This window comes from Pecten maximus, chromosome 17 (assembly GCF_902652985.1).
Source record: "Pecten maximus chromosome 17, xPecMax1.1, whole genome shotgun sequence".
Lineage (NCBI taxonomy): Eukaryota > Metazoa > Mollusca > Bivalvia > Pectinida > Pectinidae > Pecten > Pecten maximus.
The window spans coordinates 7,674,902-7,779,011 of NC_047031.1; the positions used below are offsets into that span (position 1 = coordinate 7,674,902).

The 104,110-nt window shown below is 36.1% G+C and overlaps 4 protein-coding genes across 6 annotated transcripts; 3 read left to right on the forward strand and 1 right to left on the reverse strand.

Annotated features, from left to right (window-relative positions):
• The first annotated feature begins 27,268 nt into the window (after positions 1–27,268).
• LOC117315085 (guanine nucleotide-binding protein G(q) subunit alpha) lies at positions 27,269–52,062 on the forward strand. The gene is made up of 8 exons (XM_033869230.1): positions 27,269–27,817; positions 33,911–34,095; positions 35,142–35,296; positions 38,169–38,297; positions 38,762–38,891; positions 40,753–40,906; positions 42,878–42,985; positions 43,399–52,062. Exons 1-8 carry the CDS (start codon positions 27,700–27,702, stop codon positions 43,479–43,481), a joined length of 1,062 nt encoding a protein of 353 aa, XP_033725121.1. The 5' UTR covers positions 27,269–27,699; the 3' UTR covers positions 43,482–52,062.
• A 4,154-nt stretch (positions 52,063–56,216) lies between these two features.
• LOC117315874 (putative mediator of RNA polymerase II transcription subunit 26) lies at positions 56,217–57,521 on the forward strand. Its single transcript, XM_033870280.1, has one exon. The coding sequence runs from the start codon at positions 56,217–56,219 to the stop codon at positions 57,519–57,521; it is 1,305 nt and encodes a 434-aa protein (XP_033726171.1).
• A 292-nt stretch (positions 57,522–57,813) lies between these two features.
• Positions 57,814–58,998, forward strand: LOC117315875 (putative mediator of RNA polymerase II transcription subunit 26). The gene has a single exon (XM_033870282.1). The coding sequence runs from the start codon at positions 57,814–57,816 to the stop codon at positions 58,996–58,998; it is 1,185 nt and encodes a 394-aa protein (XP_033726173.1).
• A 1,982-nt stretch (positions 58,999–60,980) lies between these two features.
• On the reverse strand, positions 60,981–103,645 carry LOC117315086. 3 transcript variants are annotated; one of them, XM_033869233.1, is made up of 22 exons: positions 103,101–103,645; positions 97,567–98,467; positions 90,084–91,076; positions 85,271–85,417; positions 82,090–82,258; positions 80,448–80,581; positions 77,153–77,249; positions 76,428–76,624; positions 75,316–75,483; positions 74,280–74,535; positions 73,838–73,953; positions 73,057–73,219; positions 72,445–72,642; positions 71,491–71,578; positions 70,631–70,785; positions 69,626–69,741; positions 68,453–68,620; positions 67,221–67,371; positions 65,818–65,871; positions 65,251–65,409; positions 64,130–64,255; positions 60,981–63,495 (listed from the first exon to the last, which is right to left on the reverse strand). In XM_033869233.1, the coding sequence occupies exons 2-22, from the start codon at positions 98,452–98,454 to the stop codon at positions 63,167–63,169; spliced, it is 4,872 nt and encodes a 1,623-aa protein (XP_033725124.1). In that variant the 5' UTR covers positions 98,455–98,467; positions 103,101–103,645; the 3' UTR covers positions 60,981–63,166. The 3 variants fall into 3 exon arrangements, with proteins under 3 accessions (XP_033725124.1, XP_033725123.1, XP_033725122.1); XM_033869232.1 differs by lacking the exon at positions 103,101–103,645 and having other exon boundaries at positions 69,626–69,738; positions 97,567–99,353; XM_033869231.1 differs by lacking the exon at positions 103,101–103,645 and having other exon boundaries at positions 97,567–99,353.
• Between the last annotated feature and the right edge of the window lie 465 nt (positions 103,646–104,110).

Genomic DNA, 104,110 nt, shown 5'->3' on the forward strand with positions numbered 1-104,110 from the left:
TTCTAGCGTGGTTTGGTTTGGAAATCCCCGCATTTTAATTTTTTAACAAAAACATGAATGGAACTTTCTTTATTTAGTTTCATTTCACGGAAAAAATAATAATTTGATTTTATATCGGATTCCCAACCTCTGAAAAGACAGTTCGTGCCGCGTTGATTCGTGTAAGGTCGGCAGATTCCGTCGATACTGACTTCACTATTAGGTTGGCTATTGATTCGTTTTCTGCTAAAGTTGTCGACGTGGATAGTTTTCTTGAGTTAATTTCAATATTTTGACAAAAAAAGAGAATTAAACATCATTCTTAACGAAATATATGGATTTCCTGTAGAGACTTAATTCTCGGACGAAAATTAAAATAAGTTAATTCAACCGTCATTAAACTGTCAACTATGCATTAGTGATCAATGCCGACTTGACTGATATTGTACTTTCTTGTAATACCTTTCTTACTTAAGCATTTAATACTTTTGATGTTATATTAAGTTAAGCTGGTATTCTATTTGCATTTTGATTTTACTTGAAAATATGTTAAATAATTTTTTTAAAAAGATTGATACAACTAAATTATCCAACAAGAATACTGCAATGTCCGCCTCCCATATCATAGTTTTGGTAGGGGAAAATGTTATCAGACAAAAATATCAAGTGTTATTGAAATTAAGTCGATGGAATGGGCATCAGTATGATAGAGAGATCTACAAAGGAACGAGCGAGAAAAAAAGAACGAAAGAGATAAAGAGAAAAGACAAAGTTAACAGACGATGGGGAGTTTTTATACAAAGTTACCAAACACAACATTGTGGAGTTTTTATACAAAGTTACCAAACACAACATTGGAGAGTTTTTATACAAAGTTACCAAACACAACATTAGGGAGTTTTTATACAAAGTTACCAAACACAACATTGGAGAGTTTTTATACAAAGTTACCAAACACAACATTGGAGAGTTTTTATACAAAGTTACCAAACACAACATTGGGGAGTTTTTATACAAAGTTACCAAACACAACATTGGAGAGTTTTTATACAAAGTTACCAAACACAACATTGGAGAGTTTTTATACAAAGTTACCAAACACAACATTGTGGAGTTTTTATACAAAGTTACCAAACACAACATTGGGGAGTTTTTATACAAAGTTACCAAACACAACATTAGGGAGTTTTTATACAAAGTTACCAAACACAACATTGGAGAGTTTTTATACAAAGTTACCAAACACAACATTGGAGAGTTTTTATACAAAGTTACCAAACACAACATTGGAGAGTTTTTATACAAAGTTACCAAACACAACATTGGAGAGTTTTTATACAAAGTTACCAAACACAACATTAGGGAGTTTTTATACAAAGTTACCAAACACAACATTGGAGAGTTTTTATACAAAGTTACCAAACACAACATTGGAGAGTTTTTATACAAAGTTACCAAACACAACATTGGAGAGTTTTTATACAAAGTTACCAAACACAACATTGGAGAGTTTTTATACAAAGTTACCAAACACAACATTGGAGAGTTTTTATACAAAGTTACCAAACACAACATTGGAGAGTTTTTATACAAAGTTACCAAACACAACATTGGAGAGTTTTTATACAAAGTTACCAAACACAACATTGGAGAGTTTTTATACAAAGTTACCAAACACAACATTGGAGAGTTTTTATACAAAGTTACCAAACACAACATTGGAGAGTTTTATACAAAGTTACCAAACACAACATTGGGGAGTTTTTATACAAAGTTACCAAACACAACATTGGAGAGTTTTTATACAAAGTTACCAAACACAACATTGGAGAGTTTTATACAAAGTTACCAAACACAACATTGGAGAGTTTTTATACAAAGTTACCAAACACAACATTGGGGAGTTTTATACAAAGTTACCAAACACAACATTGGAGAGTTTTTATACAAAGTTACCAAACACAACATTGGAGAGTTTTTATACAAAGTTACCAAACACAACATTGGGGAGTTTTTATACAAAGTTACCAAACACAACATTGTGGAGTTTTTATACAAAGTTACCAAACACAACATTGGAGAGTTTTTATACAAAGTTACCAAACACAACATTGGGGAGTTTTTATACAAAGTTACCAAACACAACATTGGGGAGTTTTTATACAAAGTTACCAAACACAACATTGGAGAGTTTTTATACAAAGTTACCAAACACAACATTGGGGAGTTTTTATACAAAGTTACCAAACACAACATTGGGGAGTTTTTATACAAAGTTACCAAACACAACATTCGGGAGTTTTTATACAAAGTTACCAAACACAACATTGGAGAGTTTTTATACAAAGTTACCAAACACAACATTGGGGAGTTTTTATACAAAGTTACCAAACACAACATTGGAGAGTTTTATACAAAGTTACCAAACACAACATTGGAGAGTTTTTATACAAAGTTACCAAACACAACATTGGGGAGTTTTTATACAAAGTTACCAAACACAACATTGGAGAGTTTTTATACAAAGTTACCAAACACAACATTGGAGAGTTTTTATACAAAGTTACCAAACACAACATTGGGGAGTTTTTATACAAAGTTACCAAACACAACATTGGGAGTTTTTATACAAAGTTACCAAACACAACATTGGGGAGTTTTTATACAAAGTTACCAAACACAACATTGGGGAGTTTTTATACAAAGTTACCAAACACAACATTGGGAGTTTTTATACAAAGTTACCAAACACAACATTGGGAGTTTTTATACAAAGTTACCAAACACAACATTGGAGAGTTTTTATACAAAGTTACCAAACACAACATTGGGGAGTTTTTATACAAAGTTACCAAACACAACATTGGAGAGTTTTTATACAAAGTTACCAAACACAACATTGGGGAGTTTTTATACAAAGTTACCAAACACAACATTGGAGAGTTTTTATACAAAGTTACCAAACACAACATTGGAGAGTTTTTATACAAAGTTACCAAACACAACATTAGGGAGTTTTTATACAAAGTTACCAAACACAACATTGGGGAGTTTTTATACAAAGTTACCAAACACAACATTGGAGAGTTTTTATACAAAGTTACCAAACACAACATTGGGAGTTTTTATACAAAGTTACCAAACACAACATTGGAGAGTTTTTATACAAAGTTACCAAACACAACATTGGGGAGTTTTTATACAAAGTTACCAAACACAACATTGGGGAGTTTTTATACAAAGTTACCAAACACAACATTGGGGAGTTTTTATACAAAGTTACCAAACACAACATTGGGAGTTTTTATACAAAGTTACCAAACACAACATTGGGGAGTTTTTATACAAAGTTACCAAACACAACATTGGGGAGTTTTTATACAAAGTTACCAAACACAACATTGGGGAGTTTTTATACAAAGTTACCAAACACAACATTCGGGAGTTTTATACAAAGTTACCAAACACAACATTAGGGAGTTTTTATACAAAGTTACCAAACACAACATTGGGGAGTTTTTATACAAAGTTACCAAACACAACATTGGGGAGTTTTTATACAAAGTTACCAAACACAACATTGGGAGAGTTTTATACAAAGTTACCAAACACAACATTAGGGAGTTTTTATACAAAGTTACCAAACACAACATTAGGGAGTTTTTATACAAAGTTACCAAACACAACATTGGGGAGTTTTTATACAAAGTTACCAAACACAACATTGGAGAGTTTTTATACAAAGTTACCAAACACAACATTAGGGAGTTTTTATACAAAGTTACCAAACACAACATTCGGGAGTTTTTATACAAAGTTACCAAACACAACATTGGGGAGTTTTTATACAAAGTTACCAAACACAACATTGGGGAGTTTTTATACAAAGTTACCAAACACAACATTGGGGAGTTTTTATACAAAGTTACCAAACACAACATTGGGGAGTTTTTATACAAAGTTACCAAACACAACATTCGGGAGTTTTTATACAAAGTTACCAAACACAACAGTCGGGGAGTTTTTATACAAAGTTACCAAACACAACATTGGGGAGTTTTTATACAAAGTTACCAAACACAACATTGGGGAGTTTTTATACAAAGTTACCAAACACAACATTGGGGAGTTTTTATACAAAGTTACCAAACACAACATTGGGAGTTTTTATACAAAGTTACCAAACACAACATTGGAGAGTTTTTATACAAAGTTACCAAACACAACATTAGGGAGTTTTTATACAAAGTTACCAAACACAACATTGGAGAGTTTTTATACAAAGTTACCAAACACAACATTGGAGAGTTTTTATACAAAGTTACCAAACACAACATTGGGGAGTTTTTATACAAAGTTACCAAACACAACATTAGGGAGTTTTTATACAAAGTTACCAAACACAACATTGGGGAGTTTTTATACAAAGTTACCAAACACAACATTGGGGAGTTTTTATACAAAGTTACCAAACACAACATTCGGGAGTTTTTATACAAAGTTACCAAACACAACATTGGGAGTTTTTATACAAAGTTACCAAACACAACATTGGGGAGTTTTTATACAAAGTTACCAAACACAACATTGGGGAGTTTTATACAAAGTTACCAAACACAACATTGGGGAGTTTTTATACAAAGTTACCAAACACAACATTGGGGAGTTTTTATACAAAGTTACCAAACACAACATTGGGGAGTTTTTATACAAAGTTACCAAACACAACATTGGAGAGTTTTTATACAAAGTTACCAAACACAACATTGGAGAGTTTTTATACAAAGTTACCAAACACAACATTGGGAGTTTTTATACAAAGTTACCAAACACAACATTGGGAGTTTTTATACAAAGTTACCAAACACAACATTGGGGAGTTTTTATACAAAGTTACCAAACACAACATTGGAGAGTTTTTATACAAAGTTACCAAACACAACATTGGGGAGTTTTTATACAAAGTTACCAAACACAACATTCGGGAGTTTTTATACAAAGTTACCAAACACAACATTGGAGAGTTTTTATACAAAGTTACCAAACACAACATTGGGAGTTTTTATACAAAGTTACCAAACACAACATTGGGGAGTTTTTATACAAAGTTACCAAACACAACATTGGAGAGTTTTTATACAAAGTTACCAAACACAACATTGGGGAGTTTTTATACAAAGTTACCAAACACAACAGTCGGGGAGTTTTTATACAAAGTTACCAAACACAACATTGGAGAGTTTTTATACAAAGTTACCAAACACAACATTGGGGAGTTTTTATACAAAGTTACCAAACACAACAGTCGGGAGTTTTTATACAAAGTTACCAAACACAACATTGGAGAGTTTTTATACAAAGTTACCAAACACAACATTGGGTAGTTTTTATACAAAGTTACCAAACACAACAGTCGGGAGTTTTTATACAAAGTTACCAAACACAACATTGGGGAGTTTTTATACAAAGTTACCAAACACAACAGTCGGGAGTTTTTATACAAAGTTACCAAACACAACATTGGGGAGTTTTTATACAAAGTTACCAAACACAACATTGGGGAGTTTTTATACAAAGTTACCAAACACAACATTGGGGAGTTTTTATACAAAGTTACCAAACACAACATTGGAGAGTTTTTATACAAAGTTACCAAACACAACATTGGGGAGTTTTTATACAAAGTTACCAAACACAACATTGGAGAGTTTTTATACAAAGTTACCAAACACAACATTGGAGAGTTTTTATACAAAGTTACCAAACACAACATTGGGGAGTTTTTATACAAAGTTACCAAACACAACATTGGGGAGTTTTTATACAAAGTTACCAAACACAACAGTCGGGAGTTTTTATACAAAGTTACCAAACACAACATTAGGGAGTTTTTATACAAAGTTACCAAACACAACATTGGAGAGTTTTTATACAAAGTTACCAAACACAACAGTCGGGAGTTTTTATACAAAGTTACCAAACACAACATTGGGGAGTTTCTATACAAAGTTACCAAACACAACATTGGGGAGTTTTTATACAAAGTTACCAAACACAACATTGGGGAGTTTTTATACAAAGTTACCAAACACAACATTGGAGAGTTTTTATACAAAGTTACCAAACACAACATTGGAGAGTTTTTATACAAAGTTACCAAACACAACATTGTGGAGTTTTTATACAAGGTTACCAAACACAACATTAGGGAGTTTTTATACAAAGTTACCAAACACAACATTGGAGAGTTTTTATACAAAGTTACCAAACACAACATTGGAGAGTTTTTATACAAAGTTACCAAACACAACAGTCGGGAGTTTTGATACAAAGTTACCAAACACAACATTGGGGAGTTTTTATACAAAGTTACCAAACACAACATTGGAGAGTTTTTATACAAAGTTACCAAACACAACATTGTGGAGTTTTTATACAAAGTTACCAAACACAACATTAGGGAGTTTTTATACAAAGTTACCAAACACAACAGTCGGGAGTTTTGATACAAAGTTACCAAACACAACATTAGGGAGTTTTTATACAAAGTTACCAAACACAACATTGGAGAGTTTTTATACAAAGTTACCAAACACAACATTGGGGAGTTTTCATACAAAGTTACCAAACACAACATTGGGGAGTTTTTATATTAAGTTACCAAACACAACATTAGGGAGTTTTTATACAAAGTTACCAAACACAACAGTCGGGAGTTTTTATACAAAGTTACCAAACACAACATTGTGGAGTTTTTATACAAAGTTACCAAACACAACATTGGGGAGTTTTTATACAAAGTTACGAAACACAACATTAGGGAGTTTTTATACAAAGTTACCAAACACAACATTGGGAGTTTTTATACAAAGTTACCAAACACAACATTGGGGAGTTTTTATACAAAGTTACCAAACACAACATTAGGGAGTTTTTATACAAAGTTACCAAACACAACATTGGGGAGTTTTTATACAAAGTTACCAAACACAACATTAGGGAGTTTTTATACAAAGTTACCAAACACAACATTGGAGAGTTTTTATACAAAGTTACCAAACACAACATTGGAGAGTTTTTATACAAAGTTACCAAACACAACATTGGGGAGTTTTTATACAAAGTTACCAAACACAACATTGGAGAGTTTTTATACAAAGTTACCAAACACAACATTGGAGAGTTTTTATACAAAGTTACCAAACACAACAGTCGGGAGTTTTTATACAAAGTTACCAAACACAACATTGGAGAGTTTTTATACAAAGTTACCAAACACAACATTGGGGAGTTTTTATACAAAGTTACCAAACACAACATTGGAGAGTTTTTATACAAAGTTACCAAACACAACATTGGAGAGTTTTTATACAAAGTTACCAAACACAACATTGGGGAGTTTTTATACAAAGTTACCAAACACAACATTGGAGAGTTGTTATACAATGTTACCAAACACAACATTCGGGAGTTTTTATACAAAGTTACCAAACACAACATTGGAGAGTTTCTATACAAAGTTACCAAACACAACATTGGAGAGTTTTTATACAAAGTTACCAAACACAACATTGGAGAGTTTTTATACAAAGTTACCAAACACAACATTGGGGAGTTGTTATACAAAGTTACCAAACACAACATTGGAGAGTTTTGATACAAAGTTACCAAACACAACAGTCGGGAGTTTTTATACAAAGTTACCAAACACAACATTGGGGAGTTTTTATACAAAGTTACCAAACACAACAGTCGGGAGTTTTTATACAAAGTTACCAAACACAACATTGGGGAGTTTTTATACAAAGTTACCAAACACAACATTGGGGAGTTTTTATACAAAGTTACCAAACACAACATTGGGGAGTTTCTATACAAAGTTACCAAACACAACATTGGGGAGTTTTTATACAAAGTTACCAAACACAACATTGGAGAGTTTTTATATTAAGTTACCAAACACAACATTGGAGAGTTTTTATACAAAGTTACCAAACACAACATTGGGGAGTTTCTATACAAAGTTACCAAACACAACATTGGAGAGTTTTTATACAAAGTTACCAAACACAACATTGGAGAGTTTTTATATTAAGTTACCAAACACAACATTGGGGAGTTTCTATACAAAGTTACCAAACACAACATTGGGGAGTTTTTATACAAAGTTACCAAACACAACATTGGAGAGTTTTTATACAAAGTCACCAAACACAACAGTCGGGAGTTTTTATACAAAGTTACCAAACACAACAGTCGGGAGTTTTTATACAAAGTTACCAAACACAACATTGGAGAGTTTTTATACAAAGTTACCAAACACAACATTGGAGAGTTTTTATACAAAGTTACCAAACACAACATTGGGGAGTTTTTATACAAAGTTACCAAACACAACATTGGAGAGTTTTTATACAAAGTTACCAAACACAACATTGGGGAGTTTTTATACAAAGTTACCAAACACAACATTGGAGAGTTTTTATACAAAGTTACCAAACACAACATTGGAGAGTTTTTATACAAAGTTACCAAACACAACAGTCGGGAGTTTTTATACAAAGTTACCAAACACAACATTCGGGAGTTTTTATACAAAGTTACCAAACACAACATTGGAGAGTTTCTATACAAAGTTACCAAACACAACATTGGGGAGTTTTTATACAAAGTTACCAAACACAACATTGGGGAGTTTTTATAAAAGTTACCAAACACAACATTGGAGAGTTTTTATACAAAGTTGCCAAACACAACATTGGAGAGTTTTTATACAAAGTTACCAAACACAACATTGTGGAGTTTTTATACAAAGTTACCAAACACAACATTAGGGAGTTTTTATACAAAGTTACCAAACACAACATTGGAGAGTTTTTATACAAAGTTACCAAACACAACATTGGAGAGTTTTTATACAAAGTTACCAAACACAACAGTCGGGAGTTTTGATACAAAGTTACCAAACACAACATTGGGGAGTTTTTATACAAAGTTACCAAACACAACATTGGAGAGTTTTTATACAAAGTTACCAAACACAACATTGTGGAGTTTTTATACAAAGTTACCAAACACAACATTAGGGAGTTTTTATACAAAGTTACCAAACACAACAGTCGGGAGTTTTGATACAAAGTTACCAAACACAACATTAGGGAGTTTTTATACAAAGTTACCAAACACAACATTGGAGAGTTTTTATACAAAGTTACCAAACACAACATTGGGGAGTTTTCATACAAAGTTACCAAACACAACATTGGGGAGTTTTTATATTAAGTTACCAAACACAACATTAGGGAGTTTTTATACAAAGTTACCAAACACAACAGTCGGGAGTTTTTATACAAAGTTACCAAACACAACATTGTGGAGTTTTTATACAAAGTTACCAAACACAACATTGGGGAGTTTTTATACAAAGTTACCAAACACAACATTAGGGAGTTTTTATACAAAGTTACCAAACACAACATTGGAGAGTTTTTATACAAAGTTACCAAACACAACATTGGAGAGTTTTTATACAAAGTTACCAAACACAACATTGGGGAGTTTTTATACAAAGTTACCAAACACAACATTGGAGAGTTTTTATACAAAGTTACCAAACACAACATTGGAGAGTTTTTATACAAAGTTACCAAACACAACAGTCGGGAGTTTTTATACAAAGTTACCAAACACAACATTGGAGAGTTTTTATACAAAGTTACCAAACACAACATTGGGGAGTTTTTATACAAAGTTACCAAACATAACATTGGAGAGTTTTTATACAAAGTTACCAAACACAACATTGGAGAGTTTTTATACAAAGTTACCAAACACAACATTGGGGAGTTTTTATACAAAGTTACCAAACACAACATTGGAGAGTTGTTATACAAAGTTACCAAACACAACATTCGGGAGTTTTTATACAAAGTTACCAAACACAACATTGGAGAGTTTCTATACAAAGTTACCAAACACAACATTGGGGAGTTGTTATACAAAGTTACCAAACACAACATTGGAGAGTTTTTATACAAAGTTACCAAACACAACAGTCGGGAGTTTTTATACAAAGTTACCAAACACAACATTGGGGAGTTTTTATACAAAGTTACCAAACACAACAGTCGGGAGTTTTTATACAAAGTTACCAAACACAACATTGGGGAGTTTTTATACAAAGTTACCAAACACAACATTGGGGAGTTTTTATACAAAGTTACCAAACACAACATTGGGGAGTTTCTATACAAAGTTACCAAACACAACATTGGGGAGTTTTTATACAAAGTTACCAAACACAACATTGGAGAGTTTTTATATTAAGTTACCAAACACAACATTGGAGAGTTTTTATACAAAGTTACCAAACACAACATTGGGGAGTTTCTATACAAAGTTACCAAACACAACATTGGAGAGTTTTTATACAAAGTTACCAAACACAACATTGGAGAGTTTTTATATTAAGTTACCAAACACAACATTGGGGAGTTTCTATACAAAGTTACCAAACACAACATTGGAGAGTTTTTATACAAAGTCACCAAACACAACATTGGAGAGTTTTTATACAAAGTCACCAAACACAACAGTCGGGAGTTTTTATACAAAGTTACCAAACACAACAGTCGGGAGTTTTTATACAAAGTTACCAAACACAACATTGGAGAGTTTTTATACAAAGTTACCAAACACAACATTGGAGAGTTTTTATACAAAGTTACCAAACACAACATTGGGGAGTTTTTATACAAAGTTACCAAACACAACATTGGAGAGTTTTTATACAAAGTTACCAAACACAACATTGGGGAGTTTTTATACAAAGTTACCAAACACAACATTGGAGAGTTTTTATACAAAGTTACCAAACACAACATTGGAGAGTTTTTATACAAAGTTACCAAACACAACAGTCGGGAGTTTTTATACAAAGTTACCAAACACAACATTCGGGAGTTTTTATACAAAGTTACCAAACACAACATTGGAGAGTTTCTATACAAAGTTACCAAACACAACATTGGGGAGTTTTTATACAAAGTTACCAAACACAACATTAGGGAGTTTTTATACAAAGTTACCAAACACAACATTGGAGAGTTTTTATACAAAGTTACCAAACACAACATTGGGGAGTTTTTATACAAAGTTACCAAACACAACATTGGAGAGTTGTTATACAAAGTTACCAAACACAACATTGGGGAGTTTTTATACAAAGTTACCAAACACAACATTGGGGAGTTTTTATACAAAGTTACCAAACACAACATTGGAGAGTTTTTATACAAAGTTACCAAACACAACATTGGAGAGTTTTTATACAAAGTTACCAAACACAACAGTCGGGAGTTTTTATACAAAGTTACCAAACACAACATTGGGGAGTTTTTATACAAAGTTACCAAACACAACATTGGAGAGTTTTTATACAAAGTTACCAAACACAACATTGGAGAGTTTTTATACAAAGTTACCAAACACAACAGTCGGGAGTTTTTATACAAAGTTACCAAACACAACATTGGAGAGTTTTTATACAAAGTTACCAAACACAACAGTCGGGAGTTTTTATACAAAGTTACCAAACACAACAGTCGGGAGTTTTTATACAAAGTTACCAAACACAACATTGGAGAGTTTTTATACAAAGTTACCAAACACAACAGTCGGGAGTTTTTATACAAAGTTACCAAACACAACAGTCGGGAGTTTTTATACAAAGTTACCAAACACAACATTGGAGAGTTTTTATACAAAGTTACCAAACACAACATTGGAGAGTTTTTATACAAAGTTACCAAACACAACATTGGAGAGTTTTTATACAAAGTTACCAAACACAACAGTCGGGAGTTTTTATACAAAGTTACCAAACACAACAGTCGGGAGTTTTTATACAAAGTTACCAAACACAACAGTCGGGAGTTTTTATACAAAGTTACCAAACACAACATTGGAGAGTTTTTATACAAAGTTACCAAACACAACAGTCGGGAGTTTTTATACAAAGTTACCAAACACAACAGTCGGGAGTTTTTATACAAAGTTACCAAACACAACATTGGGGAGTTTTTATACAAAGTTACCAAACACAACATTAGGGAGTTTTTATACAAAGTTACCAAACACAACATTAGGGAGTTTTTATACAAAGTTACCAAACACAACATTGGGGAGTTTTTATACAAAGTTACGAAACACAACATTAGGGAGTTTTTATACAAAGTTACCAAACACAACATTAGGGAGTTTTTATACAAAGTTACCAAACACAACATTGGGGAGTTTTTATACAAAGTTACCAAACACAACAGTCGGGAGTTTTTATACAAAGTTACCAAACACAACATTGGGGAGTTTTTATACAAAGTTACCAAACACAACATTGGAGAGTTTTTATACAAAGTTACCAAACACAACATTGGGGAGTTTTTATACAAAGTTACCAAACACAACATTGGAGAGTTTTTATACAAAGTTACCAAACACAACATTGGAGAGTTTTTATACAAAGTTACCAAACACAACATTGGAGAGTTTTTATACAAAGTTACCAAACACAACAGTCGGGAGTTTTTATACAAAGTTACCAAACACAACATTGGAGAGTTTTTATACAAAGTTACCAAACACAACAGTCGGGAGTTTTTATACAAAGTTACCAAACACAACAGTCGGGAGTTTTTATACAAAGTTACCAAACACAACATTGGAGAGTTTTTATACAAAGTTACCAAACACAACAGTCGGGAGTTTTTATACAAAGTTACCAAACACAACAGTCGGGAGTTTTTATACAAAGTTACCAAACACAACATTGGGGAGTTTTTATACAAAGTTACCAAACACAACATTGGGGAGTTTTTATACAAAGTTACCAAACACAACATTGGAGAGTTTTTATACAAAGTTACCAAACACAACATTGGAGAGTTTTTATACAAAGTTACCAAACACAACAGTCGGGAGTTTTTATACAAAGTTACCAAACACAACATTGGAGAGTTTTTATACAAAGTTACCAAACACAACAGTCGGGAGTTTTTATACAAAGTTACCAAACACAACAGTCGGGAGTTTTTATACAAAGTTACCAAACACAACATTGGAGAGTTTTTATACAAAGTTACCAAACACAACAGTCGGGAGTTTTTATACAAAGTTACCAAACACAACATTGGAGAGTTTTTATACAAAGTTACCAAACACAACATTGGGGAGTTTTTATACAAAGTTACCAAACACAACATTAGGGAGTTTTTATACAAAGTTACCAAACACAACAGTCGGGAGTTTTTATACAAAGTTACCAAACACAACATTGGAGAGTTTTTATACAAAGTTACCAAACACAACATTGGAGAGTTTTTATACAAAGTTACCAAACACAACATTAGGGAGTTTTTATACAAAGTTACCAAACACAACATTGGAGAGTTTTTATACAAAGTTACCAAACACAACATTGGGGAGTTTTTATACAAAGTTACCAAACACAACATTAGGGAGTTTTTATACAAAGTTACCAAACACAACAGTCGGGAGTTTTTATACAAAGTTACCAAACACAACATTGGAGAGTTTTTATACCAAGTTACCAAACACAACATTGGGGAGTTTTTATACAAAGTTACCAAACACAACATTAGGGAGTTTTTATACAAAGTTACCAAACACAACATTGTGGAGTTTTTATACAAAGTTACCAAACACAACATTAGGGAGTTTTTATACAAAGTTACCAAACACAACATTGGGGAGTTTTTATACAAAGTTACCAAACACAACATTAGGGAGTTTTTATATTAAGTTACCAAACACAACATTGGGGAGTTTTTATACAAAGTTACCAAACACAACATTGGGGAGTTTTTATACAAAGATACCAAACACAACAGTCGGGAGTTTTTATACAAAGTTACCAAACACAACATTGCGGAGTTTTTATACAAAGTTACCAAACACAACATTAGGGGTTTGTTTTACCAATAACCACTGACCTGATGAACCAGCAGATATTGATCTGCATAATTAAGTAGTAAACTTAACATCTCTCTATACGCTTGGATATTAAATATAACGTCAATCTGAACAGTGAGTAGTAAATGTGACGTCACTGTATGATAACGCAGTAAAAGTGACGTCACTCTGTGAGGTTAAGGAGTTAACGTGACGTCACTCTACGGTTACTTTGTAAATGTTACGTCATTCTGTGCGGTTATGTAGTAACTGTGACGGCCTTTTATTACGCTGAATCGTGAATGTGACTTCACTTTGTACGGTTAAGCAGTTACCGTGACGTCACCATGTAGTGTTAAGTTGTAAATGTGACGTCGATCTAAGACAACGTAGTAAAAGTGACGTCACTCTGTGAGGTTAAGGGATTAACGTGACGTCACTCTACGGTTACTCAGTAAATGTGACGTCACTGTATATGATACTGTAGTAAAAAGTGGCATCACTGTGTGCGGTTTAGTATTAAATGTGACGTCACTATGTACAGTTGAATATTCAGTGACGTCACTGTGTGCGGCTGAATGGTAAATATGACACAACAGTACGGTTAAGTAGTCATCATGACGTCAGCCTTTTCTTCTTATTTTTATCGGAGTTAACGTGACGTCACTCTGTAGCGTATTAGTACTGAATGTGACGTCACTGTGTACGGTTGAAATGTATATGTGCCGTCATTCTGCAATGCTGAAACGTTAAGACTTCTTGATTCTGCATGGCTGAATCGCAAATGTTACGTCATTGTGTACGTTTGATTCGGACAGGGGCTTATTTTTATTTTGACAGTCTACTGTATACTTGCATTCGCTTTTGGGGCCTTCAGTCATCTGAAACGTGACTCTGTGGTTTACATAGAGATATTCTTATTTTCAGTTTTTTGTTTTTATTTTACACTGAAATGCTCCATGGAATCTTATAAGTGTTGCATTTGCTATTTTCTTTACATGGAAATCGTGTTTTGAATGCCTGTTACAAATTAATCGAATCTACCTACCATTTTCGTGTATTGGGAATTGATTGATAAAAATCTCGAGCTAAAGCTCGTGAACTAATTCCTGGCAGCCGTTATGCACGGACTATGTCATATCCCTTACATTTTGGTTTTGCGTCTAAATTGCATGTACGTTATTTGGAGCAGGGAGGATTGGTAAATGGAATTCTATCGCATCTCGTTCTATGCACTGACTATTTCCACGACAGGTTCGTGAACGATGTTGTGTTTATACCTTCTGGTCCAGCGGCTGACCAGGGCGTATCGTAAGGCGATAGCACACCTGTCGGTAATAGGCTTACCTGGATACTAATTAACTCAGGCGAATACATTGTGTTAATCACCTTATCGCCATAGTACTCATTTAGTACCTATTTCACACAGAGAATACCATACATCCGGGTCTCCATGTCGTTCTGTAGACAAATGTCTCCTCCAAACTCTGATATATATATATTTCGCCGTCGTGTTCTGTCCAATGTATATAATTTATGCAATACAATAGATATAGTTATTTATTAATTGATGTAGATTACAAGATCATTTGGATATGTATTTAAGTTCAACTGACGACATAAGGTTCTACAAAAACTCAATACATGGACTTATTTTTGTTACCTCCAGTTTCAGACAGGGAAATCTTGCTCCCGCCCTACCCCCTGCCATACACCCTCAGCCCTGCCCCATCCCCGACTCCAATCACAGAAATCATGCTCCAATCCCACCCCGTCCACACACCCAGCTTCAGTCAGGGAAATCGTGTTCCCGTCCTACTCCCTGTCCCATGCCTGGCTCCACTCACATAATTCATGCTCCCATCCCATCCCTGCCACAGCTCCGGCTCCAATTAGGGAATCCGTGTTCCCATCTCAGACCTGCCACACCCCCGGCTCCTTCCACGGAAACCATGCGCCCGCGCCACTCCAGCTCTATTAAGGCAAAACATGCTCCCGTCTCATCCTCTGTCTCACCCTGTTTCATCCCTGTCCCATTCCTGTCCCACCCCATCCCTGTCCCACCCTCCCCTGTCCCTCCCCTGTCCCACCCCACCCCTGTCCCACCCCTCCCCTGTCCCACCCCACCCCTGTCCCACCCCACCCCTGTCCCACCCCTCCCCTGCTCAAACCCCTGCCCACTCACGAAAATCATGCTCTCGCCCCCGTCTAACCCCATCTCACATCTGTCACAGCCCTGTTTCACACCACTGTCTCCACCCCAGTCTCCAACCCTGTCTCCGCCCTTGTCTCAACCCCTGTCTCAACCCCTGTCTCCACCCCTGTCTCAACCCCTGTCTCAACCCCTGTCTCCACCCCAGTCCCAACCCCTGTCTCAACCCCTGTCTCAACCCCTGTCTCCACCCCAGTCCCAACCCCTGTCTCAACCTATGTCTCAATCCGTCTCAACCCCAGTCCCAACCCCTGTCTCAACCCCTGTCTCAACCCCTGTCTCCACCCCTGTCTCAACCCCTGTCTCAACCCCTGTCCCAACCCCTGTCCCAACCCCTGTCTCCACCCCTGTCTCAACCCCTGTCTCCACCCCTGTCTCCACCCCTGTCTCCACCCCTGTCTCAACCCCTGTCTCAACCCCTGTCACAACCCCTGTCTCCACCCCTGTCCCAACCCCTGTCCCAACCCCTGTCTCCACCCCTGTCTCAACCCCTGTCTCCACCCCTGTCTCCACCCCTGTCTCAACCCCTGTCTCAACCCCTGTCTCCACCCCTGTCTCAACCCCTGTCTCAACCCCTGTCTCAACCTATGTCTCAACCCCTGTCTCAACCCCTGTCTCCACCCCTGTCTCAACCCCTGTCTCAACCCCTGTCTCAACCCCTGTCTCAACCCCTGTCTCAACCCCTGTCCCAACCCCTGTCCCAACCCCTGTCTCAACCCCTGTCTCCACCCCTGTCTCAACCCCTGTCTCAACCCCTGTCTCAACCCCTGTCTCAACCCCTGTCTCAACCCCTGTCTCAACCCCTGTCTCAACCCCTGTCTCCACCCGTCTCAACCCTTGTCTCAACCCCTGTCTCAACCCCTGTCTCAACCCCTGTCCCAACCCCAGTCTCAACCCCAGTCCCAACCCAAGTTTCAACCCATGTCTTCACCCTGTCCTAACCCCTTTCTCATCACTATCTCACACCTGTTTCACACCTTTCTCATACCTGTCTCATCCCACTTTCCACCTATCCCACCACTGTCTCAACCCCCCTCTCATTCCTGTCCTTACCCTTTCTCATCACTATCTCATCCCTGTCTCACATCTGTCTCATCCCTGTCCTTTCCCCTATAATCCATTCCACTCAGTGAAATTATGCTCACATCCCATGTCACACCCCCTTCCCGGCTCTACTGAGGTAAATCATGCTCCGATTCAATCCTCTGTCCAAACCCCTTGCTCCACTCACATAAATTATGCTCCCGTCCGATCCAATGTCTTACCCCCTGACCCAACCCCCGACTCCACTCAGAGAAGTCATGTCTACATCAAACCTCCTGACCCAACCCCGGGTCCATTCAGAGGAACCATGTTCCTAACCAACCTCCTGTCCCACCCCCGGGTCAACTGAGGGAAACCCTGTTTCCGCCATGTCCCGTCCCCTGCCCCCCTTCCGACTTTACTCACGGAAATGACCTCGCCTCTCTGACTCTGAGTTAAATCAAACGTGTTGTGGATACCTGATTCCTTTATTAAGGAAACCACATATCAATAAAATGAAAATGGCATTATTTCGGCGCTAGAACTGATTGATAATATACTCGGAGATCACGAGATATTTTTGGGAAAAAAAAATAAAAAAATAAAACGAAATATTCCATAATAAATCAAAAGACCTGTGATGCTTACATCCCTCAAGGGGCTTCCACATATTTGTTTCTTAAATCGCAGTTGAATTCCAAAGCTGCTACTTGATGTACTGACGTTTAGTAGGGTCCAAGATGGGTATTACTGAAAACAGTATTCAAATGTGTTAGTCACATGTATGTCCTTTACAATAATAAACTTACATAATATAAGACATGTAATTTATTTTAAAAATGTACCAATATATGATGTATTAAAGATGTATCAATTTATAATGTATTAAAAATGTATAAATATACAATGTGTTAAAATGTATCAATATATCATGTGTTAAAAATGTATAAATGTATGATGTATTAAAAATGTATCAATATATAACGTATTTAAAATGCATCAATATACAATGTATTTAAAATGCATCAATAAATAATGTATTTAAAATGCATCAATAAATGATGTATTAAAAATGTATCAATATATGATGTATTAAAGATGTATCAATATATGATGTATTAAAAATGTATCAATATATCAAAAATGTATCAATATATGATGTATTAAAGATGTATCAATATATGATGTATTAAAAATGTATAAATATATCAAAAATGTATCAATATATGATGTATTAAAGATGTATCAATATATGATGTATTAAAAATGTATAAATATATCAAAAATGTATCAATATATGATGTAATTATATGTTTATGTTTCTTCTAACTTTTTACTTTTAAAATATCACAAAAGCAGTGTAAAGTGCCAGGTCAGCTGTATATCACGATAAACTTACATATAAAACACTTGTGTTAACGCCAGTACTACAAAGCTACTGTATATCTCAACATCAAAGGATTTCACGTCATAGCTAAAAGGCGGTGACGTATGAGTCCGCCCAACTCTTCTGTCAGGCGATCAGAATAGTAGTAATCATGTTTTATACAAACTAGACATGAATGTCAGTGAATTATCAGAGATATACGATATACATATAGGATGAAGATAAGTAGGTCACTGGATAATGGAACCTATGTCGTTTCGGTACGGTTAAATGTAAATTTGACGTCGTTCTGTACGATGGAAATTAAGTATGACGTCACTCTATATGACGTTTAAGAGTAAATATTACGTCATTTTGTATGGCTGAATTCTAATTAGATGTATCTTCACTTTTCACGGCAGAATCGTAAATGCGACGTCACTTTTCACGACAGCATTGTAAAAGCGACGTCACTTTTCACGGCAGAATTGTAAAAGCGACGTCACTTTTCACGACAGCGTTGTAAAAGCGACGTCACTTTTCACGACAGAATTGTAAAAGCGACGTCACTTTTCACGACAGCATTGTAAAAGCGACGTCACTTTTCACGGCAGAATTGTAAAAGCGATGTCACTTTTCACAACAGCATTGTAAAAGCGACGCCATCTTTAACGTGAGAATCGTAAATGCGACGTCACTATTCACGACAGAATTGTAAAAGCGACGTCGCTTTTCACGACAGATTCGTAAATGCGACATCACTTTTCACGACAGCATTGTAAAAGCGACGTCACTTTTCACGGCAGAATTGTAAAAGCGACGTCACTTTTCACGGCAGAATTGTAAAAGTGACGTCATCTTTCACGTGAGAATTGTAAATGCGACGTCACTATTCACGACAGAATTGTTAAAGTGATGTCACTTTTCACGACAGAATCGTAAATGCGACGTCACTTTTCACGACAGAATTGTAAAAGTGACGTCATCTTTCACGTGAGAATCGTAAATGCGACGTCACTATTCACGACAGAATTGTTAAAGTGACGTCACTTTTCACGACAGAATTGTAAAAGCGACGTCGCTTTTCACGACAGATTCGTAAATGCGACGTCACTTTTGACGACAGAATTGTAAAAGTGACGTCACTTTTCACGGCAGAATCGTAAATGCGACGTCACTTTTCACGACAGATTCGTAAATGAGACGTCATTTTTCACGACAGAATTGTAAAAGCGACGCCACTTTTCACGGCAGAATCGTAAATGTGACGTCACTTTTCACGAAAGATTCGTAAAGTTATTTTGATTTAAACATATTTTATATGAATAAACAAATGGATTGAGTACAAGTTATAACAACTTATGAAAGCCCTCTCCTCAACTTTTGCATTATAATTGTAGTGATACCGACATGTACCTAACTAATCATAATACAATTTATTGTATAAAGAAAACAAGGGACCCTGCAAAAGTAAGAAAGGAGACTTTTATTTCAAAATATTTTATTAACAATACACATATAAAATACAGTATTGTCAAAAGAATAAGACAACAGGCTAGGCCTATATAAGTCTTCTTCTGAAGATATTCCGGTTGGACCTGGCAGAAAGATGTTATGTTCCATATTTAGATACTAAAATTAATGATATATTGCTAGAAAAAGCACTATTGGTTACTGAATAGACGGTAGTTATATCAAAATAGAAATAATTACAATTAATGGAATAATTCTCCAAAATAGAATTGGTCAATAGTTAAGTGGAACCATAACATATCAATGCCAGACCCAAAAATGAAAACTAGTATGTAATACATAGATACATATTTGTACACACTAAGAACTCACTCACACATTCATTCACACATTTGTACTAGAATGGTATAATGTTACAGTATTAAAATATAAGGATAAGAAACTTGCTGCAAATTTTATATGCATAATGACAGAATTTTTACTACATATAGTTTATTATGTATACATAGAAAACCGCTTTGAAGATTTAATATATAGATTAACATGATAAAGAATAGAATTATTCAAATGATCAGGTGCATTGATGATACCAGATACTAAACAGTGAAGATTTACATAACCTAACAAATTATAAATGGATGTAATATGATGTCTTGAATTGGAATATAAAGAACATTGAAAGAAAAAATGCACTGTATCCTCTTTAGGAGCACCACATGGACAGGAAGCATTATCAATCAGGTGATCTTGGAACCTATCATAATTAAGATCACTTTTAAAATTTCTAAGCTGGCATAAGATTATATTAAGTTTTCTCGGAACAGAATTAATAAAAAAAATCAGATACAGTAATATCAATAGTTGTTTTTAGTTTACGTTTAAAGGAAGAAATTGAGACAGAGGTCCCTTAGGGAACTATCAAGTGCATTCCACATAGTCATAGTTGCTGGAAAGAAGCTTTTCATATAGCTATTAGTTCGTGCTTGAGGTACATTAAAGACTCTGTTATTTCTGAAGGTTATATATTGTTTACATTTAGAAATGGTTGTATTATATTGAAAAGATATGATGGAGTGTAATTATTAATAATTTTAAACATAAGCATTAGTTTATGGTTTCGTCTTCTTGTACTTAAAGACTCGAGTTGTGTTTCATTGTATAGAATGTGATGAGAAGTACCTCTTCTGAGACCCGTTATAATGCGCATAGCTTCAAGTTGGACAGATTCAAGAAGGTCAGATTCAGTTTGAGAACAATTGTCCCACACAACATCAGAGTATTCTAAAACTGGTCGTATATATGAAGTATATAAAGTTTTTAAAGTTTTCCTATCAACTAAATTTTTTAGAACACGAAGTATACTTAGCCTAGAGTTAGCTTTATGATAAATATTAGAAATATGATCCGCCCACGTACCTTTACTATTAAAGGTTAGACCTAAGTGGTTGTGGTTATCATTTTGTACAATTGGGTTATTGTTAAAAAAAAGATGAGGGTGGTCAATGTTCAACCTACGACTGAAATTCATAGATATTGTTTTATTAGGATTGAAGAGAATTTGCCATTTATCAGCCCATTCAGATATTGAAACTAAATCATCATTAAGCATTTTAGTAGGTGTATCTAGGTCATTATTATTGTGTACTATAACATAGAGGGAGGTGTCGTCAGCAAAGAGTTTTATATTAGAGGTTATATTATTGGTGATGTCATTAATGAAAAGAAGAAATAGAAAGGGACCAAGGACAGATCCCTGAGGGACTCCTGCTGATATAGGTTTAGTGCTAGATTTATATCCTTCAATGACAACCCTTTTGAAAGACGAAAGAGAAGATATGTAATAGATTGATGAAGTGTACTTTGAATTATATAAAAGGTTCATTCGAGATATGTTTAACTTAGTTTGACTTCAACTACTGCATGGTACGTACTAGGGACATATTCAATTGACATTATCTGTTCGATTGTCCATTGAATGCACATTCCGTTAACCCTCGTGGTCACTTAAAATCCCTACAGGTATCTTATCTGTGCCATCCAAAGAAATTCATTCAAATTGGATATATACTGCTGAACCAGCAAAACTATGAACGAACTACAGGCTGCAAAGCAAGATGAAGGGTTAGAGAGAAAAGAGATTTTGTTACAATGAGTAAATGTGACATCACTCAGTACGTCACTGAGTTAGTAATAGCTAAATGTGACGTCATTCTGTATGGTTGAGTAGTAATAGTTAAACGTGACGTCATTCTTTATGGTTGAGTAGTAATAGCTAAATGTGACGTCATTCTGTATGGTTGAGTAGTAATAGTTAAACGTGACGTCATTCTGTATGGTTGAGTAGTAATAGTTAATTGAGACGTCTTTCTGTATGGTTGAGTAGTAATAGCTAAATGTGACGTCATTCTGTGTGGTTGAGTAGTAATAGTTAACTGTGACGTCATTCTGTAAATGTGACGTCCTTCTGTATGGTTGAGTAGTAATAGTTAAATGTGACGTCATTCTGTATGGTTGAGTAGTAATAGCTTAATGTAACGTCATTCTGTATGGTTGGGTAGTAATAGTTAAACGTGACGTCATTCTTTATGGTTGAGTAGTAATAGCTAAATGTGACGTCATTCTGTATGGTTAGGTAGTAATAGTTATACGTGACGTCCTTATGTATGGTTGAGTAGTAATAGTTAAATGTGACGTCATTCTGTATGGTTGAGTAGTAATAGTTAAACGTGACGTCATTCTGTATGGTTGAGTAGTAATAGTTAAATGAGACGTCCTTCTGTATGGTTGAGTAGTAATAGCTAAATGTGACGTCCTTGTGTATGGTTGAGTAGTAATAGTTAAACGTGACGTCATTCTGTATGGTTGAGTAGTAATAGTTAAATGTGACGTCATTCTTTATGGTTGAGTAGTAATAGTTAAATGTGACGTCATTCTTTATGGTTGAGTAGTAATAGTTAAATGTGACGTCATTCTTTATGGTTGAGTAGTAATAGTTTAATGAGACGTCTCTCTGTATGGTTGAGTAGTAATAGCTAAATGTGACGTCATTATGTATGGTTGAGTAGTAATAGTTAAATGTGACGTCATTCTGTATGGTTGAGTAGTAATAGTTAAATGTGACGTCATTCTGTATGGTTGAGTAGTAATAAATAAACGTGACGTCATTCTGTATGGTTGAGTAGTAATAGCTTAATGTGACGTCATTCTGTATGGTTGGGTAGTAATAGTTAAATGAGACGTCTTTCTGTATGGTTGAGTAGTAATAGTTAAATGTGACGTCATTCTGTATGGTTGAGTAGTAATAGTTAAATGTGACGTCATTCAGTATGGTTGAGTAGTAATAGTTAAATGTGACGTCATTCAGTATGGTTGAGTAGTAATAGTTAAATGTAACGTCATTCTGTATGGTTGAGTAGTAATAGCTAAATGTAACGTCATTCTGTATGGTTGAGTAGTAATAGTTAAATGTGACGTCATTCTGTATAGTTGAGTAGTAATAGTTAAATGTGACGTCATTCTGTATGGTTGAGTAGTAATAGTTAAATGTGACGTCATTCAGTATGGTTGAGTAGTAATAGTTAAATGTAACGTCATTCTGTATGGTTGAGTAGTAATAGTTAAACGTGACGTCATTCTGTATGGTTGAGTAGTAATAGTTAAATGTGACGTCATTCTGTATGGTTGAGTAGTAATAGTTAAATGTGACGTCATTCTGTATGGTTGAGTAGTAATAAATAAACGTGACGTCATTCTGTATGGTTGAGTAGTAATAGCTAAATGTGACGTCCTTCTGTATGGTTGAGTAGTAATAGTTAAATGTGACGTCATTCTGTATGGTTGAGTAGTAATAGTTAAACGTGGCGTCATTCTGTATGGTTGAGTAGTAATAGTTAAATGTGACGTCATTCTGTATGGTTGAGTAGTAATAGTTAAATGTGACGTCATTCTGTATGGTTGAGTAGTAATAGTTAAACGTGACGTCATTCTGTATGGTTGAGTAGTAATAGTTAAATGTGACGTCATTCTGTATGGTTGAGTAGTAATAGCTAAATGTGACGTCCTTCTGTATGGTTGAGTAGTAATAGTTAAATGTGACGTCATTCTGTATGGTTGAGTAGTAATAGTTAAACGTGACGTCATTCTGTATGGTTGAGTAGTAATAGTTAATTGAGACGTCTTTCTGTATGGTTGAGTAGTAATAGTTAAACGTGACGTCATTCTGTATGGTTGAGTAGTAATAGTTAAACGTGACGTCATTCTTTATGGTTGAGTAGTAACAGTTAAATGTGACGTCATTCTTTATGGTTGAGTAGTAATAGTTAAACGTGACGTCATTCTGTATGGTTGAGTAGTAATAGTTAAACGTGACGTCATTATGTATGGTTGAGTAGTAATAGTTAATTGAGACGTCTTTCTGTATGGTTGAGTAGTAATAGTTAAATGTGACGTCATTCTGTATGGTTGAGTAGTAATAGTTAAATGTGACGTCATCCTTTATGTTTGAGTAGTAATAGTTAAATGTGACGTCATTCTGTATGGTTGAGTAGTAATAGTTAAATGTGACGTCATTCTGTATGGTTGGGTAGTAATAGTTAAACGTGGCGTCATTCTGTATGGTTGAGTAGTAATAGCTAAATGTGACGTCCTTCTGTATGGTTGAGTAGTAATAGTTAAATGTGACGTCATTCTGTATGGTTGAGTAGTAATAGTTAAATGTGACGTCATTCTGTATGGTTGAGTAGTAATAGTTAAATGTGACGTCATTCTGTATGGTTGAGTAGTAATAGTTAAATGTGACGTCATTCTTTATGGTTGAGTAGTAATAGTTAAATGTGACGTCATTCTGTATGGTTGAGTAGTAATAGTTAAATGTGACGTCATTCTGTATGGTTGAGTAGTAATAGTTAAATGAGACGTCTTTCTGTATGGTTGAGTAGTAATAGTTAAACGTGACGTCATTCTGTATGGTTGAGTAGTAATAGTTAAATGTGACGTCATTCTGTATGGTTGAGTAGTAATAGTTAAATGTGACGTCATTCTGTATGGTTGAGTAGTAATAGTTAAACGTGACGTAATTCTGTACGGTTGAGTAGTTAATGTGGGGTTAGTATGTACTGTTGAATATACGGTGTCATAAACTCCTCAAAACTTAAAGGTTTAGTTACACACGAAAGATGTGTAACATATTGTCATTTAGGAAATCATTCCACCCTGGTATAACACTTCTGTCCTACCAAAACAAGACGATGTCACATTAAATTCGAGAAGGTGTCACACTAAATACGAGAAATGAGTAATGAAATATAATTTGTTGATCTATAAAAGGCCGCGGGTAGCTGTCGACTAGAGTAACCTTGGGTCTATGAGGCGCCGTTGTATGTCGACTACTTTTTGATACATTAAAAATCGCATTTTTCAAGCATTCAAACAAGTTCACATGTGTTAGCTGGCCCATTAAGCCAATCAGAAATATTTTTTGTATCAAAAATAAGTTTTGACATAAAAAGGGGGTCGTGAATTTAGGAGACAACAAGTAACGATCAACGGAGAATCTTCGGAATGGGTAGCCCTAGTTTCCTCTGGCCCTGACACCATATCTGGTGTAAGTATCAGGGCCAGAAGAAACTCTGGCTATGGAATGGAGAGAGGTGGCATCAGGAATCCCTCAGGGGTCAGTATAATTGGGCCGCGGCTGTTCGTTATATTTAATAACGACCTGCCGGACTTAGTCCAATCAAGCGTTTTCCTATTCGCCGATGACACCAAATTTTCAAAATCATAAACACGGACAGTGACAAAACAATACTAAAACAAGAAATATCTTTAAAAAAGATAAACGGCATAGTTTTAATGCTGGTGGTTATAATTTAAAACTGCTGGCGAAATAAATTAACGAACTAATTAATGAATGCGCAGTTTCAGCACGGATAACAAAATTATATCAGTTTGAATCATTTTTTGGTGATAATATGATTTTATTAATGTGTCATTTGCATAGATACATCCACTTTTGTTTCGTCTTTAACTGCATTTCTGCACTTTGCATTTACCGCTACATTGACCAATCACATACTTCATCTTGACCAGTAACGCCACCAAAAGAAAATTATACGGCTATGCCGAACAAGATCTTCAAAAATTAGAGGAATGGAGCAAGACCTGGCTACTAAAATTCCACCCACAAAAATGTAAGCACACGCACATCGGAAAAGACACTCATTGGGGACCAAATTAGATACATGCTTGGGAATCAAACACTGGAAATGGCAAATTAGAAAAAGGATATAGGGGCCATAGTCGACACTGGGCAGGAAATAATGTATGAAGACTTTAATATTGCACGGGAAGGATGTCATAATAATAATTAAATATTATTGCCTAGGCAAAATTATTTCTGCCTAGGCAAAAATCAAATATTGCTTAGGCAAAAATATTTCAGCCTAGACAATATTCGCTTTTTGCCTAGGCAATTTTTTTTTCTGCCTAGGCAAAAATGATTTTGTTTCGATTATTACCTAGGCTATATAATAATTTTGCCTAGGCAGAAATCGAATTCTGCCCAGGCAAAAATATTTAATTATGGCATCCTTCCCGCGCCATACTTTAAGGCAAAAATGAATTATACCGGAAGTCACAGTAAAGTCTTAAAGTCAAATGAGTTTGATGTAGAGGATCCCTAGATAGCCTGAATCAGGAAACTACGCTTAGTAAGTAAGTAAGTGAATTAATAGCAAAAAGTTGCCACATACAGTGAAGATCCGAGGTGCGTGGTTTGTTCTTGGGAGCTGAGAAACAGACCGGTGTGCTGTCGTCGTTGTGTCCTAAACACTTAACAACTCCAATTGTTCTGGGGTAGCCACCAACTACTACAACGAGACCACGCCTCAAAATGACCCTGGCTGTTCATGAGCTGATACATCAGTTTTTAAATTCAGTTTTGTTGAAGGTTTAGATTCTATGATCCACAAGAGAATGCGGTATCAGTCGGCTACCTTAGCCCGGGAGGTCGGTAAAAACATATCGTTAAACATGAATATTTGTCGTGACAAATACGATAGTTGAAGTGATATCTAATTATATGTGAATCAATATATACAGACAACTCGTTGTGAAGAGCTTTGGCTGCGTAGTGAATCCGTATCCCATGGTGTGACTCGGCGCTATGTGAATGAAACGCCGGCTCATTTCATATGCAACTAGTTAGCCATCCCATAATACTCCAGGCAATCGCGACTGTTGGCTGTTCAACATTTCGGCTGTTCCATCAATTGTGCATATGAGCGCATCGTCACCTATTCTATCTGTGTTTGTCGATTGTAGTACGTAAGGTTAATTTCTCTGATGAAAATAAGTCTTCATTAATTTTATGTATTAATTGTAATGTTCGCAAATTCGATTTACCGGATGTAAGTATTAAACAGGTGCGCGAAAGTGTGTGGAAATCGCTTCAGCTCACAAGGCCTTTCACCACACCCAAGGAAAACAGGACTACCGGAACGAGACTAGGAGATTCCTGGTGAACTGGCAAGGCCTACCGGTACCAAGGAAAGGTTCTACTCCCCAGAATCAGTTTTACAATTTCACATGTGTTGGCCTAAGGATATAGCCGACTAATTTATTGTCGGTTGGACTTGAGTAGAAAGGAACAGAGAAAGACTCGCCGACACACACTACCATCATGGCGTGTTGTTTGAGCGAAGAAGCGAAGGAGCAAAAACGGATTAATTGCGAAATAGAAAAGGAACTGAGGAAGGCTAAAAGAGATGCCAGACGGGAGTTGAAACTTTTGCTTTTAGGTACGTATATAAACATATCGGTTTGTCGATGTAATGGTACCTAAAACACTGGTATAAACAACCCATGGCTGCTCTGCAATCGATGGTCCAACGGCAGCCATCTTGAATAACTTATGTCGTTCCAAGGGCTTGGTACACTTGTAAAGAGAAATATTGGCATTTAACTGTGATTTTCTGTCTGTTTTTCCTATGTTGATGGTCTCGGGCAGTCAATGCAGAAACGAGACCGTGGTTGCACGCCGGTACATCGTGTATATTGCATGAGAGTTGATGTGGGCCGCCATCTTGAAATGAAACATTCGGGTGAATTCATTAGCTCGAGTTGTTTTCATTGAAGAAACTGTTTTTCCTGATATATGCTGAATTTTTTACCCAGTCATTCAAAACTCGAATATTCCCAATCTTCCGTCGTAACAATGGTGTCTGTTTTTGTTAATTATATATAAGAAATACCAAGGGGAGGAAATTGATTTTTTTTTTAGAAAATGTTGACATTTGCAATGTATATTTTGTGTGTATTGGATGTCTGGGCCAGTCTCGTGTACATGTATGCAGCATGCTATATAGGCGGTGTCGTCTATGGCACTATTCTGTAGAATTACAGTTTACTTAACAACCTAAGCAGATTACATAGAAAAGCTGATTTTATCATGATTTGGTTTGTCTGATATATAGCATCATAATTAAAGCTTGTGAGTAGCATCATAACTTAAGGATTCCCAACCGCATAACAATTTCCAAGGGTGATTGCTTTTCAGCATGAATGTAATGTACCAGTTATAAATTAACTAATTAATTAATAGTAAAAAAAATCATTAGACTTATAAAATGATCACAAGAAGTTTATTATTGTAATAAATAAGCAGGGGTACGTATACCCAGTAGACCCTTCATTGAGAGTATGTTTTTGACTAGCCTACCCAAAGTCATATTTGACTCTAGTCTAGTATATTGAAGGGACATGTCTATTCGACATACGTGTTGACCCTTCAGATTTCTCAGAAACAGTGGTTTGACTTACAAAATTGCTGAAAATTAAGGGTCAACTTGTTGATAGATGCCCTGATAAAAATTTATAATTAGCATGTGATGTTTTTCATGAAATCAGAAACGTATTAAACGTCCCAATATCAACTGTCGGCCTCTCGTTTCCCCAACTCGATGTTTGCATCTCCATGTTCCTAGAAGCACTGCACCAACAGGTACATCCATTTCCATTTTGTGTGTTTGGGGGGGGGGGGGGGGGAGGACACCTGTCGTTTACAACACAAGGTCATTTAAAATCGTATGGATTGGATGCAGTATGTCGTGGACGCGATCAGTAAATATCATGAAGTCATACATATACCCAAATTCATGATGTGTGCAGAGAAGAAGGTGATACTGCCGAGGGTACACAGGCAAATTGACCGAGGGAGGAATACAATTATAATTGGCCGTTATTAATTAGGATCATATTGTGTGTCAGATAAACTGGGGTTCAACTTTTCATGTTGTATTGATAAGATCTCTATAAATGTAAACAGGAGATATATCTAAATTTTGTTTTGACAATTAATATAGTTTTAATTGAATCTGTTTCAATATTGAAGTTACACAAATTGCACAAATCAAACTGACAACCCTTTATTTGTCACATTTCTGGCAGGGTTTTTTCTCACTGGTTTGGGAAAGGGCATTTTTGTCTCATTTTGGGGAGAAAATTGGTGAATTGGGAAAGATTTTTTCAGTAACTATTAAATTGCAAATTTTGGGAATTTGGCTTAAATATGAAATAGGGAATGGGACCCATTAACGACCCCCAAAAGCCCCCAGAAAAAGCCCTGTCTGCTGACACTTTTTCATGCAGCTGTGCTCATGTTAAAAGAGTTACCTCACTTCAGCCTTCAATATATAAGAGTTATAAGTATTTGGAATAAAATTATATAAACATTCTCACGTTGCAACTGAGAAATGAGAAAATGACCACATGACATGACTTATTCTCATTCAAGGTAAAACCTTCATCACTGTTGAGCTCATGGCTTTGATATATGCAAGAAAAAACAGTATTTAAGGACCTTGACACAAATACCTTATTTATCCGACAATAAGCTTGATAGATCCATCATATAATTCCCAGTTTTCTAGGATATTCACAGGGCTTTTTCTCACTTGTTTGGGATGGGGCCTTTTCGTCTCATTTTGGGAAGAAAATTAGTAAATTGGGTAAGATTTTTCAGGTGTAAACTGCAAATTTTGGGAATTTGGCTTAAATATGAAATAATTTTAATTGGGAATGGGGCCCATTAACGGCCCCAAAAAGTCCTCAGAAAAAGCCCTGATTCATTTGAGTACAGAACACCATTTCAAACATTAGATGAGTCTTGATTTTAAGAGACAAGGCTTTTGGGGGCAGTTAATTCGCCCCATTCCCAATTGGAATTATTTCATTTTAAAGCCAAATTCCCCGAATTCACAGTTTACTACTGAAAAATTCTTTCCCAATTCACCAATTTTCTTCCTAAAATGAGACAAAAAAAGCCCCATTTCAAACCAGTGAGAAAAAGCCCTGAGAGATACAGTCCATGGGTACCGTATTTGACCTAATAAGGGCGCAGGGCGCGGGTAATGACAGTGGGGGCGCCCTTATTAAGATTAGTTATTCTGAAGTTTTATGAAACAGACTATACCTTATAGCAGAATACCCAAGGTTGTGGAAACGGTAAAATATTCAGTCATCAAAATATTCCAGATGAAGATATCTATTCATTATCATATATTAAGCTTAAACATCACTTGAATACTCCTGTAAACTTGTAAACCATGCCAGCTGATCTTTAGACCAGAGAACGTGTGTTCCACCATTTATGTTCAAATGGAACTCTTTTGTGTTCTATTTATAGAAACAGGTGATTTCCCAGATCATATCAGACATCGTTTTCTTTGACCTAATAATTGATTTACAATGTCTTTTACTAGCTTTCTGTTCTGAACAAAAGTTATTTATCAACAAGAATGAAGTCTTTACTTTATCTTCAAATAAAGATGGTAAGTTATTATTTGTATGTGTGTTTAGTTTTGGGTGCTGAGAACTTTGCACTGACATGTCATATGTAGCCTGTAGGAATACACAAAATGTGTTCCAGTTACTTAATTTGCTGAAGAAAATTGAACACATAAGTAGTAAAATATTTCACATGAATTATTACTTTTTAACACCATTTTGACACTCAGTCATAGATTTATTTCCTTGAAAAAAGGTAGGGGCGCCCTTATTAGGGTAGGCGCCCTTATTAGGTCAAATACGGTATTCAAAATTTGAGTCCCACGGAACTTGTCAGAAGTCCTGGACTCAAATATCCGGGTCCCTAATATCACTGCTGCATAATTCAATACCTTGTAAAGAGTCTACCCTTGTAAGGTCCATTTGCTGGGTTTGCACCTTGAACATGCAGTGCTATTTTTGGGGGCTTGTTGAGGCTGTAAATAGGCCCCATTCCAAATTAAAATTATTTCACATTTAGCCAAATTTTCCAAAATTTTGTAGTTTACACCTGAAAAAATCTCCCAATTCATCAGTTTTCTTTTCAAAATCAAATATAAAGACCCCCATTCCCAAACAACTAGAAAAAGCCATGACATGTACAGTCAATATCATCTTGAAGTAGAATCACTGTTTCCTTGTAGTAGCTTGTGGCTTCCACACTGAACAACATGTGAGAGGCCCATTGCATGCTACTGCATAGTGGTTAAATTTCACAGGGCTAATATTTTGTGGTTGTCCCTATTAGACCCAATTAGAATTTTGCACAACCATGCCTACTAAATATTCAACAATAAACACATCTATGTATTTGTTTGTATGCAAATTATATAGTAATATATAATATTTTCTGTGTATGTTTGTATACAAATGATATATAAAGATTTTGTTAGATATTTATTTTTGTGCAATATTGAATAACTGCGAAATCAAATTCCTCGCAAATATCACTAACTTCACAATATCCAATATCCAGAGTTATTTGGTTTAAGTTTCTGTCGATGGCTTCAATGTCATCAGTACAGGATTACATCGGTTTCTGTGAGGAACCCGAATTGTCGACACTGGAAATCAAACACTCTACTCAAATTTTTCACTTGAGGTTACAACTGGCAGTTGAAGTGACCGTGCGAGGTATCCAGCTTGGTGTCTTTGGCAGTATATGCTTTGACAATGATCATCATGAGTTATGTAGCACTATAACAGATTTCGGAACTTTTTCGCGTTTGTGAAACTACGAGAGGAAGTGTGAGACAGATACCCAAGTTGTAACTTTTCTGTTTTTTTTCAATATATGCATTTTCAGAGCACTTCTGAATTACGCACTACAGTAAATGAAATGAAATATTTTGCCAAAATAAGCAGAAAATGCAGACCTGTGCCATTTTGAATTCTTTTTGCACACAAATTTTACTTATTATATGTTGAACGTTTAGCCTGTCATTAAAACAAAGGCAATAAATATATATATATATATATATAAATATTTTAAAAGAAAAGTTTATGTACATCTGTTTGAGCAAACCCATATCTCGAAGACAATTTTGTCTCTAATGCAGCATCTTGCATTTCTGAGACTGTCTCAAAGACTCGGAAGAGTTTTCAACCGTTATAAAGTCGGCACCAGTTCCAAACTATCACAGACAGACGGACACTAGTTATGTGAAGGTTATCGACGGAATGAAATAATTTTAGGTTTTTCAAACAGATTTCTCTAAAAATGTAATAAGTGTATACAAATCTCTTTGAAAAAAAATGCATATATATATATATGAAGTTTAATTGTCTCAATTTGCCAGTTTAATTCTCTCAATTTGCCAGGTAGTTGCCAAATTCAGCTTTATCTAATACAGAAGACTTAAAAGTACCTTAAAAATTCTATAATGGTTGACAATTTACCTATAAATAGTATATATAACAAAAAAAACCAATGGGGCTTGATTGACCTGAATATTGAGATAAAAATAAATCTGGTGTTGATTTGTGTAACAAATATTTGTCACTAGCTATAGGTAGACATTTATACATTTCTAGGGCGATTTCAAGTGCCCAAAATCGAATTGTGTTTGACGAGAACCTGGGTTTGAATATATGTAGTACTCAAGTTGGGGTAGATGTACTTGTCAAAATAGAAAGCACTCTTGTTATCCGGCTGTGTCAACGGTACCCCGGTCAAAACAGTAAAAAGGTAAAAAAAATCACTGTGATATAACAGCTTTTACTCATCAGAGATGTGTTTATTGCAACAGAGTCATATAATTTTGATTTCAAATGATCATGAGTGTATTTCACTGTTAGACCTTGATCATGTCAGATTTATAGATAACATAAGAGGCTTTCCGAATGAGAGATGTCATGCTTCCAGCTGCACATGTACATGTGCAGTCCAAATTTCAGTGTATGAAAGTATATATGAACATTTCTTAAAAAAATTGGTCTACAGAAAATTAAAATCCCATAGCCCAATTTTAAGTCATTTTTCCATAGACCCATTTTGTAAACACATATTGTTGAAAGTAACATAACTATGTCACGCAAACGCTTGCATCTTTCAGTTCATATACTCGCTCAAGTGTTTGAAGCCAAAAATGCACTGTTCTCGGTAAAAAAAACATTACAATTGTAAGGTCTGATTTCATATGATCGATTGTCGGAAAGTATACAAATATATTGCTTAATCGTAATGTGTGTCAGGATTCAAACATTTATAACCGATCGGGCCAACACATAGAAATTTTACATAGGCCAACCAGGTTTTCTATAGCATCGGGCCATCTGACCACCTTTCGAACATTGAAATTTACACATGTATACATGTGAAAGAAAAAATGTTAATTTTAAACAATAAAATTTGAATTAGGTTAAAATCAAATATATCGGAGTATACATACCCAGGTATACAGGTCAGTTAAAAAAATGTGTACCCTGGCCAAGCGTATAAAATTAAATATGTATGGCACGGTGATCTAACAAACTTGAACATGCCGCAAGTGATCTAGATCAACAAGAATCTGAAAGCCAAGAGAGAAAAGAACTTCTTTATATTCTCATCACTTCAAATTTTGCAGGAACTGGAGAGTCTGGAAAAAGTACATTCATCAAACAGATGAGAATTATCCATGGAACCGGCTACTCCGAGGAGGACAGACGAGGCTTCATCAAGATCGTCTACCAAAACATCTTTATGGCCATGCATTCGATGATTAGGGCTATGGACACCATCAAGATCGCGTTTGAAGTCGCAGACAATGAGGTAAATTCAAAGGAATTAAAAAGTATACATGTTTCTTCATTCCGTACCACGCATACGATTTTGTCTAGGGCATAACAGCTAGATATGACATCGAATTTTCCAAATTTTGTAGGTCATATAAAAAAAACCCAGCGATATTAGACCTTTTAGTGGTATTTACTGAATGACTAGTTTTGTGGCGGAAAATTGATACCAACAAAAGATTTACATGTTAAGTTTTCTACTAACTGGTTAAAAAGTGGGTTATATTTTGCTTTTCCTAAGATTTAGAAAATTTTCGAATGATTTGTTATTTCTGGTCAAACTGGGATGGGTTTGTGTCAAGTTTCAAAGTTTCACTGCTTCAATCCAAATATGGCAGTAATAATATATCACGATACAAACGTAAGAATACAATAGATATTAAAATATTCAACCCTTTTTGGAATACTATGATTAGATGAAAATTCATATTGTTCTTCAGTCTTTCCTGCTCCAGTCAGGGCTCAAAGTGGATATTTTTACCAGGTGGCCTATTTGGCTACCAAGTCATAAAATCTAGGCGCCAATTGGAAAAGTTGGTCGCCCAGCCAAGTTGTCTTAACTTTAACGAAAAATCTTGTAATTCTTTAGCTCAGTGTAACACTCTCTGTAACTTTTTCGATGGTGAACATCATCCTTTGAAAGATTTTAGAACCAAGTCGCAAATTTACGAATTTTTTAGTGGCCATGCAGGCGCCTTATAGGTCAATAACTGGTCACCAATGGTGAATTTAAGGCACCTTAGCCACTGAAATAGGTGCCATTTTGAGCCCTGAGTAACCAAGTGCTTGTCTACATCTATAACGTTAATGACTGTAATTATTACAGTCAAATGTTACAAGACATTGTAATTAAATATCTCGCAGTGTAAACACTTGGAACTGGCAGATATGAATCACTGTGTTAATTTGTGTGTCTGTGTTATGTATCGAATTAATGTTTTAAGATTATCTTGTATCGGAGTATGATATATAAGCTAAGGATGCTGAAACCAAGTAGTAATATTCGTGTTATTGGTTTTACAGGAGAATGCGACCATGATCAGACAGGTTGACTATGAGACTGTAACCACACTGGACTCGCAGTCAGTAGAGGCGATTCAGTCACTGTGGGCCGACGCTGGCATACAGGAGTGCTATGATAGGCGGAGAGAGTACCAGCTCACAGACTCCGCCAAATAGTAAGTACAGTGCTTTTGCAGGCATGCTACGATAGGCAGAGATTATCAGCTCACTGACTCTGCCAAAAGTAAGTACAGTGCTTTTGCAGACGTGCTACAACAGACAGAGAGATTATCAGCTCACTGAGCCCGCCAAAAAGTAAGTACAGTGCTTTTGCAGACATGCTGCAATAGGCGGAGAGATTATCAGCTAACTGACTCCACCAAAAAGTAAGAACAGTGCTTTTGCAGACGTGCTACAACAGACAGAGAGATTATCAGCTCACTGACTCTGCCAAAAAGTAAGTACAGTGCTTTTGCAGACATGCTGCAATAGGCGGAGAGATTATCAGCAAACTGACTCCGCCAAAAAGTAAGTACAGTGCTTTTGCAGACGTACTACAACAGGCAGAGAAATTATAAGCTCACAGACTCTGTCAAATAGTAAGTACAGTGCTTTTGCAGACGTACTACAACAGACAGAGAGATTATCAGCTCACTGACTCTGCCAAAAAGTAAGTACAGTGCTTTTGCAGACGTACTACAACAGGCGATCTCCATCAAAGAATAGTGTTTTTGAAGGCGTGCTGCAATAGGCGGCCACAGTACCAACTCGTCTCCATCAAAGAGTAATGTGTTTTTGCAGGCGTGCTGCAATAGGCGGCCACAGTACCAACTCACTGTCTCCACGAAACTGACTACTATGAAAACTATTTTAATGTCAGTCACATGATAAATAGGGATTACTTCTCTTTAACTGTGGATTGTACAGCCTCATTATGGTGAAACCAATATATAGACTAATATGCACTCGTCGAATCAAAGTAAAATTTTGCATGTTGTTACCTACAGGTGTAATGTTCATTATATGTTAGAGACAAAAATGGAAAACTAGTTAAATGATTATTGTATAAAGGGCATGTGAAAACATAAATTACGTGTATTTATACATACTGCATCTTACCGTCGCGATGCATTTTCGCATTATGGTAATGATTGCTGTATACGTATACGGGGCATGTGAAAACATTATTACATACATTTTGTATCATAACTTCTTTGATGCATTTCCATATTCTGGTAAAAAATAACACTGAACCTATAATACAAACAAAAGCTTGCATTGTTAAGGGCCGGCATCGATAAACATTATGTCAAAAAGTTCAGCAATAGCCTCTCCTATTTTAGTATTTTTCATTTGCTGAAAATGCAAGTTGGTATATGAAACCTGTTTTGTAACCAGGCAAACATTTGGCAATAAGTTCCCTCCATTCAAAATCCTGTTATTAATTACTAGAGGCTTATTACAGGTTGAATACGGTATAGGGCCCTGCATCTCAGAGCCTGTTATAATTAACGTCCTGTCATCATCTTCTGGAAACGATTATCTCGGAATCCAGGTCAAATTTTCTGAAACCTTATGAGGTATTACACTGTGATGTGCAGATGAGCAATGGGTTTTAAAGTTCCTGAGGTTAAAGTCACTATAGGTAAAAATAAAACTGGGAATAAAAAACTGTGAAAAAATACATATAAGGCTCTTAACAGATTAAGAAAGTACACTGAAATGCAGATACGAAGAAGCTATGAGTTTAACAGTTCCTGATTGTACGGTGGAGTTCAAGGTCGCTGTTAATAAAAATAGAAACAAGTATTTACAGTCACATTGATACCTGATACAATATGATATATACAGATATTCAAAAGATCCTAGGGTCAAGGTCGCTTTTATTAAATTTGGATGGGCATCATTACAAAGGTCACATCTGGCCACTAATGGAATATAAAACAAGCAAGCTACCTTTAACCCCTCAATCTATTTCCGTCACTATATTTTCGTAATATGAAAATAATGATATTTTCAGCATATAATTAGTATTAATTAAATGTCAAAGTAACACTCTGTACAGTTCAGGTTTAGAGGCGGACACATTTCGAGGCCCTCACTGATGTGTTGGGATTCTAGTTTATCGTAACATATATTTAGTCGAATTCGTAAAACAACTCTGCATCGCGTCCTGATTTTTGGAATTTCATTGACTAATGAATATTTAAACATTTAAAGTGCATTATATGATGTTTGCCTGCAAAGTGTCAATTCTAATGGCTATTGATTGGATCTGCTTATAATGTTTCTCATTTTCCAGATTTGATAAAAGCTGACCGAAATTATACAGGCCCCTTGAACTGAATCTATCACAGATTATGACTAAGTGATAAACAGTACACAAAAATTGTGAAACGATTGAAACGAAATACAATTTTACAATAATATGTTGAATTTAACTTAAGTCCCTATTCTAGTTGTACTAATAAAGAGTCTTATAAAATCAAATTTGACCGGTACTGTTTTCTGATGAAGAGGTAGTAGTAGATGGCCTCGGAGCCCATTGACGAGGATTAGTGACCGCAATACCTATTATGATATATCAAATATGGTCCCTTTTCTGAATTAATAGTTTACAAAATCATCTGAATTTACAGCCCACAAAATAATCTGAATTTACAGCCCACAAAATAATAATTAAGGGGAGAACATATAACTTCATGTTGTACAACAATAAAAAGGATATATTTACTTCATTTATAGAGGAAATTGTAAAAAATAATGTTATAAATGGGATATTATAACATCTGATATTGTACTAAGTGGTATCCTCTGTATGGTGAAACAGGCTGATGCCTACATTGATATGTAAATCCCCCTTGCCTGTCTGATAGATTCTAATTTAATTGAAGCTAAAAAAAGATTAGTTAAACGTCATTTCGATGTCATCGTCTCCATGGTTACAGTTATGACATCATAATGGGCACACTTCAGATGTCAATTAGTCATTAAGGCTTTTAAATGTGAATGTTATTTAATGAAATTTTTTTTTTCATTTTTCTTCAGTTACTTAGATGACGTTGATAGGATTGCGGCACCTAACTATCTGCCCACAATTCAAGACATCTTACGTGTGAGGGTTCCGACTACAGGTATAATAGAATACCCCTTTGATCTGGACAGTATAATATTTAGGTAAGTACATTTCACTCATGATTTAAAAAAAAAAAAAAATGAAAAAAATAAATAAAATGAAATGAAACCATTCTTGCTACAATTGTTAAGTCCGTTGATAAGTGAAATTAAGATATTTTGTATACATGTAAATTCCTGCTGCCAAAATCTCTACGGAACTGGATATATAATTGCTGTCTTGTATCAGATGAAATAACCTGATCGATGAGACAGATACTTCAATAGAAATACAGAAACCTTATACATGCAAACATTTTTTTATTTTTTGAACAATTTTTCATCAAGTAACTCAAGATATTTGAACTTAATACAAACTTATATGGACTTTAACTAATTTCTTACATGATTATGTCACCCTTGTTATATCATGTCACCCCCGTTATATCATGTCACCCTTTTCATATCATGTCACCCTTGTTATATCATGTCACCCTTGTTATATCATGTACGACAATCCTTTTCAGAATGGTGGATGTGGGAGGACAGAGGTCTGAACGGCGCAAGTGGATCCACTGTTTTGAAAATGTCACGTCCATCATGTTTCTTGTAGCCTTAAGTGAATATGACCAGGTTCTTGTGGAATCTGATAATGAGGTAAGTCGCTCAATGTGAATATGATATTTGGTAAGTTGTGAAAGGGGTATCCTTCGTTTGGACATCAGAAACATGCACAATTTCTGTTGATGAAATATATGTCCAAATGATGATTATATAAGTGTATGTGCCTACATGTAATGAAATTAACACCGAAAAGGCACATCGTATGCAAATACCGTATGTCTTTGTGGTAATTAGTGATACTTCGGGTTGAATTAAGATTTTTCAGCACTTAATACTTGAAAAACTAAGGTTTATTTTGAGGGTAAAATTGCCTTACTAATGTAAAGATTGTAACTTTTTCTTCTTGGAAAAAATTTTCCAGTAAATTTAATTTTAACGATAAAACTTTATTCAAACGAAGGAATGCCCTTTAAGTGTTTAAAAAAATGTTACCAAACTATATCTGTAGATTTCTTACTCATTAAACGGTGACGGTAAATAGTGAAATGAGCCTATATTGTAATTGAGGGAAAGTTGTAATTTTGATATAGATTAAAAAATGTATATACATTATGACGGATAATTTTTAGTCACTTTAAGAATTGGGTGATCAGAAAAGAATGATTGTAATTTAATCAGGAATTTGATAATTTTCCTGTATCTGGAGTAGTATGTTCTTGTATGTGCCTGTGACATGGAAATATTGTGCACTATCTAGTTGTAAATTCGTCTGTCCGATATATCTGTACACAACCACACTTTGACAAAGTGACGTCATTATTAAAACAGCATCATGTCCAATTAGGGCTATTCCATTAAAATATCTACCTGACCCCAGGACTCCACGATAAATCACTTCTATACATGGTTGGAATACCTTCCTATTACTTCTATGTAATTTATTAAATAAATTCTATAGGTGGTAACAGTGTATGAAAGTATATTTGAAAATTCCTTAGACAATTGGTCTACTAGAAAATTGAAATCCCATAGCCCAAGTCATTTTTCCATAGACACATTTTGTAAACATATTGTTGAAAGTAGCATAACTATGTCACGAAAATGCTTGCATCTTCCAGTTCATACTCGCTCAAATGTTTGAAAGCCAATAATGCACTGTTCTCGGTAAAAAAAAAACCACCTCGATTGTAAGCTCTGATTTCATATGATGGCTTGTCAGAAAACGTAGGAATGTTGTTTACATGAATCATAATGTATGTGATCAGGACTCAAACTTTTCATAGCCAACCTGGCCAACACATAGAAATTTTACATAGACCGGCCAGGTTTTCTATAGCATCGGGCCATCGGACCACCTTTACTTTCGAACACTGTGGTAACCCCTAACAAAACCTGGAGTCCTGGGGTGGGGTAGATGTTTTACTGGACAAGCCCTTGTCTTATTGACATATAGCCTCCAAGGGAGGTAATTGAGTTAAAGATTTTGGATATGATCATATGTCTTCACAAATTTGATATACACGCTATTTATCAGAAAAAGATTGATTACCCATATTTGTTTGAAACAGATTTATCTGAGTTTTGGGTTGACATTCTCGAGCCTCTCATTCGCGACTTGTCTTGAAGATTTTATTACAAAATGTCCGACTATGTAAATCTATCTGGAACTTCTCATTCTCGACTTCACCTCAAAGATTTTTTTATAACAAAATATCAAACTATATAATTATAAATCGATCTTGAACTTCTCATTCTCGACTTCACCTCAAAGATTTTTTTTTTTTTACAATTTGTCCAACTGTAAATCTAGCTGAAAGAATTGGATTGGTTTTGATTCAGTAACCTAACATGAAACAAATCTATAGGAAAATGGAATTAACTTGTTGGTGTTTCTAGAATCTCCAGCATTCTGTGATTTATCCGTTTTATAAGACTTTCTGTTTTGTCTTTTTAGAATCGAATGGAGGAATCGAAGGCACTGTTTAGGACTATCATTACTTATCCCTGGTTCCAGAACTCCTCCGTCATCCTCTTTCTCAACAAAAAAGACCTACTCGAGGAGAAGATTATGCACTCACACCTCGTAGACTATTTTCCAGAATTTGATGGTAGGTATATATGCTGGATGCAGTGGCGGGTCTCAGTACAAGGGCCACCTACCTTTCCTATCTGTCTGATTGACCAACTTCTTCTCTGTCTGTCTGTTCTTACTGTCTGTCTCTCCATATTTCTTTCCATCAGTCTGATTGACCAACTTCTTTCTTTCCTTACTTTCTGTCTCTCCATATTTCTTTCCATCGGTCTGATCAACCAAATTCTCTGAATGACAACTTCTTCTTTGTCTGTCTTTCCTTTTACTGTCTGTCTCTCCATATTTCTTTCCATCGGTCTGATCAACCAAATTCTCTGAATGACAACTTCTTCTTTGTCTGTCTTTCCTTTTACTGTCTGTCTCTCCATATTTCTTTCCATCGGTCTGATCAACCAAATTCTCTGAATGACAACTTCTTCTTTGTCTGTCTTTCCTTTTACTGTCTGTCTCCATATTTCTTTCCATCGGTCTGATCGACCAACTTCTTCTTTCTTTCCTTACTTTCTGTCTCTCCATATTTCTTTCCATCAGTCTGATCAACCAACTTCTTTCTTTCCTTACTTTCTGTCTCCATATTTCTTTCCATCGGTCTGATCGACCAAATTCTTTCTTTCCTTACTGTCTGTCTCTCCATATTTCTTTCCATCAGTCTGATCAACCAACTTCTTTCTTTCCTTACTTTCTGTCTCTCCATATTTCTTTTTGTCCATCTTTCTTTTCTCCCTGTACCTATCAATCTATCTAAACATCTGTCTGTTTTTTATCTGTCAAATCTGCAATACATCTAGATAAGACTTTGTGTTGAAATCTCTTAATACAGCATAAGAATTAGTCCAATTGAAAAAGCAATTTGTAATTCTGGTCAGCAAATATGTAAAGATACTACTAAAGACTTTAGATGTCATTGAATGTTTACATAAATTTTAACATCTTTTATCACAACAAACCTATACTGTTAACATTTAATTTGGCTTCCTCTGATATTAGTTATCACAATAGTGAATTGACATACACATGGTATATATTCCTAGACATTATACATATTCCTGGGCCAAGTTGTTCAAAAAGTGATAAGCTTAATCACTTGATTAGTGAAAATTCCGTTTCTCCTTTACTTCAATATCTGTGTATGTATATTCCTTAAAATAGGCAGGCAGGAAGAGACTGGTGAGTGATATAGCTTCATAAACTTGTGTCAAATTAGTTTTATCAGAAACAATTTAATCAGGATTTTAAAATTGTTGTTAAACTGTGATTAGCCTAATCACCTTTTACACAACTGGGCTAAGACTGTTGCTATATCGGACACCGTTCTTTACAACATAATTATCAAAAAATGTCCCAGTTGTCTTGGAAAGGGGCCGGAGTGACCTAGGGTTAAGGTGTCCCGACACTTTATCACTAGCCCTCCACCTCTTGGTTGCGAGTTCAAAACCTACGTGCCAGGTCCTGACCGTAGGCCGGTGGTTTTTCTCCGGGTACTCGGCTTCCCTCCACCAACAAAACCTGGCATCCTTAAATGACCTTGGCTGTTAATAGGACGTTTAACAAAAACAACCAAATGTCTTGGAATCTATATGAACCCTGAAATTACATCAATCATAATTCAGCACAATATAATGTGCACTGTGCAAAAATTAAAAAAAAAAAAAATAAGACAAATTTGTGAGTTTTCAGTACCTCAACTGGATGTCCATATGTCTGGGTAAGGGAAAGTCATACACAATGTATATAGATGTTTTCATTTGCAGGGCTAATATTTTGCGATTATCCCATTCAGGGTTAGTTCATGATCACAGATATTAAATTTCACATTACAGAGCTTGATGATATTCTGCATTAAACATAAACTTCCATACATTTTTGTGTAAATACATGTTTAAATTTCACTGTATTTTCATACTGTATTATGTCGAATGAAATCAAAGCCCCCAAAAATAATACAAAATGAACTATACTTTAATGAGGAATTGCATTGTTTTTTCAGGGCCAAAGAAGGATGCTCAGTTGGCTCGCGAGTTTATATTACGGATGTTTGTGGATTTAAATCCCGATCCAGATAAGATAATTTATTCACATTTTACGTGTGCAACAGGTAAAATATTTTCGATGTTGATAAACCAATATTTTAGTTTCTCTGTAGTAAACTGTACTAAGAAACTTAAGTCTCATTTAATGTATTACTATGTACTTGTGTTCTGTAGCTTAGAGGTTCTCATTTCTATGGCATTGGATAAACTGTCAGCCATCATTTGATTTCTGAAGTCATGTGACCAAATTTTTGGAGCATATTTTCAAAGTTTAAACCTTTACATGGTAGGAAGTGGGAAAAAAAGGTATTTTAATTGTTAATGGGCAAAACTCTGAACTAACAGTAAATATATATATTGCTCAGGTTTATAGATGTGAAACCTAGTCAAATAAATAAATATCTTGCTTTTTCGGAATTTCAGGACATATTTAGAAAAAAAATTATGTTATAATTCCTGTTTCTTGTTTACTTTTCAGATACGGAAAACATTAGGTTCGTGTTTGCGGCTGTGAAGGATACTATTCTACAGCTAAATCTAAAGGAATACAATTTAGTGTGAGGATGACCTTTACCAGCAGGTCAAAGGTCAGGTACGCCCACCTGCATAGACAGTTCATTGGTGTACATTAATAAGGGGAGGACACTAGCCTGGTGGCCTTTGACCCCAGTTAGTAACCTCTGACCTCATCCAATTACCATCTCTGACACGTGGCCTTGGCTTGATCGACATTTAACACACATTTGTTACGAGCCGGCCCATTGTTTGATTGTGGGCCGGGTGATCATCAAGCTGGTGTTGTAATGGCCGGTTTTATCTTGAACCGGTTTTATTAACAATTCAAAAGTCGGTTTAATTTAAAACGGTTTTATACATATATATACATACATATATATATATATATATATATACATTTAAAAGAAAACTGGTTTTCTTGTGGTGTGAGCTGGATTTGTCTGGCTCAAGGCTGCGTACCAGTCAGTGCACGCGACATTGTGTCATGTTTTTGGGAGATAACAACATTTTAAGAGAAGCACTTACGGAGCTTGAGCTATTGGACGCCATCTACATTCGTCAATATATGTAGTGACCACCACCAACATACACGGTGGCCATTTTGAATGCGTGCTAGTAATTAAAAAAAAACTTTTTATTTAAAAAAAAAAACCTGTGATTGTTGTGACAAGAGATAAAATGCATTGTCCAGCGGCCAGAATCGAGGACGACCGGTCAATGGCTTGACAACCAACATCGGCAGACCCAGCAAATCTCCTCAGTCAGTCTGGCAGCAGATTTTACGTGGAATATCAAATTTGTGAACAGAACAAAATTTTTCTGGCTGGAATGACCTGATTAGCTGTTGTTGATACTGTCAGACAGTGAGGCGAACAGATCTGGAAGAGATATTTACCCCTGTCCAGTTGGACATTCATTGGAGGAACATTGGGGGTTTTTCTCGATGGACATACAATGTTTTATCAATTAGCCAACAGCGAAAAGGAAGTTTTGTCTGATAGACAATTTTTGTGTTTAGAATCCAAAAGCTAACAACTTTTAACAGTAGTGAAAAATGTGGCTTGATACAGTACCGATGTTATGTAAACTTTTTGAGTCCCTGTGGGCGCACTATAGCGTCCATGGACCACATTTTGATAACTCCTTAGATGCATGCTGTAAAGAACGTGAGGTATAGAAAGAGTTGACACCAAATTTGGTAACTGAACTTCAGGGTTTAATGAAGTTGGAGGCCATCTTGATTGAAGTTCTGCGCCACTATTCTTCTCCATTGATAATTTTTATAGTGCACTTGCAACTGAGAAATATTTTAATTGAAAATTTTCATTTCTTGTAGTTTTATAAACTGGGGAACTTATAGGTTGAGACACTTTTTTGACAGTATAAATTACAAATGACGAAGACCATAGGAAACGGGACAGCAATTGGTAGAGGCCTTTGATTGACAAGAGGGAATCATATTTGTACACAGAGTTGGAGACACAGTATATACTGTGATAGTTTAAGGGTGTAAAGTTCACAAAATGATACAGCAACATTCATACAGGAGACTGCAAAGGATTTACTCAAGTAAACTGATTATATTGATGAAAAACCTTGGTGTAGTTACGATATGTACATGATCAAAGAGGAATTTATTTTGGAAGACTAATGCAAAAATATTTCTGAAAAATGCTCTTGTTCAGTTAAGGTGGCTCTACCCAACTGCTGGCCAGACATTGACCGCTTAAAGATTGACAAACTGACCATACAGGAAATGACCACTGATGTTGACAAATTAACTGTACAGGACCTGGCTGACCATAGAGACCAACTTACTGTGTAGAGACTGGCTGATGGTACAGACTTGTTGACAGTAAATATTAGCTGACTGCGCGACTGACGACAGTAGAGAGTTGGCCGACAGTACATCTAGAGACTGGCTGACGGTGGCTGACAGTAGAGACTGACTGACTCTGGCTTACAGTAGAGACTCACTGACTCTAGCTGACAGTAGAGACTGGCTGACCATGGCTGACAGTAGAGACTGACTGACTCTGGCTTACAGTAGAGACTCACTGACTGGCTGACAGTAGAGACTGACCGACTCTGGCTGACAGTAGATCTAGAGACTGGCTGACTGTGGCTGACAGTAGAGACTGACCGACTCTGGCTGACAGTAGAGACTGGCTGACTGTGGCTGACAGTAGAGACTGACCGACTCTGGCTGACAGTAGATCTAGAGACTGGCTGACCGTGGCTGACAGTAGAGACTGGCTGACCGTGGCTGACAGTAGAGACTGGCTGACTTTGGCTTACAGTAGAGACTGACTGACTTTGGCTGACAGTAGAGACTGGCTGACTCTGGCTGACAGTAGAGACTGGCTGACTGTGGCTGACAGTAGAGACTGGCTGACTGTGGCTGACAGTAGAGACTGGCTGACTCTGGCTTACAGTAGAGACTGGCTGACTCTGGCTGACAGTAGATCTAGAGACTGGCTGACTGTGGCTGACAAACTGTCTGATTATAGCCGACTCATTTGTTGACTACAGACTGGCTGACCACTGGGAGATTTATGGAGCTGTGTTGGAGAGATCAGGGCAGCAGTGGATGATCCACTCCCCTATTACCACAAGGTTGAATGGCTACACTGACGGAAACATGTCGTATCGTATGTGTGTGCATAGTGCATGTAACTTATCAACACCTGCGCCGGGAGCAAATCAAAGGCCACTCTCCCTGTACTTGCCCTTCACACACCCAGCGACCTTGATGACCTAAAGGAAAGGTCGTAACTAGTCGGGAGCTGGACGTCACCATGACGATGGTTGTTGGGTAGAGAGGGAGACTTGCGTTTGTTTTACGAAGGCGTGGCAGTGTTCAGTTTTAGTTCTGACAGAATCCTTTTTCCTCTGTACAAATGTCTTATAGTGACACTCTTGACTGATGTCTTACTGTGCTTGGTTCCATTATGTGCGATGTCTTGGCTGAGAGATATGATTTTTTATAGTTTTTTTTATATATATATTTGTTTTGTATTGCTTGAGACTGAGCCTGGGTGACAAAGTTAGTATATATATATATGTATGTATACATAGCTATACATATATCTCTGTATACCTATGTATATATATGTGTAATAAGTATATAGTGAGAGTGTGTATATATAAATAGATTTAATGGTTACGCATGATTTGTCAGCCTCCGAGATTTGACCTTAAAAAATTGTATCCCGTATTTATGACCAGTCAACATTGAGAATGAACAAAGGTTCATTCAAATTGTCACAATTAATATTTATCTTGTTTTAATTGTATATACTAAGATAGGGTTAAATAGAGATCTGTTCTGAACAGACAAATGCTTTCCTTGGAATCCAGTGTGTACGTTGGTAACAGCCGAACCGGGAGGCTGACTTATTCTGTTCCCCAGTCATGATCTGAGGCGTGGATGATATGTATGTGTGTGTGGTGTGGAGCTCATATGCATGTGTAAAATGTTACATGTGTGAAAGGGTCTGGCTGTAGTTTATTAACACACCCTAGCAAACGTGTCCACCATTTATATAGGACACGAGGAGGTGCACCAGTGCAGGAGAACTGTAAAGGGAGACAACTCTTCAATGTCTGGAGTCTTTGCCCCCACATTGGTGCGGTACGGGAGCAGCAGGCACAGACAGGGGAGACAACTCCCGTTACAAGGGTAGATATATATATATACACGAGTCTCTGTACGCAGTTTATAATGTAGTCCCATAAATGTTTGTATTGGGGCTTTGATGGACAGGGTTTAATGGAAAATATTTGATTTTTATTGAATACAAATGTGAAAGCATGCCGATCCTGATATATATGTAGTAGTTGGTTGTTTACTAATATTTACCAATGATCCTTATAAAAATCACTGTAATGCTCGGACACAGTTTCATGAACAATTGGTAGATTTCGTGCAATTGTCATTTCACAAATGCAAGGAGTAAGTACAGACAAGGGGAGATAACCCAATTTCTTTCCTTAAAAGTGAAATCTTATTGTATTGAAGGGAGAGTTTCCAAAATTGTGAAATGGTTTCATCGCTTGCAATCTTCTTACTGTGTTATTAAATAGCCATTAAAAAGATTGAAAGCTTGTAAATGTTCTGTTATAGAAAGGGGTGTCTTGGGGTTAATTACGGAGTTGAAAACCCTGCTCATCATTACTACGCAAAGTCTCAACTTACAAATTGCAGCTGAAGCAAAAATAATCTGAGTGCTAGGTGGTGATTTACTGTGTTATAAGGGTTGTGTTTATCGAGAGTCTCAGTTGGAAACAGATTTTATTATCATATATTATATACATATATTTAATAGCACTAACAGATGTTTGCCCATGTTGTTGTAGAAACAACATTATCACATTTTCATTTCAATTCTCATTTCACTGCAATATTTCAGGTGAACAGAAACGATGACGCAAATGAGATATTTTCTAATGTATGTCTTTATTTACCATTTCAAGGATCCTGAAAAGGCATATTTGTGATTAAACCAAAACTTCAGTGCTCTCAGGCTTATGTCATAGGATGGGTAGACCAGGGCGGTTGTAGATTGGCGCAACTTGTTTACCTCATTGGATGGGTAGACCAGGGCGTTTCTAGATTGGCGCAACTGGTTTACGTCATTGGATGGGTAGACCAGGGCGTTTCTAGATTGGCGCAACTGGTTTACGTCATTGGATGGGTAGACCAGGGCGTTTCTAGATTGGGACAACTGACTGATGTCATAGGACGGGTAAAGCAGGGCGGTTTCTAGATTGGGACAAGCTGACTGATGTCATAGGATGGGTAGACCAGGGCGTTTTTAGATTGGGACAACTGACTGATGTCATAGGATGGGTAGACCAAAGCGGTTCTAGATTTGGGACAACTGACTGATGTCATAGGATGGGTAGACCAGGGCGGTTTTAGATTGGGACAGCTGGCTGATGTCATAGGATGGGTAAAGCAGAGCGGTTCTAGACGGATTAAATTAAATTGATGCACATTATATCTATTCAACTTCATATTTTGGTATGGTTTGCGTAAGAGAGTGGCTATTTCAGTACTGGGGTAGGAGTCGGAGATAGAAGCAGTGTCGATGACTCGACTTTTGTGACAACCGTCTGTAATGTTAGTGGTAAAGCGCAATATATTTTTATGTTGATATTTCCGTTAATCTAATTTCAAAATACCATAGACATCACAGCGGGAAGAAATCTGTATGGTTCAGAGACTTTTTGTCATGGATTTGGATGTAAGCATTCTGCAACCGTTACTGTCAATGAAGACCGCATAGAGTAGTATGATCATTTCTTCCTCCAATCTTAATGGTTTTGAAATCTGCGATTTTAATTGGAACAGAGCAAATGAAACATATTAAGTTAAAATAGGGAATGTCTACTTTTGTGAGAAATGTTCCTGTAAAGTTTTACTAATGTGACAAAGTTTTCTTGTAAAATTGTGAGGCTGGTTTTCCTCTGTTATCAATTAAATGTATATGAATACCTGGTATGTGTAGCATAAAATGAGCAAAAAATATTTATATCGGAAAATTTTAGGGATTTTTTTAAAGGTCTGTTAAAAGTTAGGTAATTTTACATCCTAGTCTTAACAGGTTAATGGTGTTATATCTGAAACTGAAAACATTTTGGAGAAATAGGATTTTATAAAGTTTGGCACTGACAGGCTCAGCCACCCAGAGATCTTCAGTGGGAAATTACAAAAAAAAACAGACTGTTTTCAGTCCTGGTCCTTCCCATTTTACAATGCAATTAATTTTGTTAATTTTAAAATTGAACTGTGAAATGATAATGTACAAACAGTTGACATGTGTAATCATGAGCAATTTTTTAAGATTCTGATTGTGACTAAGTGATTATGTTGCACAACTCGCAGTGATCATGTTGTATTTGAAACAAAAAATGATTTGTAAAAACGGAAAACTGTACTGATTGACCCAAAGGGAAGTAAAATTTTGGTCACAGCCTTCTGACATGTTGTAGCTAGATCGCTGCCGATTTCTGATGTTTAGTTAAAAGTTTGTACTGGAGGGAAATCGAGGTTAGAGTCACGACCTTCCGACATGTTCTGGAGGGAAATCGAGGTTCGAGTCACAGCCTTCTGACATGTTCTGGAGGGAAATTTAGGTTCGAGTCACAGCCTTCTGACATGTTCTGGAGGGAAATCGAGGTTCGAGTCACAGCCTTCTGACACAATCTGACCAGATCTCTGCTGCTTTCTGAGGATGAAAGTGATATTTAATGATCTGCTGAAAGAAAACACACAAATATTATTAAATTATTTTAAAGTGGTCTTATAATTGGCTAAGATGCTCTTTAGGCCGTTAAATTTGGTTTCATATGTCATCAGTTACATAAAGCATGTAGAAAGTAGGAAAGTTTGGTTTTATATGTCGTCAATTTATAAAAAAAAAAAAAGCAGGCAGAAAATAGGAACAATTTTAATGAAAGTACAAATTTTGTCAATGACGTCTGGCAGTAATAAACTTTTGAGAACTGATGTCGCTTGTTGTACTCGGCTGATTTTTGAACACTTTGTCTTCAGTAAACAGCCTCGATATTGCTGGCATTTCTTCAAACATTCTGTTCTTGTCTGTAGAGGTCCGGCAGGCAGTTGTTTCCTGTATAAGGCCATTGTTCTGGACATGCTGACTCTGTCTCGGACAAAGGCTTGGCTGTCACCTGGAGTTCTCTCCCCTTAGGTTGATCTGTACAGTGTCTTGTTGACACAGTGAAGTTTTATATTGGTGTATAAACATATTTGATATGCATTTTTTTATGTAAGTTTTTCTGGACCTGTTATACCTACAATAACCACAGGGATGTGATTTGGAAGTAAATTAAACTCATAATTCTGAGCAGCCATTCTGGAGACATTTCATCTCAATTAAAGGAGATCAAAAACTCATTATATATTATTTTCTAACTTGCCGCTTTTTTATTATTATTTTTTTAATTAATTGATGTTATTGTTTTTTTCAACACTGACTCAATCACAGGGACTTGGCACAAATTTCCAGTGGATAGTCCATATATAGTTTATTTGGATACATATATGAACCCTGGACTGGGAACTAGTGTCACACCCCTGTGTCTCTGGCTGTAGTTCACTTTGCATTTAGACAAGTTGTACTTCAGGGCTGGATTTTGGAGGATGAAATTTATATTAGAATTGATCTTGAATATAATTATGTATCTTAATTCATCAGCAGTCTGAATATTATCTGTCTGGATTCATTATACTTAGTTTGGTTTACTGTAAACCGTAGCTTACCTGTAATTGTGGGCTAGATCATCTTCGACTTGGGGCCTTTCTCGGTGTTTCGACCAATCTTTTGACCAAGCTTTCCTTTCAAATTTAAAAAAAAAGAGAGAGAATGTTTTGTTGCCACATTAAATCTTTTGTTTCTACCAATTTTAACATAGTGAAATAGTTTGTCTACTCAGCTATTTTTACATTATAGGTCATAGAAAAATATTTTAAAAACATTTTCATGGCAATATTCAAGTCAATTATCACATTTTGAAATTGAAAGTTTGTTAAAAGTCATTTTTATTTCTCATACGCATTTTTGTCACAGTTCAAAAACAATTTTAGCAATTGTAAATGAATTTTTTTTTTCAAAATTCACACGAAGAATGATGACTGAGAAACTGTTGTGATATTTTAGATTTGACTTTGTCTAGTTTAAATCTATAGATAATGATTCCCTGGGCCATATACTAGAGGCTTGTAGTCCTCTGTCATTAAAACAGTGATTGTGAGACTGGGACTACACTTAAATATTGGTTTTCTCATTGGAGCTGTTGTACCTAGGTGAATTAGTCGAGTACCGTCTTTGGGTTCTTGATCGGTAAATAATGACAGCCTCGTTTTCACCCATCAGGTGTCGTATGACAGCCTCATTTTCAGATATGATAGGATATCTTATGACAGCTGCGTTTTCACCCATCTGACGTCTTATGACAGCCTCGTTTTCACTCTATAGACGTCTTATAACAACCTCATTTTCATTTTTCAGACTATTGGACATCTTCTTATTATGGACTTATTTTCACCTATCAAACGTCTTTGACAGTCTCGTTTTCACCCAACAGACGTCTTATGACAGCCTCATTTTCATCTATCGGACTATTGGACATCTTATGACAGACGCGTTTTCATCCATCAGACCTCTTATGATGGCCTCGTTTTCATCCATCATACCTCTTATGACGGCCTCATTTTCACCTATAAGACGTCTTATGACAGCCTCGTTTTCGCCCATCAGACATCTTATATTTATGTGTGGGGAGATGTTTAAGGCTGAACTGTAATTATTGTTCTTTCGTATCTCCGACTGAGTGAGAGTTGACAAATTACGAATTGGCGTGCAATATTTATGTCAATATTTTTTTGTTGAAGTTGGAAATTGGATTATTATTATTGATTATTATTAATATTCTATGTAGAAATTGATTTGTAGTTACCTGGTTTGAAAGGAAGGACAGCCTCCTAGTGCCGTTTAATGCGGTTTCTGTTTTCTGAAAGTGGCAACTGTCGGTATCGGAGAGAAACTCTTCTGGGATCACGTCATGTCAAAGTAAAACAATAAAACCTGAATGTCGTATATCGTTGGCTTTTCTGTTATTTATCAGATTTGTGTAGCGTAACCTTGACTCGGATGTCCAGTCGTCTGTCAGACTGGTGTAGCGTAACCTTGACTCGGATGTCCAGTCGTCTGTCAGACTGGTGTAGCGTAACCTTGACTCGGATGTCTGTCAGACTGGTGTAGCGTAACCTTGACTCGGATGTCTAGTCTGTCAGACTGGTGTAGCGTAACCTTGACTCGGATGTCCAGTCGTCTGTCAGACTGGTGTAGAGTAACCTTGACTCGGATGTCCAGTCGTCTGTCAGACTGGTGTAGCGTAACCTTGACTCGGATGTCCAGTCGTCTGTCAGACTGGTGTAGCGTAACCTTGACTCGGATGTCCAGTCGTCTGTCAGACTGGTGTAGCGTAACCTTGACTCGGATGTCTAGTCTGTCAGACTGGTGTAGCGTAACCTTGACTCGGATGTCCAGTCGTCTGTCAGACTGGTGTAGCGTAACCTTGACTCGGATGTCTGTCAGACTGGTGTAGGGTAACCTTGACTCGGATGTCCAGTCGTCTGTCAGACTGGTGTAGCGTAACCTTGACTCGGATGTCTAGTCTGTCAGACTGGTGTAGCGTAACCTTGACTCGGATGTCTGTCGGATCGGATGGTGTAGCGTAGCCTTGTCTCGGATGTCTAGTCTGTCAGACTGGTGTAGCGTAACCTTGACTCGGATGTCCAGTCGTCTGTCAGACTGGTGTAGCGTAACCTTGACTCGGATGTCCCATCGTCTGTCAGACTGGTGTAGCGTAACCTTGACTCGGATGTCTAGTCTGTCAGACTGGTGTAGCGTAACCTTGACTCGGATGTCCCATCGTCTGTCAGACTGGTGTAGCGTAACCTTGACTCGGATGTCCAGTCGTCTGTCAGACTGGTGTAGCGTAACCTTGACTCGGATGTCCAGTCGTCTGTCAGACTGGTGTAGCGTAACCTTGACTCGGATGTCTAGTCTGTCAGACTGGTGTAGCGTAACCTTGACTCGGATGTCCCATCGTCTGTCGGACTGGTGTAGCGTAACCTTGACTCGGATGTCCAGTCGTCTGTCAGACTGGTGTAGCGTAACCTTGACTCGGATGTCTAGTCTGTCAGACTGGTGTAGCGTAACCTTGACTCGGATGTCCAGTCGTCTGTCAGACTGGTGTAGCGTAACCTTGACTCGGATGTCTGTCAGACTGGTGTAGCGTAACCTTGACTCGGATGTCTAGTCTGTCAGACTGGTGTAGCGTAACCTTGACTCGGATGTCCAGTCTTCGACGGTTTTGGGGTAACCTTACCGATGTCCCCTCGTTGTGGCGGGGGTACGTAACCCTTTATCGGATTCTTTTGGGCAGACTGGGTAGGTAAAACCCTTTACTCGGATGTCCCGTCGTTGTCAGCTGGTGTCTAACCTTGATCGGGGTTTTCTTTTAACTGGTGTAGCGTAAACCTTGACTCGATTCTATCGTCAGACTGGTGTGCGTAACTGGTGTAGCGAAAACCTTGATCGGAGTCCGTCCGTCTGTCAGACGGGTTAGCGAACCTTTACTCGAATTGTCCCAGGTTTCTGTCAACTGGGTAGCGTAACCTTGACTCGTGAGGGTCCCCTCGTTCTGTCAGACTGGTGTAGCGAAACCTTGACTCGATTCCAGCTTCGTCCTGTTCAGACTGGTGCGAAACCTTGACTCGGATGTCCCATCGTCTGTCAGAACGGGTTAGGTAACCTTGACAATTGTGCCATCGTCTGTCCAAACTGGTTTTTTAGCGTAACCTTGACTCGGATGTCCCATCGTCTGTCAGACTGGTGTAGCGTAACCTTGACTCGGATGTCCCGTCGTCTGTCAGACTGGTGTAGCGTAACCTTGACTCGGATGTCCAGTCGTCTGTCAGACTGGTGTAGCGTAACCTTGACTCGGATGTCCCATCGTCTGTCAGACTGGTGTAGCGTAACCTTGACTCGGATGTCCCATCGTCTGTCAGACTGGTGTAGCGTAACCTTGACTCGGATGTGCCATCGTCTGTCAGACTGGTGTAGCGTAACCTTGACTCAGATGTGCCATCGTCTGTCAGACTGGTGTAGCGTAACCTTGACTCCGATGTCTAGTCTGTCAGACTGGTGTAGCGTAACCTTGACTCGGATGTCTAGTCTGTCAGACTGGTGTAGCGTAACCTTGACTCGGATGTCCAGTCGTCTGTCAGACTGGTGTAGCGTAACCTTGACTCGGATGTCCAGTCGTCTGTCAGACTGGTGTAGGGTAACCTTGACTCGGATGTCCAGTCGTCTGTCAGACTGGTGTAGCGTAACCTTGACTCGGATGTCCAGTCGTCTGTCAGACTGGTGTAGCGTAACCTTGACTCGGATGTCCCGTCGTCTGTCAGACTGGTGTAGCGTAACCTTGACTCGGATGTCCCGTCGTCTGTCGAGACTGTTGTACTGTGACCTTTACCTTCAGAGGTTACACGAGGATGCATTTGGTAACCTTGACCTTCATGGGTTACACGAGCATGCATTTCTTATAAACATTATAGTCTTGAGACAGAAAGTTTGAAAATCCGTAAAACATGCTTTAAAAGGTTTAAACCCATATGACGTTCAAGGCGGACATCAAAATCTTATCCATGTACTGCTCCGCAATGGAAAATTTGAATTAGACTTGCTGATGAGTCGACTGCATGATCCAAAGACGGGCCAATCTGACCCGACAAGATACAAAATTCAAGATGGCGGCAATCGTCTGACTTTTGAATGTCAAACTGGGATCGTTAATAGCGATCAGTTTGGTCAATTGTCTCCGACAGAAAAAAAGCCCCTATTTGATGTTCAAGACGGTCACAATAGAAAGGCCATTATTTGTTATCTTTACACATTCTTATTGGTATTTGCGAAATCAAAGGGTTTTGACGTAAATATACATGATTGTTGGACAAAATTGACTTACAGACAGAAAAAGATGGATTCTCTGTTGATACTCATACCTGTTCACGTACGTCTTTCCCTGTTTTTCATAAGAATTATTTCATCCGAGATGGTAGCAATCTCCTCGATGACGTATAAGCGCACGCACTCGCTGCACGTGCCAAAACACACATTCATGAATCCTCTGAATAAATATATAACGGAACGAAATTGATTGGTCGCTACTCTGTTGTGGTATTACTTGAACCTTTGATCACAAAACTGATACCCAATTTCTAGGTTGTCTACTTATGTCAGCATCCAGGATTATACAAAATCTCGAAATTCTTGTAAAAATTAAAGATGTTTTTCCCGCATCGTGACTGCAAGAAATGAATTTAAAACGGAGCTCTTAGATTAAGGAGATTATTTATCAAAGATGACATCCACTGCTGAGGATAACATTAATAATGGTTCTAGTTGGTCCACGTTGGAAATCTTATCCGTATGACATCCAAGATGGTCGCCACGGAAGTCATCTTGAAAACTTTATCAAAGACGTTCCCTATGAGACCTGTTCCCTTTTGTTTTGACTGAAATAAACTTTTGTGTGTGTGTGCGTCTTTTTTAAAGATAAATTGACAAATGAGTTAAGACCAGACAAGCATTAAAGTTATTTTTACAGGTGTTGATAGAAACATCAATTAAATTCGTATTGGTGATTAAAATGAAATATAGCAACACAACGACTTGGCGATTGAACAAAAGCACATGTGAAATATCATTTAAAATATATTTCATAATAATTGAAATCTAGTCAGCTGTTTCGTCCCTGCTGGTCTGGTCGATATGACAGTTATCCATTGTCTGGCTTGCGTTTCATCATATTTTATATTTTGTACAGGGTTGTCAGAAATTATACACAGTATGCATCTTATATAAATATTGTGTATATAATTTTATGCTAATTTCGTGGCGTATCAAACGAGAACTAATAGTATTAAAGAGATCCCATAGAACATGGTATTTAAGATGTAAGATATCTTGCATGTTATATGTTGTACGTTTTACATATCGAAATAAGATATATTCGTGTATACTTATAAGATATTAAAAACCAAAAAAATAAAAAAAAAAATAAAAAAGTGACATTTGATCAAGTAAGGACAAAAATTGCTCCTTGAGTTGGAAGTCGAAGTCGAGAACTGTCGATATGGGTTTAAATAGTGAATTCAATATGACACTAAATAGTGAATTCAATATGACTCTAAATAGTGGATTCAATATGGGTCTAAATAGTGGATTCAATATGATTCTAAATAGTGGATTCAATATGATTCTAAATAGTGGATTCAATATGATTCTAAATAGTGAATTCAATATGATTCTAAATAGTGGATTCAATATGACTCTAAATAGTGAATTCAATATGACACTAAATAGTGAATTCAATATGGGTCTAAATAGTGGATTCAATATGACACTAAATAGTGAATCCAATATGGGTCTAAATAGTGAATTCAATATGACTCTAAATAGTGAATTCAATATGACTCTAAATAGTGAATTCAATATGACTCTAAATAGTGGATTCAATATGGGTCTAAATAGTGGATTCAATATGACACTAAATAGTGAATTCAATATGACTCTAAATAGTGAATTCAACATGACACTAAATAGTGGATTCAATATGACTCTAAATAGTGAATTCAACATGACACTAAATAGTGGATTCAATATGGGTCTAAATAGTGGATTCAATATGACTCTAAATAGTGAATTCAATATGACTCTAAATAGTGAATTCAATATGGGTCTAAATAGTGAATTCAATATGACTCTAAATAGTGAATTCAATATGACTCTAAATAGTGAATTCAATATGGGTCTAAGTAGTGAATTCAATATGGGTCTAAATAGTGAATCCAATATGACACTAAATAGTGAATTCAATATGACTCTAAATAGTGAATTCAATATGACTCTAAATAGTGAATCCAATATGGGTCTAAATAGTGAATTCAATATGGGTCTAAATAGTGGATTCGATATGACTTTAAATAGTGAATTCAATATGGGTCTAAATAGTGAATTAAATATGGGTCTAAATAGTGGATTCAATATGACTCTAAATAGTGAATTCAATATGGGTCTAAATAGTGGATTCAATATGGGTCTAAATAGTGGATTCAATATGACACTAAATAGTGGATTCAATATGACTCTAAATAGTGAATTCAATATGACTCTAAATAGTGAATTCAATATGGGTCTAAATAGTGGATTCAATATGGGTCTAAATAGTGGATTCAATATGACACTAAATAGTGAATTCAATATGGGTCTAAATAGTGAATCCAATATGGGTCTAAATAGTGAATCCAATATGGGTCTAAATAGTGAATTCAATATGGGTCTAAATAGTGGATTCAATATGGGTCTAAATAGTGAATTCAATATGGGTCTAAATAGTGAATTCAATATGACTCTAAATAGTGGATTCAATATGACACTAAATAGTGAATTCAATATGGGTCTAAATAGTGGATCGATATGGGTCTAAATAGTGGATTCAATATGACTAAATAGTGAATTCAATAGGACTAAATAGTGGATTCAATATGGGTCTAAATAGTGAATCCAATATGGGTCTAAATAGTGGATTCGATATGGGTCTAAATAGTGGATTCAATATGACTCTAAATAGTGAATCCAATATGGGTCTAAATAGTGAATCCAATATGGGTCTAAATAGTGGATTCAATATGACTAAATAGTGAATTCAATAGGACTAAATAGTGGATTCAATATGGGTCTAAATAGTGGATTCAATATGACTAAATAGTGGATTAAATATGGGTCTAAATAGTGAATTCAATATGGGTCTAAATAGTGGATTCAATATGGGTCTAAATAGTGAATTCAATATGACTCTAAATAGTGAATCCAATATGGGTCTAAATAGTGGATTCAATATGGGTCTAAATAGTGAATCCAATATGACACTAAATAGTGGATTCAATATGGGTCTAAATAGTGAATCCAATATGGGTCTAAATAGTGGATTCAATATGACACTAAATAGTGGATTCAATATGGCTCTAAATAGTGGATTCAATATGGGTCTAAATAGTGGATTCAATATGGGTCTAAGTAGTGAATCCAATATGACACTAAATAGTGGATTCAATATGGGTCTAAATAGTGAATTCAATATGGGTCTAAATAGTGAATCCAATATGGGTCTAAATAGTGGATTCAATATGGGTCTAAATAGTGAATTCAATATGACTCTAAATAGTGAATTCAATATGACTCTAAATAGTGAATTCAATATGGGTCTAAATAGTGGATTCAATATGACTCTAAATAGTGAATTCAATATGGGTCTAAATAGTGGATTCAATATGACACTAAATAGTGAATTCAATATGACTCTAAATAGTGGATTCAATATGGGTCTAAATAGTGGATTCAATATGATTCTAAATAGTGGATTCAATATGATTCTAAATAGTGGATTCAATATGATTCTAAATAGTGAATTCAATATGATTCTAAATAGTGGATTCAATATGACTCTAAATAGTGAATTCAATATGACACTAAATAGTGAATTCAATATGGGTCTAAATAGTGGATTCAATATGACACTAAATAGTGAATCCAATATGGGTCTAAATAGTGAATTCAATATGACTCTAAATAGTGAATTCAATATGACTCTAAATAGTGAATTCAATATGACTCTAAATAGTGGATTCAATATGGGTCTAAATAGTGAATCCAATATGACACTAAATAGTGAATTCAATATAACTCTAAATAGTGAATTCAACATGACACTAAATAGTGAATTCAATATGACTCTAAATAGTGAATTCAATATGACTCTAAATAGTGAATTCAATATGACTCTAAATAGTGAATTCAACATGACACTAAATAGTGAATTCAATATGACTCTAAATAGTGAATTCAACATGACACTAAATAGTGAATTCAATATGACTCTAAATAGTGGATTCAATATGAGTTAAAGTCTGCAATTTAATAGATTAACTTGATAATGATTTTTACAGAAAAAATGAAAACCGGTGCTACATGTACGTATAATTCTCAAATATTAAACTTGGCGTACAGGATTAAAGGGAGGTAACTCCAACAACATATCGGTTATAAGACATCAATTATGATAGTGACGTCACCTCAAAGCGGTCCACGCGTCAACCAGAGCCGTTCTGTCGTTCTTTGGCGCCACCGTTAAACTGTCACATCACATTGTGTTCCGCTGAGTTCACGGGAACACAAAGGAAAATAAATAATGTTTTTATCTTGTCGTTTTTTTTTTTTTTTTTTTACCTCACCTCCTCCCTAGGAGGAAACGGGAGACCCCAGGGTAATAATTTACACATTTTTTTGTAAAGCACCTCAATATCCTTCCATTTATGGCTCTTCCTCTCGAGACATATATGGTAGAATCGAATTATCTTTATGGATGGAAGGAACTTAGGGTACTTTACCAAAATTGTAAATTGCATGGCCCTTAGGTTTCATGTTTCCCTCTGGGGTTGAACTTTACAATAGCTGATACAGAGAAAAAATAAATTAAATATAATTTGTTTCATTATTGGGAGGGACTAAACTTAAGTATTATTTATATTGGAACTGTTTAGAAATGCGTTGTAGGGAGAAGATAGCTACATGTTCAGACTCAGGTGACCGTTTAGGCCCATGGGCCTCTTGTTTTTCTTCTTAAAAGACACAACTTCTCAATCAACGTATTTTTAAAGTTTTTTAAGAGACGTTTCAGAGCGAAGTCATGAAACAAAAGTTTAGTGAAGTAGCATGATGGCAGAAGAAGCTTCCTGGGATCTTTGTCCTTCCGTTAATATAGTTCACTGAAATTATCATTAAAAAAAACAGGAAATACAGGATCACAGATTATTTATTTTATCACAAAGGTTCAAACATTCTGGAGTTTAAGGGTATTCCTTCGTTCGGACATCAGAAACATGCACACTTTCTATGGATGAAAATTGTGTCCGAACGATGATTATAATTATGAGTGTTTGTGCCTTCAAATAATGAAACTAACGCTGAAATGGACAGGGAAAAGGCGTATCGTGTACAAATACCATGTCTTTACGGTAATTAGTGATAATTCGGGTCGAATTAAGAATTTTTCATGACTTGATACTCGGAGAACTTTGATTTTTCTTAAGAGTAAAACTGTCTTATTAATATAAAGATTATAACTTTTACTAATTGAAAAAAAAAAATATTATCCAGTAAGTTTAATATTGACGACCTAAACTTAAATCCAAACGAAGGAATGCCCCGCCCCTTTAAACAGATGATGAATTACACAGACAAGTCGAGTGGTTATAAATTGTACTCGCCTATCAACAACGTCATAGCCATTTTTAATGTTTTTACTCTTCTTGATCAAATAGTCTACAGCTTTTTAGGAGGGCGCTTAATAAATGTATTGTCCTGCTTTCTCCCATTCAACGACAAATGCTTGTATTGATTGTCATTGTCGGCGATTAATTTTCACACTTCGGGTCGAAGTTAAATTTTCAAAATTTATATATTCTTAAGAACTTTGGGTTATCTTAAATCTTTGAGTGTTGGATTACGGTAAAGTTTATAACTTTTACTAGTTGAGAAAAATACAAGAGATCCGGTTTACTCTTCTTTGTAAAGGATATAATCATTTCAAAAATAGAATGCCGCTTTAAGAATCACGTGCATTTTGTTTAAAATACGAGAATTTTACGTAAGTTATTGAATGGAATAAACAATTCAGAAACGAGTTACTGACCTCCGCGGTACTAAGGTATAAAAAGTAAGCTCTTGATAAAATTCAATTTCAACTTCAATACGGCTTTTGAAAACCTTATTTAGAGGATATGAAACAAATAAAGAGAAATATATAACCTCAATTTAAATTTTAATAAGCTTTTGAAACACTTCTTTAAACGATACTAAAACAAATCAATAAACAACCTCAATTTTGTTTACAGTTGTTGAAACATTTATTCTTAGAGGATAATAAAATAAATACATAAATAACCTCAATCTAATTTTAATGAAACTTTTGAAACACGTATTTACGATATACACTGGAGACGATACCACGAGAATTGTTGGAGATTTCTACGGGAACAAACCGTGTCCATCCTTTTGCCAACTTGATTTTGTTTCCAGACGAGACTGATTATACTGAAAAGCTTATCCGAACAGGTAACAGAGTCCTTTAACCCTCCACCCCCACCCCACCCCCCTAATTTCACCTATAGGTATAGCAAATTTATATCAAATCTTTATTGACCATGTCTATAGGATTAACACAGTAAAACTTGAATTTAAGGATGTCCTCAACATTAGCGTCTTACCTCGATCTGAAGGACAACTTAATCAGCGGATAAGCGTGATGATTTCAATATCCCAATTGTTAATTTTCCATTTCCAGATAGTAACATCCCTACTTCCCCCACGTACGGTGTTTTTACATGTCCTGCTTGATTCTTGACATTTTATCAAACAAATTTTGTTTAAAATACAATGTTATGTATTTATGAAATACTTCATAAATATTACTACATAAATATCTACATTATTGAATACTGATGTGGTTCGTGAATATTAAATATTTATTGATAATCTAATCAAAATATATTTACATTTTTTTTTTACATTTTTATAAGTCTTTCAATATACATGTAAAATATATATAGTCTATTGATTTATGATTTCTTGAATACAAAATGATAAATTACGTTATCGAACATAAATATTACGCATTCAACATATAACATTACGTATTGAACATTTATACGTATTCAACATTTGTATTGCGTATTCAACACAGATACTAAGTATTCAACATACATATTACGTATTCAACATATATATATATACTACGTATTCAACATAGACATTAAGTATTCAACATACATATTACGTATTCAACATAAATATATTACGTATTCAACATAGATATTACTTATTCCACATATACGTATATATTACGTATTCAACATGAATATTACTTATTCAACATATGCAGAATTCAATATAAATATACATTCTTTTGAATATCATAACTTTTGACACGCCATGATGAGCAAATATTTGAAGATTTAATCGAATACATTATTAATTTAAATTATTAAGTACGCATTTAAAGTTATTGAAAATAACAAAAGAAAATGATTACTTCATTTAAAAATAAAAACAAAAACAAAAAACATGGAATTGCTGAATGTCGGAACATTTAATTAGCGTACTGAGCATATATACTTATGTTAGTAATAAGACATATATTTCCAGTCCATCAAGCAAGTATGTACAGTTATTGAAAATAACCATTTAAAATTGAATTTAAAACATTAAATGTTAAATATATACGTACATGTAAAAGTATTTTAATGTTTGGCACGCCATTGAATAACTCCCTCACGCGCATAATAATCTCAAGCATCCTTTACGGTGTGTGTCTACTTTAGCGCCCATAGCAACAAAACTTTTGCGTAGTCACTAACTAACATTACAAATATCAATCTCATTTACTCCCAAACAAACAACCTGAGTATCACATACTGTAAAATCATAATTGTTTGTGGCATTTTTATTTTCGTTGAGTTACTGGGTACTCGTAATCCAGGCGCTCATTTATATATCCATGAATTTATCAACTGTAGAATTCTATGACGAATTTGAGCTCTGCGATAAGTTTTTGTTTTAATTTTTTTTTCATTTATTCATTTATTTATTTATTTTTTTTTTTTTTTTGCACAAATTCAAATGTTCACCCCGAAGAAAATTAGCCCAGGGTCAGTTTCTGTCCAGGAATAAAAGTTCTATATACTGCATTTCACAAAAACGTATTAAATTTAATAATCTAATCTTTTAGAAATAATAACGATGTCCTAAGAATGATCATTTATAAGACCTAAAGTTATAATCCTTCCAGAGTAATCTGTCCTGTTGACATTCGATTGACAGACGAGTCCATATTCATGACGGCAAAACAGGTATATTGCATATGTTTATATATGCTTCAGATTAAAATGATGGCCCTAGACTGTTTTACATTGACGAATCCGTCGTGAGGGCTCACTGTCTCCGTGGGCGAGTACAGGTTACATAATAGTTTATCAGAGACCATTAAACGAGTTCTATTTATCTATATCCCACTGTTTAAAGGTATGAAGTCTGATTGTGATCCTTCAGTAAATGCTCTTTCTCGTCCATTATAGACACATTTTTCTTTTGATTTCGTTTCCTTGAGACCAAGCGAGCTTTTATTTTCTTATCGCCTTCCTTCGCCTGGTTCAGTGCTTGCCTGTCTTCATCACTCAAACTCCAGCCGAAACCATGGTCCGCAAACTTCCAGGAGCTGTTATACTGCTTGCCAAATCTGTATGGAGCTCGCGCACAAAAATGTCCAAATGTCGTCAGACGATGAACAAGCATACACAAGAACTGTAGAACGAGGAGAAACCCAAATATCGCCAAGAAAACCAATCCTGAAAAGAAACCCAGTAAATATGTCATTCAATGAAATGAATCAACAATTTTTAATACATTAGGAGAAATCAGTATTATATGAATCATTGTATGGAATGACATGATTTGCCCTGTGACACGTGTAGAGGTGTATTTTTGTCAGGCCGTGTGGTGTGATAATACGTGCGGTAATATATATTTTGTCACATGATGTGATAGCACGTGTGGATGTATATTTTGTGCACATGATGTGATAGCACGTGTGGATGTATATTTTGTGTCACATGATGTGATAGCATGTGCGGATGTATATTTTGTGTCACGTGATGTGATAGCACGTGCGGTTGTATATTTTGTGTCAAGTAGTGTGATAGCACGCGCGGTTGTATATTTGGTGTCGTGTGATGTGACATCACGTGCGGATGTATATTTTGTGTTACGTCGTGTGAAATCACATGCGGAAGTATATATTATGTTACGGGGTATGATATGATATGCGGATGCATGTTTTGTGTCACGTGGTGTGAAATCACGCACGTGCGAATGTCTATTGTGTGTTACGTGTGGTACGATATCACGTGCGGTGATTCGAAGGTATATATAATGCATTATCTCAGAAACATTATTGATCCGAGGAACAACTTGATGACTTACCGACTGGATCTGTGCCACTGACTTTAAGTTCCATTTTAGAAGCCAAAGTAGCAAGGAGGATCAGCCATAAGGTGTTAGCGACCGCGAGTATCCCAAGAAAGTTGTTTCTCAATTCTTCAAGTTTCTCTGAAACAGAGTCAGTCAACATTTTATAAATCTGTGTAAAGTGAGGACGGACAAATTACACAACAAAATGTTGTTCCGGTACAAACCAAGCAAGAAGAAAACTACACTTGAATATTTTTTTCTTGATCTTCTTGACATTCTGTTTCAGGAAAGCATGAGACAGCATTTAATTCAAAATACATGCATGTTCGTCTGGTCACATGATTCCTTTACAAAAGGGTCAATTCTTTTTATTTGTTAATAATCTATACAAAAAATATTATCAAAATCTGTTCTGCCGTTCTTGAAAAATACTTTTTTTAATGAACAGAAAATTGATGATAGTTCCATGACGTTGCCACGCAACACTACTGGATTACAGTACTTTTCCAATGGGCCTGGTCAGGCAGAATGAATTTTGAAAAATCAAAACAGTTAAGGAAACGAAACTGGTTCGATTCGTGGTCTTAATTTATGAATAGTAAATTTATGATTATATTTGGCGCTCTGAAATTTCGCGTCCTCCTTAAGACATGAATGGACCTGAAAGGACCCGAATCTGGACCTGAATGGTTTTAAAGGTGTTTATTGATTATTAATGTGTCATTTCTCAGTGTTTTATACAACAATGGGTGTTATTACATGTCGAAACACCAGTTTCATTTGAAAAAAAAAATCGAATGATGTTTTTAAAGCTCGATAAATGAGTCGCTAATCGAACTGACAAACACGTTGGACCTGAATGGAATCGAGTGGACTGAGCGGGATTTTAGCTGTATTATAGTTAAGTTTGTATAATATTTTTGTGCATAATGCAAGAAGAGATGCTATTTTAATAGTAAAATACCATTTCAGCGCATGATTACAGCTGTTCGCTCAGTGGTAATAAAGGATCTCAAAACTTAGCGGTATGCTTTCGGTGCGAAAAACGCTTAAATTAGATTACAGTTTAAATATGATATACAGCTATTGTAATTCAGTGGTTTTTTCAAATTCAAATTTTTATTGAATCCTACCTTTTAGGTCTTCATTGTGGCCGAAGGCCATGGATCCTGGTTTGAGACAAGCGTCTGTGAGATCTTTCCAGAAGATGTGTTCATCTGGGTTAATCCGTTCAATCTCGTAACACTCTGTTTTGCCCAGGTCTTTCTTTACATCGATTCGCTTGAGTTCCTCTGAAGCAGTAAAAAATCATGATATCGATTAAAATAAACAGGACCAATACATATTTAATAACTATTAGATTATTTGCATTTTCTGAAAATAAAAAAAATATCGTTAGCAACAAAATAGAAATCAACAATAGCCTAAAAGACAATAAGACTGAAGGAGTATAATTGTTTTTGTTAATTGAAAAGTTTTTTTCATTTTCTCAAATCTTTGATTTGATTTGAACACCCTTTTATTATGATATCATTTTGTTTTTTCTTAGATATATAGTTTAAAAAGTATTGATATTCACACATAACCACCAATAGGAAACAGCCCTAATGGTGATATCTTGATACAATTAAAACATAGTTGTGAGATAGACTTGATAAAAATTAATATTAATAAACATGGCATTGTAAGGTCGTTATTACCTTCAGTAGGGTTCCTCAGATGTTTAATAGCATTCAACAGTCTGGCCACGTGACCTGAATTATAGAAACCAACAGTAATCTCTGCCATTCATGTGACACATCAGTCTAACAGCACTAGACCATTCCCTACTGTACATATACATTAAATTTCGTTTACCTTGGCACCCAAACATCAGAAAATTATAATCAACCTCGATATTCCTGGGCCTACATTACTTTCGCTAATATGTTCAGACAGAATCGAAAGTACACAGCTAGCTATCTGATTGGCGCCAGGAAATATCCCTGGACCAATCACTAAGCAGATACATATCTTTTGAAGATCACATGATAGCGACAACCATTTTTAAAGCCAACCATATCACTTTGAGATGCATTTGATGTGCATCTATATCAAATTTAATTGTATATATTATATTATAAATATGTTTTTCTCTATACATCATGTCAATATGTGAAAAGAGAATAAAATAAATTTGAATTTGAAGGACCAAACTGGTCTTTTTGTTTTATCCATAAAATAGTGTTACTAAGGCTTCCACTTTGCCATAGCATATTCCAGGAGGGAAGTAAGCAAAAATTAAACATAACCCTTTGAGTATCGAGGAAGGATTCTGAACAAGTGTTATGTGGAAAAAATATGTAAATACCCATTCCGGCCAAGAAAGAACAATAACTCGAAATAAAACACCATGACACAGGACACATAGGACACACAGGACAATTTGTTAGTAAGTTCATCATTGCTGAATTTTATAGAAACCCTCTATGGCGTTTATTCTGTTTAGTTTTCAAATTGTATTACTTCCAATGTCCCTTCGGTTTGCAGTAAGGCAAAAACTCCATTCGACAAGTATGTGAGCTAGCATTATATTGCAAATTTTATGAATATTTATCTCAAAGCTTATACACGGGAGTGCTTAGAAGTAAAAGGTCGTATCTCAAATTTATCATTTTTTTTAAATTTTAATAAATTACAATTTCGACTAAGCTTTTCTTATAGAATATGTACTTTATATCAATGGAACTTGTCTAATTCTTTTAAATCTCAAAGTATCTTAACAGAATTAGACCACTTTAATTGATATGATATACAAATTGATAAGAAAATCTCACTCTTAGTTTTAATTTATTAAAGTCTAGAAATAGATAAATTTGAGATACGACCCTTTCCTTCTAAGCACTCCAACGTCATTATCCCTCTGAACAATCGACAGTTTTCGATTTTGTTTCGAAATGCTCCCATTTTAACGTATTATCACTGATTAGCATAGTAATAAAAACACAGGAAACAACATAAAACATTCACATGCATTAGCAAACTAACCAGTTAGCATGAAATATAATAGATATAATGACATTACCGTTTTATGGTAGACTATTTGCAGTTTTACATCACATACCAGCTTTGATGATTTTAAGCTCCGATTCAATTTCTTTCCGTGAGAAAGACTTGAGAATTTCCAGATCCTTTGGTGCCGTGATTTTGTTTGATTTGAATGCACCATAGTACTGCTCCAGTCCGATTTCCTGTAACCACTCCAACACGTTTTCCTGTACAAGAAGATAACTCATTTACTTTACCAATGTCCAGAAACAACATTAACAAATCACCAGTAACATGCAGCGTTTTTGTCAAGTTTCTTTTATCCTCTTTTTTGAGCCATTTTTAAATTCTTGTTCAAGTAGAGAAATATTTTACCAATGTCCAGAAATAACATTATCAAATCACCAGTAACATGCAGGGTTTTTGTCAAGTTTCTTTTATCCTCTTTATTTGAGCCGCTTTTAATTTCTGTACAAGAAGATAACTCTTTTACCAATGTCCAAAAATAGCATAATCAAATCACCAGTAACATAGTTTTATACAAGTTTCTTTTATCCTCTTTATTGGAAAAGAAATAACTGAAAGCTATATACTGTAATGCTATTCATTTTTGCGAGGATTAATTTTGAGATTTTACCCTTATAAACTGGTGTTTACATATACATATTTAGTACTTTGATACATAATTTTGTATAGTTATCATGTTCACAGCGAGTAGATTTCGATTAATCTGACATGCTAACATTGCGAATATAAACTGCTCGCGAATATTTGTCTATTTACACAACACAAACTAACTATTCATTGTTTTGCACTTCAACGTCTTGAAAATCCGAATATTTTCCAATTTCAATAAAACTTTATAAAACTACAAAAATGTACATACGCTTGTCTTGTTTGACTTTTGCAAGTTACCGTCTAGGAACTTAACTATTCCAAATTTCGTTAAATCTTTAGCTAACATATGTAACACCGTAAATAGAGAAGAAGTTTCAACGGAACTTAAGAAAAATATTGATGATGTTACACTTTTCGGGTTTTAAAAGAACAAATTCAAATTTATACCTATACAGTGTGCCAAAAAAGAAATAATTAGTTACATTTGTACATGTTAATTAGAGAAAATTATGTGTTAAAATATTGCTTCTCGCTCCAACAAGATATAGTTACTTTTCTCGTGCACATTGAAGAATAATTAGTAGGTTATTTTTAAACAGAGACACATAAAATCCAGATTTTTAGGACAGATCTTGATCGCAGAGTGACAGTTACACAAATATCAATAAACATCGATGTAAACTTGCATACCGGAACTTTGACCTCAATGCGGAATTCTGGGAGCACGCTGATCCGTTCCATCAGGTACGTCACGTGGGCTTTCCTCTTTATACCAATTGTCGTCAGATCTTTCTCCTTCATGGCGCTGATAAACAGCGTGCTGTCAAAACCATGCCTTTTGAACAGGGGGACATAATCCTGCAGTGATTACAATAGAAGATACGTCATTGGTATTTTAATTACACACAAGGAAAGTAATTAGCATCAGAAATGCTGAATATGGCTGACAATAAGAGCAGAATACAGCGTTATGTTCCTTTTCCTACATCAGTCGAAGAGATATTTGAAAGGGTTTATTTTTATAATTCTTTATCTAAATCTGTGTACAGATCGTCCGCTATATTAAATCAGTGTGCAGATCATCCACTATATTAAAATAGCCTATATCAACTTGTAACGTTTTTGTTTCCCCTTATGTAAGTTAATGGATGAATAAAAGAGAATATTCCATGAACACGAGCGAAGAGGAATACATGAACATTCGGTGAATACAGGGAAATTTAGAAAAAAAATATATATAAAGACGAGGTTGGGACCAAGTGGAATGTTGGGATATCGAGTAAGAAGAGTTCCAGGCGGCGGGGTTCTTAAGTATGATGTATGGCGCGGATGAATACTGTAAATGCTAAAATTCTAGCGAAAAAGCAAATTAAAACAGATTAACGGAACGATAAATTATCACACCGACAATGCATGTCATTAAAAAAACATTGTAGATAAACTCCATTAGCGCTGTAGTAACCACAATTCGTCCAGTGCGAAAATCGCTAAAATAATATTACCGCTAAAAAAGTGCGTTTACAGTATACTGATTGGCGGAAACATTTTTGCGATATTTGTTAGTGTCCTCGGACATTTGGTTAACACTACATCGGGTCTCACTTTGCCGCTCTGTCGCATGATGTGAAAACAATTCACTTAGCACGCGTTTCATCATTATTCATTTACTTAAAGGAGTTTGCCGGGTTTTTTTTCCACCGGAAAGAATGATCATATCAAAGAAATAATAAATAGTCAAGGACATTTTCCTTTAATTATGTGATACTTTCCTATAAAGGGATATCCTTAGTTAAGGATTCATAATAAAATCAGCGTCAGAAAGTTCTTTTTCATCAACTCAATAACGTTACAGCGCAAACTCACCCGGAAGTCCTTGTCCAGCCACTCCTCAACACGTTCTGGAGTAACTTCGTCCTCAAAATAGTTTTCGTCAGCCTCTTTTAACATCTCCACTGGCACACTGCTTTTTACATCAGCTACTTAACAGCAAATTATTTGATTACTTTGACTTTAAAGACATTTTACATTTGTAAATCCCATTTGCGACAGCTAGATAATCTCAACACTTTTCTGATGAAGAGTTACATTACAATACACAATGAGACGCTTTCTCGGGCCCTATTAGACACACAGGCAATTAAAGGTTCTCACCATTTGTAGCCAATGTGAATTACTTCCATTTCACTGTCATTTGCAGCCAAAGTGAATTTCTTACATTTCACTGTCATTTGCAGCCAATAGTTATTACCTACACACATTTCACGGTCATTTGCAGTCAATGTAAATTACTTACACACATTTCACTGTCATTTGTAGCCCATGTGAACTACACACAATTCACTGTCATTTGTAACTCATGTGGATTACTTACACACTTTTCAAGCCAAATACATTTGAGAAAGCCAATTAATCGTCTCAAGAATACCACTATCATTTAAGTTCAACATTCACTTTCCCCCTTTTTTCCTTTTACTACCTTACTAGAAATGTTTACTACCTTTTCTATAGCAGATTGTTTCCATCCCTACTTTACAGCAAATACGAACTATTCATTTTAATTTCCTCATTTCTCTCTAGCCAATCAGAAAGTTTCAATGTCTTTTGCATCTAACCAATCATCTGGTCTCTACTCTCTAGCCAATAAGAATGATTCAATCTGATTACCCCCACTTCTATATAGCCAATCAGAATGAATCATCGCCCTTTGTTCTATTCAGTCGATAAAATGTACATTATATGATTCGAATGTGAATCACTCCATTCGAACATAGAGATATTCACATCTCTTATCCTGGTTACTATTAGTTAAAATATTCTCAGCCATAGGTGAGGAATCTGCAGAAATCAACGGCGAAAAAATCTGCTTACCGTCAGCGTGACCATCCCTCTCGTCCGTAAATGATTTAGAGTCTCGAAAATTTTCCGTTAACTTCGGATGGGAGTCTGTCACGGACGAATGTCGGGCCCGGGCGGCTGCTACACCGGGCTCACTGGGTGGAGTCTGCTCTACTCTCTGGCAGCAGCTGAAACAAAATCGGTTTACATTTCTATTGGGATTTGACCATAAGTACAACCCTGATGCTATGACAGTACTGATAATGAAAAGTATTCAAGGTTCGTTCATTGCACAATTTGTTGAAGAATATTTGCTTGAAACTGTTATAGATCTTAAAAACGATGTCTGGAAACAGCACTTTCATAGGATCCATGAGGCTGTTCATAATATATTATAATTGGGTTTTCGATTGTTTAGGGGATGGGGGTGGGGGTATTTGTCCCCCAATCACACAGATACACAATACTTGTCTATTTCTTTTGATAATTAATCGTGCAGCTTAGAATGTATTGTAAGCGTGGTTATTTTCGCGGGCGGCTAATTTCGCGATTTCGATACGTAGTACGCGTGGGGGTAATTTTCGCGATCGACCCACCTTTGCTTGTAGTTCGAGTATACTCAAATTAATATCAAAACAATACACGCGGGGGAAATTTTTGCGGTCAAAAGGGGTCCGCATAATAAGCGTAAATTTCCCCCTCGCGTTAACTCCCATGTTTACAGTAGATCAGTTGGTGGTAGATTTTAAATTTGGAGCATCCTTTGACGTACACCGTACAAATGACTAACTTCATTAAAGCAAGATAAGTATAGCAGCAGGCCTAGGACACGATGAATGACCAGTATGTCTTTCTAAAAAAAAAAAAAAAAAAAATAACAATAAATTACTTACGTGAATATTTTCTGGATCGTTTCCCCTGCAATTTCATACCAAGGTCTCGTATCTTTGACAACTGATTTCGCTTTCTCCTCTCGAGTACCTATATACAAAATGTATTGTCAAAATGAACAGAAAAATAATCTGCTCTCAATGGTAAAACGTTCGTTTGACAGCCAGTGATTGTAATTAAAACATTACCGTATACGTTCACATTTTAGCGGTAATCTAATTTCAGCGATATATGGTCTGGAAGAATTTCGCTAAATTTTCATTTCGCTAATGGAAGATGATCTACAATGTGTTATATGGCCAACATTGTCAATGTGCTTAATTAGTTTTTACGCTAAAATTTTAGCACACAAAAAAGTACGTTTTCAGTATGTATATAACCTCCCAATTTAAACTCAAAATTTCGCGTCAATCTTGTATGTCTTTTTTGAATGGTTGGTAGGCCTATCTTATGTAGACAGGTCTTTGTGACCTTTTCTCACAACACTATGCTTCGAGAATAATTTGTACCCAGGAATCCATCCGTAATAAAGATTCATATCAAATTTCAATAAAAAAGAAATATCTTTAAAAAAGAGAAACGGCATAGTTTTAATGCTGGTGGTTATAATGTAAAAGACCTGGTGAAAAAAATCAACGAACTAATGCGTTTCAGCACGGATAACATTATATCAATTTGATTTTTGGTAACAATAAGACTGCAGTTGAATCAGGAATATAATTTTATTAATGTGTCATTTGAAAAGATACATCCACTTATTCAGGTTGCATTCAATCCTAACTGCATTTTGCATTTCCCGGTACATTGACCAATCGCATACTTCATTTGACCAGTAACGCCACCTGTCGCGTCATATCCGGGGCCAACAGAATATTATGCGGCTATGCCGAAAAAGTGTTCCGTCAAATTCAATGAAAATAAAATCTCACTATGATCTATTCTATGGTTTTACTTACCCCAGGACCTATCCGTGATGTTACACACGCTGTATATGTTGAGGATGAGGTATCCCGAAGGTAAGCACATCAGGTACCAGAAACCATGGATAAGACATGTAAACTCCCGAAGATGAAGCACACCAGCAGTAAAAAATATCCCTATCAGACTCCCCAGATATAACGTTGTCAGTGAGACAGGCAGGTCCACACTGACATCTGAGGGGTGTAAAGGTAAAATATAACATCAGTTTATAGTAGTCAAGGAAATGGGCCGGTCCATACTGACGTGTGAGGGGTGTGAAGGTACAATATAACATCAGTATATAGTAGTCAAGGAAATTGGCAGATATAATTGAGATATGAAAGAGAACCCTCCATTTCTTATCCGAATTTTTCGCATCATTTTCCGCATTTTTTCAGCATTTCTCTGCTTCTTGATTTTGCCGTAAAATTCAAAAACACGGTGAAAAATTCAAATAGGAGTATACATAGCATATTTGAGGCACAAGAACGTCTTTGTTTATTTGATGACGTCACAATTTATTTCTTACTCGAGCAGCCAATGACAAACGCCGACATATACTTGATAACTGGCCGAATATGTGATTAACGGTATTTTGATATAGCTACCTGACGGACTTTTGGTAACAACCTCGTCACCACTAGTGTCGTTAGCCGGGTTAATGATACTGGTTTCGTCGCCATAGTTAAGGTCCTGCACTACCTGCTGAGCAGTTCCAACAGCCACAGCCATCATCACGCATGCGTACAGAAAGGTCAGTAATTTCGCCACCTTGAAAATTGAATCGTAAAGAAAACAATTATCCACCAACATTTTTTACTTTCAGAAAAAAAATCGTTCCCATTTCAGCACTATAACAAATTTCTGCTTTCTTCCTGTAATCAGTTCAGATCTGATAACCTTTTAGAGTATTGGGGCGGGTGGTTTCATTTCACGACAATGCATTAACATTTGCAAGCATTTCCAATTGCGTTGGCCATTGGTGGGCCTTTTACCAAACATGGGCTTTTTGCATATTGATAAACAATGGTTTTATTCTTAGTATTTTTGTGTGTAGAATATAGCAATATTGCTCAAAGATTATTTGGTTATTTGGAAAGAAGTTGAAAAAGACTAATGATAATTTCTATTTAAATCTCTCCGTACTAGAACTTTTAGTGACGTCATATCGGGTCATCATTTGCAAATATATTGCGAGTTCTATTTATATAAATTTTAGGTACTTTATATAATGACGAATTGACAATAAATACATGTTTTTTTAAGGAAACATTTCTAAATCATTATTTAACTGAATTATCTGTTTTGGATTCTATTTCATGAAGGACAATACTTCGAGGGAGTTGAAGGTTAACACTTAGGAAGTCAATTTCATTTTTCCCTACTTACCTTCATCTGCGTGGTTTGTGAGAAGTATAGACAGACAATCGTGAATCCCACACAGGTAAAACACTGGAGTAGTATGGTCGTCACACTGCTTACCTCCCAGGCATACACAAGCCCTCCTGTGTAAACACCAGAGGGTATCGAATTTATACAATACCCTAAAGATACTCGTAATATTATAAGGCAAATTTGCTGAGACGTTCGTATATGTAGGAAATAGATAAATATGTTTAGATATATGTACTCAACTACGAACGCCCCAACAACCATCACCACATAAATACACACATAAAAAACACAAGAGAAATAAATGACATTCCTGTATGTTTCTGGTAAAATTCCTGATACAATTCAGTTGTTTTTACTTTCTTTTTTCATTCAAATAGTTAACTGAACACTTTTGAAAGAGAAAAAATAAACAAGCGATATCACCCAACCAAATTACCTGAGACAACAAGGATAACAACACTTGGTCCAATCAGCGTAGAGAAGAGAAGCAGGCCTTGGTATATGGTGAAGAAAATTGACACTCGTTGGTTGAACTTGCTGATGATCTTCCATTCTCTCACCAAGAGCATCAAGTTAGCTATGGTTGACGCAATCCAACGCCTCCTCTGTTTGTAGAACTCCTCAAACTCCTCCGGACATTGGGTTTTATTTTCTGACGCAGCGCAATACTCTATTCTCCAACCACTCTGGACCTGTAATGAGAATACCTTGAGAATTTGCAATTGTTGTGACTCTTTCGTGAAAAGAAGCTGATGCAAGCGCAAATAGGATTGAGTAGTCTTGCTCATGGACACAGTCATCACGTCACAAGATGGCATGTAAGCTCAACATCTCGAGAAACACAAACCAGGTAAGGAATCGCATACCCACTTAATGTACACATGAGTTTTTATTGCTGAATGCTATGTCGACCGAGACGTCACCTTCTTCTACGCCGACAGAGCAAATAATTCTTCGCAGACTGAACCATCCACGGCAAAACAAATACCTTACGGCTGGACTTTATGTCAATAGCTTATAAGTGCGTCCACTTCTGATACAAGTAGAATGGAAACATATGTTGTTTTTTACAACAGAACCGCACAGAAACATTTATTTCTGACATTTATCATTATCGAAATGTAAACTTTATTTATACTACAATTGTAAAACAAGTTATATTAATGTAACCCTGGTACATACTAGATAATATAATTAATCCTGCACTTTGTTACATTAACTTATTTGTTTTGGATGGAATCGGAGTACCCGGGGAAAACCCACGTGGTCTGGCAGGTGACTCATACCTTTTCACTTCCGATCGTGGAATCGAACCCCAGTCGCCTAGGTGAAAAGCAAGTGTGTTACCACTGTGCCACCCGACCACCCAATTTGTCGTTATTGCAAAGCTCATTTTGCGGTTGGTAGCAACATGTACACCCCTCCATTTGTCTGAAGTCTACTAGATTACCCCCGCACCTTTATATACTTACGAGAAGAGTACAGAACCAGCGATCCTCTCCCATGTCCTTGGTGAGAAACTCGAACGCCTTCTCCACATTGGAGGCGTATGTAGACACGATGTCACGAACGGCACTCACTCGGTACACACTGAAACAGCCAGGGGCACAAAGTACGGAGCCAAGTACGTCCTCGGCGGCCTGAAATGGTCAAAGTCTTCTGTTATACATTTATTTTGTTGACACAACACTCTAATATTATAGTTTTGTAAATACTGATTAGTATTATATACTTAGCTTATAGAAAAACAATAAACAAATCTAAAAAAAAATCTAAAAAAAAAAAAAAACAACAGTAAACAAACAAAGAACAACAACAACAAAACAAACAAAAAACGGTTTAAAATAGAAACACCAAACAAACTGAAGGTTAAATAGTGGCCAAGAAGATAAACAAAAACCCCACCCCTACTAAAGTAAGTGTAAAGGATGTGAATTCAGTACATGTGTACATATGATTAAAATAACAAAAGTGGAATTGCAACAAATACTGTGAAGAACAGCTTGATGACTTTAAGATAGCATCGAACATATATTTTCTTTTTCAAGCAAAGGTTTTAGAATTATTACATCATCATAAAAGGTAGTTTATGTCGTCTGCAGGTCAATACAATCAAATAACAAGGGTTCTACTGAGACTGGTCATCGCGCTCTGCAGTAGAGAAGAATGGGAACAATATATCTACAGTGAAATTTTCTATCTTAATAATCATATCAATATAAGCATGTTGTATTCATCAATTATTACCCGATTTAAACCTTTTAAAATGTCTAATCTTCATTAACATTTACTTTAGCTTAGAGAATGTCCTATATGACTATGTTATGTGTATAAACTTTATAAATTCTGCTGTTTATAAATTAGGCCCTTATTTTATCTCCCAATTTCTTTTGATGATTTCCGCATTTTCCGATTCATTAAAGAATGAGATGCTGCATAATTCGTCATTTGTCAATGACGTAGAGTATCCGTAATTAAATAAACATAACCGTGCGTCTTTGACCTGTGTCCTTGTTGAATCATTGTCAATTTTTACGTTTTTTGCCAAACTCTGATTGAATCCAAAGCTTACTCAGATATTCACCTTTTGAAACCAATGACCAATGGCGTACTCAAATTTCTGGTACCATACCAGAGGACCAAATCCGATAGGATGTGTGCGCGCGCACACCGCTCCAACTGACTGGTCACGTGTCATGAGATCAAGCAAGGCTTCCACAGAATCCGGGGTGAAGTTGACGTCTGCATCAGTTGTTAGGATGAATGCGTTGCAGTCGTCCACTGTGAATTATAAATATAGAATGACTCGGAATGGTTTTATGGAGATGCGCTCAAATTTCACGAAATTCCCTACCTACGGCTCTGTACCCTTGACATGATATAAGATATATACCTTAGTATAGCTATAACATGTTTATTTCAAAAGATTTTTTTTGTTACCGATACCATATCAAGAGGCTATGTTTCGAAAATGTTGTAATTATCCGAGTTACAGGGGAAACAGGTTACTCATTTTCTATATTTAGCGACTTGTCGACTCATATCTGAGTTACATGACTAATCCACAGAGTTGACTCGCATTCTGAGTCACCTGACGAGGCGACAAAATTAATTCACAATCGGAGTATTCTGGCGAGACAACAAAAGTAACTCACGGTCTAATTAAGTTACATGTGAGTCCACATAGTTGACTCACAATCTGAGTGACCTGGCGAGACAACAAAAGTAACTAAAGGTCTGAGTTACGTCTGAGTCAACATTATTGACTCACAATTTGAGTGACCTGACGAGTCGGAAGAAGAGACTCACCTTCTTGATTCCCTAACGCGTCGACCTTCTGTTTGACTAGGAAATCGAGGACATAGGACATGTACATGATCTGACTCCATCGCTTCTTGTTCTTGACCTACGAATACATGGACATATTATGATTACATAGATTTAATATCGATTTGCTTGCAATAGATTATTGAATTCGCTTGGAGAACCGCTGAGGAGTCTCCGTTGCTCATTCATCTGAATTTTTTTTTCGGCATAGCCGTATAATATTCTTTTGGCCCGGATATGACGCGACAGGTGGCGTTACTGGTCAAGATGAAGTATGTGATTTGTCAATGTAGCGGTCAATGCAAAATGCAGATATGCAGTTAAAAACGAAACAAAGTTAAGATTGAATGCAAGCTGAATCAGTGGATGTATCTTTTCAAATGACACATTAATAAAATTATATTCCTGATTCAAATGCAGTCCTATTGTCACCAAAAATGATTCAAACTGATATAATTTTGTTATCTGTGCTGAAACACATTAGTTCGTTCATTTATTTCACCAGCAGTTTTATATTATAAGCACCAACATTAAAACTATGCCGTTTATCTTTTTTAAAGATATTTCTTGTTTCGGCTTTTTTTTTCTCAGAATTTTGGGAAATGGAACACATATACATCAGCTTATTTCATTATAAGATTTGCTCAGATCGCGGTCAGCGATAGTTTTTGTAAGAAACTGTCTTCACACCATTTTCAAAACAATCTACTGAAACAACAAAGAAGAGAAATCGAGCCTACATGTATTTGTGTTGTTATCAGTCAATCCAAAATTCCTACGATGTTAGCTGTTGATGTAGGTTATTAACAAAACATTATAACATTTGTAATTTGAAAATAGTTAAAATCAAAAGAAAATACAAAAATTGTAAATAATTATTTAAAGCACAAGTCAACTGAAAAGGAAAACGGCTATATATAGAACCCATTGTTCTTATACCAAACATTGGATTATATGTGTCTGCTTAAAAGTTTCTTTCATTGGTCTAACTCTACTTGTAAGAGGTTTTCCTTCAGAATAAAAGACGTTTGAAGATAAGAACATTTGCATACACTTTTCATACGGGAGATGTACATGTAATTGCATGTATGCCAGTCTTGAAGACAAAATGCAAATCGAATTGCCATATTTGAATTCATGGACCCAAGATTTATTCAAAAGTTTGCTAGTCAATTTTGAATTGACGGCACGTTTTCTTATATTCAAGTCTCTATTAAATTAAACATATAGACATGTAACATTACAAAAGACAAGGACTGTTTAAGACAGCATATACTGTAAAAGTACACATTTTAGCGGTAATCTTAATTTAGCGGTTATCGCGCTGAAATTTATTGCGCTGATGATAGTATATATACAATGTTTTATACGACAAGCATTGTCGCTGCACTAATTTATCATTCCGCTTATCTGTTTTAATCAGCTAAAATTTGGGCACGCCAAAATAGGAACACTTACAGTACCCTAAAAACTAGTGAATAGAAAATCCTCAAATCGAAACCTGTTCGGGTATTTCCGTCTAACAGTGATATCAGTCGAGGACAATGTTATAATCACGAGGTATGGAACCTTAGACAGACGTTAGGAATGACGTCTTATTGTTATAGCTACAACAAGAAATGTCTTAAAAAAAAAGATAAACGGCATAGCTTTAATGCTGGTGGTTATAATGTAAAACTGCTGGTGAAATAAATCAACGAACTAGACCTCAGGCGTTTCAGCACGGATAACAAAATTATATCAGTTTGAATCATTTTTGGTGGTTATAAGACTGCATTTGAATCGACTAGGAATACGATTTTATTAATGTGTCATTTGAAAAGATACATCCACTTATTCAGCTTGCATTCAAATTTAACTTTGTTTCGTTTTTAACTGCACATGTGTATTTTGCATTTACCGCTACAATGACCCTGGATGTTAAAAAGGACGTTAAACAAAAACAAACCAAACAAACCAAACAATGACCAATCACACATTTCATCTTGTCCAGTAACGCCACCTGTCGCGTCATATCCGGGGTCAAGAGAATATTATACGGCTATGCCGAAAAAGCAACAAAAGAAATCAGTTGCTTCACTATGTAGTAATAAGGACTGTTTAAATCGTAACGCGAGAAAAACTAAAAAAAAAAAAACAATGGTCAATAGCAAATGACGTTACGACAGTGTTTTCATAGTTATGCTTATAGAACATGTGCTAAATAGGTTTTAGTTAACTCAATATTTTAAGCTAAATGGTAAATTTGTCATCTGGAAAATCCAAATAGAGGCTAGTTCATATTGTTCAGATTTTCAAGGAATGATATGCTATCATATGTGTGTTGAATTGATTTCTCATTTGGTCATAAGACATACACATGGATTATCCGGCAACAAAATAAAAAAAATAATAATAATAAAAAAAAAAAAAAGAAACAGGGTACTAAATTGATGGTACAATAAATTTTACGAGAATACGAAATAAAGGCGCGTTCAAACTGATCAGCTCTTCGAGGAGTTATAATAAGAAACAAGCTTACCCAGAAAAACAACAGGCAAAGATAACTGAATTGTGTGGTATTAATTAAATTCGATGAAAAAACAATATAGATTAATAATATTGACTATGGAAAATTGCCCTCTAAGCGTCTGTTGTGTGGATGGCCCTGGTAACTTACATATAGACGCTACAGTTTTTTGTGTTTGTAACTATTAGAAACGAATACTTAAGCTTGTTAATAATATTATAAACTTTTCACACACATCACGTGCGACATGAATCACATACCTTAACGCTGCGGAGAGGTCAAGGTCAATGTGATAACGAATGAAGATACAGGGAAGATGAAGGTGGCGATCAAGATATTGATAGACCTGAGCTCGCAATCAATTTGACCTTAGTTTCACAGTCAAGATGCAGAAGGCCAAAAGTATAAAAACAAGGACACTGCACATAGGTCAGGTTACAGTTTACAAGCAAGTATTCGGACAGTGTCCACATCAGCATGGTGTCCAGTATGAGAACTGACCAAGTCATAATGGCTATAAATAGAATTGTCTGCAGGATCAGGCAAAATAGACGCATCCATATTACCTTGACACATCATCATCATCATCATCATCATCATGCCCATTGTTCTCCGCCTCCTCCTCCCCTACTACTTTCTTTCCCTCCATGAAGTAATACTTCCCCTCCCTATTTCCCTTCCCTCCCTACAATAATTTCTTCCTTCCCTTTTCGTCGTCTTTTTCCTCTCTATTTTCCTCTACCTTTCGTTCTGAGGAATGATGCCTACCTTTCTGTTGTCCTTAAGGTGGATTGTAAAAACCATGCCAGGCGATTTGTGTCTTTCTCCGGGCGCAAACAGTTTCCATGACAACTTCATGCCGTACGCTGTTATAGTTCTCGTACACATCAACGTCTCAACGTCTGCAACATATTGTTGAACGTTTACACTACAGCAAGAGTCATATAAGTCTAGAGGGATACCAACAGTCAGGGTCATATAAGTCTAGGAGGATACCAACAGTCAGGGTCATATAAGTCTAGGAGGATACCAACAGTCAGGGTCATATAAGTCTAGGGGGATACCAACAGTCAGGGTCATATAAGTCTAGGGATACCAACAGTCAGGGTCATATAGGTCAAGGGATACCAACAGTCAGGGTCATATAAGTCTAGGGGATACCAACAGTCAGGGTTATATAGGTCTAGGGGGATACCAACAGTCAGGGTCATATAAGTCTAGGGATACCAACAGTCAGGGTCATATAGGTCTAGGGATACCAACATTCAGGGTCATATAGGTCAAGGGAAACCAACAGTCAGGGTCATATAAGTCTAGGGGATACCAACAGTCAGGGTCATATAAGTCTAGGGGGATACCAACAGTCAAGGGTCATATAGGTCTAGGGGATACCAACAGTCAAGGTCATATAAGTCTAGGGGATACCAACAGTCAGGGTCATATAGGTCTAGGGGATACGAACAGTCAAGGTCATATAGGTCAAGGGATACCAACAGTCAGGGTCATATAGGTCAAGGGATACCAACAGTCAGGGTCATATAGGTCAAGGGATACCAACAGTCAGGGTCATATAAGTCTAGGGGATACCAACAGTCAGGGTCATATAGGTCTAGGGATACCAACAGTCAGGGTCATATGAGTCTAGGGATACCAACAGTCAGGGTCATATAAGTCTAGGGATACCAACAGTCAGGGTTATATAGGTCAAGGGATACCAACAGTCAGGGTCATATAAGTCTAGGGATACCAACAGCCAGGGTCATATAAGTCTAGGGGGGTACCAACAGTCAGGGTCATATAAGTCTAGGGGATACCAACAGTCAGGGTCATATAAGTCTAGGGGATACCAACAGTCAGGGTCATATAAGTCTAGTGATACCAACAGTCAGGGTCATATAAGTCTAGGGGATACCAACAACCAGGGTCATATAAGTATAGGAAAATACGAACAGCCATTGGTCACGTGAGCACGTGAGGTGGTACCAACAGACGGATATGACCAGTTATAAACCAAAGGCAGTCTTTATTTCCAAACGTATTTTCAAAACAAAACAAAATGATATATGACCGCAAATATGAAAGCTATGACAATTTAACGACAATATTACCTTGGGTATAAATTAAGATATAGGATAAAAAAATCGTATAAGCTTAGAATATTCTTCGTTAGAATGTGAATATAGATTCTATATTGTATAAATCCTGATGTTAATCGTTAAACATTAACTCAGCTTTACTGATTCATAAGAAATATTTGGTGGTATATTCACCTAGATACATGGGAGATATAGATTCTATGTTGTGTAATATACAATTTTAACCTTTAGAAGAGGTTGATACATGGTTTTATTAACATGGAGAAATTATTAACCGAGGACGAGGTATATAGAAAAAATTGGTGTATATTCACCTAGAGTTTCTGGCAACAAACTAATGAGCTGAAGAGCAAAGTCTGTGGGCGTTTTCTCTTTTACTCCTCCGTCAAAGAACACGTGCGATTCAAAAAATTTGTCGGAGTGCGCCTGCGCGTCCTTCACGCGACCTATAGACTTCAGCAGTTGCTCCATTTCTTCCCTTGTCTGGAATAAAAGACAAATATTTCATTAGATTGACGGTGATTCACAGCGAATACATGGACTACATGTAAAATAGTTTTTCATTGAATACTTGGGCTATTAAATGGTTCAATTGAATACTTGGGCTATTAAATGATCCAGTTGATCACGTGGGCTATTAAATGGTCCAGTTGATCACTTGGGCTATTAAATGGTCCAGTTGATTACTTGGGCTATTAAATGGTCCAATTGAATACTTGGGCTATTAAATGGTTCAATTGAAAACTTGGGCTAACAAATAGTCCAGTTGATCACGTGGGCTAGTAAATGGTCCAGTTGATTACTTTGGCTATTAAATGGTCTAATTGAATACTTGGGCTATTAAATGGTTGCCTATTGAAAATCATAGACATTTTCAATTCTGACGAAATATCGAAATTCTGCACATTCTGTCAAACATGTATATGCATCATATTCAACCCAAAACAAGTAAACTGTCTTAATTTTTTATCTAAAAAAAACTAAATTAATGATAGAACATAAAATAGATCTTCGTGGGAAAATGCGGTAATATTTATCCTTGATATTACATTCAAATGACGTTACGCTTAACATCAAAACGGCCTGCTTTTTAATCAACTATTTCAGCTTTCCTGTCGTAACCTGTGAAGGTATGATAGAAAAATGTTAATGACGCGTAATTATTGAAAAAAAATTTCTTCTGCAGCACAAAACAGCTAACTTTACCTTCGCTCGATTTTTATCTGAACAGAACCTACTGAAAGCATCGTGTTCTAATTGATGACTACCACGTCATAACCAATGGCGAGAAACTGATGATGTTAAAGATTCGTATTCAATAGGTTTTTGTTGTTTTTTGTTGTTTTGTTGTTTTTGTTGTTGTTCTTTTGTTGTTGTTTTTTGTTGTTTTTGTTGTTGTTTTTTTAATTAAAGATTTTTGGTTTGAAATAATATATTTTATTTTCTAATCAAAATATATGCAGCCAGTCGTTTGAGATCACCATGATTTTTCGTTTTTCAACTGTTATGATAAAGTAATAAATTAGAATTTGAAACTTTTCACCATATCGCTACAAACACTTATCACATAAAACGAGCGTGATGTTTTCAACAGTATTATGAATGCATTACGCCAGACAAAAAAAAAGAAGATAACTTTATCTAACAGGGGTTTACTCTTGTTGATTATTAGTATCAATATGTGTCTATCGCAACGGAGATGTTATCTCCAGGAGGTCGCTGAATCTATAAATAAACCAATCACGTGATAACCGGAAGGTCAACCATGACGTCAGCTCCGTCTAAATGTGATCTGATGCCGAGAACAGAAGATCAGCGCGTGTGATTAACACCTTTGTCGTTATCTTTCGGTTTGTTAGGTACAGTTTATTTTCAGATACATAGCGATTCTCTTCACCGCGGACTCAAAACCATGTTAATAAATTTCAATAATAATTAATAATTTTAATAAAAGTAATACAAAAAATGACGTCAATAGAATTATTTATGTACTTGAATCATTAACATCGAACTGTGGAGGGTAATTAATTCAGGATTAAAATCACGCAACCTCTTCTCCGTTACACTTTTACGCTCACTATATATCAGTCTCATTTCTGGAGAGTTAACAAACAAGGGAGATAACTGCTGACAACAGCTGTTCGCGATTTTCCTTTGGGATTAGTTAATAACTGAGAAATACTTGCAATCTTTGTTCTCATGATTTTGGCGATGGATATCATTGTCTTTCAATTGTGAACATGCAAATGATAAACAAAATCACAGTACTTGTCCTAATATCAACAAAATACAAGGGATTTTTTACCATATGCAATATTAAAGTTTGTCAAATTTAAGCATTTTTTTGGAAAAAATAGAGAAATTACTTAAACAACATTAGAACAATGAATTACCTTAGATATACATTACTTAACCATATCATATATCATTATTATTATCATTACTGTGTTGCGCCGTGATTAAAGTACTTTATAAATGTACGACATCTTGTTGCGCACAAGAGTACGCATGAGAAAAATAAAAATCTTGAAACCTTGAGAAAAAGCGTAAAATAACAAGTTAAAGTAAGAATTCACGTTCTATTTCATAAGAGATAAAACTACAATTGAATTATGGGTTCACAAAAACATATATTTTTATGTTATGTAGATTCCACACAAAAAACGGGCCGTACTCTAAATAAAGGTCGAAGCAGTTTATAATGAGAGTACAATCCTGTTTTTGTGTTAAAGTTCCATAACATAACAATATACTCAAGTTAATCCTTATAAATTGATATACAGTACACAATCCTCAGGAAATTTTATCTACAAACTCTTTTCTCTTAGAAATTATTGCGTCATTGTATCAGCCAGTCAAAAACGACGTTACAAAGCTGTTAAGCCAATGAAAATGCTTGTTACAAGCAAGATTAAATTTGATTTTGAATCAAAATCGATAGGTTAACCTTTACAATGGAACTATGATCCTTATACAGTTCCTTTCTTCATAATGAACAATCTCATGTGAATCTGTATCAAGAAATGATGCTAACTGCGATCATAAGAAACTCCTTTTTTAGAACAGTCTGTTGTTTCAGTCTGTCTAATAACGAAGAAAACAGACACCATAATTCAAATATAATTAACTAAGTACACTTTGTTTTTTTTATTTCATCAAGATATCATAAAAAAAATCAATATTTACAACTGCACTATACTTCGCGGAGGTGTTTAAAATCCAGTGTGTAATGCGGTAACAGTAAGTCATTCATAATACACATATCCTTACGCGTTCATTATAGTTATATATTTATTCACCTATCTATTTCATATTTTTCGTATTTATTTATCTATTTATTTATTCATTCAATCAATCATTTATTTATTCATTTACCTATTTATTATTTATGTGTTATTATATTTATTTATTCAATTACTTATTTGTTAAATGTAACAGAATACCGACTTCGCTTCATACGTAAAAAGAAAATTGTGTGAGAAATTTGATTTTTACCTCTCGATACATAGTGGTACATATGTAAACAGTTGTTTTCTGTGCCACACGCCTTGGTGCCTCTCGTCTCTCCGTTACCTTGTTTCGTCGTGTCACAAGTAGCCATTCGTGTAACATGAGTCCGGGGTACACACCTGACCAGAACACCTGCAACAGGGGTCAGTATCGTCAAATTCATATTCCTTTTTTCCTTGTGTTTTTCAACACTTAAGAAAGACAAAACAATACAATGTAATATATTATGTCACAATTACAAAAGCACAGGTCCATTACGCTTAATATACACATATATGTATTAATATACACATATATGTATTAATATACACATATATGTATTAATATACACATGTATGTATTAATATACACATGTATGTATTGATATACACATATATGTATTAATATACACATATATGTATTAATATACACATATATGTATTAATATACACATGTATGTATTGATATACACATATATGTATTAATATACACATATATGTATTAATATACACATATATGTATTAATATACACATGTATGTATTAATATACACATATATGTATTAATATACACATGTATGTATTAATATACACATATATGTATTAATATACACATATATGTATTAATATACACATATATGTATTAATATACACATGTATGTATCAATATACACATGCATGTATTAATATACACATATATGTATTAATATACACATGTATGTATTAATATACACATGTATGTATTGATATACACATATATGTATTAATATACACATGTATGTATTGATATACACATATATGTATTAATATACACATATATGTATTAATATACACATATATGTATTAATATACACATGTATGTATTAATATACACATATATGTATTAATATACACATGTATGTATTAATATACACATATATGTATTAATATACACATATATGTATTAATATACACATATATGTATTAATATACACATGTATGTATCAATATACACATGTATGTATTAATATACACATATATGTATTAATATACACATGTATGTATTAATATACACATATATGTATTAATATACACATATATGTATTAATATACACATATATGTATACGTACACTTTTGTATTACTATATATTAACATTTTGGTGGCAAAGCCACGATATAAACTAAGTAAAAAGATTTGCAGTCTATGTAAGCATAATTGAGACTCAAAACGTGACATCAATCCATGCCGCGCATGAATGTATTCACCCACCAGAACTACCTGTAACTAACGTAAACAATCATAAGGCTCTATGAAAGAAAAGGCCTAGGACTACGTTGTTTTTTCATGTTACTTAAAAAGTATCAACAAGAATTTTTATACAATATTGTTACACATTTAATAAAAAGAATTGAACAGACTGTGTTTTTTCGTATTATTTCAATGCATTTTTTTTGTTTTCCAATCTGCGCATTACAAATGAATTTTGAGAAATTAGGTCGAGAATGTAAATATAAGCATTAAACTGTCTTTTTGTTGTGTCTATGATCGATATAGATGCCAGAGCTTTGCAAACAAACGTGTCAATATGACGTTTATTATATTATAATATTACATATTTTATATTATAAAAATGAACATAACGTCATTATGACAGTACACAATAGTTCATGCACGTTTTAAATTTACGAACATATATTAACAAATTAAATAATTATATGGCGTTATTACGTTGTTTTGTCGCTAAATAAAGGACATTTTCTAGATTAATCAATTCAGAAACATTTTGAACACTTAATAATTGTATCAACTTTAAAATACTTCTTCTATAAGTACCTTAAGTACCTTACATAATGACGTAAAATTAAAAAATGAGTAAAAATATTATCACGACGCCACAAAATATTGATAAGAATTCGGTCACCAAACATAAGACGCAGATTTCTGGCTGTGAAATATATTCAACGTAGGACAGACTTGAAAATAAGTCGGTACGTTTTACTAGGGAAACAACCAACCAATTGAAAAAATATATTTTTGAAACAGCCCCTGTGTATAACGTTGAGCCAAGGATAAAATGTCTGGCAGCCACTGATTGGCCAGTATATTATGAAGTGAGAAAATAGATATGTAGCCTGATAGGTTACTATCAATAAGAAATGTTGATATAAATTTCTTAAGTCCGATTGGTTTTTTTCCCAAAAGTTCACATAATAATAGTAAACAGGTAAACATTTAAGATTTTTGAGAATTTTTACTGCGAAATTCACCTATTTTCAAAATGGCTACCCGGAGAAAATTTGAGCTGAAGGACCCAACTTTTTTTTTTGATTAGGTGTTATATCAGACCCTAAACTTTTGTTATAAACCATAATCGTCATATTCAATTCAAGAATTTGAATGAAATAATCCAAAACGTTAACACTAAGGTCTATGGGAAAACAATTGGTTGGTTGGTCTCTACTAAGGCGATGATTTCTGTAAACAAAAACCTTGTTTAATGTGTTTTACATTGTAATGCTATACATATACTCAATAGGTTATCTCTGGATTGACTCATCAAATTTAATTCCCAAAAGACAGAAATTTTATCGATATTATGGACATATACAACCTATACAGATTGCTTTTGGCGGTGAATTTTTGAGATTTGTTTAAAGTCAGACACTTAGATGCGACATCTATTAACTCACGAAAGGAAAGTCGAATTGTGTCCCAAAGTGATTGTTGCCAGAGCCCGCTTAGGTCTACCACAAAACTGTTTGTTTTTATTAAGTATTTAGATATACATTTATATCCCAAATACAGTGTATATAAGATTATTTGTATCAATATCTTATAAAATCTCTCTCTGTCTCCCTCTCTTCTCTCCCCCTCCCACTCCCCCTCACTTCCCCTTTCTCTCCGTCACTCTCTCCGTCTCCCTCCCCTTCTGTCTCTCTCTTTCTCTTTTTCTCTCTATTTCTTATAAAATTAGATTGTAAATATGTAAATAAATCTGCCATCATGTAAATTTTCTCTCAATGTAAAATTGTATCGGGAGAGGGCTTAATATAAGTTGGAAAAACTGTGCCCAATCCATAGATTGTAAATTACAAATAAAATATGTCTAAATCAAAAATATTAACTCACTTTCTAATATCATGTACTGAATACAATGCTGCTAGGAAGGTGCTATTTAATTCATGTTGTATAAAAGCTCTCAATTTTTCAAATTTCATATCAAGAACAAAAATACATCTTGTTGATAGATAATGAAGATGGGGATATCTTAATGTTGTTATCTAATTTAATCATGTCAAATTTAAGATAATACAGACTATTTCTGTATCCATTGTGATTTTGTAACAGCTAATCTAGCTGACTTTTAAGTCATAGGGTACAACATAAGCATGTTACAAGCAATTTTGTTTATAAATGTGTTTGTGATTTATAGTAGTATAAATGCATGTCCATTCAACTGTCTTTTGGCCACTCTACCTCTTTGTGATTGTATTTCCAATATTGCCCCATGTGGGCCGGAATACGTTAATAAAGAATTGTAATTGTAATTTAGTTCAGATACAAAGAGGTTGCTACATATTTCATCAATTTAAAAATTCATGAATTTAGTAATTTTTTTAGTAGAAAAGCTCTGTTTAGGATTTATATGACTACATTGGAATATGCATGTGAAGTATGGGATGGTTGCTCTTCGACAGATGTTACCACACTCCAACAAGGTCACCTTGAAGCAGCCAGAATTATTTCTCCGGTTTTCGCTATCTCTATCTTAACATATCTTATTAAAGTTTTTGCTGTCGTATACAAATGTATTTGAATAATATACTACTGTATGGAAGGCTTTACTAAAGGGGCATTCCTTCGTTCAGACATTAGAAGCATGTCCAATTTCTATTTGTGAAATCTATGTCCGAACGATGATTATATGAGTGTTTGTACCTACAAATAATGAAATTCACACCGAAATGTACAGGAAAATAGCGTATCGTATACAAATACCGTATGTCTATACGGTAATTAGTGATACTTCGGGTCGAATTAAGAATTTTCAGGACGTCGTACTAAAATAACTTTTGTTTATCTTGAGAGTAAAACGGCAGTATTAATGTAAAAAAATATAACTTTTGCTACTTCGAAAAAATACATATTTTGCAGTAATTTTAATTTTGACGAAACAAACTTTATTCAAACAAAGGAAATGCCCCTTAAGTTGAAGTAATTTGTGCCTAATCCAATTTCAGCATTATATGCCTTAAAATATTTCGGAATCGAAAAATATAATGCTACTATGATTAATTTCTTTTTTTTTTATTTCCTTTTTTTTATGAATACTTGTTCTTTTTTTAAATTTTATTCCTTCCGTTATTATATGATTATAGAAAAAGCATAATTTATTTACGATGATGGTCAAATATGTCCGAAACTACACCTCTTCAAATAAGTCTTTACTTCAAACCAACTTATTTTCGTGGCGACTTATTTTCGCGTTTTCACGCCTAACGACTTTTTCGCGGCTAATCAATTTCGCGATTTACATTAAAAAAAAGGCCTACTGTCCCTAAGACTGAAACTATTTATCGGTGAATAATTTTCGCGAATCTTAATCGTCCGCGAAATACGCAAAAATCAATCGCACGCGAAAATCAGTTTTTTTTTAACGAAATAAGCAAAATAAGTGTATACATGTAGTTATTTTCAGGTTAGTTAATATCCAACTCAAAGTTTCAAGTTATAAACGTTGATGGTCCTATGTAGATAAGGCGTTAACGTGTTAAATGACAAACTGTACCCAAACCCTGTCAGACAGTCTGTACCACTTTAGGGCTGAGCGGGATCTTACCTCAGATTCGGAGCACATTATGACGGTATCGGTTGTCCAGATGACCCAGCCAAAAGACAGACACACAGCCAATAGTAATAGCCCACTGGACACCGCAGTGTAGATCACCTCACTCGAATCACAACTAACTAAGTCAGTGTCACCTACAGTGAAAAGGTCTCCCGAAGAACAGTATCCTGACACAACCGCCATTACACCCGGGGTGGAAAAAACTAGAGGTAGAACGAATGCCCCTCTCTGCATGTTGATTCTGCACGCGACCAGAGACACAAAATAACCCAATAATGTAGAGATCATATTGATTATAAACATGTTGAAAGCCGTGGAGTCGGTTGTGATGTAGTCCCAGGAAGTCCGAAAAGACTCCAATGCTCCACCAGTAAAGGTCTTGTCCGTGTCAAAAAAGTACAACAACACCGAGAATAGAATAATGGCGGGGATTCGACATCCAGACATGATGATTGCCGACTTCCAGAAAGACTGTGTCTTCATACTAACGACAACGTTTTGTTTGTTTTCAATCAAGTTATCAAGTCGCTGAGACGCTTGAAACCTACCACTTTCCATATTCGATTCAAGCTTTTCAATATCCTCTACATCATCTTGCGAATTTGACATGGACTTTGTAGACGACCAACCTGATGCTGAAGACAAAGAGATCAGACGTTTTTGAACCTTTGGAATCCATGTTACCGTGATACAAAGTACGGCGACCGGTAGGTGCCAGAAATTCCTCGCATCTAGAGAATTGCTAGTAAACCCTCTCCACATCGCCACAATGACCGCCAGAATCAGGAGAATTATTCCCATCCCACAGCCGATGGCTACAGACCGCGGGGTGTCACACCGATCCCGGCGATATATCAAGTAAACCATGGGGCCGATATATACAGCCCCCGCCATGATAAGGCTGGCCACTCCGAACTGTAGACTGAATATCTTAAAGGCAAAGAGGCACACCCCTAATGACTCCACGACGCTAGTAGCTACAATCTGAAATAAAAAAAACCAAGAAATATATTCTAAAAAGATAAAAAGGCATAGTTTTAATGCTGGTTGAATATAAAACTGCTGGTGAAATAAATTAACGAACTAATGCGTTTCAGCACTGATAACAAATCAGTTTAAACCATTTTTGGTCATTTGAATCAGGAATATATTTTTATTGATGTGTCATTTGAAAAAAAAAAATCCACTTATTCAGTTTATATTCAATCTAAACTTATATGTACTTCATCTTGACCAGTAACGCCACCTGTTGCGTCACATTCGGGGCCAAAAGAATATTATACGGCTATGCCAAAAAATCAGTGTTTTAAAGTATATCATAACAAGAGGCCCATGGGGCCTGTATCGCTCACCTGGTTGGATTTGACCAAATGTCAAAATAATGTTCATGTTCAATTTATTCATACACATACTCTCTAAGGGACTGAAAGACCCTATGGATTATTTTTACAACCTAATTGTGTTTGAAGAAACTAAGTCCCTTAGGGTGGGGAAAGACCCTTGGGCCTCTTAGACTCCACCCCTCAGGCCCCTGGGTGTTCAGAGTAAAATTTATACAAACTCTGTTCCCCTCCCCCAAAGGATGTTCCTGACCAAATATGGTTCTAATTCATTCATAACTTTATGACTTGTAGCAATTTAAAGACTAATCTCTATTCCCCTATTTGGCCCCGCCCCTCAGGTCCCTGGGGATTCAGAGTAAAAATTTATACAAACTCTGTTCCCCCTTCTCCCAATGATAGTTCCTGTTCAAATTTAGTTCGAATTCATTCATAACTTTATGACTAGTAGCGATTTAAAGGATTAACCCTATTTCCCCTATTTGGCCCCGCCCCTCAGGCCCCTGAGGGTTCAGAGTAAAAATTTATACAAACTCGGTTCCCCTTCCCCCAAGGATGTTCCTGACCAAATTTGGTTCTAATTCATTCATAACTTTATGACTAGCAGTGATTTAAAAGATTAACCCTATTTCCCCTATTTGGCCCAGCCCCTCAGGCCCCTGGGAGTTCAGAGTAAAAATTAATACAAACTCTGTTCACCTTCCCCCAAGGATGTTCCTGACCAAATCTAGTTAAAATCCATTAAAAACTTTATGACTAGTAGCGATTTAAAGACTAATATCTATTTCCCCTATTTGGCTCTGCCCCTCAGGCCCCTGGGGGTTCAGAGTAAAAATGTATACAAACTCTGTTCCCCTTCTCCCAAGAATGTTACTGACCAAATTTGGTTCAAATTCATTTATAACTTTATGACTAGTAGCGATTTAAAGGATTAACCCTATTTCCCCTATTGGGCCCCACCCCTAAGGCCCCTGGGGGCCAGACCAACCGTTTATACAAAATTGGTTTCCCTTCACCCAAGGATGTTTAAGACCAAATATGGATCAAATCCCTTTATTCCTACGGAAGAAGAAGGATTTCAAAGAATTTGCTATATTTCCCCTATTGGGCCCCGCCCCTAAGGCCCCTGGGAGGCCGACCCACCGTTTATACAAAATTGGTTCCCCTTAACCCAAGGATGCTTCAGACCAAACATGGATCAAATCCCTTTATTCCTGCAGAAGAAGAAGGATTTTAAAGAATATGCAAAATTCCCCTATTGGGTCCCCCCCCCCCCCCTAGGTCCCTGGGAGGCTAGACCCACCGTTTATACAAAATTGGTTCCCCTTCACCCAAGGATGCTTCAGACCAAACATGGATCAAATCCTTTTATTCCTGCAGAAGAAGAAGGATTTTAAAGAATATGCAATATTCCCCTATTGGGCTCCGCCCCTCAGGCCCCTGGGAGGCCAGACCCACCGTTTATACAAAATTGGTTCCCCTTCACCCAAGGATGTTTCAGACCAAATATGAATCAAATCCCTTCATTTCTACAGAAGAAGAAGGATTTTAAAGAATATGCTATATTTCCCCTATTGGGCCCCGCCCCTCAGGCCCCTGGGAGGCCAGACCCACCGTTTATACAAAATTGGTTCCCCTTCACCCAAGGATGTTTCAGACCAAATATGAATCAAATCCCTTTATTCCTACAGAAGAAGAAGGATTTCAAAGAATTTGCTATATTTCCCCTATTGGGCCCCGCCCCTCAGGCCCCTGGAGGCCAGACCCACCGTTTATACAAAATTGGTTCCCCTTCACCCAAGGATGCTTCAGACCAAACTATGGATCAAATCCCTTTATTCCTACAGAAGAAGAAGGATTTTAAAGAATATGCTATATTTCCCCTATTGGGCCCCACCCCTACGGCCCCTGGGGGGCCAGACCCACCGTTTATACAAAATTGGTTCCCCTTCACCCAAGGATGCTTCAGACCAAATATGAATCAAATCCCTTCATTTCTACAGAAGAAGAAGGATTTTAAAGAATTTGCTATATTTCCCCTATTGGGCCCCACCCCTACGGCCCCTGGGGGGCCAGACCCACCGTTTATACAAAATTGGTTCCCCTTCACCCAAGGATGTTTCAGACCAAATATGGATCAAATCCCTTTATTCCTACAGAAGAAGGAGGATTTCAAAGAATTTGCTATATTTCCCCTATTGGGCCCCGCCCCCCAGGCCCCTAGGAGGCCAGACCCACCGTTTATACAAAATTGGTTCCCCTTCACCCAAGGATGCTTCAGACCAAACATGGATCAAATCCCTTTATTCCTGCAGAAGAAGAAGGATTTTAAAGAATATGCAATATTCCCCTATTTGGCCCAACCCCCTACACCCCTGGGGGGCCAGACCCACCGTTTATACAAAATTGGTTCCCCCTCACCCAAGCAGGCTTCAGACCAAATATGAATCAAAACCCTTCATTTCTACAGAAGAAGAAGGATTTTGAAGAATTTGCTATATTTCCCCTATTGGGCCCCGCCCCTAAGGCCCCTGGGGGGCCAGACCCACCGTTTTTACAAAATTGGTTCCCCTTCACCCAAGGATGCTTCAGACCAAATATGAATCAAATCCCTTCATTTCTACAGAAGAAGAAGGATTTTGAAGAATTTGCTATATTTTCCCTATTGGGCCCCGCCCCTAAGGCCCCTGGGGGGCCAGACCCACCGTTTATACAAAATTGGTTCCCCTTCACCCAAGGATGCTTCAGACCAAATATGAATCAAATCCCTTCATTTCTACAGAAGAAGAAGGATTTTAAAGAATTTGCTATATTTCCCCTATTGGGCCCCACCCCTAAGACCCCTGGGAGGCCAGACCCACCGTTTATACAAAATTGGTTCCCCTTCACCCAAGGATGTTTCAGACCAAATATGAATCAAATCCCTTCATTTCTACAGAAGAAGAAGGATTTTAAAGAATTTGCTATATTTCCCCTATTGGGCTCCACCCCTACGGCCCCTGGGGGGCCAGACCCACCGTTTATACAAAATTGGTTCCCCTTCACCCAAGGATGTTTCAGACCAAATATGGATCAAATCCCTTTATTCCTACAGAAGAAGAAGGATTTCAAAGAATTTGCTATATTTCCCCTATTGGGCCCCGCCCCTCAGGCCCCTAGGAGGCCAGACCCACCGTTTATACAAAATTGGTTCCCCTTCACCCAAGGATGCTTCAGACCAAACATGGATCAAATCCCTTTATTCCTGCAGAAGAAGAAGGATTTTAAAGAATATGCAATATTCCCCTATTGGGCCCCACCCCCCAGGCCCCTGGGGGCCAGACCCACCGTTTATACAAAATTGGTTCCCCTTCACCCAGGATGCTTCAGACCAAATATGAATCAAATCCCTTCATTTCTACAGAAGAAGAAGGATTTTAAAGAATTTGCTATATTTCTCCTATCGGGCCCCGCCCCTAAGGCCCATGGGGGGGCCAGACCCACTGTTTATACAAAATTGGTTCCCCTTCACCCAAGGAGGCTTCAGACCAAATATGAATCAAATCCCTTCATTTCTACAGAAGAAGAAGGATTTTGAAGAATTTGCTATATTTCCCCTATTGGGCCCCGCGCCTAAGGCCCCTGGGGGCCAGACCCACCGTTTATACAAAATTGGTTCCCCTTCACCCAAGGATGCTTCAGACCAAATATGAATCAAATCCCTTCATTTCTACAGAAGAAGAAGGATTTTGAAGAATTTGCTATATTTCCCCTATTGGGCCCCGCCCCTAAGGCCCATGGGGGGGCCAGACCCACTGTTTATACAAAATTGGTTCCCCTTCACCCAAGGAGGCTTCAGACCAAATATGAATCAAATCCCTTCATTTCTACAGAAGAAGAAGGATTTTGAAGAATTTGCTATATTTTCCCTATTGGGCCCCGCCCCTAAGGCCCCTGGGGGGCCAGACCCACCGTTTATACAAAATTGGTTCCCCTTCACCCAAGGATGCTTCAGACCAAATATGAATCAAATCCCTTCATTTCTACAGAAGAAGAAGGATTTTAAAGAATTTGCTATATTTCCCCTATTGGGCCCCACCCCTAAGACCCCTGGGAGGCCAGACCCACCGTTTATACAAAATTGGTTCCCCTTCACCCAAGGATGTTTCAGACCAAATATGAATCAAATCCCTTCATTTCTACAGAAGAAGAAGGATTTTAAAGAATTTGCTATATTTCCCCTATTGGGCTCCACCCCTACGGCCCCTGGGGGGCCAGACCCACCGTTTATACAAAATTGGTTCCCCTTCACCCAAGGATGTTTCAGACCAAATATGGATCAAATCCCTTTATTCCTACAGAAGAAGAAGGATTTCAAAGAATTTGCTATATTTCCCCTATTGGGCCCCGCCCCTCAGGCCCCTAGGAGGCCAGACCCACCGTTTATACAAAATTGGTTCCCCTTCACCCAAGGATGCTTCAGACCAAACATGGATCAAATCCCTTTATTCCTGCAGAAGAAGAAGGATTTTAAAGAATATGCAATATTCCCCTATTGGGCCCCACCCCCCAGGCCCCTGGGGGCCAGACCCACCGTTTATACAAAATTGGTTCCCCTTCACCCAGGATGCTTCAGACCAAATATGAATCAAATCCCTTCATTTCTACAGAAGAAGAAGGATTTTAAAGAATTTGCTATATTTCTCCTATCGGGCCCCGCCCCTAAGGCCCATGGGGGGGCCAGACCCACTGTTTATACAAAATTGGTTCCCCTTCACCCAAGGAGGCTTCAGACCAAATATGAATCAAATCCCTTCATTTCTACAGAAGAAGAAGGATTTTGAAGAATTTGCTATATTTCCCCTATTGGGCCCCGCGCCTAAGGCCCCTGGGGGCCAGACCCACCGTTTATACAAAATTGGTTCCCCTTCACCCAAGGATGCTTCAGACCAAATATGAATCAAATCCCTTCATTTCTACAGAAGAAGAAGGATTTTGAAGAATTTGCTATATTTCCCCTATTGGGCCCCGCCCCTAAGGCCCCTGGGGGGCCAGACCCACCGTTTATACAAAATTGGTTCCCCTTCACCCAAGAATGCTTCAGACCAAATATGAATCAAATCCCTTCATTTCTACAGAAGAAGAAGGATTTTAAAGAATTTGCTATATTTCCCCTATTGGGCCCCACCCCTAAGACCCCTGGGGGGCCAGACCCACCGTTTATACAAAATTGGTTCCCCTTCACCCAAGGATGCTTCAGACCAAATTTGGTCAAAATCCACTGAGTAGTTTAGGACTAGTAGCGATTTAAAGGAAAAGTTGACGGACGACGGACGACGGACGCTGCGCCATGCCATAAGCTCACTGGCCCTTCGGGCCAGGTGAGTTAAAAACCGTCCTCTTGTGGCTTTAACAGAATTTAGAACAGACTCCTTCTCGTCATCAATATGCTCGCCTCGTTTGCAAAACGGACACAACTTTTTGCGAATCAATTCGTTTCTATCTTTTGTTTAGTCATACGTGTCCACTTGGAAGTGATTTTCAGCCTTGTATGTTAAAAAAGCGATATCTGAAGTTTAAGATTGACGAAATGTTTTATGCTGTTGTGTCGTTTTTGGCTACCAAAGTTGATACGAACACCATTGAAACGTAAAAGTATGACTTGATTTAAACATATTTTTATTGTTCAATATAACAACAAGGATAAGGCACAAGTTATCTCAACTTAGAAACGCCTTCTCCCAAAATACATTGTATATTTATAACATATCTACAATAATATACACTATCACCAATTAAGTTTTCTAGAGTTAGATATTTGTTAAGAAAAGGAGAGCTGAAAATCCAGGAAGAAGAAAACAATAACAAAACAAACAAAACAAAAACAAAAAACAACAAAGTACAATACTGTGTAATTGTTTGGTTCATTTTCGTGCTGTATTCAAATACCACGAATATCGCGAAATTAAACCCCGCAAATATTATAAGCTACACAGGAAACATAACATATGTAAATATGTGTAACTTGTATTAATTAATGAAGCATGTAAAATTATATAGGGAAAGGGCTTAATATTGATTTGATAACTTTTGCCCAATTCCCTTGAATATAATTATACAATAGAATATGTTTAAACAAAAATCAAAGCACTTACCCAAATAATCGACCTCTTGCTTGGCCAAGGCATATCCTTACGAGACAGTCCCATCCACAATGACCTCAGGAGGTTGAACACGTTAGGAATGAGCAGAAGCATCGTCACCATTGTGAAAGCATACGTGTTGTTAGGAATACTAACCTCGTCGTTGCCAGGCAACCGCAGACGTACCGCTATGGATACGAAAGAAACCCTACTTCCTATCAGACATGCCAACGCTATCGATCCTATCAAAAATGTCGAGATCCATTTGAAAATGACGACGAGTTTTGATGGCTTGATGTCTTGTATTTGCTTCTTTGACAATTCTCTGTCAACTTTTGATTTGCCTTTAACAGTCAACTTACAACCCTGGTCGACTGTTTGTCGCGAGGTCCCATACGAAGTTGCAGTATTACTAGTTGTAAAATTTGAACTTTGACCTGTCTGGAGTTTTCCCGACTGTAGTTTACTATCTTCCTGACTTGAGGTTGTCCTTGCCCATCGGTGATCTCTTTCTTCACTGTTTATTTCATAAGATCGTTCATAAGCATGAAGCCCGTGAGAATGTCCGGGGTAGGCCGACGCCATTTTGTTTGTTTGAGAATTGTGACTCGATTCTAAAGATGATTTTTCACTGTTTGGCGAAGGACTAACGGACGATGTATCTGTGGAATGTTCCTCTTCCAAGTCCCCTTTTAAATGTTCTGTTTCCTGATAATCAGCCGTAGATGAAGAACGTGAATTGTTAACACCATTTAAGGCTGAAGTAGGTTGGGTAGAATGCTCCGTCGGTGTGTTTCTATATATAGGAGAAGAAGAAAATCCCTCGGCGCTATCGAAGCTATCCGTAACATCAACGGCTACCTCGGAGCGATATGGGGCTGGGGGCGGAACCTCCGCCATTGTGGAAGGGTTGCTGAAAAACATTAAATCAATTTCTATGATATGTGTTGTTAGGTAAAGGAAAGATTTAATTCAACAAAAAAACAAAAACAAAAAAAAACAAAAAAATGATGTGTACTCCATGGAGCAGTCTGCGTCTTGTTAGTAAATAGAAATATTTGACCAAATTAAAGCGGGGCTAGATTGTCTATTTGTTTCACACAGACGCTAGAGCCTCTGTTAGCTTGTTACAAACATTGGCTTGAAAATTAGGATATCAGCCCATATCGTAAAAAGAATGCGCCGTTTGTAACATTGCTTCTGATTGGCTGATACAGCAGCGTAATAATTTGTCAAGAGAAAAAAAGTCCATCAACAAAAATGGAATTCGACAGGAATTGTGTATAGTCATTAAATCATAAGGATGAAATTGAATGCATTATTTTTTCTAACTTTTGGGAGGTGGTATGAAGGGACGTCAAATCTTTGGTGTATGACATGTATGATGACGGCAAATCTTTGGAAGGTAACATACAAATGACGATAGACATTAGGACATGTCATGCAGGGGACGGATAACCTTTGGGACGTGTCATGCCTGAGGACGTCAAACATTGGAACGTGCCATGCAGGGGAAGGCAGCATAAAGTATACCATCTTTAAACATAAACTCATGAATATAATTAAAGAAGCAGTATCAGTCGAACGATGTTAAACTGCACCAGCAAAGATAACCAACAGTTACCTATTTGTATTACGTCATATCTATTTATAGTTTTTATCTGACATCTGACCAGACATACACACGACATCTCCGTTATCTCCTCTCTAAACATAGTCCTGCCTTTTTAACTACCTGCACATGAAAATAATGTTTTCTTTTTTCTTTTCTTTTTTTCTTTCTTTCTTTTTGTTTCGTTTTTGGGAGTGTATTTTTTATTTGTTTCGTTGTTTGTTTGTTTTTTTTAGTTTTTTGTTGTTGTTTTTTGTTTGTTTTTGTTTGTTTTTTATTCATTTATTTTGTTGTTGTTTTGTTTTGGTTTTTTGTTGATTTTTTCTTGTTTTTTGTTTTTGTTTTTGTTTAGTTCTGAAAACAGGAGCAATGTATGAATAATAAGAAGGGAATAAAAACAAAAGAAATATTTCTAAATTTATTTCATCAAAAATACGTTTTCTTGGGTAGATTTTACCAAGTGTTAATTATGCGTGAAATGAAATAATTGGGATAAGATGAAGATTAATATTCATGAGTTGTATTTTTATGTTTATGGCTTTGAATTCCAGAACTCTACACCAAAACGATCTTCATCTGGAGACAAATACTTATTTACGTAAATCTGTATACTAGTTTCATCATCGTATACCCTACATGTATAATATAAGCCCGTGGGCTATCTGTTATGATATGTATATACATGTATTTCTCTCCGTACAACTACGACAGGAAATTCAAATCTATATCTTCGGATCACCAACACATAGTGTATATAATACATTGTGCTACTAAGTAGATATATAACTAAGCAACACAAATGACGAAGGAAGACAACTTTTTGACTCGTGCCCTGACCGGGCCTCGAACTCACGAATACCCGCAGCTTATACCGCTGTGCCACATCGGCGTTCTTATAAAAGAACGTTTCAATGGCGCAGTGATGGTCGGCCCGATACCCCGACATGATCATTGTGGAAGTCGTCTATAAGATGATATGAATACCTGGATCGCAATGTAATGCTAAGTTATATACATGTATATATAATATATATATGGAGTGTACCCTCGACCTATCGCCACCCGAATATACCGCCACTCTCATTATATATTCATATATATCTTTATTTCTCTATTTTTTTATTTATCTATTTATTGATATATTTCTTTATTTATATTTCTTGTTTATTTGTTTATTTATTCATTACCTATCTATATTTTTGTTTATTTATATATATAGTGATGCATGTTTTCATTTATTTGTTTCTTTAGTATGTACTCTTAAACATTTACGTCACATTTGATATACAAGTACTACATGTGTGTCTGAGTGTTAATTTACCACTAAATCCGTGTCCTTGAGTCGCGTGTTTCCGCACGTGATCAGAAACTGTCAATGTAAATTACGTGACTATGACTACCATACAGAACCGATAAAAACCACAACACGTGAGAGACGAAAATACACTATCTCCGATACACTACTACATCTACTATAATATTATATAATTCAATAATTCCCCGATTTTGTCACCTGACAAGTTAAACAGGTTTTTTTTATAACTTTACGATGAACAATGTTTGTTGATTTTTTTTAAACTTTTATCCCCAACATCTCCTTTGTAATCATTAATATGTATTAACATATCTAAACTGTATATCATAAGTAATAGGAATGTTTATCTCTTCTTGATGATAACTTTCAATATCCATATCTCATATTATATATAATGCCTTATTTCAATTCTGTGTTGTACAATTATAAGGAGAAAATTCAACTATCATCCTTACCCCCCCCCCCCCCCCCTCTCTCTCTCTCTCTCTCTCTCTCTCTCTATCTCATAAAAAAATGATACTTCCGATTAGTCAATGATTACTTATTAAATTGTCTTTTCTTGACTTTTCCTTGTCGTACTTTAGAATATGTGTATATTGCCATGACGTGATTACTGTATATTTAAATCATTATGTCATTACTACGGAAGAAGTCATTTATAAGTTGGTAATACTTACTGACTAATCCCTTTGTCATTTCATGTCAATAAAAGATGTTTAAACTAAACCAAAGAGGAATATTTATTGCATTAAAGTAGATTTTACATACTGATGATTTTGCATACAGACATAATAGATAACGATAAAACTAATAATATGAATCTGGCATCGAGCTTTCAAGGCCGAATATGTTGACATATAAAAGTCGTTTGATGTGTGATTATTCATCCACATTCAATTATTTTACAGATCAACAGGTGTTTTATCGGGTTTAAAATACAGTTCAGAAAAATGACCACTGTCCAGTACCCCTCGTGATGGAAAAAACTGACCCATCGACCGGACTATGGATAGATGATATCTAACAGTGTCTTCAGTAAAACCAAATATATTTCACGAGTGTGGCTAATATTTTGATATGTTTCACGAATGCGTAGCACGAGTACAAAATATCAAAATATTAGCCACACGAATGTAATATGTATGGTCAGAGACATATATACATCTATATATGTCTCTGGTATGGTATGACTGAAGATACTGTTATATATTCTGTTTTTATTACATTTTTACCAGTGACATATCAAAAAATATTCATTCTATAAAGTGATATTTTTGACTAGTGAAAAATATCACTTTTGCTGATTTGACCAATCAAATTAATGATTAGAAAATACCAAAATAATTGACCAATCAAAAAGCCCGACATATATGTCAGCACCTGGACAGGGGGGAACTACTTTTTTTAGGGAACTGTATGCCTAGTTAGCATACGGGGTAGGTTTTTCGTTGATAAAAAATGTAATAAACATAATATCTAACAGTGTCTTCAGTAATACCAAATATGTTTCACTCGTGTGGCTAATATTTTGATATTTTTCACGAGTGCGCAGCACGAGTACAAAATATCAAAATATTAGCCCTACTCGTTGAATATATTTGGTATTACTGAAGACACTGTTAGGTATCCTCTATTTCACATTTTATAGCAAAATAATCCGAGAAAACTCAATATCTCCCAGAATTCATTGCGGTCCCTGTCAACGGCTCACAAATGTACACCAAATCGTGACGTTATGTATTCTATCTTGCATTATGACGTCAAATAATATGACGGAGAGCTACATGCATGTACATGTAAGCAGTGCTCTGATTGGTCAAATCAGAAAAAATGATCTCTTTCACTAGTGAAAAATATCACTTTTACAGAATGAAAATTTTTCGATATTTCACGGGTGAAATTGTAATAAATACGTTTATCTCACAATCCTCCTATTATCTAGTTTAATCGCCCATTTAATATTTTTGCAAGTCAGAAATCCACCGTGACATCATAATATCGACAACTGCGTAATGTATTGAAAAAATGGCACCACAAAAATATCTGCCTAAGTTTGATTTTGTCTTCAACATGTTTACTTAAAACCTGTCAAAATGTCAGTTTTGTGAGATATTGGACCAATCTTAAGTATCTTCAATCTGTTTTGATTTCATATGAACTTTTATGAAACTCATTTCGAATATTTAATTTCTGCTCGCCATGCAAAAGTAGAAGAAAAAAAAGCTCTGAGAGATAGAGAAATAAATGTGCATTTAAAACATGTAATACAATTAAATAAAACATAAATTATTTTATGCATTTCCCTCTTTCATCAAGGAATGAATGAATGAATGAATGAATGCGACGGCGACGGCGACGGCGGTGGCGGTGGTGATGATGATGATGATGACATTAAAAAATACATCGTCGCGTAGAATTAAATGGTATTCAAAGTGAGAAACAGGGTAGTGATGAGTGAAGCACAGAAAACTTACCATTGTTTCTGCTATGTTCAATATCCCAGTATTATCTAGAGTTATGTGCCCCTTGTTGTCCTCTGAATGTTAATATAGGCAGACTGGCACTGTATGAGAGTCACTAACCAAATCACTACTGTTAATCAGAATAATTAATTCTTACCTTATAGACAAGTTAATCCGGCACGGTGCTGTGTTGTTATCAATACGTCATACGGCCACAAGATATCACACATTGTTCTTCTAATCATTTCCATCAATAATTACGATATTGTTTTATAAATAAATTTATCTATCATTGATTTGACAGCTATATGGAGTCGTATGTTTAAAATCCACAGATGATTGGTACAGCTGTTTTATCATACAGGAAGAGAAATAGATTACCATTTATTACACACTGTCTATTGTCACCGTATAATCACTTTGATTGGTCAATATCCAACCAAACAGACACGTCCAACCCTGATAAGTATCCCCCTAATCCAGTTCTGATGACATCGGAGAGAATAACTTTCACATAGACACAGGATAGATACCGTGGCCAACACTGACTGAGTGAGCCTTGTCTATCGTATCAATTCATTCAAATATCCCGTCCACTTCCGGTGGTAGAAAGCTCTGACGATATTTTTTTCATTAAGATATCCCACTTCCGGTAGAAGAACGACGGACTACATATTAACACTTCCAATAGTTTCTCGTATTTGTCCGGACGTAATCCGACAATACTTCATATTTCAAGAATGGAGTGTCCGTAATCATAAAGGTCAAAGGTCAAAGGTCACGACCCGTATAAATGCATCACATTTTGTAACAGGACGGTATGTGATCATTTGATGGACATCAGCATCCTTTCTCACGATACAAGTATAATATATATCTATCTACGGTAGTGTACCTATACAGACAGCACGTGATCCACATGATGTGCGAGAGTAAACAAATTTATCATATCAATAACGAGCGAAGATAAAGAAATACCTGGTGTACACGTACCTGTAACAACACCCCATTCAAGGAGTGTGGAGATGATAAACAGATATACAGGTTATACTGCAAAACAATCAATTTTCGCAGCGAATAATTTTACCGGTTTTATTTTAATAAACTATTTCTCGACGACATCTTGAGAGTACTAAAGCGATAGACATGTTACTGCAAACCTAACAA

Coding starts and splice junctions, on each gene's coding strand:
- LOC117315085 (XM_033869230.1), top strand. CDS start 27,700: ATGGCGTGTTGTTTGAGCGAAGAAGCGAAGGAGCAAAAACGGATTAAT. Junction 38,298..38,761: donor CTGGACAGTATAATATTTAG/GTAAGTACATTT, acceptor AATCCTTTTCAG/AATGGTGGATGTGGGAGGAC. Junction 38,892..40,752: donor TTGTGGAATCTGATAATGAG/GTAAGTCGCTCA, acceptor TTGTCTTTTTAG/AATCGAATGGAGGAATCGAA.
- LOC117315874 (XM_033870280.1), top strand. CDS start 56,217: ATGACTCTAAATAGTGGATTCAATATGGGTCTAAATAGTGGATTCAAT.
- LOC117315875 (XM_033870282.1), top strand. CDS start 57,814: ATGGGTCTAAATAGTGAATTCAATATGGGTCTAAATAGTGGATTCAAT.
- LOC117315086 (XM_033869231.1), bottom strand. CDS start 98,478: ATGTTTTTCAGCAACCCTTCCACAATGGCGGAGGTTCCGCCCCCAGCC. Junction 91,077..97,566: donor GCAAGAGGTCGATTATTTGG/GTAAGTGCTTTG, acceptor TTTTTATTTCAG/ATTGTAGCTACTAGCGTCGT. Junction 71,579..72,444: donor CATCACGGATAGGTCCTGGG/GTAAGTAAAACC, acceptor TTTTGTATATAG/GTACTCGAGAGGAGAAAGCG.